Source organism: Aulostomus chinensis, chromosome 7, assembly GCF_037954235.1.
Source record: "Aulostomus chinensis isolate RoL2024-O1b breed Wild chromosome 7, RoL_Achi_v1.0, whole genome shotgun sequence".
NCBI classification, from domain to species: Eukaryota; Metazoa; Chordata; class Actinopteri; order Syngnathiformes; family Aulostomidae; genus Aulostomus; species Aulostomus chinensis.
Genome location: NC_141326.1, coordinates 25,322,776 through 25,466,565, shown reverse-complemented (window position 1 = coordinate 25,466,565; position 143,790 = coordinate 25,322,776). Strand labels below are relative to the sequence as shown.

Genomic DNA, 143,790 nt, shown 5'->3' with positions numbered 1-143,790 from the left:
ATGCATGAAAATGCGTTTGAATACGAAACCAACTGAATCACTATGAACTCCAAGAACAATGTTAATGGCTCCATGTAATTCCAAACCGTCCAGAACGACAAAGACAAGTGAAATATCAAATCACTAAAACGGCTGATGAGTCAAGCACAACAACCTCTCTTGTTTTATTTTGCGTAAAGCCCTTTTCTCGCTGGATAAAACTTGTTAGCATTTGGCTGTTTTCTATAATGGGAACCGGGCATGAGAATTTATCAGCTCTTGCCCAGATCATTATTGACAGGTACACAAAACCTGGTGTCTGGCACATCGAAACTCAAGACACAGACAGGACGAGCAGTTGGAGGGCTGCTATCAACATGGAGAAGGCGAGAGCTTGTTGTCAAAGTTCACGACTTTTTGTCGTCGTCTGTGTTCAAGCAGTGAGGCTCTAACATCACTGGAGTTTGAAACGGATGTTAACGTGTGCAGTGGGGAAGCGGAATCAGCCTGCACTCCAGCACAGTCCCTGCTGACTCATCAGGAAACATGCTGTCCTATTATGCCGATGTAAATGAGTGACTGACAGTTTTTCCTACCTTATTTGTTCGAATGAGTCGTCTTGAGACAGTCTTCCCAGGAAAATTAGTTGCAATAGAGTGGAAGTGACCTATATTATTGGTGTCTGAGTTAAAAACACCATTTATGGAGTGACCGAAAGAACAAAATCGGACGATGTAGAAAGCAAATAGAGTTATTCAGACTGAAATCCTGTAATACATTAAAACTACTGTATTAACTCAAGCAGATAAATGAAAAAATCTCAGGAATAGATTTTCACACACACACACACACACACACACTTACAACCTACTTACAGCACAACGCCCTCTTTCCTGCTCTGGAGCCATGGCTTGTTTCCTGTACCGTGACCCCCCCCCCCGCTCGGCCCATCAGATGTCCCCTGCTGAGTGTGTAACAAATTTACAGCATCTCCTCATCCTTTCTTTCAGAGACTGATGGGTGTGTTGTACTTGAGTGGGTGAAGGTGACTAACCCTTTTGGACTAATTAAACCCCCACCCCCCTTTTAAAACATTTCCCTCCAGTTCTATTTTAAATGTAAAAGCATCCTCGATGAAATGTTCTCCAATTCATTCATGGAACTCGTGACTTACATGTACAGTAGAACCTGAGGTAAGTGAAATGACTGCGTCTAATAGGTTGGCCTGGCTTTGGCGTGGATGTTCTTCACCAGGAGTACGACACACAGTACAGGGAGCTTTGTGAGCCACAGAGGAACAACCATGAGAACATACAGAACAACAAACCTTCATAGCGCCCTGCTGAACACTGAGGATGAGACCTGAAGATGCTTGCTGAGGCAAATGACAATAAACAACAGCACTCAGCAGAATGTATAACTCCAAATACAACCATTTAATATCATCAAAATCTGTTTATTGTTTTGGTTTTTTTTATATATACAAAAATAGGTCTTCCAGGTCACATTGAAAGAAATGTTCCTCCTTCAATCATTTCACACACAGACAGCTGGAATTTGATCAAAATTGGTCCAGAAAGAAAAAAAAACAGCGAATAGCTAATGACCTAGAACCGTCTTCAGGATCTACTATTTGACCCAGATTGCCCCCAGAAGTTTATCAGCGGTTCTTTGTAGTCTTTCCCCATATTTCATCAAATCTATCCAGTCGTTTTGGAGTCACAATCCATCTGTCTGTCTGTCTGTCTGTCTGACGACCTTGTCACTAGTTGATGGTTAGCTCACTGTGGAGCCACTTGGATTCCAGCACTGGTCTACGCTTCTTGCCTGTAACTCTAAATCAACTCTTACAAACACACAGACACACAAACACACACACACTTACATACACATACACACTACAGCCTTAAATGAGCACCATAAAGCAGAGAGGGGGTCGGCTCCAGCTCTCCCTGAGGGCCGCTGTTGCCTCTCGATACAGATTGTTGCCTCACCCCGACTAAGAATGCCTTGTTCAAACGCTGGACATTTATGGCAGGTGATAGTGAGGGGAAAGGTCAGAGGCCAGGTCAGACCGACTGATTGTCTGTCTGTCAGTAGGAAGTGAAGGGCTGGCGAGCGGCAAATACTGCGAGACGGATGAGGTGGACTGTATGCTCTCCAATAAACTTCCTCACATCTGCAGAGCAGGCTGGATTTCACTGGACATGGAAGGCTCTATTATATTTATTGTAGGTATTTTATGTGCCTTTTTATTGAGTAAAAATATATTTAAAAGTTATAAAAATGCATCAATCACAAAATTAATACTTTCTAAATAATAGTGTTTTACGTGATGGAAGAGTGCCATACAGATTCTTCAGAAATTCAGTTCAGTTAGTTTCAATACTGCAGATGCAAACCAGGAATGATGGCACTCTCTGTTTCAAACGTGTTGGCGAACGGTCAGGTCCGTCACATTATGGAATTAAGCTTTCCCCTTGTTTTAAAGCAAATTTTAAGCAAATAAAGGAAGCAGGCAAAGGAAATGTTACAAAAAGAGGAAATATGAATAAGGTGAGTCTCCATCAACTGGTTTTAAGCAAATAAACTTGTCTTTGCAATGCAAATTTTGGTGGTGATGGTGTAGGCAGTGTTACACAGGGTTGTGTACCTGAGATACTTTTAGTATTAGAAGTAGTTCTGTGGTGTAAGCACATACTGTCCATTTTACGCACCGTCTAAGGAGGAACACAAGGCTTGGGAATATCTGGGAGCAGGTCAGCGGCTCGCGATCAGCGAGGTCCGAGATAATGCTAAAACTGTTTTTTCATCAGAAACCACCGCTAGCAAGTGTTAAAACAGTTTTGTGATATTAAGAATCCTATATTATTTAATTTGCAGTTTCCCCCAACCTTTTATTTATTGATACTTCAAATTTAAATGCAAATAAGAACAATGAGAGAAGCAGGACTATGGACTGCATCGAGGAGAAGGCTTGTCATTTTATGCCTGAAATTTTAGTGAACACAGACAAATATTGGATTTGTTTCCTTGTAAGACGAGAGTGAGAGGCACAAGGTCCCCAAAAAAAAGTGAGCAGATAATATTATATGCTTTAAAAAATGTAAACACCAATTGGAGACACCAGACTGGAGTAACTGTGATGATACAATACAGGAAAAGTGAAAACGTCTATTATTCATTTTAATGTGAATGAAGAAATTGAATTATGAATTGATGGGAAGAAAAGAAGAAGAAGACGAGAAATAAGAGTTGAAAAAAGGTTTTGCAAAATAATTCCACATTCCCTTTGTTTTTAATGGATATTTTTTGGCACACCATCCTCTTGTTTTCTTTTCCTCTCAGAGAAAGAAGGACGGGGACGTGGGTGTTCTTGTAAATCCTGGAGTGAAAGATGGTATGACGAATTGGAATTCACCACAAGATGATAATGTAAAGTCAAACATACTGTACATGTCAGGCAAATTCTCACGGGCTGTGTGCGATGTACTTGCCCGGGGAACAGTGCTACGTTTGTATGAGTTCTAACTTAAAGAGTTGAGGTAACAGTCGTCGGGGAAACATTTTCTATTAAAGTTTAAATCAAAGTGCCATTTATTGGTTAAATACATTTTTCTGATAACTAAATCAGCTTGGTGTGTTGCTCGTGTCGGTTATCTACTACAGTATACGTTACAGTTCTCACTTGGCAAAATCTGTACACTGGTGACTTGTGACTGAAGGGGAATTGGTTGTGTAAATCCACTAAATACACTCAGTATGTTTCTATTAAATCAGTATTTCAGTGTTTATTGTTGTCGTCGTTATTCAAAGTAACTGTGGTGACAAATCTGCTGACTTTTGAACTGTAAGACCTATCAAAAGTACAAAAAAATTCAAAATGTTTTTTTTTTTTAAATAAGAATGCAGTTTAGTAAATCAGTGCTTAAGATCTCCTTTTGGTCTTATACCATGTGCCAAGTACGTGCGTGTGCACGTGTAACGCTTGTGTGTGGTGTGTTTGCGAATGGTGTGCCGTGTCACCTGTGTGGTGTGGACAGATGCTGGGTCGATGTTGAGTGAGATTTCGACCGCAACACAAGGGTTTAGTTTAGTTTTTCATGGCTGCGTCGTTCTTCAGACGTTTGCTTAGGGGTGTGTAAACAGTGGAGGTGGTGTGTGTGTGATCGAGTGTATGTTAAAGATCACCCAGCTCTTTCCTTTTCTTCGCTGCAGCCCAGCTGTGTGGATACAGCACAGTCACTGACTTTACATCAGTAATTGAAAAGTGAAATATTGGCAATAAAGTGTTTTTAAGCTCTGAGGGTGTTCTGAGATCCATAATCTCTTAATAACCAGACTAACCAGGAAAAAAAAAATTCTTTCAAACAGTGCAACCTCTCACAAATACATTTTACAAAATTAACTTGCTTTGCATTTACCAACCCACAGGTGCCATGAGAGGGCTGTGCACCTCAGTCACCCTCATTGAAGAGCAAAATCAAACTTAATAGAACAAGAAAACTGTCATGTCAATTTGTCAAGCATGCATTCAACATTCTGCAGATGTCCACCAAATGGAACACACCTCCTCAGTCCACTCATGCTTGCTTTTGCTCTTGTCCTCCTGCACGAAGCAACTCTTGAACATTTATCACCAGGCCAGCCACCAACTTTCACTAATTTGTGCAGCAGCTGCAAACTATTCATTTTAAACGGCACCATAAAAATTTGGATTCAACGAGAAAGTGTCAGTGTAACTTTTTCAATATTTTATCAAAACCGAAATACTTCCTCGAACGTGGTTAAGTGCATTCTTTGTGTGCCGTGTATGAATGTAACTTTCAGGTCCCAGCTAACACTGCCTGAATTCTCTGTGTGTGAGTATACATGTAACATTCATGTCCATATGTGTGTGTGTGTTGTCTGCATGCCAGCCCCTGAGCACTGACGCGTTACACTTTGGTACACACTGACCAAGTACCCAGGAGCCAACGCCCTGGAGAACAGACTCCTCAGTGTCTAAGCCCACAGGAAATGTGTGTGAGAGGAAGTCGGACGGAGAGTTTGCACAGGTGTGTGAAGGTTGTGTGTGTGAGAGCGTTTGAGGTCTTTTAGCCCATTTTGCCCTTTGAAACTCATGCAATTCTCTTTCTCTCTCTACATGAACATATGAGGCCTGTTGAATAAGATTAGGAAGGGTCCCCTATGTCTTGGAGGCCCCCGGGGGTCAAAATATCTCAAACCCCTTCATCAGACCAACAGACGCAATATTTCAATTACGTTTAAGTCTTTAGTGATACTTTACAATTTCCGATGCAATTCCTAAATGCTGATCCTGTAAGGTCACACTTTGTTCCAACCCTCAAGCCGGACAATGTGTGAAAATGAAGATGCCCATTAGAGCTCAATCACGCATACTAATTTGATCCGTTTTTACAATTTTAGCCACAAAAACAAAATGAGATGATTATTTTTGACCCAACATTTTATCCTACCTGTATCTTAAAAGTCTAGGCAAGCCCAGCTTGTGCAAGTGAAGGTGCACTTGACTCTAGTGGGCTGGTTCCTACAGCAACACCCCCCCCCCCCCCAACATTGTATTTTATCACCCGGGGACTCACAAATAGGTGTTTTGAGCTACGACTGCATCACTTCCTTGTGAATCCAGAAGCAGAAAGTGTCTGAGAGCTTTTGTGCTCAAACTGACCCTTGATATTTGCTGCTGTTTCAACATTTCCAGACTTTCACAGGTGATCTGTGATTCATCGGCCTTAACTCTGCAGTCAGCATATTGGGTGTAAATAATCGTTTGTTAAGAGGCTTCAAGGACTCCAGTCACGCAGATTTCAAGAGCTTTCAGTTTGTTTGAATCTTTAATTCAGAGTGACTATCTTATACTTTTTACTGAATTTTATCTAACAGTTGTTTTTGCTGATTTGAGGGACTTATTTCTACCGTTTCAATAGTTTATCACACAGCTACCATTAATATCTTCCTCCATGGATAATTTACAACTTTCTGTCAAAGGTTTTGATGTTAGCACACACACACATCAAGCCTTTTGGAATTTCAAATAATGATATCCACTAATTTCCTCACCACGCTTTACTAAGTCACACCTTAGAGCCTTATAATTTCCCTGAACAATTTTCTGGGGAGAAAAAAACCCCAAATCAATTCAGTCATGATATTACTGCACATTCCCAACAATAAAAACAAACACTATCCTATTGGTTTGCTTGTTTATAGATAAATTTTACTTTTGGCATGATAAACCACATGGATTAAAACTCACTAATATTCAATCACTAAATTAATGCAGTCCATGTAATAAGGCTGCTACCATTTTCCTTCTAATTAAATGGCATAGCTGACCTGGGAAACTTCCAAAGAAATATTGTGTAGGTGTTCCACTGATTGGCACCAGTGGCTTGGAATGACTGGTTTAAATTGTCCATTGAGGGACTCAAGTAAAGAGGGGGACTTCTTCCATGTGCAACTCCGGGTTCATTCCCCCCCCTAAATTAGACCAGAAGGGCATTTGTTGCCAATCAGAGGGCATGCTGGGTAAACAAAGGGCACTTGGATGAGTGTAAGGGGCATTTGAATTAATCAAAAGGGTCCTTGGGGCAACCAGATGGCATGTGGGCTCCTGGAGTGTCCCTCTGGTGTGTCTTTAGGGCGAGAATAAAGAAAGGAAATGTCATATTAGGATGAGGAGAAAGTCAAAGAAAGGGCAAGAGTGGATGCTACCACAGCAGTCTGCTTTATCATCATCTTAATCTGATTTTGCTGGGCTTAAATGCATTAAACCAGGTTGTTTACCTGGGATTCCTAGGGATGTGTGTGACAGTGGTGATATAATACACTCCTCTCTTCCAGCCCCAGGATTGTTGTCCTTGCAGCATGCATGGAACAACTCGGCAAGGATAGATAACACAAAACACAATGCCCCCCCCCCCCCCCCCACACACACACACACACACATACTCACAAACACATGAACGTGGGTGGTCTCTCAGATGCTACATGGGTTAATGACAGCCCTGTTTGGGAGGGATTGAGTCTGAAGTGACAAACACTTACACACTTACACACAGGCACACATTCACACACACATATAGACACACACACACGCGCACACACATGCACACAAGGCAACTACCAACAACAGCGAAGTGCAGCCATTTGTGGTCAACCAACATCTGTAGAACCACTGAGGAGATTCTGTCCTTGTTTTCCAGTGGCTGACTATAATTTGGAAAAATAAAGTGATAAAATTCTGTCACTCATCAAGCATAAGCAGGTATTTATCTGATATCTAAATGGAACTTTTAAATAATTTCTAAATGGAAAAGCACAATGAAAAAAATATTCTTGCATTTTAGAATGATGTGATCAACTCGTATTGGTTTTCAGGGTAAGCAGGGTTTCTGATGAATGAGTGCACACAAAACCAGACTATCTGTTGCAACTGGATTGCTTCCAGCCATCAGATTTAAGGAGATGTCTTCATTGAGATGTCTACATGACAGGCAGATGTTAGAAAAAAGGTTGTAAATATTTGCCCCAAGAAATAAACCTTTCTGCTCTTTATTTTACACAGATCCTGCTCCTCCGAAACTCCTCGTGTCTTAATGCTGCATTATTTGTTCATGGCTATCTTTTGGGTGACGTTCTCAAACGCCACCGAGTAGCCTTAACCAAATAACCTGATTGGTCACAGATGTGGGAGCAGCTGTAAACCTCAACAAAGTGTGCTTCCCTTGTTGCCCGGGCAACCCTTTATGTCTCTCTTGCAAGTGCACGTGAGGACTGAAGCAGCAGGTAGTTTTGCTGGGCAGTATTTGGCCTAAACTGACACGTGGCAAAATGAGAAATGAATTTTGTAATCGGTAGTCCTGCACAATAGTAGCATTAGTGGAGGAGATCTTGACAGCAAAACGGAGACACAGGGGAAGAGAAACATGTTTTGACATGAGGTGGAAAGCTTTTCATTCATTCCTTCATGCTTATGATTGATCTTACAACAACGATCACAAAAGTTAGTCGTGTTTGAATGCAGTGGCAATCAGCTAACATTGCACTGACCAATTAGCTATGTGATATTTACATTCTATGCAGCCTACAAATGTGACCCGTGCGCAGGCTGTATCACGTTGCATTCACACTATAACGCTCGTTAGCGGCGAGCTTGTCTTCCACCATGTTGAGTTTCTTCGTGTGTTTCAACCAAGGTGGTGACTGAAACTCTTTGAGTCAGAGCTACAACAACAACAGTCAGGTTTACTGAAATTAATTCAACGCTGAAACAACCCAAAACCATGAGATGGTGGAAATGGGTGTGTGGCAACAAGTCAGAGGAAACACAATGCTATGATTGTTGCATCACTTGGATGTGTTGAATCAATCAGGAGGTACATGTCTGAATATGATGTAGGGTGTGGCCGCACCTATCTACGCTGTCTTGAATCGATAAGCACAAATTTGAGCTTCCTCCATGAATGACTCTTACTTTTTGAGATGTCTGGCTTGCAGTACCCGATAACTGAGAATTAGCTACCTTCAAAAAGTATATAAGAAATATTAGTTTATATTTAAAAATGCTCATGAGCCACAGCATTTGATAGCGGATGTGTGTAATGCCCTGGATGATAATCTAAAAAGCCCAAACTGTTTTTTTTTTTTTTTTTTGCTGTCTCGTGACAAAACATGCTTATAGATGCTATGGACTAAGCTTTAGGCTGCTATACTTAAGTGTAAAATAATGACGAAAGGATGAGAAGGGGTCTAAGATGACAACAGTTGAATGGGGGTGTGCGCTTGTAAAAACAGCTGCTGTTTTTGGTAACAACATCGTCAACACACACACACACACACACACACATCGTGCACACACACACACACACACACACACACACGCGCGCGCGCGCGCGCATTCTGAACGAGCCAAGTTACCCAAAAGGAGAGAAAACTCGCTTGTCACACACCTTCCCCACCCACTCCTTCCAAAAACAAAAGCCAACTACTTTGGGTTTGCATTCACACCGAGGTACACACACAAATACTTATGGCCCTCTTGTCACGCCACTCAAACGCGAAGACTTATTCTTTGTTTTTCATGCATGCAAATGCACATTGGCACACACATACAAACTCAAGCAGCCCCCTCCCTACACACTCAAGAACATCCACAAATAAACACTTACTCTTGTCCTTCCATTCACTGACTCAGTTTAAAAAGACTCTAAGGAAGACTCATTAAATTCAACTTCATATTATTCATGTTCAAATGAGCATTTTTTTTTTGCATTATTTGCTTCTTAATTTGTTTGTTTGTAGCTTTTAGTTTACTTAGTGAAGCTACAATTATATTATGCATACCGTTTGTGTGTGTGTGTGTGTGTGTGTGTGTGTGTATGTATATGTGTGTGTAGGTGCCAAGGGCTGGACGAGGGCTTGGTGCCAGCGTGGATAAAGAGCAGATGGCGACCCTGACAGGGCAGAAAACCTCCAGTTCCCACATTCTCCTGTTCTATTCAGCCTTCACTCCTCTACCTCCACTGGCAGTATGTGAGACGGGTATAGTTTAAATTTATACATGAATGCACAGCCGTTTATGAGGAAAAACAAGGGAACAAAAAAAAGTCTGGTCTCTTTTGCTTGTTATTTCTTTTCATCCTGTAATCATACAAGTTATGGGAACTGGGCAATCATGCTCATCCAATTACTGGAAAAAAAAGGGGTCATGCTTCAGCGACCATTTGGCATGAACAGAGGAAATATAGTGTAGGTGTGAAGTTAAGAGGCTGACGATAAAACACGGCCAGTGTCTCGGTGGAAAGGGGTTAGAATATCCTCACACGACAGTCCATGTTGTTGCGTTTGCTGAACAGCCAAAAAAATGTAAATACAATTTTTTTTTGGGGGGGGGGGTTATTTTAGAATATGAATCAGATGCGGTAGGTTATCAAGCAACAGACAATGATAATCTGAGCATAGAATTACAATTAGATTGAAAAATTTCTACGGTGTACAACGTGGGAGAAATGCCCACAAAATACAGGAAACTACAGCATAAAATGAAGTATAAATGTACCACAAAAACAAGAGACTTGTATATCAAAGTGTGAAAAACTGTGCAGAGATTAAATTAATGTTGATTAATGATTAATGATTGATTGATTAATGTTGATTGGAATTACTCTGTGATTTGACGGTGAATCTAATGAATTAAAATTAAACTTCAGGTTGTGTTGAATGGTATTAGAAACAGTGACAGAGACCCCTGTAAGCAGAACAAGTCGCAGTGTACAGTAAACCAGATACTCTGGTTTTATATATATATATATATATGCAATCTTCGTGGTGACCCACAAGCATGTCTTCACATCCTGTTTTTGAAAAAGGAGGATCAATGAGACAAACAAGGACAAGAACAAGTGAGACGCAAAGGAGGAAATGAGGGACGTGTCACATGACACACACAAAGAGGAATATGGTGTAAGAATAAGTGGATCGTGACAAACCTTCTGCCTCTTTGGGCTCGTCGATAGCCCGGGTCAAAGGTCAAATTCTGGTTTTACTCCTCTCAGACACAATGACATGTAGGTGATTAAGAGACTCGACTACTTTGCTAAATGCAGTTCTTTATCTGTGATACATGTGTAACTATATTTGATGTAAGAATGAATATGCTTGCAGAACCACATAAACAGGGTCAAACCAACATTTCAGTTTCTTTGAGGTTCTACAACTGATTGTGTGTCTCCTCAAGACGTACGGGAAGTTCATATTTTGTTCCCTGTGAGTCATGCTGCTTTCCTTTTACCTCAGAACTGGGAGGAGAGGAACTGGGAGTGATGTCACATACGCGTCGATCTAGCTCCAGTAAAAACAACAACAAAAAAGTTTTAAGCGCGGAGTAACATTTCAGCTGTCATCTTTAATGTAAATTCTAAATCAGAATCTTAGAAATTGCGACTGGAAATCACCTTCATAGATGATCCGTGAAGATATTTCTCTTCGGTTGCACTATTTTTAATTTGTACAACTCATTTAAAATTTTGCCAGAGTTTGTACAAATGATCGAGGTCAATCGTTTAGCTCCAAAGTTCTCAAGCTGACACCTGTAAGCACAATGACTGATTTTCATGTTAGATGTTATCAGAATTGCACCACTCTATCTTTTCATCATGTGTATCAAAGAGCGAGCAAAGACAAAGAACCACATACAAAAAGAGGAGAAAAAAGGAGAGCCAGATGGCCGTATGCAGTAACTCCATTCAAACACTGATAAACAATAAAACCATAGGCTTTTGGCATCAGGAATACCTAGAGATTTTGATTTGATGCCCCTGCTTAGGTCGGCATTTGGTTCTCTACTCCACCCTTTGCTCCCCATCTGGCCTCCATTGTCTGGTAGCCCTGAGCGACAGGTGGTATTGTTCCCACGGAGACAGTTGCCGTGGTGGCACACTCCTAAGGGTGTAGCCTATCCACACACACACACACACACACACACACACACACACACACACACACACACACACACACACACACACACACACACACACATTCATACATCATCCACTTTACTAACCTGTTTTCCGTTTGTGTGTGTCTGCTAGACGGGCGGTGTGGAGTCAGGAAGTGAGCTGTCTCGTCAGGTGATGTTGATTGTTCTTGATTTAAGGACAGCAGGTGTCTGGCTGGTACAGGTTCCCATGTGAAGCAGACACGGACGGATTTGAGTTTGTCTTCATTCTTATCATCTTTTTAAAATGTTCACAGAATGATGCCGAAACTCTTTGGTGAGGTTTACTGATGTTTTAATGGAAGGTAATGAACAAAATGTGAAAAAAGTGATAGCAGCTTTATCTTCTTTGGACAGCTTCAACACATCGAGAGAAAATATTCATCCTATTGTCCAAACAGCTTTAGAAGAAAGAACATGATCTACACTGAAGCGCTACACTCGCATTGAGGGTTTGCTGGAAGCTTAAGGAGAACGAAGTTTAGCAGTAGCAAAACTACATAAAACGTCAATATACAAACTCTAAAACATCTTCCAGAAGCATTCAAGTCTTCTTTATCCAATTTTATACCGATTTGACCAAACATCAATGATGCTTTGCATGGTTTTGTTTATCTTCAGTCTCTGTTAGCTTCAGGTAACGTGTATGATGCTGGCGTGTTTGGAATTCTTGGTTCATCGAGAAATCAGTTGGTGGTGGGGGGTATTCATGATTCCAAGACATCCGACAAAGAGTAGCCGTTTAAGAAATGATTACATTTGAATGAAGGGTTACTTTCATATACGCACGTATATACGACAGTGTCAGTCAAGAACTGACTTCAAGGCAGCCAGACATTTCTGAGGAAGCGACACAGAACCACAAGCAGGCTCTCGAACAACTCATACATGGTCTTTTTTAGATTTCCTGTCTTCAGCGCTGGTAATAAACAGCGAAAACATTACACTCCCACATGTGGTGAGCAGGGTCTGTAAGTCAATTATCAAGTTATCGGCTGAAGGAGCTCAGTGTGTTCTTACGAGAGAGGAGTCTCCCTGCTTTGTAGTCAGTCTGTGATTTATACTAAAGGTAGATAAGACTGAAAATATTAGTGTGTGTGTGTGTGTGTGTGTGTGTGTGTGTGTGAATGCGTGCGTGTGTGTGTTTGTGTGCGTGCGTTGTAGCCAGACTGACTTTAGGCTGTCACTGCTCATTAGGATAATGACTGTGGGACCTGGCAGGTGCCCAAACTTTAAGCGAGGGATGGATGGTTAGAGAAGGGGGAGTTAGAGGGGAGAGTTGTAATGGCCCGGGGGGGGGGGGGGGGGGGTTTGCTGGTTAATGGGATCACATTTCATCCACCCACAACCCTTCTCCCCCCTCTGTTTTTGTCAATTATAAACAGACAAAGACAATGACAAACATTTATGCTCGGTCTGACACGGATCATCATAAATTGAGCTTAAAAAAAACACTCGCCATATGAACGGGGTTCCTCCTCTTCATTTTATCTGAGCTGCAGCTACACAAAGATGGTTTATGTTAGAATTCCTCTGAGATTTAATATATATGTTTGGGTTTTTTTTTTTTCTTGTTGAAAAATGTGCAGCTGTGTCTTCAGTATGTCAGGCAGGGAGACTGTGTTTGACCTGCTAAGTTGGTACTGCAGCCAAATCTTTTCCATATCTGTCCTATTTTCTCCATAAATACTGATCTTGAGGGAAAAGAAAATGCATGACTGTTTTAGTCCGGCCATTTTACAATTTGAGTAATTGCAGTAACCTGATCTTAAGCCTTTTTTTTTTCTTCTATCAGCTCATCTTGAGTTTGCATAGTTTTTGTACCGGCGCTTTGTTTTTTCACTCCACGTACAGTACCAAAGTATCCTACCACCAGCACGTGCAGAGTACACAAAAGATCATGTGATCTGTGTTTTCAGGTTTGTAAATATGGGACAGACATTATTTCCAAAATGTTGCTAAAATTCTTGTATGGATGGTTGTTAGTTTTTTGTTTTAAAAGCTCATATAAGGGCTCCTAAGTAGCGCAGTGGTGTATTGTGTTGCCTACCAACCACAGGGCTGCTGGTTCAGTCCCGTTGTGTTACCTCCGGCTTGGTTGGGCTCCTAAAGCATCTCTGGGAAGCCGAATGTGGGTTTCTGCCTCTTCTGGTTGAACTTGGCACTTCTTCTGTGATGAGTCTGAATTTACAAGACACTTGAAATATGTGTGTGTTCAGGAAACAGGCAAGTGTTCCGTGCCATGGTCCTCTAAACTGGCGGGTTGAAAAAAAACTAATTTGCCAGTATAGAAGTCAAACTGATTTTGGCTTTCAGGGGAAGCTCATCAGCTGGTACCAGTTGGGACACACACACACACACACACACACACAGACACCAAGTCCTGTTCAAATACATTTAAAAACAGTCCTGGGCTGCAGTCCAAACAAGACGGTCAAATGTGAAACTCTAGTGGCCTCCCAGATCTCTTTGAAGCGGTTGTGTAGGCTCAGACTGCAGTGTGAGGTAGCATGTTTGTCACAAAATCCTTTGCCCAGGCTGATCAAGGGCATTCGTCACACACTCAAACATCACACATGTCTGTGGACAGGAGGATTATCAGTTCAAAATGAAAGGTCACTGAGAAAGAGAGAGAGCAGCTCTGATCAATGGAGGAACAGGATGGATCCTGAATAGAGACTCACAAAGGCTGAAGAGGACCAGATCATTTTGAGAGGATCGGAGTCAAAGGGATTGGATGGCTTTGACTTTTGACTTTTAAGAAAAATCTGTTGGTGTATGTGAAAGAAACACAAATGTCATTGAGATGTAGGACAAAGTAAAGTAAAGTTTAATCATAAAACGTCATATTGACATCAAACCTCTCTGTACTCAAGTAGTAAGATAACTATTTTCTTATCACAACATATATTCATATTACAAAGTGTACTTGCATTCCATTCTTTACATTTCTCCTCTGGAGTGAGTGACTAAAGGAATAGAAAGCTCTCAGAGAGCACATACCTCCACTTAGGAGGCTTTGTGGTCACCAAATCTGAACATATTCATAAATCTGTTGGCAAATCTTCTTCCCATCTGCCAAGACGTGCTTTCCAGAAAACAGATCCAGAATTTAATCTGCACCATCTCTGGAAACTAAAAACTCATGGCTCTGATAAAACGTACAGGTCCTCAATTGATACAATCAAAATACAGTCAATACTTCCAGAAAGAAGAAAGGATTTTCTTGATCACATTTGCATGCAACCATGTATATTTTGGTGTCTTGTATGTAGTATTTTGTACATAGGTAACTTTGCTTACAGTGTTCTTCTTCTCTTTTCTTGATATATTCTAACTGCTGTTTCTTCTTCCTCTTGAAATTGACCTGTGGTAACACACACATTTCCCCATTGTGGGATCAATAAAGTTCTATCTACCTATCTACGATAACCAAGATCATCACTCCCAAACTTTCTACTTTTAACCACTTCACACGGAGTCAAGGACTTATATGTAAATCTATGACACGTCCAGAAAAATACTGCCAGTGTCCTGCCGGTGGTCCAGAACAATCTTCAGAAGCTATAATTTGATCCAGATCACCTCTTTTTATGTTTCCACCAAATTTCATCAAAATCCTTCCATTCGTTTTGTTTTTTTTAACCCCACTAACAAACCAACAATCAGACACATGCTGTGGATCATATGATTCACTCAGCTGAGGAAATAAATTACAAAGTCATTACCCTGCCAGACACGCTGTATTTTATTGCGTTTTTTTGGCTCGAGGGTCTTTCAAGTGTATCAGAAGTGCAGCAAGCAAATGTGGGAAGATGCCAGGTGAAAACTGCTGATGTGAGACCACAGACATCCGTTTCCTAGAGCACTGGTCTTGATGATTTGATGGGTGTGTGAGGAAACACAGCTCGCCTGCTGTTCTCTAATCAAGTTGAGGGGAAAGTGATCTGTGCCTCGAAACAAAGAGGAGAGTGCAGATTAGCAAGTTAATGCAGTGTGTGTGTGTGTGTGTGTGTGTGTGTGTGTGTGTGTGTGTGTGTGTGTGTGTGTGTGTGTATAGAGATGGTCCATATTGTTGGGTGTGCATCTGAGGCAGATTACAAGGTTATGGGTGGAAGCCTTTTCTTCACTTTAGCCCAAAGTATAAACTCTTTTCTCCCACTCAGAGAATAGTGGCGAGGCATCCCAGGAGGGCTGACCTCTCTCTGCCGGTGGGAACCTATTTGTCTCCTTCCCTCTTTCTCTGCCTGTCTCTGAAAAGAGGATGCTTTAACCTACACTACACTAACTAGAGATCGTCTTGAGTTTCACCTTTTACCAGAGTCCCAAGAGGACTTTCTCGGTTTTCTCAGGTTGAGGAAAACATGACAACCTTTTAGAATTCGAAATGAGCAAGACAGAAAGGACTTTGACGTGAAAGAAAGTATACATGTATTCATGTAACACCTTTGGGATAAAATTCAACACTACTCATGTACAAACATCTGAGGAGAGGCACACTTAAGTTGTAGTTAAGAAAAAATCCTTTTAAACTACTAAAAAAAACAACCAACAACACCTTTAGAGTTGCTTAAACCATGAAAAAGCTGATGATGTTACTGAATGAAAAATATGTTGCTTTGAGCAACACTAAGAACTGAGCTGTGTTGCGAAAAAAACACCCATGATTGATCTGAAGATATATCCCATGACTGGATAGCAAAAGAAAATGTATGTAATTATTATTCCTCCTAGAGAAATAAACCTGTCTGAACTGGAGCAGCAGGTGGATGTGTTGCAGGCGTGTGTATCACCGTCTAAATCTCAGCTTATGACTAAAAACTGGTTGTGTGACATTAATAAAATATTTCGTTCATGGCATTGTTATAGCATTTGTATTGTGCTACAAAAGTGCAATGTGACATTATCCTGCCAGCTCTCCATTCTGGGTTTCCGAGTAAATGCCGAGCAAAAGTTTAAGTAAACTTCAGAAAATGATGCAAAAAAAGGAAATGCAAAATGGGTGTGTTTTTGATGAGCTGGTTTGGAGCAAATAAACTAGACAATTAGGTATTTTCAACAGAAGATGGCGCTACAGGCAATTTTCCACATGCTTGTAACAAATCGTAGAAGAGGAGGAGGTTCTGGCCCTTTACAGCTGATTACATAACGGTCATGTTTTCTGCTTTTCAGAGATTAACACTAAGTTTGGCAACATCTGTAAAGTCCCCGACAATGGAAACACCTGGACAGTCACTTGAGTCAAAGATTAGCTACTTTGGAACTCATCCAAGAAAAAAGGCCGTCCATGTCCCGATTTGCAAATTTGCTCTTTTTCCAAAAAGGCAAAAACAACCTCAAGCGACTGTAAATGTTTTGGTTGCTAAATCACGAGAGTTTACTCGAATGGCGCTGTTTCAATCTACCTTTTTATAAAGCCGCACTTCAAAATTTGCATCACAATGCGCCATCTCTGTTGCTGCGTTGTGCCGTGGCCTCTTCGTCTGACTTATTGCATATTTGAAGATGCAAAAATGATTCTGCTGGCGTCTATTTTCTACTGAACATGAACCTGCTATCAATTTAGGCATAATGTAATGCGTAAAACAATACTTGATAAAAAAGACTGAAGCACAAGAACTCGCAAATCTTTAACACACACACACACACACACTTATTTATATACACACACGCACATACACACACTTAATTTATACATACACGCACGCACACACACACACACACACACACACACACACACACACACACACACACCTATGGAACTTCTTTTTCAAAAAAGAGAGAAAAAAACAGGCAAACAAGAAGAAAAGAAGTGGAAACTGAAGAAGAGGGCAATTGTCACCTTGTCCCTGGAGATGACCACCGGTCATATCGCTGCCACAGACAGGAAGTCACACATAATGTTTGCCAAACGGAAAGATACCAGGGGTTCCCTGAAGGAAACCTGAGACAGCAGGAAACCGGATCACCGAGGGGGCCTGGGCCTCAGTCTCTATATCGCCAGGTACAAAAGAAGCTGCTCCACTAAGTACTATTCAGCACAGGTAAGGGATATAGGACTGCCATGTATGCTGAATAAAGTAGGCAGGTAAGTATCTGCTGTTCTTTATTCAGGTGGGATTATGTCATGGTGGCACGGGAAGATGAGTGAGAGATGGCAAAAACAGCAGTGTCACTTTCACCTGCAGGGAACATCATATGTGAGTGGAAATTTTAAGAATGCCAATGCCTGTTGGCAGACTTATATACTGCAATTACATAAAAGGATCTATTGATTATGGGCGGCATGGTGGTGCAGTGGTCAGCACTGTCACCTCACAGCAAGAAGGTTCAGAGTTCAAGTCCCAGCTTGGGCATGAGATCTTTCTGTGTGGAGTCTCCATGTTCTCCCTGTTCCTGCGTGGGGTTCTCTGTGGTACTCCGGCTTCCTCCCACAGTCCAAAGAGGGGACAAGGCTAATTGGACACTCTAAAGTGAGTGTGAGATGTATAGAGATATAGATATATGTCTTAACAGGATAAGTGGAAGAAAATGTATGGATGAATCTATTGATTATAGGTTGCACTCTCTGGATTACTGATTTGATTTGTCACCTAACAAAGCCACACACTCATCAAACACGCAAGACATTCAAATATTTCAAAATAGCCATTTCATTATGAATAAGAAGCTGAGAAAGCTCGCTTATTCATCAAGAGTACCGATTCCTGAGAGTAAATTAAACAAAGAGCATTCACTTTCAATTGAATTCCTGAATGTTCTCTTCTCTCAGCACAAGCCAAGTTCAGATGGACATGAACCCCACACGAACTCAAAAGATGCGCCATCTCATCTTTTGCATTCATTTGTTGTTGATGTTTGGATGCGAGTTTTGATTCTTTAAATGTCACCCTTCACCCGGCGCATCACATCCTTCTTATCTTCATCCCTTTTGAAAGTGGAATTGATTTTAATGAAAGAAACATGGTTTTTATCTGCTCGAATTTTGATCGGAAAAAAATATGTCACCATAGTGTTTGATGCAGAAACAAATCACTCGGTTTGTGGTGCTCAGTAACAATGGGCCTCTCACAGTGGGGGGTGGGGGGGGAGTGGGGGTGGGACATACCAGATGTGTATTCTATCAAGTTGAGGACTCACTTGAACCTGACTTTGGTTAAACTGGATCATACTCCCCCTAAAACATGCTTTTGTCTGAATTGCATTTAGTCTTTCACGTCTACATGTATAAGTTTCTTATGTCCCTTTCATAAATAACATTTTTCTTTCATTAAGTAACTGCTGGATGCTTATTAACCCCACTTAAAAAAGAAAAATGTTGTTTATGTCCACATTGTCACGTATATAATACGAATGCCTGAAGGTTTTCAACATAATGATGCTCGGATTACGAAAGACCCCCTGTGCCCCAGAACAGAACCCCTCTTAACAGCCCATCAGCTGCCTGACATCTCGTCTGATGTCCAGTCAAACTTGAGCTATCATTAGCATCAATTAGCATGTGAATATTCGCCTCTCGATAGCGGCACCAAAGTTTCAATCCACCGTCTCCACCCGGATTGTGTTGGCTCACTTTTGGGTTGAGCAAACGAGTCAATCAACTTCACCTTTCTCTTTGTGGTGAAAGTAATCACGTCAGTTGCATTCCTCCATAGATAAGGGACTCAAATACTCGTCTGAGTGAGGTGACCACATGTCTGTGTTAGTAATGAGGCTCTATTTATCGCAGCTTAGTTCCTGCTGTAAGGTGGTAAGAGCCGTCAGGCCCTGGCCATTGTTGCCAAGTGACCTGTCACTAACAATCTTGCAAAGCACCTGATTTTGAAAAAAGATCACTTTAAAGTCGGGTTAGGACATGACGATGATCTGGATGAGCCCTCGTAATTCACGTCTCCAGAAATGTTGTAGTTGCTCACGAAAAGGAAAGGTAAAATATCAGGGAAAGACTTAAAACCGTCCTTCAGGACTTTCACAACCAGTTCATCTTTCTTTAAAAGATGAAAGGTTAGCCAAACTAAACACTAAAGCTAAAAAAAATGAAGCCCTGTTAAACATGAACCATCAAATGATTGACAGAAAATGGAATGAAAAATGTAGTGTTTATTGTATTTAGTGACAAATTTAAAAATAATTTTAAAAAAAAATCTAATAATACTGTGCAAATATGAGTTTTATTTTGTATCCTCTGATACATCCACATTTTTGTCGTGCAGTTTTTTGCTCACAGATCACAACTTCACTTCAAAATGATCTCACTGGTGACATGGAGCTCTCAGAAACTCGCGCATCAAAAAAAATTCACCAGGTTTTACATGGTTAATTAAAATCGTGCTCATCTACCCTAGCAACCCGATTATTCTTCTCCCCGTGGCACAATATGTGCTGTAACATCGCGTTGATAGGGTTCGGAGTTTACTGGAGCTTTTTAAATGTTTTATGTGTTTTGTTTTTTTTGTTTTTTTTTTGCTTGAACTGTCACTTGCAACATTTACACACGGGGAAGTTTAACTACACGAGGATGGTATAGTTGTGTATTGCTCCGCAGAATGTCACGTACAAAGATCAGTAACGTATGTGATGTTTCCTGTTGGGGGGAGTGACTCTTACACAATGTCAATAAGTAATGATAGTTGTGTTTCCTCATTCATTCAGACATGTGCGGACAAGTCCTCTGCAGCTCAAAGACCATTTCAAGTATTTTACGCTGAACACAGCAATAAAAGTTTTGCTTTATTACTCATTATTTAGGATAACATTGAAGTCATTCAAAAAAAAAAAAAAGGATTCAAATGTGTGGTCAGTGTATTAGATGCTCTACAGTTTGTGATAAGAATTTTTGGTACATCCAGGGCGAGTAACGACATCTCTAAACTCTAAGCTGACGGCAGCTGACGATGAGCAGCTGTTTTGAGGTTGGTCCTGCATGGCTGGATCGTGTCAGCCATCGTCAGCGGTCAGTTAAGCGTGCTGAATCAGCGGTGGAGACCAGTTTAAGACGCTTCACCTGTATGTCCTGTTCTACGCAATGTTGCAAGATTCTGAGTCATTTCAGGAATGGATCCATAAAATGTTTTATTCTTTGTGTTCAGTCGCAGGCTTGTGGTCATGCACCCTCTGCTCAGCTTGTTGCTTAATTACTCATATCAAGTTACCTGCACAGCCACATTGCGTTCCCATTGATTCAAACTTGTTCACAGGGAAATGAACGCCTTCACCTCTCGGATGATGAAGCAGAGGAGTGAATCACAGTGCTGTCACTTCCCAGCATTCACTCTCAGAAATCCCCTCACGAGATGCCTCTGACCAAACAAGCTGGCTCTTCTTTTTATACATTACTTCATGCTCATACTAATGGTCAGTTTTTAGCCCAATATCACATTTTGAAACAAAGGCCAACTTGAGGATGTCTTTTTTATTTCAGTATTTTTACACAGTAATAAGGTTTGATTGAAAGACACATAACTTGTGACTTCCATGCCTTCATTCATCAAAGTTCCCAACCTGAAATATAAAACTTTGAAAACTCTGCTTCAGCCTCTAAGTTTGACTCTTCCTCAAGTACAAGAATACCAACGAACTGCATCCACATTGATTGGTTTATTAAGCATGATTAACAAATTACAGGGGTTGCTGACCTTACTTTCTTTGACAGCAGCAGCTGTTGTTCCAGGAGTGATGAGAAACCTTTTGAATGTCCAAACTGGCCCCGGTTCAACTATCATCCGACGTGTCTGTGACGCTGTCGCCATCGTCCTAAATTCAGATTTCATTCAAACAGAGCACAGAATCTAAAATGGAGGATCCTGTCATCTACCAAACTCACTGGGCCCTATTTAAGCCACCAGGCGGATGGCGTTATACTCTCTCCCTGTCGCCATGGTTTCCTCTGGAGGTGGATAATGCTGTGGTACAGATGAAGCATGTTTGCTTTGTAATGACTACCAGTCCGTGTCACCACCACCTTGAACGTTAGTCATCAGTCCGAGCAAATAAATCTGGTCTGACTTTTGTTATGAAGTACCTCCAGCAACTGACCACAGAGGAGAAAATCTGCTTCCCGTTTCCACGGACATGTACAGACATGCCCCAAGTACCTGAATGGTTATGAGATGAGTGACTTTGAAGTGGGTCGGAACAGAGTGTCAATCTTATATCATATGTTAAATCTTGTGTGGATGGAAATTGTTTTATTTTGAATGAAAACTCATTCGTGTCTCTGTCGTCTTCATCTTGAGCAGTTTGCATAAACCATCATTAGTTTCTTGTCAAGGGGAGAAGAAGAGCCTGAGTAATTACCTGTCAGCAGTCAAATATGTTCCTCTTAGCACAGACTAGATTTTTTTTTTTTGAAGTAAAATAGTTTGTTTTTTCTTCTTTGTTAAAATTCTTTTGTAATCTTGCAATTTCAAATGAGCAAATCTTGCCAAAATCAAACCTGTAATAAAAATGTCTCCAGCGTTTCATAAAGAACTTTTCAGGTTTTACGTGATCTGAGTTTACATCATCATGCTGATGGCGAATCCTCTGCTGTATTATGACTTAATATCTAAGCATCCACATGAATTCTCTCAGCCGGGTCAACATAGTGAAATTCTTTCCCATGCAGCATGGAATTAGTCATTATTTAGACAACTTAGAATAGAAATTGACTCAGAGCCACCAGTCATCCCCAAGTATATTGCACTATTCATAGTTTGTGTGTCTGATTTATTGACAAAAACCCATTACACTAGACGTATTGTGACTTTGCTTATGTTATGAACCGCATCGGGCTATTTGGTTGTCTGTGTTAAGATATCTATCTCAGTTCAAATAAACATGGAATTAAGATTCTTATCTGGATCTTCCTCCACTGTTTGTCCCTCCTCTCTTCCCTCTTCCTTTAAGTGCTGGAAAAGATTCAATATCCTGGAGTCGCCCGAGATCGGGACTGTGTTTATTCTTGTAGGGCCTCAGGTTATACAGCTGCTCTGGAGAGATGTTCTTTACTTGACGAGACATCAGAAATATGATATTGCTGATGGATATTATTCACGCACGATTCCTTCATATCACTGTTGACTTTCAAGGCCATTTATCAAGTCTAGAGTAATTCTATTCTGGGGGTCTTACGCAATGTTTCATGCACGTTTTCCTGAAATTCAGCCAAAACTACTTGCTAGATGGCACAAGTGTCATAGCTTGTCAGCACCTGAATCTGAATTATGATTGGGTGCCCCACTTCATCTTTTATCTCTTTTTTCACGTACCACATAACAAAACAATATGTGTAGTGTTCAAAAGTTAAACCACAGCAGAACCGACTCCTTTCCAAGATCTGTCTTTTATCCACCAGCCGTGGAGAAAGAAGGTACAGTGAGGCAGCAAAACTGCATGCGTAGGTTCATGTGCACGTTAGCATGGTCTTGCCTTTGCTGCCTGTGATATGCACAGCAGGTAAAGTTGAGTTATGACAAAGACACAAGCTTTACTCTGAATAATACAGTGTGAAGTATCGCTAAGAAGAGGGAGCTACCGCTAAGAAGAGGAAATGTAAGTTCAGCAAACACTGAAAAACTAGCCATAACTGGGTGAAGCCGGAAGGAAATTGTTAGAATCTCAACGATGTCAGGAAATATGCTGTGAAGGGACACTATAAATTCACTCATGGCTGGACCGGTAACAAAGCTACAAACAGGTTTGTCACAGAGTAGCTGAGTGATTAAGTTGCGCTTTGGCTCATTGGTGCAGCAGCTGAGTGTTAGAGTTTCCCATCACATCAGGGGTGTAGAGTAATCTGTTCACAATTACGTTCCTAAACGTTTACAATTGCTGCGTCATTTGTTTTTCTGCTGTCATGACACTTCAGATGTCCAGTCTGGAGTTTGATCAGCATCAGATCTCTAAGGGGTTCTCTGCTTCCAGAGAAGTTTCTTTAATAAAAAACACAAAGCATCAGCCATCAGAGAATTTCAGCCTGAGAACTTGACCACTGATGTTTAATTTCATTCCTCCAGTTCAAATTTTTATTGATTTATTTTTTGCCTTTGTCAAAAAGACTGCCCACTCAGACCCGGCTCTGTGGCTCCCATCTAGGGGGTTCAGGGACCTGCAGGATACGTGGACGGGTGCAGCAGCTGGGTGAATCTCTCGGTGGAGGCAGCAGGACTGTCCACCTCCTGCCGTTCTGACTGAAACCACAGCAAAGCAAGATTTTGGCAAATTTTTGCCCATGGTTGGCTCTTCTCTGCCTCACCTGGCCTTGTTTAAGGCAGAGAGACTTAGTATCAAATGTTAAGACAAGATCTAATAATTTGTTCCACATTATCAGACCAAACATACTCCTGCAGATCTGACTTGCTGGGATGTAACTTTGAAAACTTGATCAAAAGCCTTTCATGTATCCAATGAATTCTATATGATTTTGAATGGAAACAAACTCAGATTGTCACTTCACACTGATTAGCACAAAGGGGGCTAAGAACATGTACAGTATATGAACTTGCATCAGGAAAAGTAACATCATAGCAGTGAAGTAAGCAGAGCAGCTGATCAAACCATGCTTTTAATGTTCAGTACAGCCACTAAACCTGACAGTGGACTTCATGAATTCGTGCAGGAAAAAAAAGAAAAGAAAAGAGACATCTTTCATTACGGTGTAGATGCCAGACGCTCATTAGCATGCACATACTGATGGGGGATTTTTGCTAAATTCAACTTCTGAAAGTCAAACTATGAGAGCTGCGAGTGAAAAAGAAAATAGCCCAGGGATTTGACACGCAGGCAATTTGAAAGAGAAGAAGGAAATCACACTCCTGCATGATTAGCTGTTCAAATCAATTCCGATTATTTTTACGACTGTCCGTCACACATAATTAGGGGTGTTTTGAGGACCTAGAAAATGATTCACTTGTTGTCACTCTTGGCTTATTGAAAATGAGGGCATAGATAATTCAATACATCCACAAAGAATCCCCGGAACTGTTTTTCCATAGTCATGAGGGAACACACGCACGTGCACACATGCACACTCGTACACACTCATACACAGATCTGGAAAATCCCCCCAACACCCCCTCTTTTGCAGTTGTAACTGTAATTGAAGCCTCATGCCAGCAATTGCTGCATTTGCTTTTATAGCCCAAATTCAGCAAATGATTTTAATGAGAGGGGGGCAGAAACTGAGCGATGCTAGCAGTTTAAAACTACTGTTTTATTGGCTACTTGACTCAAAACAAATGTTTGCACTCAGTTTATCCCTCAAAAGACGGACATCCATCAAATCCGCTTAAAACATCCTGAAGGTTAAATGCTTTTAATTTCAAATGGAAACTCTTGAAATGTCTCTTTTTAGCTGTTGGAGAAACAAAACCCCTGACACATTTTTAAGCCATGATACATTTAGGATCTTTATCACAAATACGTGAGAGTCAAAGAATTCTGCCCGACTAAAAATGCATCTCATACTTCATGGTAAATGTCTTTTATGAAAGTCTGCCAAAACAACCTCAAAGAGACAAAATTGTAGTTTTGGGGAGGCTGGAGGAACATGAAGCACATTTGCCCCGGGGCAGCTCAGTCTGGGGAGGGCTCCACTCTGGCTCCAGTGGTCTAGAGTTAGTCGGGGAGCCGTCAGACAGATGTGGCGGGCTGCATATGATCAGTGCCACTATAATTTGAGTTAGTCATCGTGCGGTGGTGAGCGGGGCCGACTGATGCCACTCTGGCAGGACAAACATGCAGGAGTCCTGCAGCTTTGTCTCCCCTCTGCTCAGTCTGCCTTCCTCTTCTAGGGACCATTCACTCACTTTCAATCTATATTACACTGTGACTGTACATTCGTTTTGTCTGTTTCTTTTGATAATTTCCTCTTGTAGCTTTGTTTCTAGCATCTTATTGCAGGTTATAGATGGCATCTGTTGTTCTATACGCACAGCTGAGAACTCACACTCTCGAGTGAAGAGATGACATCACATTGATAACGATTCAAACAGAGAGGTTGTTAGTATGTCATTATATCAGATTATTACATCGTGGTTTGGTTGTATATTCTACAAACATAACTGGTCACATATTGACTCATATCTGTCTGACTCATGTTAGCAGGATTGCATGGAAACTTTTAGGAAACTTGATGAAGTGTGAGCCGAGGAAAGTACAAGTACATTTTTTGAGCTTATCTGCATCTTAAAGCAGATTTCAAAATTACATTTGGATGTGAGATGGGACACTTTTCCTTCAGGGCCAGGAGTGAATGACAGCAGACACAATTTTCCCTCCCTACACCACGTCTTTTGCTTGCCCATCTGTCCTCTTTCACACAAGTCTTATCAGGACAAGCCTCCGGGTGACAGGAGGAACTTCCAACTGCCTTGTGGAGCAAGTACCCTCATAATCAAGTACCCCCCCCCCCAAAAAAAAAATCGCTGTGTCCAGCAGTGTCTCCTGCTTTAAAGACTAAGATGATGGAGTGACAGTCTTCGAGTTGGAGAAGTTTTCCTCTGTTCAATCTAGTCTGAGTTGAGGGTCTTTGAGATGAATCTAGGAATCAAGTATAAAATCTTGTTACACATAAGTACCTATAAGTACACACACAAGTACTTCCATTTCCTTTCAAGTTGATGTCTCAACTATTCCCTTTGAAAAGATGGATTTCCCCGCATGCGACTTTGAACACTGGAGCACAGTTGGAGTAGTCAGCAAGTCTGGAAGCATCTCTTTCATGCTGGCTCTTTGGCTCAAAGATGAAGGCGTAGATTGCTGAACTTGTTTTTTTTCTACTCTGCAGTTGGGTCATAAAAACGCCCCTAAATTTGACTAATTAATTAATTATTTTGGACTTGAAAAACACTGATTTCTGGCTTCAGGGGGGAGTCGTGTATCATCCAAAACAGTGAACTATTCCTTTAAAACGCTCCCTCATCTTACCTCCTCCTCCTGTTTTTTGGCGTCTTTTTTTTTTTTTTTTACCATTTTGAGCATTACTTGTGTAATGAACAGGCCCTGGACAGAGAGAGGGAGGGCGGCTGCACCGTCAAGGTCGGTCTATAATTAGCAGCTTTTCAGCAGGTCAGCGTGGGGAGCGACGGAAGTCACTGCGGTCTAATCAACTGTCTACATCTGAGAGGAGGTGGAAACAGGACAGATTGTCAAACTCACAACTGCCTTCAAACACACACACACACACACACACACACACAAAACAATAATTATCATCCTCTGCTCCTCTGGTGTGATAATTGTGTTGATGATGATGATGATGATGGTGATGCCATGCGAGATGATGTTTGACTATGATGTTGCTGACAAGCGTGGTGGTGATGTCGGTGTCTTGAGGCATTTCTGATGTCATGATCCACTCACTTCCATACTGTGTGCTGCTGTGCTCTTCACGTTTTGACAAACAAAAATGCTCTTTTTAATTTGAGCTCATCCTGTTATTCAGTCCTTCGCATGCAAGGCCACCACTGTTTTGTTCAACATTTCCTCATTTCAGTTGGAGTTTTGTCACACTTTAATGATGAGAGGTTTTCTTTACTTCGGCACGTTCTCAATCACACGTGCAAATTTTTTTGTTTTTGTTTTTGTGTATGAAAATCACCTTTCCCCCACAATCAGAGTCTGGCTTTTAACTTGAGCAGGGCTCAGGGCCTGGGCTCTTGAACGCACATACCTTGCCCACGGTGACATGAGATCTGGATCCTGTTACGGATCGTTCCAATTGTTTGGAGTCAGTTTTTAGAGCCATTACTTGCTAAACAAAGTATCTTCCATCCCCCCACCGCATCTGTCTTGGCTCTGAGTCTCTCTGAATCTGTTACAGATAGTTCTCTCTTACTCTCTTACGGTTTATCCGTCCACCCCCCACCCACCCGTCCAATGCAGAGATAGATGTTATCTGGGCTTTTGCAGCTGAAGTGAAGCAGAGGTGACAGGTTTGTTGGCTCAGTGCCCTGAACCTGCATCAAGTTGTGTGTGCGATTACAGCAGTCTGTGTGTGTCTACGTGTTTGGGAGTGTGTAGGCACATTGTGTGTGTGTGTGTGTGTGTGTGTGTATTTTGCTATTTTTGTAAGGACCAATTTTAGTTTGAAACCAAAGTAGTTAGACAATTCTGCATTGAGAAGAGACAGTGACAGTTGTTTGGCACCTAGTTGTGACGTTCAAGTTTAGGTGAGATGCATCATGTCAGCGAGGGTCGTCTATAGTGTAGCAAAACAATCAAATAATGTGTGTGTGTGTGTATGTGTGTGTGTGTGTGTGTGTGTGTGTGTGTGTGTGTGTGTGTGTGTGTGTGTGTGTCTCCGCGCGCAACAGAGGCTGATTGGAGAAACGGTCTTCCTAATGTTTCCTTGGAGCTATTGGAAGGCAGCCAGGCCTTAAAGATTAGAATTACTGGATATTACCCTGACACACTGAAGGGTGTGTGCGTGTGTGTGTGCGTGCGTGTGTGACAAGTCTATTCAACAGTTCACTGCATGTGGTTATTTTGTACTGTGACAATAACAGGCACAAGTTCAAGGTCCAGTGTGTAGAATATACAATGTGTGTGTGTAATCAGTGGATTAGAGACAGCATACAGTACATTTCCAAATGTTTGTTTTCCAGTTATGAAAACTGAAAACAGTTGTGTTTTTGTTAGTTTATAATGAGCATTCCATAGGAGTGGGTTGTTGTTCCCTCTATCGATTTAAGGAAAGCAAAAGTAAAGTGTGCCTTCTCTAAATGCCTTCTTCTATTTGATTGGCCTTAATTTGACATAATGATTTTTGTTTTTACCCACTTTCTGTTGTCAATGTGTGCATTTATTTTAATGATCAATTTTTTTTTTTTTTTACCATGTTTCACCAAGAGGGCAATTTGAAGTGCTTGAAAGAAATAATAAAGTTATTTATGAAATATTTCACTCCATGGTACATATGGGATGCTTGCTTTGAACTGTCTTTACACTGAGACTTAGAAGTGAGTTGTGAAAATTTATGTCATCTAAGTTTGCCGAAGTTTTCTGCCGTAAAACACGTCTTACGATCGCAAACCCAGGAAAGGATTGGTTCTGCCCTTCTTTAGATCTGTGAGCTGATGTGTGCAGAAGAATGTAATTGAACAGTGGAATATGATGCAAAGCATTCTCAAATCAAATAAAGGGGGTTTAGTTTAATTACATGATTTGCCATGTAAACTATTGGTCAAAAATTTTACAAAACAAAATCCGAGATGAATTTTCCAGAAACTTAATTTTTGTCCGTTCACAGTTGAAACTGACATTTGCTGAGTTTGGCCATCAACCCCCACCCCCTGACACATTTGCTTTATTTATTTATTTATTTATTTTTAACAGAAAGTGTGATGCTTTGATGGGTGATGATGATTGGTCTTTAACTTAGTTTTGACACCGTAGATGACATCCTGCAGTGAAATATTGTCCTAATAATGCCTCAGAGGGCGTAGTAACACACTGCTTTTATTACTTTCAGAGAAGCAGGAAGTCATTAACCCAGCTGATACAAACCTCTTCTTCAGGTGTGACTTATCCATCTTAATAAAAGCAGTTTTAGTAAAGAATGTGTAACTACACCCTCTGGAGCATTATTAGGACAATATTTCACTGCAGGATGTCATAGGATGTCATATGTAATAAACTTCCAAAGCGCCGGACTTTGCTTCAGTGAAACCACAAACAAAACAAAATTGTCAGTGAGGGCGACGGTCAAAGTCGTCGAGTATTAGTTTCAGTTGTGAAGAAACATGTCGGAGCTGCAGGTCTGACAGGTGGAGCGGCCACCAGAGAGTCATTGATATGGAACAATTTGAATTTGAGAGAGACGGACATTCAACAGTGTGAAATGTTTAATGACTTGAAAGACTGCAGCGCCTAAAACATTCGGTTGGTCGTGTATTTATTGTGTCATACAGTAGAAAAGCACATCAGATATACATTGGAATTAATATTATACAAGGAATTAATGACATAAACAGTTCTAATAGGCACCAAAGACTCAGTTAGAAACAGTTATCAAGACTGCTAATGTGATTGACATCTTTCATTTGTAAAATTTGGTTTAAAGGTTTCATAAAAAGAATGAAAATTTACTTTATTCGATTTATTGTTGGAGAAGCCATGCACACACGCACGCACGCACGCACGCACACACACACATCTGACTAACTGCTGACGCATGGTATTACACACCAAACCAGTTGCTGGCTGAGACGGAAGCCAACTCCAAATTCCTCCCGTTCACACACACCTGCAGACCCCCCCCCCCACCCCCACACACACATATACATAAACACACACATACACAATCTGTCGCAGCCTCACCCAGTCTACCCCACCCAGGCATCAGCAGGCTGACCTTTAGCCTTGGGGCCTGTGGGGATGCAGACCGACTGAGACACGTCTGGGTGTCTGGATGCTGCATGATTCACTCACAAAGCTCCAGCAGCAGAAACACAGCACCGATTGTGCTCTGGGTTCACTGGTAGTTTAGAGTTTGAAGCTTTGTTTGGTCTGATACGTGTTTGTTTGGACTGAAATGTATTAGCTGCAGATAAAAGAGTTATGGAGTCATAGTTCAGTTTTTCACTGAGGATTTGTTAAAGAATTTAAACAAATACAATATATTTTAGACGCACACTTTTTGGTTTGCTAACCCCTTGTGTACGATTTTTGAATCTATGCAAAATACCAATTCTTAAATAAAGCCAATTTTTCTTGTTTTGTTTTCCTGATGACTTGTGGGATCAAATCAGAAGGTGGAGGCAGATGGCCGCCTGCTTTCAGTCTGTATCAAGGTTGTTTTTTTTTTCCTGTGAAAAGGGAAATTTTCCTCATCCAGTGCTCGCTCACATGAGAAATATTGGCACCCTGTAAAATCATACAGAGCTCGTCTGGACCTGCTCGATAGGAGAAGTGTCAGTGTGCTCATAAAATGTCTGATATGAGTTATGAATTGGAACCATATAAAGAGAGCAAATGTAAGAGAACTGCGGAGACATCCTGTGCGTTATGATGCATGCGTGATGTGATGGACGTGGGTGGATTCCTGTAAAAACTCACACGGCAAGAGTTTTCAAGGGCCTTTGAATTTTACACTACAAAGTTACTACTGAAATAGAACATACAGGGACTTTTTTCATTCGTCTCTCTCTTGCTTCTCTTCAAGTGAGACGATGTATAAGTGAACCCAGTGACTGGGAGCTTCTTCCTGCTGCTGGACTGAGGCACCGTCAATGAACAAACACTAAAATTTGCCTCTTAATTATGAGCTTGGTTTAGTTAATACCCACCATCAGATCTTTCATTTGCATCCACTTTAAAGTGAGCACAGTCTGAGATTAGTTACGGTAGGCTAGGGTAGGCGTTGATACGCAGTTTGACAAAGTTAACTCTTTGAGTTAATGCAAACCGAACAACTGTTTTGATGAATCTTGGTATAAATAACTGCGACTAATACATAAAATAATACAGCAAAGTCTTGGGTTTTAACAAAACATTGTCGGTCATGTTTACTTCTCTTACGTTTGGTGTAATATTTATGTTTTTATCAATGTTTGGTTGGAAGAAGGCTGCAAACTAAGCACATTTGGCCCCAGGTTCAATGAAAATAACACTCCTGTTCTACACGTCAGTAAATAATGACTCGCACCATCTGCTGTGTGAACTATGATACAGATAGCGACACAAAATACAAACGCCTGTTTGTTTAAAGGGAAATAATGCTCTTTTCTGTGCTGCCTTGCTCAGTCCATAAAATTTTCTTACCCATTAATTTGACTTAGTACACGGCCGGTCATGTGTGGCACTAATCCCATTATGACTGAGGATAAGCAGTTATTTTTAGGGGGGATCATTGTGCTCATTTCTCATGTGTGACCTTTGAGGAGTGACTCCAGGTTAGTGATGGGCTGAATCAACAGGACCGGGGAGGGAGAGACTTAATGTATATTTCCAGACTTTAAGATGACAACCATTCATTTTATTTTGGGAGTAATTTTCCATTTTGGGCCTTCGGTTCACCAGAAGCCTACAGGAGCCACGGGTTTATTGAAGGCTACTCATTAGACTAATTCTAATCACTTGGCTGGGTTTTTTCACCCGGTTGGGGGGCTGCTGCATGTGTGCGTATGAATCTGCAGACTATGGAACAGTGGCTGCACAGCGGGTAGATGTCTGCCCACCCGTGGTTGTCTAAGTGCTGCTATTTAGGGGTCTCCTGTCTGCTTTGGGAGGTTATTACCAAGCAAACAGGGTCGGGCCAATGCAAGATAATTGAGGTCCTTGTTGAAGTGTTGAAGTTTTACAGGGTTTGTTTTAAATTGCACGCCCAGGATTGGCTGTTTTCTTTTAATTCAGAAGAAATGAGGCTGTAATTATTTGATCAGGTACTCATTTAGTTGAGTTACAGTCCACAGTGGGGTTGTATAAGTGCGATCCACAGCTGCTCAGGAGCACAGTGTCTCATTTGTTCGTGTGTCGTCTGGGGTCATGCCATTATTAATGGTGCTTGCAGGTCTTTAAGTGAGATGGGTTGTGTTATGGATATCGTAGGTGGAAAAGAAAAAGGTTCTTCTGTGAAGAGAAAGACACAGCACTAGGAATGCCAGTGTTTTAGGGTTGTCACCCCGCCTAAAAAAAAAACAATAGTCTTTTTCCTTATCCGACTATCTTAAATAAATGTTTTCTATAATTCCGCAAATTAAAAGCTCAATGTTGTCCCATTAACATCTCTTCTTCCCACACCAGATTACGAAACCTATCAAAATATAATACTGAAGCTCCCAGGAGAACCTTTTGTGGCTTCTGGTTAGGTACAGGTTCCTAAGAGCTCTGTTCAGCTCAGATAAAAAGGGCTGTTGACATGGTTATTCTCGGCCACCAGGTGTTTATCAAGTGTTAATATTGGTTTGTGTGTGCCATGGGAGTCTGTCTGCATCCAATGGCTGCTTTTGCTTTTATTTATTTACTTTGTATGCTGCATACTTGCCTGTGTGTATTCAGGCAGCATTGTGGACAGCTTGTGCACTTATTTTACTGGGTTTCTCAAAATAGCTCTGGCCCCAGTGTGATTGTGTGTTTGTGTGTGATGGACACTTCTTAAAGTGGAGGGAGGCAAGGCTGGCTGCTCTAGCAGCCTCAGAACGAAATCTCCTGCTCAAAAGTGTGGTTAGTCTATACTTAGTAAAGTGTAGGCTGTGTGCAACAGTGTGTGTGTGTGTGTGTGTGTGTGTGTGTGTGTGTGTGTGTGTGTGTGTGTGTGTGTGTGTGTGAGTGTGTCTGTGGTGTGTGGGGTCTGCCAGACAGAGACAAGGAGATGTCTGTGTCCACCCCTACCTATTAAATCTCTGGGGGGTGGGGGCTGTGGCTAACATTTAAGGCTAACCACAGCTAAATTGAGCTGTTCGTAAATCCAGGACCAGAACATATTAGTGGAAGATATGTGTGTGTTTAAGTGTCAGCTTAGTTTGAATATATATTGAAGCTTTGTGTGTGTGTGTGTGTGTGTGTGTGTGTGTGTGTGTGTGTGTGTGTGTGTGTGAGATTAGAAGAGTAGAATTCACTGTGTGTTTGTATTTGGGTCAATATTTACTACATTCAGGGGAGCTGCAGCGTGAACGTGAGACTTAGCGATGGTGAAAGAAAGCTTATCATTCTGTCGTCTTGTATTTTTCCTCATATTAATATGTTTTGCAACAGAATCAGAGGCATTTACTGACAAACTTTTACAACATTTTGGGAGGACTGGCCTTTCTGGAATCATTTTCTGCAAATGAATGATTGGCCATAATGACACCAACTCATCATTTCACTTTATGCATCCTATTCATTCTTGGTGTTGAGTCCTATGAATACACTCTAATATGATTTGCTAGGATCGTTTAGGAGACGTCAACAAACATCAGCTCAACACCAGATTAATCTATTTCACTGAACAGGATTGCCATATTGGCAGTGACTTTGAGGTCTGGATCGAGGCTAACCCAGCGGCTTGATGTGGGAAGTTAAATAAAAGTCCAACTTTATGCAAATGTCCCATGAAGTGAGGGCACATGATGTGGCCACAACTGAACATCCACTGATTCCCCTATGAAATGCCAGGACATCGTTTTTGTTTTTTTGTTTTTTTTCCTCTTCTACCCTTCCAGAACAAATGTGTCCTGCTACACCGCTAGTATACAGATGCATGAGGACACATTGTTCAGAAAAATAACTACATCCTGCTGGTACAGGGGCAACAAGAGAAAATAACTGCCAACTCTAAGCTGAGTTCTAAAATGTATATAATGAAATTCACACAACACAAGCTGAGAGACATGAGCAAAAGACGTTGACTCCTTAAACCCAGGCACAGCACCAGGATTACAGCTATGGATGAGACATTTAACCTAAGTTAAAAAATAGGCCATCAAGCAATTATTTTTGCATGGGAGTAGCTTAAAATGGTGTTTTTATACTTTCTAGAAATTAAGAAGGTTTGCCCTCATTGTGTGTTTAAATCATTAATACTTGGGGGCGGAAAAAAAACACATATCCTCACCGTCATTTTGGATGGGTTAGTTGTACTATACTATGGCCCAGGACCGTTAGACCCACCCACAACATCGTGCACGGTTACAAGTTGTTTATAGCATTTTATGGTGTCACAGACATTCTCATTATTTGCTGTAAGTTCCGTGAGGCGACTAAAACAATAATTTAACCTGCGATCCATGTTCTGTCTTTATTCACATCTTTCTTAATTATTCCACAGAACAAAGGCGTCCGAGGCATTTGCATATGTTTGTTCCTAACATACAGGAAGCCTGATGAAACTTCGAGAAGGGGAACTCACTGAGGCAATTTTGCTGAATGACTCATCTACAAGACAAAGAGACAAAATACTTGTGAAGTGCGACGTGAGAAAGAGTACAGTGAGTGCAAGAGGAGGGTGAGAGTCAAGTCTGATGAGCAATCCGAGAAATGAGGGGAAAACCTCCTGCATACTTTGCCCTGCGAACCCTCTGTAACTTTGTGAGGACAGGAATTATGAGAGGATTTTTAATCACTCATCTTCACAAAGTTGCTTCTGGGTTATTTATTGGCAGGGGTCTAGCACTTAACGGTTACAGCTTTGCTTACGTTCAGGATCTAGTTTTAAAGTTTAAGTATCTGGTGGTGGAATATAGACTCACATTAAAGTTTAAGAGTTGGGTTTCAAACTTAGGGTTAAGGAATTCGGGTTTAACTTGAGAAATAAGTTTAGGTTTTACACGGAGGAAGAAGAAGGCACGAGTATGTTTGTATGAGATGAGGACAATGGCTGTTGCCTGCATTCCTTCACTACGGTACAAAATGTTCTGGGTCAGGAGAGCTGGCGCCGGGCCAAGCCTCTGGACTGGAGTAACCTCCATCTCACTGTTCCTAATTTCTTCCTTTCAGGACATTTTGCAGTCAATCGCTTTAAAACTGACTGCCCACAAATTTACTTAAACACACATAAACACGCACACGCACGCACGCACGCACACACACACGCACGCACACACGCACGCACACACACACACACACACACACACACACACACACACACACACACAATCACTCAAATTTGACATCGCTGGATCCTCTAATTTTCTATCATGAAACAGCAAAGTATTTATTACGTAGTTTTGTAACGTACCAAATATACATGTGTACTTCTTGTGGTGAATTAATAAGGAAAGTCCGAAAACACTGACCAAGATGACGGGTGTAAGATGCGTACGCCTAATCAAGTCCTGCCTACACCGCAGGGGGAAACAGTTCATCCCCCTCCAATGACTTTGTATTGCATTGAGGTTCCTTTGTCAAAATTTCCATCTGCTAGCAAAAGACTGGAAAATGCCTAATAGCTACTGTGTGGTGGGATGAACAACCAAAAAAGAGCAAACAACTCAGAACTATTTTTTTTTTTAAACTGCTTGAACTGAGAAATTGAACCTTTTAGGAGGCAAAACTGGTGGACAGCAGTTAAAGTGGAGACTTTTGGAATCACACCTAGCAGTTTGGAGCTAATAAGTCAGACATCACTAGTCGAGCTACTATAGGAGCATTCTAACACGCGGCCAATGCCCCTTTCCCGATACAGGGGGGCTGACAGAAAGTCATGGAAGTTACCAGCAGATGCAACAAACTGCCATTCCTCTGTGTACGTTGTTGCTAGCAGAGCTCTGACTGATGGAGTCAAAGCTAAGCCAATAAATGTGCATTTCTACTGCAGAATCCTTTCACCCAGGGCTGAATGCTGGTCCCATTGCTGAAAAAAACCCAAGTGGACGCAGGTGTTTTCTGTCCAGTGAGAATAGGTCCTAACAGTACACCCGAACCATGACTTTGTTTCAACCAACGATTACAAATTTTCAGAAAATCTATCAAACGGGGACGCAGCATGCTTGTCAAAGTCTTCCAGCTCTGTGATAACGCTATCGTCCTGAATCATCCAGGCTGACTCGCAAAGCCTTAACGTCTTCTCTGTCTGTTACGGCTTCTACAAACTGTTAACTGCCCACTTTGAAACCTTTAGCATATCAATGGGAATGTCGCACCTAAAAAAAAAAAAAAAAAAAAAAAAATCAGTTGTCAAACTGAGTTAGGCTTTTATCCAATAGAAAATGACATAATTAACTGAGGCTTAGGGAGGGTGGGTGGTCTGGGCCAAGCAGAGCCACCTCCCTAAACTAACCACAAGAACTAAACATGAGATAAAATTGAAAAAAATAAATGACCTGCCAGACTTTCATCCCCCCCAAAAAAACAACCCAAAACAAAAACACATCACTCTAGCTGCCAATTGGAAATCATTGGAAACTGAATGCATTAATGATTTTAAAGAATACCCTGCTGGTGTTTTTCATTTGATTCACGAAATCTGAATGATGCTGCTGTTTGTTCTTGGGTGTTATGATGTGCATTTAAAAGAAAATGAAAACTTAACATGGCTTCCTAGACTGACCTGTCACATCCGATTAACCACATGCAGTTTAGATCAGGTTCTCTCAGCGAGTATTAGTTATATGAAGAATTCGTTTGGTTTTTCCTCTGTGGAGTTGATGTGTCGACTGAGTTTTACCAGCAAATGTTCTGGGAAGTCTGGATTTAAGCTTTAGCTACTTCACAAGACCTGAGTGTGCTACAAAAACTAAAAAGATATTTTCTTTGAGACTTCTTTGGCAACCGAGGGAGATTTGTGACCACTTAATGACATCACCATGGGAGGCTGCCAGGAACCAGGAACAGGGGAGGGCTTGTGGAGCAGCTTAGGGATGATTAATAATTACTCATTTTAAACTTGTGGGTGATCATTTTATAACTTTATGATTGACGGCCAGAGTTAAGTGAATTTGTGAATGTGCCCCTTGTTTGAGATGGAAGTCAAAGGGTTCAAGGTTTTGACTGGAGTGATGGATGTGTGTCCGGAGGCATAAGGGTCTTGTGATCCAAAAAAGACCCCCAACCTTTGACTTTTCATTTGAATAGAAAGTAGGATTATCATATCACAGTTGCATGCCTCCACCAACCAGTCCAGTGGCGCTTTAGACTTAATAATAGTAATTCAGGCTTTAGAGACATTGTATGAAAGGTTTTAAGTTTCGTTTTAAGTGGAATAAAACTCATCATCATAATCGTCAGAGAAATGTCTTAGAAGTGGTGTAGAGAAAGAAATCTCTGATGGCCGAGGCATCTCTTCCTACACCTGGAAGTCCCACACAACCCTTTTTCTAGCCATGGGTTTTGTTTAGAAACTTCTTACGAGCTTGTTCCCCATGGATGGTGCCTTCTTGAACACAGTCATAGGCGGGTGAGGAAAAATGTCTCTCAGGATTGGATCTCTATGAATTAACTTCCAACTGGGCCTGATTATTCATTTCATTTCAGTGGCACTGCTACTGTATTGGGTAACAAAGCAAGGTCTGGAGTTCTTTTTAGCCGTGTCATTCTTCCTCTTTTTCTTTAGCAGGTCAGAGCGTGTTCTAGAGCGTGCTTTTACCATTGGATTGTCAATTATCATTGCTGAGTAGCCCCTCGCCCTGAACCTTGACTTCATGTCTTTTCATGTCTTGGTGTCATGCTGCTTTGTTAGGGTTTGTTTCTCTGATCTGAGAACATGGAGAGAATTCAAGACTAATGGTTTTATCAATTACAGTTCTGAATTTGCGGCCTACCGCCTGCAGTGCCCATGTGGGTGTTTTTCTATGTGGTCAGAACCAACAGTGAACAATGTAGATTACCCTATGGCCAAGCATGATAAAGAAACACCCCATAGTGACCCGTCATCTCTGAGAACTCAGGGTATTGAAATTATTTTTAAAAAAATCAATACGTGGAGGTGACGTTAAAACAATTATTGCAACGTGAAACCTTTCTCATTTGGAGCTTTAAATCAATGCACTACCCAGGACTAAATGAGAGGATAGATTATAGACCTTTTCTGTGATTGTGCAACGCTGGTCTTAGTTTCTTGCCCAAACTTACTCTTTATATGTAAATGGATATGTATAAGTTAATGTGTATGAGTTTACTGTATCTGCATGTGTATGTGTATGCATGTATGTAGATGCATGCTATTTGTTGCCTGTGTCACTGATTATTAACGTGACCAACAGTTTTTAGCGCTGACAACTGCGTGCTAGGCGGGTCCTAGCAGTTACCTGCAGACCTTCAGCACTGCTTGTCAGCAGCTGTGCGTCTGCTTCTCTTTGCTCTTACATAACTAGTTTCCTATCTGTGTCACTGTGCCCTGAAGAAGCCCCATGCCACTGCGTGCGGGCATTTTAAAGTTGTCCGTGTAGGACATGTCATGTTTTCTTGAAAGACATTTTGATTAACGAGTGCCTCGGTCATCAAAGATTTCTTTCTCTACACCACTTCCAAGACTTTTTACCTTGGACCGAAGAGCACCTAAGAGCACTCCAGTCGAACAAACAAAAGAGAATGGAGCACACCACTCATCTAGCATCTCTAGTCAGAGAAACGTCTTCGAGGAACATAAAGTGTTGCAGGGATGCTGCGTTTTTGAGGCCATGTTAGCATTGCCATTAGTTCTCCTTGACAAAATTCCAGTGGGATTTTTGTGTTGTTTGATTTATACATCGATACATTGGTCTGAAACAGCTTGTTGTGCAAGACAATCTCCATATTTGACCACCATTTCTATGATTTTCCAAGGGCAAATACAATCAATGAAAGCACAACCCTAATGGTAGGCTACAGGCGAACTAAATGTTAGATGCATGACATCTGTATTTTTGAGTGTGTGGCTTTCATAACAATGGCAACGAGGTGAAAACATAAATGTTCACAAATTACATATCAACAGACATTTTTTTTAATGTTAAGATCATAAAAAAAAAATGCAACGGTTATCCTCACTCGTGCTGAATTTCCAATGTGTGAAATTGATCTCTGGCCTTCAGTGCAAAAGTGAAATCACACGAAGTAACACATTATAGACTGATGTTCTTTCTTTAAAAACAAAACAAAACAGCATTTACTGGATGTTTAATCAGTCAGGCTTTGACATTAGAACCACAGAAGCCAAAAAAAGTCCAGAGAGGATTTTTTTTTTTTTGCAGATGGAAAAACTTGCATGTTTATCATTATGGCCGTCTGCCTGTACTCAGCAAACACTGCAACCAGGTGGGATGCAAGCCTCCATTCACACTCCAGTGTAGTTGCAGCACTGGCTCGGCCTGCTGCGCACAACCAGGGTGCAGCGGAATTTTCATTATTTTCAAAGCGGCTGGTCCTTCTTGGGTGGTCCTCGCCATGTGTCGGCCCCCAGAATGTGTAAATATGTGTGTGCATCTGTGTGTGAACGTGTTGGTGAGTTTGTGTCTTGTTGTTTGCATATTTCGTGAATAAATTTTGTCCATGTGGCTTTGCAAGCGTGCGTTTTTGCCCAAAACTGCACAAGTCACAGACTCCATTCCCATGTAATTAGCCATGGCTGCAATTTACGAGGGTGATAATCTAAACTGGGTGGCAGCCAAGTGGTTAGGACACAGCTAAATACAGCTGTTGTCCATCGCTAACAACGAGTCATGTCTGAAATGAAACAAAATACTGAATCCAGAAATAACCTGATAGTGACTGTTTTAACTATAATCATACTGGTAGTCACTGGACAAAGCCTTGGATCTGTTTTTACTGACTAAAATCAGATTAAACTACGAAATGTTATATATCTGAAGGCCCCAGATGGTTATCACTCCCTTCTGAAGGAGAAATGTTACATTTCCAGGGTGCTGGGTAATTTCTAAACATGGAAGACCACCCATTTCTAGCCTGAGTTCAGGAGCTCAGAAACTTGCCTTATCTCACAAATGAGTGATATTTAATTTATGAGCAAGGAGTGCCAGGGAAAGACTAATTCGTTCTATAGGCATGTTGTTAGCTGGTCATGATATCAGCCCTCAAATGTAGCGTTAGCATCCTTCAGCATTGACACGCACAAAGAAATGTATAATTACCAGATGAAGATGCTTCACCATTTTCCCCCATTGCAAATAGCAGAAGAAATGAATGCGAGTGCATTTCATTTCACAAGTTAGGACCTCAGGGTCAGAGTACTAGGCGCGTCAAGTTATAGCATCATTTGTGTGTACTGAATTTTGGACCGGATTTGGCTTCCAGGCGTCTGGTGATGACAGAAATCATGCTTTAAGGCCCGCCTCTTAAAATCCAACTTTTATTTAGAACAGAGAAAAGTTGTGCTTTTTTCATAAGAACAGCCTTCAAATGTCAAACTCTGCCTCTGTATCACTTTACATAATGAAGCTCAAACTATTGTATAATAATGGAAATTCATGATAGTGTTTCCCCTGATTCAAAGTATTCATCTCTGATTTCAACTATTTACATGGAAAATGTTTTATTCAGTGCACAGCAATTGCCCACGAAGAACAGTTCGATTCACAGCACCATCGAGCATTGAAATATTTGTGGTTTTTTGCCTGCGTGGAAATTTGACTCCTCTCCCTCAAAATCATGTTTCCATTGTTTCAGCCAAATCCGCAGAACTTGGGAAAGGAGCCAAAAGAGCAAACTGCTGCAGTCTTGGTCAGGGTGCACATTTCAGAGTAGTGCACATTAACTGTCCAGCTCAACATTTTCTTGTAGGCTTTGACTGACAAACGTCTGTCTTGCCTGCAGCTAGAAGAGACCTGGTGAAAGGTAAAGCAAGCAAGGAGGAGTAGAGCAACCACCAACAAATCTGTAGGCATTAATTAGATGAATTTAAAACACGGAAAGGGATTAATTGTGTGTTTTTTGCAGTATTAATGAAGTAAGAGTGTGCATGTGTCTGGGTGAGTTTGTGTGAGCACGCCTCATTCTCTTCCCCGCTGGCAGGAACAATGGTTTGAGGTAAAGTACTGAGGTGCAGCCAGAGCAGGAAACAATGCGAGTGGCGTCGCGTGCCTCTGCAGGAAGTATCTCATGGCCGGGTCCTCAGCAGGAGGAATGTCAAGAGACACAACTCAAACCAGGTGAAATGTCTGGCTTCTAGGATAGGAAAATTGTCCCAAGCAAGCCCAAAAGGGAAGAATTCTCTTAACCATCCAGGCGGGTAGCAAGTAGAGGATGTCTGTGTAGGTTCTCATTCATCCAGGTCATCGTAGATCGAAGCAAAGTAAAATCTGGTCAACTGGATGTAAGTTTATCTTGAAACTTGAAACAAGTAGAGGATGGAGAAGTGTTGCCTGGACAGGCTCTGTTCAGACCTGCTCCTTACATGAGTCCAGGGTGATCTGACACATCAAAGTGCAGGTGTAAATGGTGCCAGGATGCCAGTGCGTACAGCACAAACCATATTCAGAGGGGTGGGCTGGGGTGAGCCATTTTATTTTTGCAGTATGAGCGCAATTCTAACCCACCCTGCCCCAACACAACTGCTCACCCTAAAGTCACTCTGATTGAGAATAAATTCGGTCCCTGTCATAAAGTCCTCCAATCGCAATTTGAGCAAAGAAAAACTTTTGACTGTCAAAAATGAGAAATGTCCATTGCACTTTCTCTCAAAGCTTGCATCAAGTCTGATGTTGATTTGATGAATGATTCTTGAGAAAATTGACTGAAAGACAGATTCCTTGCAGATAAGCACTACCCAAAGACAGCGGGCAGGGGGCTTGGAAAAAAGGTGTGTCAATCAACCTGCTGCCTGGTTTGGTCATTTTTGGACACCAGATTGCCAGGCCTAATCTGTCCAGATGTTTGTTGCAGGTTAAGAGTTATTAATTTTACAGTGTTCAGGTGTTTCACTGTGGACTATATTACAAGGAAATGCTATTTGAATGCACACTGCTATCAGCTTCCTCTTCTTCATGGGGGATGGGTTTAGAGGCTAAGTGCGTGTCTGGGCTCGTCGACCACGCACAACCCATTAAAATGCTGTATACATCCCCTGAATCTCTGCTCTCTGTGAGTCCAACACAACCACTTTAGGAAACAAAAAAAACTTTATTGGTTTAACTGGTGGCATTGAGAACAAATCAAAATGTGGGAAGTGATCTTAATTTTTGGGACTGAGGACAAAGGATAAAAATGCCACGCAGGACTTCATCAAGCCGATGCTTGGTCTCCCTACATGTCTCTTTCAGGGACGTTTCTAATCTCTATGACATCACCCCCGTGTTCGTTCATCTCAGGACTACATCTCGTCTTTTAACAGCTCAATTGTTTCTCTCTAAACTCCAAGGTAAACAATCACGTGTTGTTAACACACACATGAATACAAACCTCGCCCAGCCCCTGGCCTCCACTTTGTTGACTTAATATAAACAAGTCAGAGAAGCTGCATGAAAACAAGCCAGGACACGTTGCAAGTTTTATGAAACGTATTTCAGTGGAGATAGTTGAGCCATAAAGTCTAACAAAAAAAAAAAAAGTTTTAATGTTCTAACCTCTTTTTCCTCTCTTCACTCTCTCTATCACCCACTCTGTCCTTCCCTCAGGTGTGAGTTCTATAAAAACCATATGTGCTGCATCAGCCTTGAGACGTGGCCAGTGTTTTATTTTATGTAATTCTTAATTCGTAACTCCTGCAGAGACAGAAAATGCACAACGTCAAAAACACCTGAAACCACTTTGAGTTTTAAAAGATAGACAGGTTGGGCTTTTTGTGTGTGTGTGTGTGTGTGTGTGTGTGTGTGTGTGTGTGTGTGTGTGTGTGTGTTTGTGTTTGCGTGTGTGTGCACATCTGCATGTGTGCCTACTTTATTGCCTCATACCTCTTTTTCACTGTACTTACTCGCGTTTTCAGAGAAATTCTCTCTCTCTCGAAACGATCTTAAGAATTCTATCAGTCGTCCGTTCTGTGTCATGTACACGACACTCAGAGGGACAGATTCTCATTGAGGTGGCAATGAAAGCCTATCAGACATACAAATCATATACAGGAACACAACATATGATAACAGCAATCTTTCAAAATCGTAATTTAACTCATTATAAATCAACCTTGGGCAACAGAACAATACATTCCACTGAATTTGTCTCAGAAGCCACTTTGCTCGCTGTTTGAATTGCTGTGGTGTGTCCAAAGCACCACGGCTGCCTCAGGTATTTGCCTTTAGACAGTGAGGGACAAAACCTTATACACACTTAATTCCTTGCGAGCATGGATAAGTTCTCCATCAGCTCTCCGTTCACTAAGTGTTTGCTCAGTTTGTGCCCCGCAAGTATGAAAATACAAACAGGTGTGCACAGCAAACTGCTACCTTGCTGTTGTTGTGTGTTAAGGTAGACATTATTAAGCAAATTGTAAATATGTTGCAAAATATGATGCTACCCGAAGGTGGTGGTACACGTAACGGTAAGCTTTAACAGGGTAGAAGAAGAAGAAAAACGCTGGTCAGTCACGTAAATTAGTTTCTCCTTCCTCTCCAATGCAACACTTCAAAATTTGTACCAAAATACACAAAGGTTGATCGACCAGTGAGCTGGTATTTGATATTTTATCAGGAATTATCTCAAAATGTGCTCTATTGCTACCAGTTCTGGATTTCAACCCCAGAATGATAATGTGGAAGCTCATCGGCTGGCATAGAAAAATGTTAATTTTGACATTTGCATCATCAATAGGTCAGTCAAATAAATCCGCAGGCATCCTTCCTTTCAGTCCCAGCTGGTGATTTTTATCCAACAGCCTCATGATCACATCAGAAGTTGACGAAGCTCTGCACAGATTGTAAAAAGTGCTTGGGGACATGTTTAAGGCTTCTGTCTTAGCATCCTGTCCTTTATGTCAAGTCTCATTTAATCACTGTTATTGATTGTTCTTAATCATTACTATTGGTTTCATCTCATTCGGTGGCCACCTCTGCTTTACTCATGATACGCCCCGTCACCATCTGTTCACCGCGTCAGGAGGATGTGGATCTTATTCCCGGTGGGCATCCAGTATTGAGCTGCTGCTGCTGCCCACCAGCTCATTACTGTTGCTGGGGGGGCTTATTGGAAAAAATCTCATTTTTTTTTCCAAGCTATTGCGTCTTTAAAGTCAAATGTTTTCAGGTTGATGTGTTGAAGCGATAAAAACACAATGACAAAACACAAAGGGGGTGGTGGTGGGGTGATGCGTATACCTCAAACGAGTTTCCACAAAAGACACAAAAACAAGCAAACAGCAACAAACTGCTGACAAGCATCTGCTGAGAACAAGGACACTGGGCTGATAATGGTTGCTCTGTGCTTTGCTTGATGGGCCACAGTTTTACAACCAGAGGAGAAGGCCTTTTACTGTCTGGTAACTCAGCACCAACAGATGTGTTTACACAACCTTTATTACCTGTCATTAACAAGCTGTCAGCATGCGTGTGTGTGCATGTGCGTGTGTGTGTGCTTGTGCTTGTGCGTGCGTGTGTAAACAATGGAACATTCAGACATTTCTGTACACTTGTTACGAAAAAAGGGGTGTGTGAAACCGTGGATTTTTACATACTAAATCATACCCCATAAAAAAAGATGTCTGCACCTGTCAATAAACTTATGTTTTAGATAAGAAAGAAATAGAACATGTTGTAAACAGGGAGATTTATAACTGAAGAAAAAAAAAATGCTCCGCAGTAGGAAAATTTCCTACAATCAAATTTTTACTTTTATTCTTTCTTGTACTATTCATTTTCACCTCATCACCCACTTTGTAGTACAAATTTGCCACATGTTAGTGAGTTTTCAGTCAGAGTTGAAGATGAGTTTCGTGTCACACTAAATTCCAGCGTCCTGTTCTGTGTGTTGACTGAGTTCTCCTTCTCTTGTCCTGGTCATTGAGCTATGAAGATGGTGCCCAAGTACAAATCATTCACAGGCCTTTGTGACCGAAACAGATCCATCAGAATGTTTGTCAGCCGCCAAATTAAGGAGCCCTTCACTTACAGCTTCAGGGATAATCTGACTTTCCTATAAATCCAACACCTGAAATTCTGAATTTAATTTCTACATAAGCGCACAGACGTTCTTGATGTCAAACTGAGTTGGGACAGAGCACCACAAAGCTGTCAGCAGAGACGAGACGAGATTTAATCCGGCAGATGATTTGGAGAATAATGACAGCTGCTTTCATAGTCAGTCACACATACTTAGCAGCAATTTAAGTGCAACCCCTTTACTTATTGCACCTTATTTTGCACTACTGGGGCCGACTGAGAAAATCATTCTGGAAATTCAGTGTGAAATACAGCTGCAGTTGGTGTCTGAGTGTCCCCCCCCCCCCCCCCACCAGGAAAATTCTAGTTATAGAGACCTAATTTCCTGCATTCCGTTGGATTTCATGCACGTGAACCCCAAACTAATGACCCATCGACTGCATGTTACAATGAACTAATATGTACTGCTATAATACGATTAATCTCTCTCCCCACCTATTCAAAGAGCGGAGCAAGAGCACAATACTCTATTCAGTTTATACCCGACCCGTCGGCTGCTTGAGTACAGTTGTTTAAAACTATTTTCTGTGATGAATAAGACCCTGTTGTTTTTCTAATTAGTCTATAAATTCAAAATAAATGCCTTGTACCTGCAGGTGTGTCCGAAGTTGTGGGCTTCTTTTGTTCACTTCTCAGTGTGGTAATAGTATTTTCTCAATGTACTCTTACATTACTGTTAACCTCTCTCTTCACTTGTTCAAGGAGAGCACAATACCCTGCTTATTTTATTTGTAGCATTTTGTGTGTGTGTGTGTGTGTGTGTGTGTGTGTGTGTGTGTGTGTGTGTGTGTGTGTGTGTGTGTTGGCGCATGTGTAAACCAAGGAGGCACAGGTAGAGCATCGATACATCGATACCATGGAAAAGTCATTTTGTATCGTTCTTATTTTTCAAAATCTTTATTTAATTTATTTTTCTTTATCTTTATTTTTATTTTTAACAGTATGAAGACAACCTGAAGATATTTCATGTAGCCATTTGTTCTTTGTATGCTAACACTGACTACTTTTTGTCACAGCTGCTAAACCAACACAGTGAGGACGTGGAGAAGATGGAGATGATGAGGACGCTGTACCATGAGACAGTGAGCTGCCTTGGTGACCTGAGGTCCATGGGCCACCTTTTGACTAAGAGGGCCCAGGGACTAGACCCAGGTTTTCCCACTCTTCTTGGTGTCTCAGGTGAGCTTGAACCTCCTGCTAATAGAAACAAGAACATGTCAAGGAATGAGCTGTACCACATGGATCAGTGTCGTGTATTTTCTCTGCAGCATTCGTCCAAGAGCCAGAGGAGGACAATGACTGGAGTAGCCGAGGAGCGCTGCAGGAAAGACTGAGAGACCTTCTACAGCTCCGTCGTGAGACCAACAACTGTCAGAGGCAGCTAGTAGAATGTTACGCCAAGGACTTTGGTTATTACTGGGTCAGAGTTTAATGTTCTTCAGTTGGAGAAATAAAATCATGAAAATAAAATAACTAACCTCTAATACTGGATCCTTTCACATTGTGTGTGTGTGTGTGTGTGTGTGTGTGTGTGTGTGTGTGTGTGTGTGTGTGTGTGTGTGTGTGTGCAGGGCAATTTATGGGCTACTTAGCAATCCTGGCTACTTGGAAAACTTCCACGTGCACTCCACAGCCAGTGCAGGCCTGTTTTGCATTTGGATTAGCAATTCTTCAACAAGCGAAAGTAAATTGTCAAAAGCCTTACGTGTGTATGCACCCTGCACTTCAGACCGTGTGCTTAAGATTGTTTAATGGGGCACAAATGTAAGACAGCTTCTGAAAAAGTTGTAGAATTTGTGAGCAACCTTGTTTTTTGGGTTGTTGGTTTTTTTTTTGGTAACATCCATTAAATCCCTGCAAAAGACATATCTCAGTTGTCACATTCATGCTTTCAAAACAGTTTCTGTTCTTTTTTCTTAAAACTTAGCATTTCTCGCTCACAGAGGTAAATATGAAGACAGATCCAACAGATGAGAGACAACAGGGAATTATCAAAGTAAATGACATGCTACATGAAACTCTCCTGCTCTTTATTTGATTCACGAGCTGCTGTTTAATTGTTGTCTAAACGAACTGAATGTTTACTGACTCATGAGGTCAGAGGTCAAAGCTACAGCAGGGATTTGGCAAGGACATTTTAAACCTGTTCACACTCATTCAAGGTGAGTACTTGAAAGGTAAATTACACTTTTTTAGGAGAAGTTACATTTTAAGAGATACCGAGATGGCAAAAAGAAAAAGCGTGCGCTAAGACGTAATAATATCCCCCCAAAAAAAACTGAAGGAAGGAAGGAACAAAGACTTCACAATGAATTAAGTCTCTGCCAATTCCTGACATGCAAGAGAATGAAAATAGTCTCAATAAGAGATGTTGCAGGAAGGAACTTTGTAGTGTTACATCTGTCGTGTCGTCTAGACAACTGTTTCCTGATGTTATTGATGATTCAGATGGATGAACTCATTAATAATCTGCATCTGCTGGAAATATGTGTGAAATGTCTGCTCCGACCGTTCATGCATGTGCGTATATTGTCGAAAAGCCAGCAGTTATTTATAAGATTGCAAGGGAAAATGACCATCAAGACCCGGTATTGCTGTCTGTGCTTGGCTGCAGAGGTCCACAGCTGCAGGCTATAGTGCACCGTACAGACCTCTGCAATTATAGTAGAGCACGTCAGCCAAGCTAACAGCTACAGTGGACACTCCAGGGAGTGTGTGTATGAGTGTCTGTCTGCATTGTTACTGTGTGTTTAGTTATGGACAACTGCCAGTAGAGAGAGAGAGAGAGAGAGAGAGAGAGCAGTGGTGTGTGCGTGTGTGTGTGTGTGTGTGTGTGTGTGTGTGTGTGTGTGTGCGCGCGTGTGCGTGCGTGTGTGCATGCTGGTTGGTTGGATATCAGTGTTTTATCTGGCTTAGAGCCAAAAGACTCCTCTGTTTTTCTCAGCTGGCTTTAAGAAATGGAGAGAAAGAGTGACTGAGGAGTAAAGAGAAGAAGAGGAGAGAAACAGAAAAAGAAAAGAAGACATGTGCAAGAGTGAGCATGATGGGACAGATAAACAATATAAGATGGGCTGACTGTCCTTTACTCCACACATGAGGGACGACAGGAGGAGGAAGAAGGTGTAAAATGAGAAGGGGGGAGGGAGAAACGTTTGCAAGGACCAACAGAGACAAAGACAAAAGAAACAATGTGGGAAATGATGTTGCAGCAGAGGATGTTGAATGTCTGCCCCATTTGTACTGCCAGCTAGAGGTTCACACCCTTGATTGAAAGAAGTCATGAAGGGATCTGGATTTGGTGAAGTACGTAGTTCTGGACCCTGAGATGGGGATTATAAACAAGATTTTGTAAAGTGAATCCTTTTCTATCACGGAGAGATGAGTGTAGTAATCAGATAAACATAAAGAGGTCAAAGCAATAGGATTTAGTCTTGACAAGGAACAAAACCTTGACAGGAAATATATCTTATCACAGAGCCAGTCCCATGAATAAACACTGAGAAGGGAGAGAGAAATGCTCAGAGTTTAGATACTAGTGGTGCATGGTGAAGCCGAGTCTGATGGAGTCCGAGGAACTGACAGGAGTGGGTGCGGGACCTCTAGCAGACATTTAAATGATACCTGACAGCAGAGAGAGAGAATAATTTCAAATTTGGTAGCGAGCAGGTGATTGGCTCAGCATCAGCCTTGTTAGGTTGAAATTAGTTGGACAAAACTGAGAGAAATAAGAGAAATAAATGCTTTTGATTCAGATTCTGGGGTGAACTGAGATCTTAAAGCTGAGGTAACGCTGACACAGTTTCAGAGTCATATCGTATGGAGAGAGAAAACAGACTCATAATTCTTCCAGCCCACAGTCAAACACCAAGCACATCTAAAGTGGTTTCACAAATACATCCATCATAACCTCAATGAACATTAATTCAGAGATTTAAAAAAAAACTTTACAGATATGATCAAGTTTGATAAGCAACAAATATTTGAGTGTGAATTAGAAGATGTTGCATTTGTGAATTCTAAAAAATTATGAAGATATCATATTTGTCAATGATATTTTTCAATTGAGGATCATGTAAAACACAGTTGTGACCATCACGAGTCTAGTGCCTCTCCATATATTGACCCTCCTCTCAACCTGTGTTCAAAAACACCCAGACTTGTTAAGCATGTGTCACTGGTGTCCCTTGCTTATGCACACATGCTCAGTGAGTCACACACACACACACACACACACATGCATACACACACACACACAAAGTGCGTCAAAGGTTGGCATGTGAGCGTCACATTCGCTCATCAAGCTGTACAGTGGTTACAGCCATAAAGAATTACAACATTTGAACCTATACATTTCCTCTTCTCTCTCTCTGTCTGTCTCTCTCATTCTCTCTTCTCTCTCTCTTGCTCTTTCTCTCTCTTGCACACAGACACCCACACACGCACGCACACGCACGCACACGCACGCACACGCACGCACACACCAGAACTACCATCCTCATGCGTGACTTTGATCACGGTGGCTACAAATCCAGCTGCAGCGGTGTTTATAGTGTGTAGTTGTCGCCTCTGTGTGACTTTAGGGTGGAGGAGGAGGGTGTGGCACCGAGCGAGATGACTTCTAACTTCATAAAGAGCAGCCAAGCACAATTAGTACTGGTTTTACACTCCAGACTGGCAACCCCTCGGCCTTTTCATCCATCCAAAAGGCAGAAAAGGAGGGGTGGGATGCGGTGAAGTTGCCACGCAAACTAATTGGGAACCACATCTGACACAGGCCTGTGCACTGATGTCAGATCCCAGCCCAGATGTGATGTTGTGGGCAGATGAAATCCTTTGACAATGTGCTTTTTCTTCACTCAGCGAAACGAAGGGCGATTCCTCAGTTCAATGTTTGACAGAGAGAGAGATAAAAGATTTGAGGGTAATTTTAGGGCTTAATGGCTTGATAGCATGTCAACGACAAGCTTCCATGCCAGCATGTTTGTTGTTGGTGGTTTTGAAGTTTGACGATAAGAGCGCCCTCTGATCATGAGGCCTCATTACCCTGAGAACTCCAAGCACTCAGAAGGCAGCTCATTAGGGTTGTCTGATAAAAAGGGCAAAACAATGAGGCAGATTTGTTTTTTCATTACAAAAGATAAACAAACAATATCTAAGTCCCAGTGGCTTTGTTTGCTTACTTAGCTGGCCTCCCCTCCCATCGCTGCTGCAAGTGTCTCTTGAGACTGACACTGTCTTAAAATCTTAACGCTCTCCTTTGTGGGATGGGTGAAAATCCTCTTAGGTGCCGTATAAAGGAGGGATTTAATCGGTTAGCGGTACTGTCAAAAAGCCACTCAAGTATCCAGAGGTCAAACCCTCCACTCTGAAAACCCACTCCTCTGAAGGTTTACCCGGTAGAGAGCACTGCAAAAGAGCCAGCACTGCATTGCGTCACATCCCCATTGTCCAATCTTCATGACAGGTGTGTTAGACTAAAACTTTTAACACTTTATTAAATCATACACAATTAGTTAGACCTTCATCAAATGAGGGTTTGACTACAACGCTGCCAATAATCAAAGAGTAGTTTCTTCTGGCATCTTCCATCCAACTCTCCAAGGACTGAATCCTCGAACAGTTCAGAAGGGCAAAACACAGCAACCTTTAAACATTAAATAGCAACATTTTAATAAGATTGACAGCTGGATTGAGACCAAATCTAAATATGTAAAAAAAAAATTAAAAAAATCCAACAAGTTCTGCAACAAAAGACCATCTGAGGTGTTCTGCAGGAAATGAGGTGCACTCAAGGAGTGGATGGTCGTCCAAATACAGACTCGTTTTAAGTTTTGGCCTTGACTCTCAATGGCGACGCATGTCTGATGACTTTATGGGTCTTGTTTTGTCCGCAGTGTTGTTGCCTATCACCAAATCTCAACACAAATGTACATTTCTGGGATATTTTGAGTCAGGGTTCCTCGTCAAAAAAGTATAAAACCAGGCAGGCACTTTTGTATGAAACAGATCCACCTCAAATGGACATTAGTTTTTGTTTTGTTTTCTTTCTTTGATTTGTCACCCACCAGTGTTTCAACAAAGAAAAGACTAGAAGAAGATGAGGGTGGCAAAGAGGGAAGTTGATAATTAGGAAGTCCATCCATCTATCCATTTTCTATACCACTTATTTGTAGGATGTTGTAAAAGGATGGGGGGGGGGGGGGGGGCTGGGGCCTATCCCAGCTGACAATGGGTGAGAGGTGGGGTTCACCCTGGACGGGTCGCCAGTCCATCACAGGGCCATCAGGAGCAATTAGGAGTTCAGTATCTTGCCCAAGGATACTTGGACATGGTCACAGGGGGAAGTGAGGATCAAACCAGCGACCCTTTGGTTGTGAGACAGCCACTCTACCTCTGAGGCATGCTGCCCAAACTAGAAAGTCAAAAACTATTATTTAAACATCACCTTTAATAGTTTAATAAGATCAAGTGTGTTCATCTAAAAAAAAATAAATAAATACTGTTAACTTGATTTTCCAGAAGAAACCAGAAGTCTTTTATCCTTTCGTCTGAACCTTCTACTTCTCACTACGGGCACTTGGGGGCATACTTGAACCGGCTGTCTGCTGTTTCTCACCCACCCTGGCCTGTTGTGCCAAACTCACACGTGCACACACACACACACACACACACACACACACACACACACACACACACACACACACACACACACACACATGTCCCTACTCACAGGGGGCACCGACATTCACTCTTACACAGGGAGACACCCCCCCCTTTTGAAAATACACAATTGCCATTCACTCTACAAAATACACACACACACACACAAACACACACACACACACACCACGTCCTGGGTACACTATATCAACACTAACGTTCCCGCTCATGCACGCTCAGACACAAACACACACTTCATGGAGGGCCCCTCGCCTTATTGCCTCTCCATTTGGCTGGTGCCATTTGTTCCACTCGTTTTGTCAGCGGCTGACGAAAAGCTGCTCAGAACTGGTGGTGCTGTGAGGCCTCATGATGGAGGTGCTTGTCCAGACTAGATCTATGTCGTGACCTGAGACTTTAATAAACATTTGTCTATCAGACGTGATGCTTTCCTTACACTAGAAGATTTCTTGCTGGATCTACTGTCAGAGACTTAAAGGATGCAAGCCGAACTTGTGACAGCATGCATCTGTGGTGCTTGTAGATGTTATCATGAATATTTACAGCGCGTAACGGAAGTTTTAATTTATCTATGGAACAACGCCTCCAAAATTTTAGGCAACATAATTTAGCGGTGCATAAACACAATGATAAACATTCCTTCCTGCCTTTGGGAGCAAATCCTTTTGTCGCATGATGACACATGATAAACATTTGGTTTGGTTTAGGCATGAAAATGCTTTGCTCCACGAAATATGACCTCATTAAGTTGCCTTCATGGCCATGATTATTTAGGTTTAAAGGGGCGTTCAAGGTCATAGCTCTACCTTGACTTCATTCCTGTAAAGACATGGACTGCAGCTCTATATCACCTTTTGTTCCAGCCCCACTCATTACAGTTGTTAGAGGGCTTTATCATCCGTTAACATGTCGTTTCGGGGCAATTGAGGAAACGACAGTTTGCAGTTGTTCTTGGGAGGACAGTCTTGTCACATCAAATTTATTTATATGACTTTGCAAAGCCAAAGAATGTGAATGGAAAAAAAAAAAACCTCCCTTGGTTTTGTGTCATAGATTCTCCGTTGCTCTTTCTGAATGCAACAACTTAATAGCTTTTGTTTGGACTTGAAGCTTAAACCAGGCAAATAAAAACATTTTTACATTTTTATAGTGGTTAACTGAGTGGGATTTCATTTACAGCTGCATTAAAATGGTGGATGCCTTGGTAAGTTAATACTGAATATAGTTTTATTGTCAAACATGTCACGATACTACAGGTTCAGTACTTTGCAGTTCCTCTTGATGGAAACTATCAATGGATTTCTAGAACTTTAGAGAATGTGATTTGTCCTCAGTTGTTGACAAATTGATCAAAAAACTGAGATAATGGGAAATCCACTTCATTGAATTACACAGCATAACACCAGTGACTATTCCATCATAGACATCCTTGGATTCGAGCACTATTACCAAAAAAATTAATTTACAAGTTCAACTGAAAGCACGAGTCGGTCACACTTGTTGACACTCATTCACGGTCATGCTGCGCCGGATATGTTCTAGTTTGTTTGTTGCTCAAATCAAAGTGTTCGGGCGTCAGTGAGCGTATGGATAAAGAAGACACTGACGATATCGGATTTGGGTGTTTGTGTACGAATGCTTTGTGTTTGTAAGTTTGCCAATGTCAGCTTCGTGCTAATTATAGAGCTGAAGTTTTCTGAAGGAATCTTGAAAGGTGGAAATCACATTAACCACATCGATTAGCTTTGAGACCAAAGGAAAGACGCAGAAGGCGTACAAATGACCAGACCTGATTGAAAAACTCTCCACTTTGCCCCACTCTACATTTTTAAAACACACAGAGCTGGTGTTCAACACACACACACACACACACACACACACACACACACACACACACACACACACACACACACACACACCAGGAAATGTAGCTTCCTGTGTTTGTAGCTTATTCCATGTTCTCCTGTGCCAGTAATGACTACTTGCACTTCCACACATTCCCACTCATTTGCTTTCCTGTCTTGCCCATGAGTGCACACAACAGGAGTTTTTTTTTTGGTGAAATGGATGTTATAATTTCCAGGGTATATTTTGGTTTTCACCATTACACACACTTACAGGTCAGCATGTCTACCGACCAAAGGCTTATTTGTGGTTTTCATTAGTGCGGCAAGTGTGTAGCATATTCTCTCTCACACACACACACAAAATCATACGCCCATATACACGCAACCTCAAAACACTTTTTTTGTGCTTCTCTCCCACTATATTGGCTCTTGTGAAAAGCTACATTTATTGATGTGGATGAACAAACGCAAGCACAACACCAGAAACTCATTTTAACATGCTGACACAAACATGCTGGACCACACACTCAGCATGCGCATCGCACATGTGGTGAACACACGCACCTGAGACACGCTCATCTCAGTAGGTGGTGGAGAACTCGTCAGATTCCACCCTGCCTCTTTATACTGTGCCGCAATAAGCACTGAGATAGAGACGGGTGTGCTGTTTAATCACTGCTCTGGCACTGTGATGAAGGCAAAACATGCTGCCCTGCAGTGTTTAATTACTCTTTTCCTCTTCATTTTAAGGTGCATTCATCTGTTCTGACACGTGTCTCCAGCAGCCAAACCTTATCCTTGTAGCGAAGGTGTCACTGAAATCTTAAATTCCCCAGCATTTCCGTGTGACTCTTGGCTTGTACCGCCCCTGTCAGATGTATGCAGGCCTCCAAGGCCCTGGGTTCTGTTTCAGGTCTGTCAAGACTTATGTTAAGACAATACTATGCAGTTAAGACAGTGAATTTGATTTATTATACCTTAAAATAATGCATGATGCAGCTATGTTGCAGAGTGCTTTGTTGCATCATTTACCGGAGGGACTGGCTAATCACGCTGAAGCCGGCCAGCTGTCAGGAACATCCCGGACATCGGACATCCCTGAGAGAACACACAGAGGAGGAACAAAGTGACGGAAAAGCTGGATCATGACAACGGATGGAGAACAGAGGAGATATAAGCCGTACCCTCGCCCCCCTTTAATATTAAAGTCAATGTGAGATCATTTGGACAATAAAAAGAAAAGCTAGTGAGGACTGAGAGGGACTTCTGGGGGTGTGACGGTAAACACACTGTATTTATATTGTATGTTTGTATTCCAGCAGTGCTCAAAGCATGCTGCCTCACTCACACATCGGTGGTGCAGGCTGTCATGCAAGGCACCAGCCTACTCATCGGGAGCAATCAGGGGTTCAGTATCTTGCGTCAGGTGATAGATGCTAGGATAGAACCTGCACCCCTTTGGTTTCTGGCCCACTGTTCCTCTGATATAATGATATGTCTTACAGAGACATGGCAACGAGAGGATGCTCTGGAACCCATCTCTGCCCTCGATGGCTTTCACATGGTTCTGGCAGACAAGAAAAAATCAAGAACAGATGGTGCGACCTTGGTCACGTTCCAGAGAAGGAACATTTCTGCAGACCCCAACATTGAACTATTAGCCATGACTCCACCTCCATAGATACCAACAGATTGTTTACACCCCACAAACAAAACAAAATATGTATTAGATTTATATTTATCTGCAGGGATCAATGAAGATTTTGTGTTGCAACAAGTTTAAGAATCCAAACTCGTACAAAGGCAGGTAGGCTCATACTGCATAATTACATGTAAAGTGAAGGGTTTCCAACTTGACAAGATATCACTTTTGGATGCTGCTTATCAATGACTGTATTAGTTTTAGCCATAGCCCATAATAATTCATTGCACCTCACAAATGAAATAATGCTGATTCTTCCAACTCTCAGCTGTGCCCCCTGCCCCTCTCTCAAAGTTCAGGGATCACAAGGAGGTTTGGGGTTTGAATTTAGGGGGACGAACAGGAAAGGGGGTGTCCACACTGTCTGGGAGCAGATGGCGTGCTTCTCCCTCTCTGTTTTTGGTGACGTCCACTGGGAATTGGAGAGGCCTTTAAGCATTCCTTTAGAGGCCAGAGACAGATAAGTGAGTTATGCAGTTTGCCACCATCTGGGCTCAGAGAGCGCCTGGGCTGCAGCTGACAAGTGTGTGCGTGTATGTGTATACTATAATAAAAGTAGAGGGGAGGGGTTGTGGTGTGTTTCCATAGAGATAGGTCCTATTCCTGTAGAGAGGTCTGTGCAGACGCCCGCACACTGCCCTCCTCCCTGGTGCCGTGTCGTCATTGTTAACTCAGATGCTGACTTTGGGAACGTTTTGTGTGTGTGTGTGTGTGTGTGTGTGTGTGTGTGTGTGTGTGTGTGTGTGTGTGTGTGTGTGTGTGTGTGTGTGAGTGAGTGAGTGTGAGTGTTTTCTTTTTTGTCCTCCAGTCCCCACCGTCATTGTCGACAAATTTCGTCCCATTCTTGTGCAGCTGACAGTGTCTTCATGGAACATAGCATCTGTTGTGAAACAGAGGGAGGGAGCGAGGGATGATGGCAGGGGACCATGTTAGGTTTGCCAATTTCCCTTTTCCCATCGTCGAGGGCTTTGTGTGCATTGTAAGATGCTGCGCTGCACTGCCAACTCTGATCTCCGCTTGACCTGCTGCATATCTGGTGTTTAGCTCTTTTGTTTCAGTCATCCTGCAAATGCATCTGTGTGTACTGTTTTGAAAAATTTTGGAACCCTGTATTTTATTTTGTTTCAACTTCCCCTACCCTTAATGTTAGCAAAATAACCGACAGCCTATCACACCATAGCATTAATGACTTAGCAAGCGTGAAAGTGTCTGTAAGGCAAATGCAAATGAGGGGCTAGATTTTGCATCTCATGAGTCATGATATCTGTCACTGCCATAAATATTTTTGGCCCAAATGCTCAGCAGCTTCCTTGCAGAAGAAAAATGCAGTTAATTGGAGTGTGTTGAGGTCATTGTAAGAGCCACAGACAAAGCAAGTTATATCAATGATTATTGTAGGAAAAAAAGAAAGCAATATTTAGCCAAGATTTTTGTGTTTTGTTTTCACACAATGCCAGTGTTTCAAAAAGCCTGGTTTAAAATTTTAAAAAATGGCCAAGATGTGATGCAGAGATGGAGCTCCCTCTGTTACTCTTTGATGTCAAACTCCCAAAAGGCTGACATGTTTTGAAATCGCATGTACCATTTTTAGCAACCATCAGCTATTTTTAATTGAGGATATTTTCTCTCAGAGTTTTGAAACTCCTCCAGCACCCCAGGAAGATCTTACACGGCGGTTTTCATGGGTTGTGTAATACTTCACATACCACATAAAATTTATCTTAAAAACAAAAAAAGAATCCCTGAATTTGCTATAATTATTGTAGGTTTTATTAACCAATAATAACTTTCCAAATGGCAAATAGACGTGTTTTACTACTGCAAAGGAAATGTATTTACATTTATATAATTCAAACAAGCTTAATGCAGTGCCATTTTAGCGCTGATAAGCTGCTGCTTCGATGCGTTGATTTCCATGTACACAATGGGAGCTGAATACTGACTGCGTGCTACAAAACCCAGAACACACAGAGACAGTTACTCTTGCTTTCTTGAGTCCTCTTCAAAGCAGCCTGCCGCCTGATCACCTGCTTCTCTTCCCCTCCACAGTCGACTCCTCAGCTATCCATCTCTCCGAACATACACACATGTGTGTGTGTGTGTATGTACTTCTAAATAGGCCTTTCCTGCTGTGTAATTGCAGGCTGCGTATCAGCCCATGGCTGTTGTCCTGTGTGGAGACTGAAAGATGTTGCTAATCCACCAACATAATACAGCAGGTCAAGCAGCCAGCAGAGGCTGAATTCAACCCCAGGACCACAGCCACAAATTAGGATGGGCTGACAAGGCCCCACAGCATTCTGGGTATTGTCGTGAGCTGCCAACAGGCCTCAAAAGCTTTTGGCCCTGCATGAAGGAGCAGCCAAGGAAAGGTGAAGATTGATAGTGCTGGGGTGACCTGGGAGTATGGCCATAAATCTATATCGCCATCAGACACTCATCGTCTGTGTGTCACACACAATCCCGCACGCATGCACACATACACACACACACACACACACACACACACACACACACACACACACACACACACACACACACAATAGATGAAAATGCCAGTACATTTTGCTACAAATAGAAATAATACAGTTTGATATTTCAGCTCATCCTCATCAAATTTTCACAATCAAAAATAAAAGTGAAAATGAGCGAGTCAGTGAAATCTTTGTATCGTTGTAATTTTATGAATCTCTGAACAATGTGATGAGCTATTGTCAGGAGGGAGGGGATGGAATTGGGTGCCACATGGGAGGGAGGGATGACCCCCCTTTGGACATATTGCAGGAGGTTATAACTTTTTATTACTATGATTATTGATTTTCTTTTGCAATTAAGGAACATGATCATTGAAAATGAGTCATAAGTGTATTAAAGCCACGAGACCTTCTGACAAGCGAGGCCTTAATATGATGCTGGAAAGGCCAGCAGCTAGCAGGATGAACCCAAACTCTACCACTCTTCAGTCTTCTGCTGCTGGATGAATGATGGTCCTTTGTTGTTTATCCCATAAAGGGCGCCGTGGCTATCCCTTTTCATAGGACCTGGCGAGCAAATGTGAGGCGTGAATAGCATTAGTCCGAGTCAGCGCACCCATAGCAGTGTAGCCAGCCCTGAAAACACAGCCTGCTAACCCTCCTCCGCAAGTTTTATGAGCCAAGATGATTGAAGGAGAAGAAACCTGCTCTGCCAATAGAGAAGGACAGGGAGGAGAGGAGCGAGGAGGAGAGGCACCAGCAATGGATGGATGGACAGATAAAACAGAGACAGCAGACGCTCAACAGAGGACTCACATCCCTTGCAAGACGGGATGTGAAGGGGAACAGGTTTGGCTCAGAGGAACTGAAAAGGATGGTGACAAAGGGAGAAGGGAGAAGAATGGAGGCGGAGGACTCTGGCTGTCAGGACTGGCGCTGGGATGGAGTTAGATCTCATTTCTCAAGTGTCATCGCACTATCTGTCTCCTCCTCTCTCCTCTCTGTCCAATTACTGCCACAATGAGAAAGGACCCCTTTCCTGCAGAGCTGCATATGGTTCTCTGGTTGTAAAGCCATAACTCCTGAGTGAAGCTATGCAGTTTTGATTGGTACAGTATGTGTGAGACTCAAAGGGCCACAGTAGGCTGTCGTTAGATTGAGCGGGGGATCTCCTCACAGAGTTTGTCTGGACATGATACGCCAGTTAGGTTAACAAGCAAAATTAAATTTCGTGGTGTCAAATCAGGAAAAAAAAAAAAAAAAAGATTAAATCACAGGGCCTCGTTTCTTTCATCACGCTGTTTAAATTTGAGGAAAACTGCTCCTCGATCCTGAAGGAGTTCTAAAGGAGGACACTTTCACGTCACCTTTATAAATGAGTTGAATCGAAATGGCCCCTGACGTCTGCGTCATGGAGGCATCACTGGTGTGTGGGAATGCAACACTCTCATTATCACTCACACACCACATGTTGATGGTGCTACAGTGTTCCATAGGAACTTGTGGTCAGCAGCAGAAAATAAATCAGAGATGGCTTCCTCAAGGACACTTACTCATCTGATCTTAAGTGGTGCTTAAAACGTCACCACAAGTCACATTAATTTTTATTATCCATTTCAATTGAGTCGAAGCTGATCGTATAATCTATTTCCATGGTCATATAAATAACCCTAAAATAAGAGACACGGGCTGTTACGTTATTACAAACCGTATTCACAGCAGATATTTAGATCTGACGGAAGATGAAAAGCGCAGGCGTAACCAGCAGCATTAAAGCTGGTTCAGTTTTATTTCTGCGTGCCAGCAGCAGGTTCCTGGTGTGAATACTGAATCATGACTCTCCGGACTTAAGATTAGACTTTCTGACTCTTTTTATGGGTCAGTAGATAGCAAGTTGTAGACATCTCTTGTGTGGCGGAATAAGAGAGACTTTAAAGCTGCCTTGGCGCCAAAGCAACAGCTTGACCTTTTCACCTTTTCAAGTGGGAAAACAAACTGCCCCATAGAGGAGACACCCTTTAATTGATGCTCTTTATACTGGATTAATGTCCATCAATAACAAATACACCACTTTTTCTTCTTCGAGGTAAATGTCAGCTCACAGTAGTCACTTACTTTATAGTGTATTTCAAAGTGCAGCGCAGGCCAGTTGTGCAATAAGTTCAATAATTTTCTAAATGACCTTTGTGCATTTATGGCATCTGTGCAATACCCATGGAGTGTTTGTTTAGGGGGGTAATTCAAGTTTGATTGTATTGTGTGGGTGTGTGAGTTCTCTTGAACGTTCAAAATCCTCCCAAGCGAAACAATAAAGGCCAATACAATCTATGATTATTTTAATCTACTCAATAAAATGTTGAGTAGCTATTTAACCAACAATCTGCAACGCTATCTATCAAGGCCCCAAAGAATCCTTGGAGGAGGACTCCTATTAAAAGCAAAATCTCACAATAGATTAATTTGAACCTTGCTTTAAGTTATTCTTATTTTAAAAAGTGTGATCAAATGTGTATTGTGACACTTATGCATTCAGAGGCCCACAAACTGCAGGGCACACATATTTTCCATTAAGTTTACTTTACCAATTTTCTCAAGATAAAAAAAAAAAAACCTCCACAAACAAACAGACCAACTTGATGCTTTGGGGTGTTTCTGTCGCACAGAGTAAACATTTAGCCTCTCGCTCCATCACGTTTCGAAACATTGTAAAGTATCTGCTTTTCTTCTGGCCAGCTTTAAATCCGATCCCCTTGATGCGTGTGGAGAGCAAAGTGAATTAGAGATTGAGGTGGGAGGCTGATTAACCCCCCTCGTCAACCCCCCCCCCCCTCCTCCAACCGAGACCAAAGTCGAGATGTAAAGAAAAGGAGGAGACAGAAAGAAGATATTTGAAAAGCTGCCACGAGTTCCCTGTCACACCGCCTCCTGCGTGGATTGAGCCGTGCTCTTTGTTACACACAGGCATGAATACAAAGTGGATGTAAAGAGAAAAAGGCACAGAAGAGGGGGGAAAAAAAAAAACATGGAGACGCGTCTGTATCTGCTAGGGAAAGCGAACCTGCAATATCACCCCAGAGCCTTGGAGCTCCTGTTTTACACTCTTGCTCTCACTGAGCTCTGCGCTGGCCTTCTTTTAACGATCACGTCACCAGCCACGTCATCAAGAGGGACCGTAAACTTCAATAAAATGTTTATTCATAATAATACTTTTGTTTTATGATCTGTTTTTCTGATTTTCAACACGGACTCCATTAATCTTTTGAAATGCTGAGCGATAGAGGCTGAACTGCATCTCTAACACTGGCCTGTTACTTCACAATAAGCGTGTTACAGCTTCTTACAGAAACACACACTCTCTCTCTCTCTCTCTCTCTCTCTCTCTCACACACACACACACACACACACACACACACACACACACACACACACACACACCGATGCAGGGGGACAACAGAATCCTCCTCCGGATACTATCACCTTTGTTCTAACACGTGGGTGTTCGTGTGACCAGGTGCACTGCGCCAAATCCCTGATCTAATAATATATAATGAGAACACGTCAGAAATCCGTTTGACCCAACAGGCCCTGCAAGCGTCCGGAGGACTGAGTCCCACCGGCAGTGGCTGCGTTCAAACATTCAGTTTCACTTTTTATATTAATTGAAAAAAGTGAAAACTGTGTGCACAAAATGTAATTGTAGAAACGTATACAAATGATCGATGTCTGATCATTTCCCGATAACCCCTGGACAATTTTTGACCGTCTTTTTTTTTTTTTTTCCAAAGCAGACTCGAATTCAGCCTCTCATTCGTCACACTATAGGTTTAAAAATAAGTCTTTAGAGGGGGGGGGGGTAGGTGGGTGGGTAAAGGGGGTCAGGGAGCTTTAACTCGGTGACAAAGCCTCATTTGCAGGTCAATGCGATGGCACACTCGCCTCTCCTCTCCATCCAGCTCGCCTTTGTTCCCTGTCGCCTGCGCCGATGCCAGATGGTCATGGAAAATGCTAATTCCCCCTTGGCTGATTTTCCGTCTTTCTATGTTTAATTGCAGACTTTGCAGACTGTCCCTGTAATTGTGATTGTAGAGAGTAGAGAATGTGATTTAAAGGTTTTTGTTTCTTTCTTTTTTTTTCTTTTTCTAACTCATGGATTGTGGTTGCAACAGGCCACTGGAAGGCAAAGTTGCTGCGTTAAATGATGTATCGCCTTCTTTAACACACCCGAGAAAACACGCCGTTTTAGTGAAAACTGAAGTGATATAAATGTGATTTATTATTAGAGAGAGAGAACTAACAAATTCCTGCAACAGTGGAGACAATTTTTTTGCTTTTCTTTTGCTCTTCCATGCTCCTTGCAAGAAAGGCATTTTTGCACTGCTGACTGTCAAAACCAGATTTAAATTAGCACAGGTCCAAGTTCCTTTTTTTGCAAAGAATATTTGCATTCTTATTGTGTTGTTATTACAGGATCATTTCAGGATGGGATACATTTTCTTTATTTCCATGAAAACCTTTGTTGGACCACCAGAACAGGTGCAATAAGGCCTCTTCACATTATGACTTTTCTAAAATGATGATTCCACTTTTTGATTTTTCCTTTCTTTTTCATTGTGATCATTCTGTGGGTTTTCTCACAACAAATCAAACACATCTAATATATATATTTTTTGGCTAACAACTGAAATAAATCAAGAGAGTGAGGTTGCTTCAGGGGTCACATGAGGGCCTGCAGGACCCCTGAGACTGGTTCTCTCCATCAGCAGCTGCGTGGGTAATTATATTCTATTGTAGCAGGCTTTTTAATGAGGCCTGTATATGAACTGTCATCTCTTTCCTTTATGTCCATCAAACTGGCCCTAAATGAAGTTGTAACGTCACACACTTCCTCTATACAACCTGTGGAGCCATACAAATCCATCCACAAAATCTAAAAAAAATATATATATAAATTAAATTACAAGATGGGCATTGATATTACAGCTCAGTGCTGTTTTTCATCCAAATGATTCTTTGTCGTGCAAAATAATGACATATACTGTTTAAAATACTTCTAGAGTAGGCTTCCAATTACCTCAGCCCTTAACCTGTGACCTTTTCTATTGTGGCTCAAATTCAGTTCCATTTTGGGAAACCAAAAACAAATTATTTGAACAATTTTATATATATATATATATATAGTTACACAGCTGATGATAAATAAAGGAAGATGACCCCTTTGACTCTGAGGGGGGACTTGAATCCTTGAATGTGTCCAGTCTCCATCCAACATGGAGGGGACTTCATTAAAGTAACACATGAACAGCTGTTGTCTTTAACATGTAAACTATTGAGATTTTAAAATTACACTGAATGGCCTCGCAGCTCCCCGCGGGCATATGGGCGTTAATTAGCTGGATATAGCCATAGATTAATTATAATATTTTTTTTTCGCCCATTCGTATCAATAGAGCAGCCAGACAAAGTGTCTTTTGTTCTCTGATGCAGGACATTCTGTGGCTGACTGAATGGGTCTTGGCTATGTCTACATGGATTTGCCATATGGCAACAAAAAGGAAAGAATGGAGCCGGAGAGCGCTTTGTGTTGGAAATCAGAACAAGCCCTCAGAGCTTATGGCTGCATAGAGCTGACAAAGTCACTCGAGCCATCAAAAGTCTCCATTTTTAACTCAAACATTAATGTCAGACAGTCAAAGCTATTCAAACAAATGGATAAAGTTATGGATAATCGCGAAATGTGCCTTATATGCTCCATACGCCCGGGTGCGCGCGCGCGCGCTTGAATGCCTGGTAAAACTCAGGCCCTGGTTTACCCAGAACGCATCTTTCAGCTCAGATGAAGATGAAAAAAATAATAAAGATGAAGGATTTAATGTTTTTTTTTTCATTTTAATAAATGTGTACTGACGATACGTATCAGTGTAAATGGTGTAGATTCATGAGTTCGTCACCAATCAGCACCAAGAACCCGCAGAGGGAACCTGAACCTTTGTTTTCTACAGTTGTGGTGCAGTCCATATTCTTCTTACCATCCAACGATGTGATGTTCGATATTCATTCATTAATGGAGATAATGTGAGACAAAATATGTATTTTAATCTTTATGGTCGTTTTGTTCAATTTGTTTCCGTTTTGATGTGTTTGGGTTTTTGTTTTACGCACTAAAATAAAGAGGGAATATTCACGCGTTCAGCCGTCAAGACCGGAGCGCAGCCACGGTTCACCGTACTTGAATCCTTGTTTTTCTTCGGCATCATCTGCGTCTGCGCTCACTGCTATGACAAATCAGGAAAAACACTCTTTTGGAAACACTTTTTTAAGATCGGAAACCAGAACCAGCGCGTATTCAGACGCTGCATTTTTGCGTCTTTCAATTTAGGGTAAACTTGCAAGCATGACCTGTTGAATAGTTTGTTTCAAAAGCCCAGGACAATTACAAAGACTTGTAGTTTTCTCTTTCCAGCTCTGGCAGGTGGCTTCCACGCCCGGTGTATCCACGGCGGGGTAAACAGTGTGTGTGAGTGGGTCTTTAGGGGGCTTGTTGAGTGCGGGTGGATGTGGGGGTGTCTTGGTTGTGGACAAAGCGGGGATCCAAAGGCAGCTGCTGCTTCTATAGAGGGGCGAAAGGGCCTTTAAATCCCAGCCTATATCCCGCAGCTGCCATGCTGCTCAAGTCTGCACGTTTGAATGCCCCCCTCCCAACCTCCACCTACCCCCACCCACCAACCCTGGAAGGTAGGCTATATGAGCCCACGGAAGCAGACAGTCACAGGAGGAGCTCAGTGAGGTGATGTACCTGCGTCCCTGAGGTGGATGAAGACCAAGTCCAACTCTGCGTTGGTTCTATTCATTGTCATGAACTAAATAAGTATAAATAGACACTATTTTATCAAAAAGATTGTATTTGAACTCATCAGCTGGAAAAAGACACATCATACATTTCAAGTGGAAGTGTAAAATATTTATTGTCCTCTTTTCGCACGACCGAGGGCACTCGAAAACAAACAAACGGCTCAGAGACACAAAGAAAAGTCTAGTGTACACTACTGTTGGGAAGCTACATGATTGCAAAACACCACAATAAAAATAGTAAATAAAATAAAATATGCCATTTGGCTAAATCAACAATTAACAAATATAAAGAAACATAAATAAATTATAAGTTAGAATAGTCTTAAAAAATATACATTTAACGGAGAACCCAGAACAGAAATAAACATTTATAGGCTATTGTCTCTATAAAGCTGTACACTTTTGGCCAGTGTAGACATTTTTTTAAGTAATTTAGGATTGCACAGATGTTAAAACATTTAACACTGTCGAGTGGCTGTATGCAAAAGCAACAATGAATGCTACATTTGTACTGGATAGAAGTCATTCGGCGAAATCTCCTCTCTTCCCTCTCCTTTCTTCCCTCCCCTCCCCCAAACCGTTCAGTCCTGAGAGTCTGGTCCGGTGTTCAGGCTGCGCTCCGCCTGGGCGCACCGAGCCGAGAAGGCAGCCGGCCGATCGGGCTTCTTTCTCCAACACCGTCCCCTTGTTTACTCCCCTTCTCCGGCGTTTAAGTTGCGGAGATACAAAACCTCCCCGGTGATCCTCAACATGTGCATGCCGGTAGTGCAAAGAAAACACCTGCAAGATGACGTAAATCACCGATCAGTTTCTCCAACAACAACAGAAAACTCAGACAGATATTCCGCAGAAGGACGTCAGTTGGCTTTCTGAGGAAACAGGAGAAGTAAACTCGGCAGCAGGCGTCACCCTTTACCCAAGCTTTTTCCCGCCACATTGTGACGCACATCCCCCTCCCCCAGTGTTACTACAGCACCACCGCTTACTATCACTACCTCGCCCCCTCCCTCTCTCCCTCCCTCCCTCTCTCTCTCTCTCGCTATTTCTCGCTGTCTGAGATAAGGCTGCCATCCTTTTTGGCTCATTACATCTTTAACTATTACATCAAAAAAATGAGAAAAGTACACGGTTGCACAACCAGAGAACTGCTAACCACGCCATATAAATGATATATAATAACATTTACTGTGACAGTAATTTAAATGTACTATTGGACGCAGTCAAATACGCGACTTGGTTTTCAATGTAAATCTTAGTACATAGTAAAAGTTCATACCTTCAACGGATCCTCTTTCGTGGAGTTTGTTCCACCGGGATTGGAGACTTGGAGTGATGGCAAGCGCTCATATCAAGAGATTTTCTATCAGCAGCCCTCTTTCGTTTCACGAAGAAGTCTGGAGGAGAGAAGAAACGCTGTTTAAACACGCCGAAAGTGAAATTACGCACTGAAGCGAAGGTAACATCGTGGATTGATGGACAAATGGCAGGGTAGGAGTTGTTTTACGCACGAAGGCTTGACATCAAATCTTCCGTTTACCTGTGATGTGGGTGTTGTTGTCAGCCGTGGCCGGCCTCTTGCGTCGAACACACGGGACCTGTCTGTGAGTCTTCCCTGAGTTAAGCTTGTCTGTGCGGTTCTCCTGGTTGACTTCCACCGGGCACTGAGTGCTGCCGCTCTCGGTCGGGGCCAAGCGCTCCAGTACATCCATATGAGGGGTCTCCGGAGCAGCAGAGTCCGGGGTCGGTCTCTGCTTGACAGGCGTCACCGGCACAGGGGCCCTGCCGTTCTGTACAGAGTCCTGATAGAACACCGGAGTGTTATCCACGGGGACCTCTTCCCACTGGTAATCCCCATCCAGCGGAGTGTTGGCCTCGAAATTAAAGTTCCATCTCTGCTGGTCACGTTCGGAAATCTCCTTCAGCTTTGCTTTCATCTCCCGGCTCAGCTCGTCATGATCCACCGGTCCGAAGAGGTTGCGGCAGACGCTGGTGCGCTTGTGGAGAGGGAAGGTCCTCCTGGCCACCAGCCTCTCCAGCGCGATGCTCGATAACTGCACGTTCGACATCTCCAAATTCTCGCCAACAACCAAAAAACAAAACAGTTTCAGAGATGCCCGGTGGAGGGTGCTTGATCCCTGATGAGGATATCAGGTGACGAATGTTTTTGTTGTGGCTGAAATTCGCGTCTCACCGTTCTCTCTCCACGCACGCGTCTGTTTAAATGTACCTTGGTAGTGAGACGCAGAGTATATAACCTCCCGTCAACTCGTCAGTCAGAGCAGCCACCTCGGACCACTCTGTCATTGGTTCCTCAAAGCCCAGCCCTCATCCTCATCTTAAAACACACACACACACACACACACACACACACACACACACACACACACACACACACACACACACACACAAACCCCCACCCTGATTTCCCGTCAGCCACTGGTGCTCACTTGGCGTTGAGCCGAGCAGAGCGCAGCGTTTTGATTTATCTGAAGAGTGTCAACTCCGGGTGAAATCACAGCGGACTTTCCTGAATCTAGCGTGACTCTATTGTAACTGCAATTTGGGCCATTTATTTGCTTCCATTCCTTTGTTTTTCTTCCTCCTTGCTAAAAGGAAATAAATAAACACTTCCTTGCTCGCTCTTCCATGTGTCCGATTATGATGAGATATTCTATTCGGGCTTGATGGAGCTCCGCCTACTCCAAGACACTTTGCACTGTTTTGTTTGTTTGTTTGTTTGTTGGTTTGTTTTGTTTGAAAAGTAAAATCCAGTCTGGCACAAATGAAGAACCTCACTCTCTGCTGCCTGATGTGTGACCCTTCAATTTACGTACATAACATCCTGTCTCAACACACACACACACACACACACACACACACACACACACACACACACACGCGCGCGCGCGCGCGCACACACTTCTTTTCTCACCACAATAACAGAACCGAGCGTCTCGGGTCAGATCTTCTCTCTCAGCAGTTCGCGCTGACCGAGCCGCCTTGGTTTTTTTTTTTTTTTTTTTTGGTGGGGGGGGGGTTACGCACAAAAGTAAACAACAGCGAGGATTGGTTGGGTGGGTCACTTTACGTAATTACTGTTACGGTGAGACTTCATGAAGTGACTGGGATGTCTAACCTGTCGTAAAATATCCCTCTTTTATTTAAAAAAATAGTTTATTTTCATCCAGTTGAGTGTAAGATTACGATTTACAGATCTGGAAAACAAATAAAGGACTGCATTAAAAGACATATTTGGTAAGAATGACTCTCATTGCATGTGTCAGAAATTGTGCACAAAGGTACAGATTTCACGGAACTACGATGCACGCAGGCGTGTTTCGCGAGGGAAGGTGATTTTTGGTGAGTGCGTCGTTGTACAACCACTTTTAAAAACGTCCCCTCGTCACAACACCATCAAGAGAGTGCAAAGTGGCTGCAAAGTTCTGATTCCGCTGACTTCAGGTCCTCACACGCAGCAGAGAAAGCCAACGCCTTTTTATGGGCTGGTGGGGGCACAGCGACACCCAGTGGTGGTGTATTGGATCTGCAGTGTGATTTTTAAAACGCTGATGTAAGATGATAAAGCATAAAACCAAACATTGTGTGTGTGTGTGTGTGTATGTGTGTGTGTGTGTGTGTGTGTGTGTGTGTGTGTGAGAGAGAGAGAGAGAGATTCAGTGATATGGTTTGGCAAGTATTGTTCATCTATTTTGGGCTTCATTTTGTGTCACTATTCAGATAAAGAAAAAAAATCACTTTTTTTTTTTTTTTAGAAGATATGAAACCGCAATTACCTAACAGGACCACATCTACAACCGTAAAAGTTCCACAAATAAAAAAAAAAACCCATGTAGGGAGGAATCAAGGTCACAGTTTACATGAAAATTAAAGTCACATGAACTACAGTGTGTGACTCCGTGGGGAGGGTTGACATGAAGCAGCTGTTTAAATAATTGAGGCGATCTGTTCCACCAAAGGTCAGATGTCTTCCCAGTTGATGTTGTGACGCTGGTGCTGCTGAGCGATTCAGACATTATTACATAATACAGAGGAATCAAGGGTTGCTCTCGGAGATCTAAATCATGATTAGTTCACTGCATCCTGGTGTTTTTCATACAATCCTGGAGCTGAAACCTGAATTTCTGATGCCAGACAACAAAAGATGAGAGGACTGACGATAATTAACTGCTAATCTATTTTGAGAAACACTGATGCTTTAATCATGGGTGCTTATCTGGGGTGAATATCGGTCAAGTGTTCTGTCTTGATCTTATACAAATGAGATCAAATGGCCCAGACGCTGTAATGCCACTCCTCAACTCTGAGAATTGAAGAAAACCCTGAGGTGCGGTGATCAAGGCTGGCAAATATATATATGTATGTTGGCGCCATCTAGTGGTGAAATTCACCTAACACATGAGTTGCTCTTGATTGAAAGCAACACAAGCTATTTTGAGAATATGTTGCAAAGAATAAATAATTTGCAAGTACTTCACTCCCGTGATGGATTCCATCGTAAATTAACTGTTGTATAAAAATACAAAAATAATTGACTGAATGGAGTCCAGAGCATAACGATGAGTACAACCACAGTAATTTGCATTAAGCGCTGCTGTGACAGAACATATTCTTACCTCTTGAGACTCAATAAATCACTGTCTGTCTAGACTTGCGTTTCAGAAACGTTATTATTAAACGAACAAATTCCAAATGTGGGTACTTTTGATCTTTCCTATTCTGTTCATCAACGTCAAACACGTAAAATTCATAACTTAGTCCATACTGTTCACGTGACACTATAAACTGATTTAAATCTATGAACCACAATATTCTCTGTTCGACTGGGGGGGGGGGGGGGGGTGGAGGAAAGCAGCGTGTGTGCGACATCGTCTAGAGACACTATTTCACGTTTTTCATTTCTGCTGTGAAAACACATCAAGATAAATGTTTTGCTCTTCGGTTATTGCTGCTGCTGTGGTTGGGTGTTGTTTTTAAGAAGGTGCTTCCCATGCCCCCACCCCACCCCACCCCAACACACACACACACACCCATACCCACACACACCCCACATCTCCACCTTGACTACTGACCTGAACCAACTCAGCCTTTTGATGTTTGGGGCTGCAGGCAAAACCACAATGCCTTTTGGAAAGAGGATAGACGGTCATTTGATCCCTCAGTTCCACGCGGGACCTGTAAAACTGCATGTCGTCTTTTAAGCTGGATGCTGCAGCTTGACACACCCAGCAGGAGTAATTTCCTGAAAGAGTTAGCAACTGTTTCCTACTTAATGACCCACTCCACCAAATGATATAAGTGTGCCCGTAAGCTCATCGGAGGCAGTGTATGGCAAGAAATGAGCTGTAAATATACAGGGAGGTTTGGTGCGTTATACAATCCTATGGGGTGAAACGCTGGAGCTTCCCAGACAGCAGAAATAGAGCTGACAAATGAGAAGGCTGATATATAAGTTTGAACGATAATATCGGCTGAAGGGGGCCTGATTGGTTTATAACCACGGGCATGCGTGCTGTCCAGTATTTGCCAGTATTGAAACATTTGTGACGCAGAAAAAAAAAAGATATTTGTGATCATTTGCAGCCATTAAACCACATATTTCAGTGCACTGGTGTCATTTTTAGACAATAAAGTTTGTTCATAAATTGTAAAATATTCCATGTCCATTTTAGGAATCACTGCAAATAAATAGATAAATAAATTACACGTAGATTTTGGTCAAAACAACTCAATATCTGAGTTTTTCTTATTGCCCAGTATCAATTGATTAAGCTCACTTAAGTATAAGTATTTGAAACCTTTTCTTGAACCAAGTGCAGATTATATACAGTAACAAACAAATTATGTCTTGAGTATATTTTACTCAAACATGCAGCTACTGGGACTCTTCTGTCACTTTAATTGAATTCTGCTTAAATCTGGACATAGTTGTTGTTTTTTTTTTTTTTTGTTTTTTTTTAAGTCAAATCCTGACGCAGTGGAAGCTTCTCTTGGGTTAAAAATCTAAATGGTGCTGATGCTTCTGTTAAAATCAGTCCTCCTGGGGGAAACAATCACAAATAAGTCTGGTCTAATTTTAGTTATGAAAGCCGTCTCTGCATTTCGTTGTCGAACGATTTCCATCCCAGATTTGAATTGCTGATGTTTGTCTTGTCATTTAAAGTTTCTTTTGTGATTTTGGTCTTCAGTGTGCCCTCTGATGGGCTCTGGATCAAAGCAACTGTCAAGATATCAAAGGTCTTTTCTTTTTTTTGGGGTTTAGGAAACATAATTAGCTTTAAATTCGACAACCTTTTCCCCAAAATCAAAGAGTTATTGTTTGTGGAGAAAAACTCTTGTAGTTGTGATGCAGTAAAACATCAGCAGCATATGGTAAGAGACAAACACTTGAGGCCTTGGGCTACTGAGGCCATTCATGTGTCCCAAACACAAGCTGACAATGGCATAGTCCTCCTGGTTTATGATCTACAGTAGCCATTAGCCAGTAGCTTGGGCTCTCAGCCCTTTGGCCGTTGATACTACAATACTAGTCATTTTACACGCACACACACGCACACACACACACACACACACACACACACACACACACACACACAAACAGAGAGAGAGCGAGAGAGACAGAGACAGAGAGAGAGAAAGGAGATATTACACTGGCTCATTCTTTTTCTTTACAACCATAAATGCTTTACCATACTGGTTGAAATCATTGTGTAATACCAGTGATAAAAGTTAGTGATGTATTATTGTTGTTTTAATGTCATGATTCCTTTCATGTTTAAAACTACATTTACATTTGTGGAAAATGCAAATAAATACAAACTGATCCATATAACCTACAGTATTCTGCAATTAAACGGCTACAGCACAATATAGTGTAAGATTTAGGGATTAAGAAGTATAAAATAAATGTTCTGAGGAATATTATTTTTCTTGAAGTGGTTTTGCTTCCTCTGCCATTCAGAAAAGTATTGAATGAATGATTCACAGGAAGAGATTGGAAAAAGCATTGTTTATTCTCTCAGTTTATGCATCCATTCAAAGAATAGATAACTTACACTGTCATTGAAAAAAAACGTCTGTGGGAATGACTTTATTACTTTTCCTCAATATCATATGATATTGTTATTTGTAATATATCACTGTAGATCTAAATATTTATATGTGTATATGGCTACCCTAATTTATTATTATCATTTCCTATGCTAATATATTTTTAATCTTGAATGGAAGATGTGCACAATTAAAAGTTTTCCCTTATAGTCAATAATTTGGTCCGGATTGCTAATGACGTCCCTCGGCGAAACGGAAGTGACGACATGTTTCAACAAAACATGTTAGTCACCTACTTTGGACAGCATGTTTGCACAGTTTGGTTCACCTCTATTTAGTTGCTTCATCTGTCACTGACTGTTTTCAAGTAATTTCAAAACTTTAAGTTTGTAAATCATTACCTCAAGCAAAGCTTACTCTTAAATGTATAATAGGAACTGCTAAACCCGCCAGATCTAGGTTTGGTAACGTGATATAAATTAAGGCAAGCAGCATACTAAAATATCCAAAGTCAGGTATATTCTGAAATAAAATCACAACACTACGTGGAAATAGTGACATGTTTTATTTTGAAGTGAATTGACCGGATGTGGTATTGAGGCTGGTGGTAACTTGCATTCTAACTTGACACCAAACAGACGCCATACCCATGTGATGATGTCTGTCTGGAGTACACAGTCTCTGGGTTAGAAGCGGGCTGTCTCTCCGTGTTCATTTTAGATACAGTGTGAGTTAACCGGCTTTTGTCTTCTGTTTATTTACCAGACAAATGTGAACGTTTGTTTGCATGTAACCTCGGTAACGTTTGTCCGTTCATTTATCCGGACTGCCGATTGTAATCCCTTAAACTCAGTTGGTGAGTAATGTTAGCTTAAGATTGGGCAACACTGTCCCTATTAATTACTTGATCTAAGTTAACTTCGACCAACATATATAACTTGACCTTGAAAAAAAATATACGGTTGTGCGTCACTTAATTTTTAACAAGCTTGTCAATTAGTTAACCTTGTTAGCAAGGTCACTCAGTAATAAAAGTGTGCTACAAATAGCTAACGTAGTTAGCAAAGCATCACGGCTTCACACCGGGAATGCAACGACAGAGATCCCCCCCCCCCCTTTATGATAGAAATTAAATTAAACAGTGTTTGTTGACGTTACATCAAAAAAAGTCGGTGTGGTCGTTAAAAGTCCAAACCTCTACATATGTAGGCAATGTGTCGGCTGAAACGGAGGTTGTTTCGGAGGAGAAGTCTTTGCAACACGTCTGTTTCATCATATATCGTTAGGGTGCCGTTCGGTGCTGAGCTGGGAGGTGTTTCAGAGTCAGCTGAGGCGACAGCAGGATTTCAGGTTATTATCTCCTCCCTCGTCTGGTTTTAATAACGTTCATTTCCCCCCGACCACACCAGGATGCTTACAGCCACCTGGGTGCGGCTGACTCGGATGACTGTACACAGGAGTCGAGCTCAGGGAACAACAAACCACACAGAATCCTTCCACCGCACCTTGAGCGGTTGTTCGGTGCAGGCATGAAGAAAAGTGGCGTGGCCGCGGTCAGCGCTACCGGCAAGTACGCCAACGCCGCATTCGCTGCAGAACAGGTCAACAACGGCTCCGTCGAACCGGGCTGTCCGGATCAGAGCACACCGATCAAATCCAAGGTGATAAAGCAGAGCTCCAGGGAGATGCTTCACCGGAAAAACACAGAGAGTGAAGTCTATGACGACGGGACCAACACCTTTTTCTGGTGAGTGCTCTCTGGCAATGTCATCTGCGTAAATGTCAGATCCTGACCACCGTGGCATCTGAAGTGATGGTGGTGTTTTGTCATTGCCATGATGAAAATGTTTCCAATTCAAGGGTGTGCTGTTGGTTGGTTTCAATGTGAAGAGAAAGAGAGGCCCAGGTGACCTTCCATTAATTACAACTACTGTGACCTTTCTCTACAATTTAAGAATATTTATAGAAGAATACACAGAAGGGGGGAGGAAAGACATTCCATGTAACCTCAGATTACCACTCCTCTAAAAATATTCCATGACCCCATGTGCCCTATGTTTGGGAAGATTGTCATTTCTTTTTCCTCTCGTTTGTTCAGGTTTTCCTTCAACTCATCACCCATCTATCGTAAGCCATCAAAGACTGACCTCAAAAGGAGGTTTTGTCATAATTTTCTTTTGTATAATGGTTGCAAGGAATCACAGGGCTTTATTTCAAAAGCATCTTTTATGTGTGCATGGTTGCTGTTAGCCGTACTGTTATGGATAATTACATTGCACTCAAGCTTGGAGGCTGAGGCTACAAGCTAATATCACTGCCCACATCTTCAGCAGAAAGAGAGACATGACGTTAAAACAATACTTCACTCTAATGTGAAGCCTTCCTGTTCATTGCTTACCGTCAGGAGTCTTGATCTCCTGAAGAATTGTTCCCCTCTGACTTCTGACCAATTACTAACAACAGCAAAACTCTCCAAAATGTCAGTTCACAAATGCTGTATCTACTATAATCTTCTTTATCCAGCGATATGTCCAACTGATTTGAGTTAAAAATTGATGCGATATCATAATTTTCTTGTGTTTTCACAACTCATTTGGCTGATAGTCGGTATTTACCGTTGCTGTTACGGTGCCTGTCTGGGAAAATCAATGTGCTATTCACATTTTGTACACACTGAAAAACGCGTGTTAACATTGGGAATTTGAAAAAGCAGATTGTTACTTGATTTCCATTACATTTTGAAAAGCCCATAAATCAGATACTTGCATTGTTTTCTCTGCATAAACAACAGATTATGAGCAAAGACTTGAACAGAACTGAGCCACGATAAATATTGGTCATCATACTGATACAGTAATTTAAATAAATGACTGATATCTGCTAAAAAACGGTTATGTTGTCATCGTGTCATTGTGCATCTCCTGTTCAAATCAAACCAGAACACTTCTAGTTTGGTGCAACATCATTCGTGGTCGTTAGTCAGCCCTCATTAGCATTAAGCTACAAACATGTGACTGACATTTCCTGAAATTTTGGCGTAAGAAGTAATGCAGTCACTGAAAAGCAAATTACACATTTGGATGTAATATCCTTTTTTTTTCTGGTCAAACTGTAATTATTTTTTTTATTGATCAAAGATGTAACTTTTCAGAATGTAGGTGTTTTCGTGTGCGGGCATGAGGCCTGTCTGGAAAGGTGACATTCTCTTCTGCAGCCATCTTTAATGTATTGCTACCATGGCCTTTGGAGCTGCCCCGCCAGCAGTATTTATGCCTCTGTAGGTGTGAGTGAGTGAGTGAGTGAGAGAGAGAGAGAGAGAGAGAGAGAGAGAGGGGTGGGGATTTGCTTGGCAATCCTAAGTCATTAAAAGAGGAGTCTGCAACAGAAAGGCGCATAATTTAAGTTTTATTAGCAGCACCTGTGTAAAACAGTTTGAACACAAACTGCCTGTTATTACCTGTATGGATGTAGGCATTTGTTTTGTACTACATTACTGTTTGCCAGGCCTACCTAATAACTGCATTAAGATGTGAGATAAATATTACAGTATCGATAAAACAATAAATACTATAAGTCACAAATGCTGGTGGGACATTGTCTACTATGGTGATTCTGCTTGTGATTTATATGAATGCTGTGGGGGAATTTGGTTTCCCAGTGTTTGATTGGCGCTCCCAGGTTTCCTTTCATGGAGAACTGATCATGAAGAATGACTTTGTAGCTATTTACTTTGTGGTCAACTTAGAAACCTGTGGCCATTGAAAACCCGCCTGGGTATTAATTGCTTAACACCAGCCTCAGGAAACATGGCACTCCTAAAAGCCTGGCTTTCACTCAGATAGACGGCATGGTTGCTGATGCCCACGGTTGGGCACGGATCCAGCAGAGCACAGTGACCGCCTCAGCTTACATTCTGTGACTTAGTCTTCATGTTTTGCAATATTTTGTCCCACAACTTTGAAAATTGATCAGAAAAAGCTTTGCTGCCAAGTACGATTTTACACATACGAGTTGTTGTGGCGCTGTTGGTGCATGCAATCCAATAAACTATTAAAAAGTACAGAAAATATAACAAAATAAATATATATACACATTCTGTTTTTTGGGATAAAAGAGCAGTACAGCTGGCAGTGATAAATGATAAAAAAAGGTGCAAATGACAAAGATTGTATGCCTTTTAAGCCTATTTTGACTGGAACTATTGATGTGATCCCATGATAGATGTGGGCATTTAGCATTACGCTAATTCATTTTAGCACTGTATAGTTGCACATATTTTCCAGTATAATGCTAAGATTGGAGGCACACAACAACATGCAAGCGAGCTTAAGTTGTAACTGTCTCACTCTACTGTACAGGACCTGTAACTGTCTCACTCTACTGTACAGGACCTGTAACTGTCTCACTACAGTAGATTACATTCAACTGTCTCACTCTTACTCCACAGTATATGACCCGTAACTGTCTCACTCTGTTGTATGTGACCTGTAACTCTCACTTCACAATATATGACCTGTAACTGTCTCACTCTGACTCTATAGTATATGACCAGTAACTGTCTCACTCTTTTGTATGTGACCTGTAACTCTCACTTCACAGTATATGACCTGTAACTATCTCACTCTGACTCTATAGTATATGACCAGTAACTGTCTCACTCTGTTGTATATGACCTGTAACTCTCACTCTACTGTATTTGACCCGTAACTGTCTCACTCTGTTGTATATGACCTGTAACTCTCACTCTACTGTATTTGACCCGTAACTGTCTCACTCTGTTGTATATGACCTGTAACTGTCTCACTGTATAGTCTATGATCCATAACTGTCTCACTCTGCAGTATATGTTACTCTCACTCTACATTATATAACCCGTATCTGTCTCACTCTACAGTATATGTGACCCGTATCTGTCTCACTCTGTTGTATATGACCTGTAACTCTGACTCTACGGTATGACCTGTAACTGTCTCACTCTATAGTCTGACCCGTAACTGTCTCACTCTATAGTCTGACCCATAACTGTCTCACTCTGCAGTATATGACCTGTTACTCTCACTCTACAGTATATGTGACCCGTATCTGTCTCACTCTGTTGTATATGACCTGTAACTGTCTCACTCTACAGTATATGTGACCCGTATCTGTCTCACTCTGTTGTATATGACCTGTAACTGTCTCACTCTACAGTATGTGACCCGTATCTGTCTCACTCTGTTGTATATGACCTATAACTGTCTCACTCTACAGTATATGACCCGTATCTGTCTCACTCTGTTGTATATGACCTGTAACTGTCTCACTCTACAGTATATGTGACCAGTATCTGTCTCACTCGACAGTATATGACCTGTAACTGTCTCACTTTACAGTATATGACCCATAAGTGTCTGTTTCTTCATGTCAGCCTCGTGATTGGTTAGTTCTCTGGGAAGTACCCCGCCTCTTGTCCAGTGTCAGATGGGACTGGCTCCAGCTTTCCATGACCCTGTTCAGAATAGATGTGTGATGGATGAACCCTGTGGTGGTCAGCGTGAGAATTTATTAATGGTCAGCTTGGAGTCACTTCAAAATCTGCAGGCAAGTCTAGTTGTGGTTCTCACTGTGCCAGCAGTGAAGCCAGAACAAAAGCAGTCAGACACACTCTGTGTGATGTAGGACACAAGACACCATCCCTGTTTTTAGGAAGAATTCACAGCATCTTTCTTTTTTCCTGTCACCAGAAATCCACTTAGAGTAATCGATGCATTTGTCCACGTATCACTGCAGATGTTTTTTAAAAAGCTGAGTGTTATAGAAGCACTTGAGCTCACAAGTTATAGAGAGATAGTAGAGAACTGAGTAAAGAACTGTATGCTGGTGTTAGCAGCTTCTCTGCTTTTAAAGGAGACTGAAAGTGTCATGCACCTTGTAGTATCAGCATAGCCTAGAGTCAGGGATTTTTATTTTCAATTAGAGAATAGGAACAGCTTTGAAAGACTTTATACAGATATTGGACAGACGCAAGAGCAGTTTGTGCTGAGAGAGAACTTTTACTTGTTCCTGAAATAGCAGTGCTGCACACAAATGTCAGCGGGGAGAGACTTCTGAGTTTGGTTTATGTACTGATGATGTCTTGAAAAGGTTTATTTTTATTGAAAAAAATATAACATTTACATCAGGCTTTAGCCCTTAAAATAAAAATAATTCTCATTAGAATTAATACATTAATTGAGAACTGAACACTATATCTTTCTGAAGGGAGAATTTGTTGCAAGCTGGTGTTTTACATTACATTTGTTTCTTTTAATTAATTGGGAAGTGAATGAAACATTTACATTAAAGATGGACTAATTGTTTATTAGTGTAGTATCAAACTGCAAATGCCAGATTTAGATGTGCTGTAAAAACAACAGTAGCAAACCCAAAAAATCTTCAGCCCATGAGAGCCTCTGTATGTCTTTCAATCTTTTTTCCCCCCAGTATTGATGACATTTCCAGCTGTGTTTCCCTGGATTGTTTCTGATTGCGCACCACCTAGTTCTATTTGTCTGTTGTATTGGTGCCAGTAATCAAAGACAAAACTGGACAATATCCAGCATAGAAAATCCCAGTCCAGTACCCCTTGCTACTAGCAAATAACCTGTCATATTAAAACCAGTTCTCCAGCCCTGACAATCTAAAATTCAAGGGAGGTTTTGGCAAATATCGAAGCATAACAATAAAGTAGTCATTGAATATTTGTTTAACAAAGACAGCTGAGGGTTACCCTGTAGCTGACAGAGCGCTTGCACTTTTGGTATTTGCATCTAAGTGTGCTAGTTGAAGGGGTGAAAAGTATATGTGCACTCTTCTAATGGAGTTAGAGAAGGGAAAACTGTCATCTGTCCTCTTCAGTCTTTGCATGGATGGTTTTTAAAAGTTGGGTGTAGGGGATGCATGGTAAGAGCCTCAATAACCATCTGATGTATGCTGATGACTTAATCGTTATGTCTCCTTCTAGCAGGAGCTTACAGTAACTGCTTGAAGTCTGTATTTTCTCATTGCTGACAGTTGTTAAATGTTTAACCAGGTAGAATGCAGCAGTTGTCACTTTTTACACAGTCATCCAATCACAGCTGAGGAGGGGCAGGAAAAATACCACAAATGTGAGCTGTCTTGTACGAAATGTACAAGTGCCGAACAGTGACAGCACAGGTGTACTTGAACCAGGCAGCGGTACTCACGAAATCTCACAAACCGGCTGGTCGGTCTTTCTCTCCCTCTGTTGTTCAGTCGTTATTTCATCCAGAGCGAGGACAGAAGGAAGTACCTTATACAGACATTTTTACTTCCACGGATGTTATGTATCATAGCAACCAAACGCTGCACCTCCAATGCGCTCTCAAACACTCCCAGCTGGGCACTTTAAAGAGAGCGATTTAGTGGCTCTAGCCGAAAAAAATTGCATTTGGTGGGCACAGGCCCTAAATGTTCCTGCCTTTTTTTTGATAAAATATGAACAAATGTCTGTATTTGTCCCCATCACCGGATAAGGGAAATGTAGTGCTTGTATATCTATGTTGTCCTTGTATTTTTTTTTTTTTTTTAATTTTATACATGGACATTGCATCAGGAATGAAATACCAGATTATTTGTCATGTCCTCAAGTCCCTCATGGGACTTGCTGGTTATTAGCTAATTTAAGCTAAATGCTAAACCTCAGTCTTGTGAATGTCTCCACCAGGCTGCACTAGGGTTGTATTTCTGATTATATTTTCATCTCCAGAGTGAGTGTGTGTGTGCGTGCGTGCGTGCGTGTGTGTGAGTTGGTTGGTCCTCCCCTGTGTCTCTTGCCAAACAGGTTGGATAAGAAGGTTGAACAAGGGGAAATGCTAATGGCATGTGGCATGCCATCTCTGTGACTCAGGCTCTTGAGCCAAGGGGCAGGCGGAGTCAGTGATGTATAGATTGATAAGTGACAGCGATGACCTCTATGATAAAAAGAAGCTTTGTAAGCAGTGCTTCCACTTTGTGTCCTCAACTGATGAGGCTGATGTTCTATCTTTCTATTGTTTATTGCATTTATTTTTTTATTATTCAAGTCACCTGAATAAATTTCGCTACTTTGTCGCTACTGAAGATACAAACCTATGGTTGGGTCTCAGTTTCTGTTCTGTTTGATTTGTACATTAAGAAGCAAAATGAATCATATTGTTGGGGTGGAACTACCTGATGTATTGACTTAACAGTCAGCTTCTGGTTCAGCTGCAGGTCACTTGATGACAAAGTAAGTTGTTTCGACAGAACCTGCATTCTAAAATCAAAGGATTTAAATTAGGACTCAAACATTTACTGTTCCTGATCCTAGAGATGATTCCTCTCTGTTATGAGTTGCAGCAGATTCTACCTGAAGTCCTCTCGACGTGAGCTCTTCAACTTCTACAAGACCTTGACTTTCCTCTCCCTCTCTCTCCACCATGTGGTCTCCTCCCCTAAAATGGTCTGCAACTTGTTGTTGTCCTTATCAGATCAAGAAGAAACATTCAATTAAAGTCAGAGAACATTCCTGTGGTTATCCTTTTCAGGTGGTATGGTCTTGTGGCTCAAATCACTTTGTGAATGAATATAACTTTACTGTCTGATTGCAAATCAGACAGCAGAAATGTCCGAGCAACTATGGCTTGTAACCATGGACCAACAAACGCCAACATGTTTTCCCCTCTCCATGTGGTGATATGTACCTTTTGTCGTGACCTCCTTAATCAGTTAAACAATTATATGACTTTGTTTGTCATGTGTTCACATCCATTTTCTAATTGATATTTTGGCTCATGAGAGATGAAAGCTTGGTCATCTCCAGTCCAGTGAATGCTTTAAATAATCACCACGTGTGCTCCCACGTCAAATAGCTTCTCGTCTCATGATACGTCAGATAGCATCAGTAGAAAATTTATCTCTCCAGGATGTTGTTGTGTTTGTTTCATTCACTTTATGCTCTGACTGTTGTTCTCCTCCTGTCTCTGCAGGCGAGCCCATACTGTGACCGTACTCTTCATTCTGACCTGCGCTCTTGTCTACGTCACACTGTTGGAAGAAACCCCACAGGACACGGCCTATAATACCAAGAGGTCAGTCAGCTGTTCCCATTATGTTTGCACTGTCCTTGCAGCCAAAACCACCACAAGGACACGACAATCAAATCCACAAACAACTTAAAACCACATGGGGCTACACTATTGTGATGTTGTCAGTGGGGCTGTCAGTGAATATTCTACATGTTTGAGAATGTAATCGAACATGCACACAAATGTGAAAATGAACATTTGACTAATAGAAAAGCAGCACCATGTCAGCTGGGCTGGACGGGCGTCAATTTGATTGATTGATATGAAACGAACAGAGGAAAAATAGCTGTGTTTAAATGATGACGCAGAACTCGGCCACGTATGGAATGATTTACAAATAAATGTAAAATGCCCTGTTAAGTAATACTTGGGATTTTTGGTCTGTACACTAATATGAATTTTATTTCACAATATGCTCAGAAAATAGGCTTTTGTATAGCAAATCAATGATGAATCTTTCATTTGATTCCTCAAAGAGAGTGTTGTCCTGTTTGTTGCTGACATGTTTTACTGTGAACACAGCTGTTTGCCTCGTTGTGTTAGATATGTGGGGAATAGGGAATTGTGTGTTTGTCTCTTGTGTGTCATCATGCTGCATTGTTGCACCTTCAACTCTATTTAGCATGGAGGCACAAGTCACAGTGACATGAGGGGAAACAACACTCAGCGCTCCAAACTGAATCAGTATCCTCTAGTGTGTTTACCTTGAGTCCAGCTGGCCCACTTTCATGGCCACATGCGCTGTGGTTAAAATGTGGAGCTTTTCAGAGGAAGGAAGCTCAGATGACCATGAAAAGAAGGGCATGGACATCAGACCACCCTTTAATCAGATGTAGATTTGGCATGTGCATTCTTTTTGTAGATTACATTAACTAAAGCATGCAGATTTAGATATATGTAATATAATAACTGTAATCTAGTTTCCCTTTTGTGGTATGGTTAAGTGCATTTGTGTGTCCTTGCATAAATGGCTATGCTGTGGCCAAATGAATGGCCAGCAGGAAGTTCTATTAGTGTTGGGTTAGCAGCATAGCATCATATAAAGTTAGAAGGCATATGGCAGTTTTTTTGGACTCTCTTGTTTTGTCTTTGAAAGATTTGTTTGCACTGTCAAGCTGGTTTTCAGTTGCTTCATGTTGTAAATATTCAAGTTGCGCATTCCAGTGCTAATGCACATCATGATTTTATTAAGCATGGTATCTCTGCATAACCATCGAAGTAGGCGTGATAAAACAGTTGCAATGAACATTAGCAACAGACATTTTTTCAACAGCAATCACAAGTTTGCTCTGCAAAGTGTTACAAGTTTAAATTAAATCAGTGCAAACTGCAAAAGCACATAACAGATTATGCTACGATTGACTGACTTTGGTAGTGATTTGTGACTTAATAAACACATGATATCATGTGTCTAATTGGGTTATCAGGACGAATATACGTAAATTACTGAAAATTTTGAAATGTGTATTTCTCAACTCAAACACACAAAATTAAATCGGCTTAAAAATTACAGAAATAAAGCCATGTCTACAACATTCATGTGGTTTTGTTCAAATTAAGATTGTGTGGGTTTTTTTTTGCAGTCATATAATTACACAGGCTGACCCTTCAATTGATTATACAGGACTCATTTTTTACAGACTTACCTGAACTGACATATGGGTCAGTTGTCTGGTTTACACTGAGTTCCTCCCCAACACCCAAAAAACTCTGATGGCTCTTAGGAAGCTTCCAATTGGTTTGTGTCAGTTTCATGCATCAACCTAGAATGTAGAATAAAAGACTCTTTAATCAAGTCTTATGATAATGAAGTTGAATTTGCTTTTAAGCAACAAATTGTATGTGTTGATTGGATTGAATAGTCTAGGAATGGCTAATAAAATATTGAATGTGACTCAAAGATGTGTTTTGTGAGGGATAGTGGAACAGTTCTTTACAGGATTTGCTGTTGTCAGCACAGACTGGCTCATGGTTATAAAGACACTAGAGCTTCTTACACACACACACACACACCTACACACACACTTTCACTTACACTTACTCAGTGGTAGACAGTTTGATACATCCATTCCATTTTAAACATACTTTTCTGGATTATCACTCCCACTTATTAAAACATGCACACTCGCTTTGACTCATAGTCATGCTTTCTCTCCACCCACACGTGTTGACAGCATCAGTCACTGACACTCACATTCCCACGCTGGTTATGATGCTCTATCTCTCTGACTGTCCAGTGTCTGAGCTCCCCCAGTTCATGTTTAAGTTAAGAAAAGAGTCCTCGAGTTTCACTACTGCAGGTATGAAAAGCAGCACAACCTCAGATTGGGTAAACACAAATGCAATTTGCTGTAAGAAATCATTTTTCATAGTCTGTTGCTGAGACAGGCTTCCAAATTCATGTTGTATTCCATTCTGTCATTTGACTTCTCGGCCCTTTGCACTTGTCATAACAGGGACATTACAGAACTTTGAGAAAAGGCTGCAATTTTGAAGGATGTTTTTTCACAACCAGAAAATCTGATCTATTTATTTTATAGAACTGGTATTAGTATCAGCGGTGATTGGCAGTGTAACATCTATTTATTTATCGTGACTGTTTTTGTTGTTGTTGTTGTTGTTTTTTTATAAAACAACACTTAAATAATTTTTTTTCCATCTTTAAAATCTCCTGTAGAGGCATTGTGGCCAGCATCCTGGTGTTCCTTTGTTTTGGAGTCACACAAGCAAAGGATGGGCCTTTCACTCGACCACATCCAGGTAAGATCAGCCCACACAAATGAGCAAAGTGGTGATGTTTGAATCTCTTTTTCCTCTCTGTTTATGTGTCCACTCTTTTCTAGGTTCTATAATGACTTACAAAGTAAAAAATAAAATGACAACTATATAATGGTGCATTGCAATGTAGGTAGGTGGTGGTTGCCATTATTAGGGCCTGAGCCTGAAGGTACTTCAGGCGAAGACCCTATTATGTTTGCTCGTTTAGGATATATTTTTTGTTTGAGATGTATTTTTATTGTTTTTTTTCTCTTCTCCAGAGCAAAATCCAAGACTTTCTTACTCACATTGTCATAGTCTCAGTCTAGCTTCTACACTGCTATTTTGAGCCATGTTCAAAATATATCACAATTTCTTTCAAATCTCAGGTTTTGACATTTGCAACATTAAAATGTTTGCTATTCAATGTCTTAGAATTCACCCCATCTTAACAAGGAAATCCATGAGATTGACAACAGTCTTTTTATACACTTAGGTTGACATCACATGTCATTCTTCCATGGCTATTGATCAAACTCAATTGTGATTGGCTGTCTGGTGTCCATACATTTCTAATAACAGAATGATATAATGTCAGATTAGGGCTGAGGGAAATGGCTTAAAAATTAAATCTCCCAAGACACAGTAAACCAAGTTTTCATTTTTCCCACATTGAATATGATGTTGTGATGATCCTGCTAGTGTTTCCTGCTGTTCTGCCCTCTTCTAGGAGCAAACACCATCTTGTGTGACTCACAGTACCACACATTTTTCCCCCTCAACAATAGGAGCTATGTAACTGTTGGACTCCAGGGGTGGGATGACTGCCACTTTGGCAATGTAGTGGAACCTCGCCGGAATGGACAGCAGGGATATGAGGATGGGTTGTCTAGCATACAGGGAGAGCTGCAGTTTGCCTACGCATGAGTTTGCTGTGCAGCGTGCATCGTGTCACGTGCGCACAAACCCAGTCCCAGTGTTGCTTGTATTGTTAGTTTATTGATAGCAAGACAAAAAAATGAAAAACAAATACCTAACCAGTCAAGAATTTTCATGTCCAACCCTTCTTGTATTTAAATTAAATTGATTTCTTAGTAAGATGAAATATTTTTCAGAATCCTTGCATCTCGTTTCTAACACAACTCATTTCTACGTACATCTATGAGGGAAGGAAGGAAGGAAGGAAGGTAGTAGGGTGTGGAGGGCAGACACTGAATGGCAGTTACTGAATGCCAGTTAATAGCTTTGGCATCTTGTTTTTCCGTGACTTGGGCCTTCTTGCCCCTTTTTATGTGGAACCAAACACAAAGAGCTTTGTTTGGATTTGTATTGCTTGACTGCGTCATAGTCCCTTACCTGTAGAGCCAGCCACGTAGGTTCACTGGTTCAGCTTGTTGCAGCTTAGTTGACACTCAACAGACTGGAATCCTGGGAACAGACCCAGAGGGGTTTTAAGATTTACATCATTCATGCAACTCCCACTGGATCATTGCCTGGGAGTGTCATGGCAAACTGAGCTGTTATGCTTGAAGACATTACATCAGCAGTCACAGCTTAGAAAAATGGCTTTATAATGTCGAGAGGCTTTCACCTCAGTATGTTACAATACATCACGTTTCCCTCTACAGATACATATAGTCCTTCAAGATTCTTTTAATTGACTTATGACACTTTAATAGAATCCAGATTATTTGATACAATACTGCAGTGCTGACTGTAGTTGTCAAGAGTGACTAAATTTCACATCTTGAACAGAAACGCGACGTAACTAATGCAAAGCAAACAAATTAACATGTGATAGAAGGATAACTCTGCAGTGTTAAAATTATAATATCTGAGAGACATTGTTTATCACTCAATCAAACACCTGCTTGTTCAGACTCTCGTGCTCCTGTCCTGACATACGACCCAAATAAACATACAAAAACAACACACAACGTGGCATTAAGGGCATCAAAAGAGGAACTGTAAAATCAGTGCAGTTACACAGATCTAAACTAGACATGACCCAGTATTTAAATTGAACCTTGTGGGGTTTGTATTGTTTTGTTGTTGTTGTTTTTTTAATTTCTGAAAGTACCTGAGTTTATGTCCAGTATAACATCATCATTCAGATTTGACATCACTTTTTTCGTTGACATGTCCACCATGGTCAATGACAATAAAGCAATCTTGAATCTTGAATCTTTTTTTTTTCTCTGTTCCTTTGCAGCTTACTGGCGGTTCTGGCTTTGTGTTTCTGTCGTCTATGAACTCTTCCTCATCTTCATCCTCTTCCAGGTGATTAATGCTGAGATGGACTAAACGACTCTCATTGAAACACTTTTTATCAGAAAAATCAACAGTACATAAAGTATGTTGATAGAAATACTAAATGGACTAACAAAGGAAAAGCCTCAAGGCAAGTACACGCTCATGCATGTCAGTTGTGTGACAAAAGTTGCTGTCACACATGCACCCTGAACCTGTTACTACCTGAAACGACTATCAGATTTGACATCAGCTCCAACTGACAAAATTCATTTTCTGCTTTAGTGGTTTGAGTACAGTAACCATCTCAGAAAGTATGTCACACGCAACAGATTTATGAGAAATCTCCTGTTGTAGGAGAAAACGGCTATATTTTCTTTTAATTAGAGGTGTTCATCTATTTAAATTTTGTCTTCTGAGTAGAAACCACAAGAAGCAAAGCAGCTCCTTCCTGAAATATCATATGTTGGTGTTCCTTAAGACATCTTAGACATCATCCTGAAATTGGACAAAATCAAGGATTTTTAGAGCTCTGTTCCAACTTCTGGTATTTTCCTGCTACATCTGAAACCATGGTAGCCTCTTTGCTCACCCTGCTTTAATTAAAATGTTATCACAGAACTAGACTCTTAAAAATAGCTAAATTCTCTGCTGTTATATAACCCTTTACAGTTGCCAGTTTGAACCAGGCCTGGACACTTTTTCACAGGAAAGTTTAAATACTTAAGCCATCTGCCGTCTGCACGTATCCAAGGAAAACTAAGATTGTACATTGACCAAAGCACACCATCATTGACATGAGAACATTATTGTCAAGTTATAATAAATTGAAGATGTCTGGCTGACTGATTCCAAACTCTGCATCCAATCATGGATTGATGAGCACCCAAGCTCCTAATTTTTTTCCCTCTTACCCAGACAGTGCATGATGGGCGACAGTTCATGAAGTTCATCGACCCCAAACTCGGGGTGCCCCTCCCCGAGCGCGACTATGGAGGAAACTGCCTTATGTACGATCCTGGCAACACCAGCGACCCCTTCCACAACATATGGGTGAGACCATTTATTTTCTCAGCGCATCTGTCCTGAGTCTGTGTCAAGTTACTGGAGACAATTATTACAGTGTATAGCTATTTCTACTGCAGTGAGCTTTGGCCTCTGTCATTACTAATAAGCAAATGACCCACATATCAGAGTGTGTAAAAGCGTATACAAGGAATTTCTGGGGAATGGTGAGAATCATTTCTTTTGGTTTCTCTTTTGCTTTTATTCATTCTCTCTCTCACGCATGAACGCATTCACACACACACACAGTGTAGGTGTAGCTTGATGTTGCTCGGCTCTGGAGGTTTGTGTCTGATGCAGATTATAGCCTGCTGTCAGTTAAACCAGGCCTCCTTCTTCCCTTGGAGACAGTCTGCTGCTGCCAGCATCTCTACCTCACAACCACTGGCCTGCTTTCAGCCTCTGAGTGGGTCAAACCACCACTTCCTCCACACAACAACCCTAAATATAGTTGATCTGACATTCAAGAATGGGAGCTTTGTCAAAAGAAAATATACAAGCTTGAAGAAATAACACCAACAGTAACACTTTAGAAAAATGGCTTTATTATGTCGAGAGGCTTTCACCCCAGTATGTTACGTTTCCCTCCACAGATACATATAGTCCTTCAAGATTCTTTTAATTGACTTATGACACTTGAATAGAATCCATGTGGGAGCTTTGTCGAAAGAAAATATACAACAAAGCTTTTGGTACACTTGTATGAATTTAAAAAAAAAGCACAATAAAACATGTATTTATTTTTACTGGATATCATAGATAAATATGCTATGAGGATGACCTGTCCTCTTGAAAAGAAATACAAACTTATCGGACAAGCTAAATTGCGACTTTTGGTAAAAAAAACAATTTCTTTTCTTATCGACAAACACGATCAACATGCATCTGTGTTGATCATGTTAACATCTGACAGAGGGCTGAACTACTTGGATACAGATTGGGCTGAAGAAACAATTTGTGTGCTGGGATTTGTCTGCAGCACCACAGTACTTCATTTAGAATGGTATTTTGTTACATACTGTCTCTATAACATAATTAACCTCCTCTGTTTTCCAGGCAGCCAAAATCACAATACATTTTTGATGCTCTTAAAGTATCCTCATGGTCTTTTTTGATATAATCAGGAATCATAATTAAGCAATGATTAAATGTAGACGTGGTAGATAAATTAGTACATAACTCATCAGTTGACTAAGTGGTCCTTCAGTGTGGCTCAGGAAACCCATTCTCATACATACTGTTCATTCCAGGCCTGAACAGCACTGACTGTTCTCATTCCTGGCTGGTGGCAGAACCAGATGTTTCATTATAACACGGCATATTGTTGTCAAAAGTGCATCATGTTTTCTGAAACTCATTCACTCAAGAGAAAATACAACACAGACTGAAGTTGGTGTCAGTCGAACCTCAATAACGTCTCAGCAGAATATATTCTTCAGTAAACATGCTGGGTTTTTTTTGTCACTGCAGGACAAGATGGATGGCTTTGTTCCAGCTCACTTCCTGGGGTGGTATATCAAGGTAGATATTGATGGTGATGACCACTGATCTGAACACAGGTTGCACTAACTGACCATAATCATCCAGTAAATGTCTGTTCACATCTTTCCAACCAGCTTTAGTTTACATTTCAGAGAAGCAGTAGACGGAATAGTAGTACGACAGGATGTATGTGGAGTCAGTTCTGACATGATGGTCACTGATTAAAAGACGAGGCAGAGTTTTTGTAGCTTTGATGAAAATGAAAGTAAACAATTTATATTTAAGCAGATTGACAGCATCTCACTGAGCTTTTGTTTTTGCAGTTATGCTCCTTTCTGTGGTATTTTTCTGACCTCCTCCTACTCAGCCTTACTCTTCGCTCTGGTTTCTCCCTCAGACGCTGATGATTCGGGACTGGTGGATGTGCATGATAATCAGTGTCATGTTTGAGTTCCTGGAATACAGCCTGGAGCATCAGTTACCCAATTTTTCTGAGTGCTGGTGGGACCACGTATGTACAAATATGACTTCTCCTCTCCTTTTATTGCACAATGTTTTCTTGCATATTTTCTATGTAGCTCATGTTTTTATATTCTCATCCAGCAGATGTAAAAATGTTGAGCTTAAGACATTTGGTTGACAATAGAAACATTAACCTGACAAATCCTACATGCTAATAACAATCTGGAGATAAAAAATATGGGGCAATAAAGATAAAGGAAAAAGAAACTGTCAGTCGGTGTAAGTGTGCCACGTATAATAGAGTGTTGATTTAAAGGATAATTCTTACATTTTCAAACCTGCGCCATATTTTCCCTTGGTTTTTTTAAATTTTTTTTATTTTACAAAATGATTGATGGCAACCAAAATTTTACACGTCCATTAAAAGGTAAAAAAAAAAAGTCTTGAATTCAGTATTAGAAATATTAGGCTTTTAACATTGTGGAAATTAAAAATGAGCCTTTTTTAGTTAAAACCTAATCAAGGTCTTCTGTGTTGAAGTCCATACTCCTGATGTTATGAATCTTGAAACCTTCCACTGAACCTAATACTGCCTTTTTACATGAACGTACTTGTTTGAAAAATAACCCTAACACCTTCAAAGACCCGTCTTCCTACATGAAACCACACACTTGTCTGAAACACTTGAATAAGAAAAATAAGATCTGTCCAAAAATCAGTCTTAAATGTTGTGAAGGTCTTAAAAGGCCTCAAATGTCAGTGTCTGATACCATGGGGCCCTTTGTGGAATTATTCCAGTACTGAGCGAGGACATGGTATCAGCTGGTACACAAGTTCCGGTATCAGAATGCCGATTGTGCCATATTGGCCTCAAAATAAAATGCTCTTCCTTGTTGTTCTCCAGTGGATCATGGACGTGTTGGTGTGTAACGGTTTAGGAATCTACTGTGGCATGAAGACCCTGGCGTGGTTATCTATGAAGCCCTATCAGTGGCAGGGGCTGTGGAACATTCCTACATACAAGTACGATGATTCAGAACTACCATCCGTTATGTATATTTATTGTCTATACATATACATTACATTTAAACTTTCATTGACAAATATTTACTAGTCAACTCTGGATTGAATTGGGTGAATTATGTAGAGTAGTGGTGTTTGTTTAGTTGCTAGAATACCAACATTGAGTTTCTAACGACGGTCCTGCTGCGACCTCTCAGGGGGAAGATAAAGCGTATCGCCTTCCAGTTCACACCGTACAGCTGGGTGAAGTTTGAGTGGAAGCCTGCTTCTAACCTGCGTCGCTGGCTGGCAGTGTTGGGCATCATATTCATGGTAGGGAATGAATCTTTCTACTACAGCAAACTGTGTTCATTTTTCAAGGGTTCACTGTCAAATAACGGCACAAAAGAATGACAAATATTGAAAATGGATCGTGTAACCTTGTCATGAATGTACATATAGGTATTATTGGCAAACAAACTTGTTCATGTTTAACTTATCAAAACAAGTGACTGACAAATGAAAGGGGGCGTGGTGAGAGACGAGAGGTAAGGACAGAGAATTCACATGCAAAATATCAGGACACTGATTCCTTTACTGCTTTATTTTCTTCCACATATTTGCATACGAACTTTTGAGAGGGGGATTCATTACATGAAGATCCTGAAGACTTTGATTAGTCAGTTATGGTCAATACTATCTCTAGAAAAGAGTCATTTATTTAAAAAGGGAAACAAGTGATGAACTCCAAGTTATCTCTGTCTCTGCTTATCGTATTCAAGTTCCTCCTTGCGGAGCTGAACACCTTCTACTTGAAGTTTGTCTTGTGGATGCCTCCGGAACACTGCCTGGTGCTGCTCCGACTCGTCTTCTTTGTCAATGTTGGCGGTGTAGCCATGAGGGAGATCTACGACTTCATGGATCACCCGTGAGTATCGGCAAAGAAATTGATAAGAAGCCACACCCCAGTGAGGGAATCAATTATCCTGTTACATGACTGACAACTAAGCATGAACATAATTGTAATCAGTTTGCATTTGCTTCAGCTCTATTGTCCTGGTTTGTTTCGACCAGTTTTCTCCTGCTTGTTTTCTTTATTTGAATATTTCCCACGATAACTTTTTTCTAATTTTCCCATCAGGAAATTCCATAAGAAGCTTGGACAGCAGGCATGGCTGGTGGCGGCGATCACGGTGACTGAGTTCCTCATAGTGGTGAAGTACGATCCCAACACCATCATGTTGCCCATCCCCTTCTTCATCATGCAGTGCTGGCTATTAGGAATCCTCCTCATCTTCATCTGGACCCTGTGGCGATTCTTCATTCGGTAAGAAGCAGCACAGATTAAAATGAGTCATAAAACTACTTTATATGGAAGATTTAGATGGCTTGAAGAGATTGCAGAGCAATCACACAAAGAAAGTACAGATAACTCCATGAAAACAACACAGGGAAATTTAAAAAAAAATGGACTGGATTCATTTTCTGATTTCAGGGTAATTCTATCAGTGCAGATTACAAGAGACTCATAGCATAAATATGTTTGACAAAAAAATGGCTAACAAAAAGCTTTGAGCTAAAACCTGGTGTTTTTTGGAAAGGAACCTTGCACACAGTGAATTTAAATCAGATCAGCGTCATCAGTTTGAGGGCCTGTATTTTTGATTCAGCTTCTCTTTGCTCATATAGCTTCCTCTTGCTTTTACTCACCCTCTGCTGAGTTGTTTTTTTCCCGTCAAGCTGAGCCCTGCCCCAGCATGTGATGCTTCTCATTAGTTTTCTCCTCCTCTCTGCTTCCCGCTCTTGCCCCTCCCCCTCCCCTTCTCCCCCTCCCTCTGCAGTAATGTCCATGTCTGAGGTAGGTATGGGAGGGAAGCTTTTGCTCCAATCCCTCCTATCACCATTGTTGTATTTTCTATTATTTTCGCTCTGATACATGACTGACTGGACTCATAATCTCACACGGAGGATCTTTGTCTCTGGGCAACGCAACACGACTCCACATGGATCCATATGTCGCATGGCACTTTTCAGTATTTTGCAGTGTCCAGTTTTGTCATCGTCATGTTTCCTCTGTAAAATTTGTATTTCTCTAGTCCAGTCAGTTGAGTAAATGAGATGAGGGCGTGCCCGTGCAAACTGCCGGTGCACGCCACACACGTCACACATCTTACATACCAGTCAGCATGCCAGCTCCTTCACAGCTGATCAGATCAGCTCCACCGCTTGTCATGATGCACCTCCCTCCAGTCAGTCAATACACTGCATCGAAGACACCCGGCACTCGAGCATGTTCTGCAAACCTAGGAGAGATTGTATCTGTCATCTGTTCTAGTCCTTTTTTATACCAGTGGAATAGGAATGGAGTTTGGAAGTAGGGCCCGACCGATATGGCTTTTTTGAAGCTGATGCCGATTATCGGAGGAAAAAAATCTGATAACCGATTAATTGGACGATTTTTTTAAAATTAAATTTTGAAATTGTGTTGATTTAGGTTTTTTTATATATAACAAATGGCTGCTTTTGAGCCTTTCAGACTTCTACAAAGATGTAAATTAGAGGCAGAAAATTAATTTCAAATCCTTTTTCAATGCTGAAGCAAGCAGCATATTAACACAATCACCATCCTTAACATAAGGCCAACAACAATGAACCATTAGCTTTTTAAAATAATAACAATAACAATGTGCAAAACAGTAATTCAAACATCCAACTATTTTGTTCATCATCTCACATCTTTGAAAACAAACAATGAAAAAAACAACTGCAAAAGAATGAGGTATTTTGTGTGGGGCAAGAATTATAAGAACAAAATTAAAATATTCACAAGGCCTTTCCTTTCAAAGTGAAGCCATGTCCTCTTCCCTGCATTTTATTTCTGAAAAAAATCGGCGATTATCGGCCAGTTTAGGCTGATTACCAATTATTGTCAAACGGGCTATAATCGGCCGATTTAATCGGCCGGGCCCTTACTTGGAAGGCCTTTGATTATTGATTATCATGGTATAAAACTACAGATAATAACAGGCCTCATGCTGAAATATTTGAGATGAGAAAAATAAGCAAACATTCATGTATTGGGTCAGTGTACAGATATTATTAGGCCCAGTTGGTTTCGTTGTGTCACTGTAGCTCAGACTTCTACGTCTGGGACAGAGATGGTAGATTAGCAGGATTTTCCTTTGACTGCAGGATTCCACCACTGCCTGAACATCTACCACTGAATTATCTACGACTTCTATAGCAGTAAATACCTAACTGTTACAATAGCACTGAAAGATCTGTACGCACTGAACTCATGTCATTGATGCTGTCATGAGATGCTACATCAATAATCTCAGTTTATGTGGTCCAGCTTCCTCTTTATGTTTGCACACCGAAAATACAGCTGTTCTGGGTAGTACATTGAAAAGTTTGAAGGTTTCATGAGTTATTGTGTTCGTTATATATATTTAATGTGAGTCAGAAGTCATGCAGTTTCCAGAGTACTGCTGTTTAAATGAGCCGCACCATCGTGACGCATTGCTTGGTTACACAGAATATAAAAAGGTGGCGTTTTGCAATCAGAGGCACGTTGAGTGTTTCAATGGTCCCTTTTACACAGTTTGGGCTCAGTGACTTCCTCCACTGTCAGCTTGCTGGCAGAACATGAGTTTTTAAACGGACAACCCAGCAGCCTGATTCTGACCTTTGATAAGGACTACAGATGCTGTCAGAGCCTCACCTGGACTGCAGCTTCAGTAACAAACACTGATACAGTGGAAAATGCTCAGTATAACTGTAGATTTAGCTTGAAAACCTCAAGAAAAGTAGCTCCGAAGAATCATCCAAGAGTGTGACTCTCTGCTCTTCCTTCATCCTCTCACAGTGACATCACACTCCGCTACAAAGAGACCCGTAGGCGCAAACAGGAAGTCCCCACAGACCGTGAGCGACCTCTGGGCAACGGCAGCACTGCCCCACCATCCGGGCGGAGCAAACTGAACGGCAGCTCCGAGATGCTGCGGCAGAGGAAGTCCTGAAGGGAGAGGGGGGACGCGGTGGTCTCGCCGCCTGCTGTGGCTGAAGGGGTGAAGGACACGGTTCAAAGTGAAAGAACGGAGGCAAATCTTGATGCAGAGACACATGTAGAGGCAAAGATGGACACATCTACAGTGTGTGCACCTTGAACTGCTCTTTCACCTACATGAACCAAGGCATCATTATACAGTTATTGGCAGGGTTTTGCCTCCTTTTAATTTTTAAGAGCATTTTGGGAGTCATACACAAAACCAGTTAAATTTTATGGTATTTATGCATAATTTTGGATGTTGGGTGAAAAGAGGGAAAAGATGTAGAAGCAAAAGCGTGGTAGAGTAGTTGAGAGGGATGGGAGGTGATTAGTTGATGTATCCTTGACAGAAGAACGTTTCCATCTCAGCCGCACAAAAGATGAGTGTCAGGAAAGTGTTGGCATCTGTAAATATGCTTTCGTCTTTGTTGTGCAGTTGCAACTCATGCTGATTTGTGAAATAAGAGTACTTGAAGCAATAGGCGTCATCTGACCCGTGGAGGAACTTTATTAACACTCTGGAACTGCTGGAGAAGAAACTACCCACGACCTAACATCCAGGAACTTGGAACGATCATCGTTATGGTCAGGTTTTGAAGAACTTATTTGCTCCTATTTAAGGGTCTTTAGGAGCCCGGAATGACATAATAATATGTCCATCTATCCATCCATCCATTGTCTATATCCCTACTCCTGTTGAGGGACATGGGGAGGGGTGGAGCCTTGACCCTGGACCGGTCGCCAGGCCTTACATAAATAGAAAGACAACCAGTCACACTTGCAGGTAATTTAGAGTCTGAACTTGCATGTTTTTGGTGTGTGGGAGGAAGCTGGAGAACCCAAAGAGAACATGCAAACACGCAAACTCTTCTTACTGTTAGCATTAGCTTCTGATGATAAGCTCAGACATCTGTGTCAACATGAAACTCACCTCACTGGACAGCATAGGTAACGGTGCTGCACCTCTCACTGTCTCACTTACAACGCGCTCGCTTTACCTCACAGGTTGGTAGTGGCATCACAGTCTTGTTGAATTTTGCACATACAAACATCGTAACATGTCCACAGATGGAAGGTAAAGAGCGCTTTGTGTAGGACTTCAGGCACAATTTCCCAAAAAAAAAATGATTCAAACCATGGATACATGCAGCAGCCACTTGAATTGGGAAGTTTGGATTTTGTCAGTTAACGCATAAGGATCAGAGTAGGAAGGAAGTCCAAACTCGGGGAGTTCAAGTTGAAATTTCCAGCTCCAAAACTGCTGGCTGGTGTCACTTCTGCAATTCTGGTGGATTTAAACTAAAAACCAAAAAAAAACGCAAAAAACTTGAAAAGTTCATGGTCTCACTTCAAGGGGTAGTTCCTCTCAAAAAAAAGTTCCAAGTGCTACAGAAATGCCTAATGACAAGTGTCTGTATGTGTGGTTCCATTTATAGTCCACTGCTATGCAATCCTAAGAGACAACCTGGGACTCCAGCCGCAACATTAGCAAGCAGCAGTTGAAAGGTGAAAGATGCTCCAGTCGGACGCTTGGAGATTAGTCTGTTTAGTGTCATGAGTGCTTTCTCGTCAGGACGGGTCCCAGGTTCATGATACTTTGTTTACATGTACATCCATTCACAGTTCAGGACTGGAAGGCTCCTTTGTCCAGGTCCTTCCTTCAGTCTGACAGAGAGGAAAACTGGCCAAAGCCCTTGTCTCCTCTCAGGGTTTGTTCTTAAAAAGAATGCTTAGTTTGTAAAAAAAAAAAAAAAAAAAAATAGATAAATGAATCAAGATGTACCATATTCTAGGTATCTACCTGCTGACGATATACTACATTAATGGGATCTAGTTGGGGTGTCTTTGTAGAGGCTTTGTTGTTCTGTCTTTGGGGGTTAGTTGATTCTGAACTCTGATTAAGACATCCATGACAATCGGACTAATAGGTGGAGACAGATTGGCTCACATTCCTCCTGTAACAGGCTCATTCAGTCGCATCAGAATGTAAATTAATATTGGATTCCTTTTATGCCAAATGGTTTTCTTTTTTACTTTTTAACTTTACTAATGTCAGACTTCTTTTGAGTGTCTGACAGACATTGATGTTTTTCTCATTTGGGGGGTTGGTGGGGGGGGGGGGGGGGGTTGGTTTGTCAAGGGAACCAAACCTTTCAGCTCTGTGGAGGCTGCACTATTGCACAAGTAATCAGCCAAAGCTGACATCTCATTCTTTCTGAAGCCATAAATCTCACCCAGATCTGCAGAGCTGCTCAAACAGCCATTGAAACATTTTAGATTCTTTTTAATTTGGACCAAAGCAGAGTTCCAAAGCCATTGGGGTCAGCACAACTTCATACAGCAAGAGGAAATGGATGTCAGGAGGTCCGATTTTTAAGTTTTTTTATTCCAAATATTCACAAAAACAAAAAAAAAATCTCACCAAAAAAAGCTTTTGTCCTGTTCGGGTTTTGTGGTTATCAGATCAGTCGTACATTTCTGTGTGTTACTCATGGGTGGAGCTGCTGTTGTAAACTAGACTGATGTGTCACGATGTGAATGTAATCTGCTGTTCAAGTCGGAGGGTTTGTGGCTGATAGGTTTGTCATGTCGCCGGGGCACATCGTCTTGATACTCTGGCTTTTCTTCTTCTTCTTCCTCTGTTTAGAGTGCAGAGGTTAATGTGCAGATGTAAAACACTAGAAATGATTTTTAGCTCATTTGTCAACGTTCGTCCTTCCTGTCTTGTTGAACTTATTACAAGTTCATTCGTCGTGCTTTATTTTCCTCCTGTCATAAATGAAAGCTGTCTAAATGTGGGCTGGGGGTCTTCTGTGTACCCGTGTTCATGTCATGGAGCGGTCAAAGTCTTGACCTAAAACCAGGTCATGAATTTGCACATCATGTGTTAAATAACAAAAAGAAAGAAAATAGAATTTAGAGACTGAAACCACAAAAGAGCAGTGGAGTGAAATAAGCGCTGGCCCCAAGAACAGGCCTCTGTTCCACTGTTTTCAGGTTCAATGTAGTTTCATTTACAGCCACACAGGGGCAGTAGATGTTCCTTACTGTCTGCCCTGTTCCCTCTTGTCTCCTAGACAACGATCACTGGCAAATTGCTGTAAAAGCCATTTTCAACTAACTTTGTGTAAATGTGAAAGTGATCATAACAGGAATATGCTGCTGCACCACATGATTTTATAATGTTTTCAATAAAATCAACAGAGAAACCTGATTTTGATACACTGTTCTTCGAGCTAGATTAATATTGTATATTATGGAGAATTTATCGTTAATTTAATGTGGATATGATGACGGTGTTGTGAATAAGATGCGTCTGATGAATTCTATTTAAGTGATCTTTTGTCACATATTACATTTATATATGGAACTAATATATCAAAAATGGTCCTTAACCTTTATTTCTTCTTATTTTTTTAATTTTTGCTAGTTTTAAGGCTTTACCCAACCCTCTTCTTTTTGTTGTGTGCTTGCTGCTGCTGGGGCTTGTTATTGAGTTGGTCTGACTTTTTTTTTTTTCTCCTTTCTTTTATTACAGTGACTCTGATTAAAACACTCGCCGCTGTTGTTTCAGCACGACTCAGTGTACAATGACACCCATTCACTTAAAACTGCTCCAACAGCAACAAGGGGTTCGGGTGTAAAGTGTCTCTAGGAGACAACGGGTCGGTTTTGTTTGCATAGTGCCAAATCACAAGTTCTGTCTTGGTTCTTTCTAGATGGAACAGATCTAGAATCAGACTCACTGGTTTTAGATTTGAGAGACCAAATATTTCCCCTGGTGAAGTCCAGTGTTGATGCTTAACACGACAAAAACCTGATAACACGCGACTTAATACGCCTCTCTAGGTGTTGTATAATAACTACATAATTTACTCTGTATTCAAAAGACATCTCACAGCAGACAAGTCTTTTTTTTTTAAACATTTTTCACATGTTCAATTAAAAATCAGACACATGAGTAAGAATGGTGTCTTCCTCACACATTTTGTTCCAAATTCCATGTTCGGGAGCACTTCATGTTGGCCCAGAAAATCCATCCACCTGACGACAGTTGTGAACGAACTTGGAGGAAAAAGGGTTATTTTGTGAACATAAAAATTGTTTTACTCAAACCTGTAAAAACAAAAGTGTGTATAACAAGGAAAAAAAAACAGACAGAAAAGCATTGGACACCTTGCAAGTGCAAAACCGTTAGTTTTATTAAAAGATTATAGACTCATTAGCCTTTCCAACAGGAAGATTACCAGCTGCCTGTGACACTCCTACTCCTTCATTGCATAGTCACTCCATCTTTTACCCCTGGAAAAAAAAGAAACCCTTTTTGCTCACACATAGAAGTACAAATATATAAGCAGATAAATCTCATGTGCTGCATTTTGCTTTTGAAGGTTACATAGGACATTAAAGTAGCTCTCTCATCTCTGCTGGCAGTGAACTCATCGAAAGAGATTTTACTTGTTTTGAAGCAGTTAGAAATAATCTTGAGACAATTCTCCCACAACAGACACAAAGCAGCGCCTTTATGTACAGAAAACCAGAGAACAGTAACTTTCACATAAAACGATAGGTTTAAGCCCTACACAGAGACTGCTTCAAATATAACTTATGCCTGAGATGTCCCTCTGTGCATAAACCACCTTCAGCCCTGCAAGTTTGACAATCTTTGGAGATATTTGGGTCAAAAGGCACCATGTGATGGTGGAATTAGAATTATTAATCCAACTGCAAAAAAAAAAAAAAAATGTGCAAAATCGTGTCATTGTGCTCTCTTTCCTGTTACAAACTGGGACGTAAATCACAACATGTACAACAACAATTTGATAGGAATTTAAAAGTACAATAATTTCACAGGACACCAAACCGTAACAGTAACCAATGTTGATACAGGTTGTGCTGAGTTCACGCCTCATGATTTTAGCTCGGATTCACGAGCTGCCAAATTTTGGAGCAAATTGTTGCTGCGTCGCTACGCGGGACATTTGCTGAGCAGCATCGCCGTCGCATCCCAGATATCTCACTGGCTAAATACCTGGATTTGTCTGCAACGAGCTTCGGCTATGAGATGTGAGAGAGGGAGGGGTCGTCTGTATTATCCGCAACTGATGTTTCCTTGTCTGAATTTGGCCCATTTGGCAAGTTGTCCCAGTATCATTCAACCGAGATGACACCAGGCTGTAAATACTGAATATATGGAAACAGGCGTGAGTTGTGACGTGCTAACATGAACATGAGAATCGATTCTCTCAACCGCAGTCTTTTTTTCTTCATTTCTGCAAAATGCCACAAACGCTTTTGATCGCTTGCTCCTCAGGGACACCGATGATCCCGCCTCCCTTATTTCCTGTGCCGCCTCTTTCTTGGAGACCACGTGACCTTGTCAGAAACTCCTGTGAAGAATCCTGCTGTGATTCGGGACCCTCCCTGGCATTCCTTTGTCATGTCAATCACATTAGCGTGAAGTTCCCGACTCCCAAACAGCAGGTTGAGTTGTGTGATCACTACAGCATTCTGATCACACAAAGTCATGTGATATGAACTCAGCTCAAATATGGAGTTTAGAATTCAATAGCTGCCTGTTCAGGGTACCGAAAAGAAAAGACAAAAAAAGACTCATTTTTCAAATTGAGCAGCTGAAAACATTTTTAAAGTAATTTGATCTTCAGATGAACACTGGACTGGAATGGTTTACTGAACTTTGCCACCAAGTGTCGCACTTCACCCAGCAGCCCAGTGGAAGAGGCTTATGACGTCCAGTAAGTCACAACACCTCTAGCCAACCTTGGTAAGGTAAACCAGATGCTGGTTCAGCCAGTCTGTATAAAATCAAACTAGTTTAAGCTCACACTCACCAGACCAACAAAACCAGAAATAAACCCAACTCCACTCAGTATATTTAAAATATCTTTTGTGTAAAATGTGTTACAAAATGATAAAAGTTGTTTCTTGGTAACTTTAAGATCTGACCAGTTTGAAGCCTTGGCCAGTGTCCAGTACAGCTGGTGGAAACCAGTTGAGTTTCACTCTCTTTATACATCTTAGGCAGGCGGTGCAGAACCACAGCAGGTTCAGGCTGCCGCACCACAGAGCCAGCTGCACCACCGGGTAGGTGCACCGGGGGAAGTACATTCTCCAGTGGTTGGTGACATCACTTTCTGTCGGCAGGTGCAGTGTGTAGTCACTCCAGTGCTTGGAGATGCCGTAGATGGCAGAGACCGCCTTGCCCCTCTCTGACCACTGGATGTTGCTGTTGGGATTGCAGTTATACTCCACCCACTGAGAGCTGAAGTCACCCAGCTGCGGCGGGTCCTGGAGCTCGACGTCCGTCACTCGAACCAGCGTGGCCCCCTGCACAGCCATGTAGAGACCGTCCACCTTCCTGATCTCCTTCACCCACGGCAACGAGTTGTCACAATCCAGTACCAGAATGAGACGAGAACAGAAGCCGTCACTCCTGTCCCGCCACCAATCCACGATGTGGTCCAGTCGAAGAGTGTCTCCTCCTAAAGACCGGCGGAGACCAGCACAAGAACGTTCACAAGACACCCAGACATTACGATGTTTTTCATTTACATGACTTTTCTTCAAAATGGCCAGAAAATGTGGAATATTTATGCTTCCACTAGTGCTCGCACCTGCCAGAGCCCACTCCCCTGATCGGTGGGTGTGGCCACTGTAGAAGATCACGTAGGTGTCATGGCGAGGCCCGTCTGCAGTGCGGAGCTCCAGGAAGGCCCTGATCTTGGACTGTAGAGCCTCCAGGGTCACTCCACTGGTGGAATAATCGCAACCAAATGTCTCAATCAGGTGGTGGGCGAAGAAGCGCTGAACGTTGTTCAACATGCCAGTGGAGCGCCTGTTCAGCTCCTGCACCTGACCTGGAGGCAGCAGCAAGGGCTGGCCGTCGGGACTACGAGGACACACAGAGAGGACGGCTGAGTTTAACCGAACACATCATCTGCGACACTGGAAGAGAGCAGAGCCGGGTCTCGTTCACAGCAGTCGCACGAAAGCTCTGCTGACATTAAGCTGCATCATTGGTGGAGACAAAGAACTGACAGTCCTGGTGTGCTGCTCCGTGTTCTGCAGGCTTCCTTCACCATTTTCTTTTTACTTTTTTAAATTAAAATTCAAACACTTTTAAAGCATTTACAGGTGGATCAGCATAAAATGACCATACTAATTTCAGTAATGATAATTAATAATAATTTACTGGGTTTGCCAGTTAAAATAAAAATAACGATCAATGTGATATCATTTAAAATAATTTGAATTTTTCAAATTAAAAGGTTTTAGACGCCAGATGACAGGACGCATCCTCCTGTGGCGTCACTCATGATCTCTGTCTTTGAGGGATTTTTTTAGACAGTTTATGAGTTGTGCTCAAATTGCTGCTTAACACTTTTAACCTTCAGATTGTCAACATTTGAAAAGATGCCAAACCAACACATTTATATTACAGTATTTAAAATCCTATGGTTACATCCCAGCTCTGTGGCGTGTACCTCAGAGCTGCTACTGCCCCCTGAGTGGGTTCTTTTCATGTTCGGTGAAAACACAACAATGATTAAATTTGCTCTGACAGCAATGTGAACACCATTTCAAGCACTTTACTCAAAACTTCGAGCACTTCCCCCTCACCTGCAGTAGTTGGTGGGGATGACCACAGCGTAGCCCACACAGGTTCCCCCCAGGCTGTTCCCCAGCTCGTGGAAAAGGCCATGAAAGAGAGACTCCAGAGGCAGAACCAACAGGAACATGCTGATGAAGATGCTGCTGGAGGCCTGCAGGACACATTCAGAGTCAGTGACACACAATTGCTGGACCAAAGTGAGAGATGAATTTACAACATATCCAGGACAGATGGCGTGATACATCCATGGTTGCCATTACCTGCCAGGAAAGAGCAGCAACAGCAATGGTTGACCCCAGTGTGAAGAGCAGGAGCCGCTGAGAGATGAGGCAGAAGTGTCTCATACCCTTAGATGCCATGATCTTATCCAACCCGCTGACCTCTGACCCCTGGGATAAGCACAGCCTCTGGCATTCACTTAGCTTGGTGTGAAAGCCCCAAACCGTGATGACGAATACCACATGACATGCTGCCCAAAACAACACACACACCAAAAAGCTTGGGATAGTCAGGTACCACTGATCCAGATCCACCAGCTTCCTTGCAGCCAGGACGATGAAGGCCCCCTCCACCATCAGCAGAGGCAGGAGGGACAGCCGCCGCCACAAACCCCTCCACAGCAGGAAAGGCTGCCAGCGCTCGGTCACAGACAGACCACTGAAATATTCATCCAGGAGAGGGTCACAGATGAGCTGGCTGAAGAAGCAGGTCAGGGCGAACGGGTTGGTGCTGATGTTCATCGACTCAAAAAGGAGCACAGCAGTGATGGCAGCGAAGCAGGCGAGGTTGGCCAAGGCCAATACAGCCTTCATCCGGAGGGCAATCATAACCATGGCGAGTGCCACCACCAGCACCATTATGCTCAGGGACTTCTGGATGATTAACACCGTGCTGGCGGCGGCGAAGCCCGCAAGCTCCAAGCGCTCTGCCCATGTGAGGAAGGCTGGGCGGTAGTGGGTATACCCCAGCAGCCTCTCCAGCATCGCCCACAGCGTCCTCAGGGCCACACTGACCAGCAGCAGGCTGTTAGCCGCCTGCTCCTTCACATCGCTCTCCAAGTCGGGGCTGTTGAGGAAACACAGCAGTCCCAACAGAAAGCCGAACCACAGGTGGAGGAGGCTGAGGCTGACCGTCTCCATACTGAAGTAGTAGTAGAGTATGCACGCTATTCCCAGCACGAACAGAGCTAAAACGAGAATGACTAAAAGTGTGGACTCCGCTGTCTTCTCCCAACGGGCGTAGAGCCCAAGGCACAGGGCAACCAGCAGGTTCAGTCCGGACAGGTAGCCCAACCACCGGACGGAGGACCACATGCTCGCCTCCCCGTTGACCTCATCTAACCGGGTCATCGCCGCCTGAAGGCAGTGGCTGACGCAGTACCGTAAAAAACGACACATTTTGGGGCACTTTGGTGCGTTATAAAGGCGTTAGACGGTGTTTGGAACTCTTCAATCAAACGACACCCAAAGGTTAGCTACATAGCTAACTTATTGGAGGAGGCTAAGTTAGCTAACGTCACCATCCTTGCGCCGGTCGCCACTAGCAAGAAATACAACTTACATGGTGGAGGTTATAAAGTGCGTTTGGTGTCGTGTCCGCTGCTCTTTTGAGACGGTTAAGTTAAGCGCCTTTAAGCCAGCTTCTACTGACGTGAACTACATTTCGGTTAGAAAAGTTTGTCACGTCAAAAGTTTTCAGGAACCATGACAAGTCCGACTGGCTTTGAGTACGGTAAGCGCGGAGGGTAAAAAAAAAGAGTTCGCTACCGGTAAAGGTTCAATTCAGGGGTTTAGTGGCGTTTTTGTACAAAAAGTTGCAGTCGTGATATACCGGCGATTATTCAATAAGTATTTGATATATATTAAGATACGTTAAAGTAGAGCTTTTTTTGATTAATTTGGCATTGGCTTTAAAGGAAAACTTAAAAGTGTGATAAGTGCAAACTTCTGCCATACTGTACTACTAAATATGAAAGTAGGGATCCCGACTGTTGTGTTTCCATCTGATACTGATGTTAAATATTACTGATGAATTTGACGTTGTCTGTTTTGTGTCAGTGACTAACCACAAACAGCTTCCAGTTTTGTTTCTGCAAACTGCAGGAATACTTTTACTACACATACTTGGTGCTTGCAGCAGCTGTGAACGTTATATGTTATAATAAAGCAAGTAAAGTTGAGAACCTTTACTTTACTTAAATAACTATAAAGCAGTTTTTGTATCATAGTGCCTTATAATGTGCCAGCTTTTAAACACCAGGTTTCCTGCAGGTTTAAATGGAATATTTCAGGATTTTAAAGGCCAACTTGAATCAAATTTAAGACCAATTTCACAGACAAACTGGCAAAAAGCTGTGAAGGAACTCTACTATACTGTTTGAATTTTCCTTGGGACAAAGTATTGAATTTTAGAATTAGTTGTCCTCCTGAAGGTCACAGTAACCTTGAATTTTGACCACCATAATTTACAGTCCATCATCAAGTCCCATTGGACGTTTGCACAAAATATAAGTTGTTCCTGAGACATTGTGGTGAGAATGGCGTGAGGTGAGTTACTAAAACCTTTGACCACCAGAATCTTTTTTGTTTATCATCCAATGGAGCCAAATTAGACAGAGATCCCTCAAGGCGTTAACGAGGATGACACAAGCGCGTTGAACTGTGGCCATGGTGGAGGTATAGTTAAAGATTGTAAGTAAACATTTACAGAGTCTCAGCCACCTTCATAATTTTACAAGCAGCAGGTAAGTCAAAGCATGACGCAGAAAAAGAAAACACACACAGAGACACCTTGCACTTTTTACATTCATTTATAAAAGAGAAATAGAACCATACTATAAGCACACGTTGTTCTGCATTGTTGAAAATGCTGATAATGAAGATGAACCATCTCATGCAAATGGGCCAAAAGAAACCTTGGAAGACAAATCTATCACAAAACACAGCTCTTTAAAATATGAATATGAGTGATATTGTGAGATGTTTTATTCATCAGCAGGAAGATATGCATGACTGGAAAAATGTATTACACAGGAAATGTTGTTTAGATGAACTGTACTGTTTTGGTCACAGAAGTTTGACGTCTTCTTTCAAATGGATATGAGTTTCTTTTTCTCCGGGGAATGAACATCTGCTTGTGACAGAATTGTGGACAAAGAAGGCACCTTAGACTTACTGGTTTTACCATGTGGGCCCATCGTACTAGTTGTAAAACTGTCATAAGAAAATAATCACATTTGTGACACCCTTTGGGATCAATGATAAAGTGCCACTGACAAGACGCACAACAAATCTCATTCTATCATTCATACAAACAATCACACACACACACACAACTGGCCTGTTCGGGGACAGGCAGGGACACACACTTAACACGTCTTCTGGTAGTGTCTTTAGCTAAAACCTCCCCAGCAGGAATCTTGAGATCTCACCTGCTATTGCTAAAATGTTTAATTCCCTACCTGTTTCAAAGATTCTGTCAGATAAAACTAGTGCAAATCTCTTCTGTTAAGGTGAATTTTCAGACTATGAGGAGCTCAGACCTGGATTTTTTCAGAGGCAGAGTACTCAATGTATTTTCCAAGGTTAAATCATTTTGTTAAAGGATAATATTGCTGTTAATATGCACTGTTTTATTGTTTCTTTGCTTGAAAACTAAATAAAGGTATTAATAAGGAATTGAGTATTGATACTTGTGAGAAGAGGGTGGAGAAAAAGTAATACCTACTCTGAAATACTCGTACCTTGTAACACAATGAGTAAACACGGTTTCACATTAGTAAATCTAGTAATACTCATACTATATGGTTCTGGAAATGTTTAAAATGCTACAAATACCACTTTCTTGTAAAAGATACACAAATCGTTCAGAGGATGCCAAGTTAAAACGGCATTGCCACACTTAACACTGGACAACACCAATGTTTTGAAAGTTGAGATTTTTATTTATATATATATATATATATATATATATATATATATATATATATATATATATATATATATATAATAAAACCAATTAACTTTTTTTTTCTTTTCTTGGAAAACTAAATGCACATCAAGATTTTCAGAAGGTCTAGCTGCATGACTGTGAAAGAAGCAAGCGTACCAAGTTCGGTCCTTCTATTTCAGTCTCTCCAGTGCAACAGAACTCATATCAGAACACTCGGGTTTCTGTTTTTTTTGTTTGTTTTTTGGTTTTTTTTTGGCTTTTATACTAATCAGCCTGCCACACTAGCTTATTCAAATAGAGTACAGAATGATGCAGACTTCTTATTGAGAGCTGATGGGATGGAAATTGAGAAGGGAGCAGATATCTTGAGGGCATTCACTTTCCAACTCTTAAAAAAATCTAGCTATTTATCAAAATATATCCATCTTAGTGTGTGTATATGTGTTTATGTGGATATGTGTGTGTGTGTGAACTCTCAGAGGAGTGTGGATATGAGAAAATAACCTGTAAACATCTCTCTTTCACACTGTGCAAACTGCATTGTTTGGAGGAGAGGGAGGAGGCGAATGCAGCAGGTTCAATTTGGCAGCGCAGCAGTTGAAGGGAGACGAAAGTTACCTAGAGGAGAGATAAGGGAGGGGACAAGCTGGTTTAGCCTAGCTTTGAAGTAAGATTGGGTCCTCCAACTCATGGAAGCCAGGCACTGAGCTGCTCTGGCTCTCCCCAGAATCTGAATCATAGGGTGTGTCAGGTAGCTCCATGAAGCCCCAAGCCAGCTGGTCATCCTCAAACTCGGAGCGCACCTGCACTGGTGTGTCAGCGCCATCTTCTTCTTCATTGGAGTGGAAGTCCTGAGGGATGTAGAGCATCTCGGGGTAGTTGCGAGACACCAGGTCGCTGGTTGTGGCAACAGACACCTTACGGAAGGCGATGAGATGCATATGGGAATACTTTACGTATTTGTAGCGCTTAAAGCCCAGCGATTCCACCGCCACACGCCAGCTGCGCATCATGAGGGCATGGCGGTTCTGGTGGGAAGAATCTGGTGTGATGATGAGCAGCAGGCCATGGAGCTCCAGTAGCTCATGAGCCTTCTTGCAGCAGATCCAGCGCTGGTATGGTGAGGGGAAGTAGGAGAGGAGCAGGGAGAAAACCACCACGTGGAAAAGCTGGGCAGGGAGGGTGTCGATGGGGTTGTGGAGCTGGCGGAGGAAGGCCTCTACTGCGTCACCTGCCAGCTGGAGTGGCCGCTGGAGCTGAAGGTTGAGGAAGTCACACTTGTACACACTCTAAAGGCGCAAGAAAGGGCAGAAAATCAGCAAAAATCTGCACCTACTGTGGTTCAAACCTAATCATTTGCCATTAACACCCATTTAACTTCGCCGATCAAACCAGCAGTAAGTTTCTGGCTTTTTCTTCTGCTTTCATTTGCAATTGCTCACAAAAGTCGTTGGGCAAACAACACCCATACAGTTGCGTGAGTCATTTCTGGTGTTGCTTTTGCTTTGTAATGCTAGCATTGATCCAGGAAGCAGGAAACCCACACAGACATTTCATCTATAAGAAATGGAAATTGAAATTTTGTTTTGACAACACAAAGTGGACAGAATCAAAACTCACCTCAACTGCAGGCACTATGTCAATACCAACTGTAAGGAATTCATCAAACTTCAAGAAAGGGTTAAAGCAGCTTCCCACGTCCAGAAGGCGCATTTTCCCCAGCTGAGCAACCAAACTGTAACACAGCAGTGGTAGAAGGTGTTTCACTTCTCAAGGTAGCTTATAGTCATAATAATTGATAAGTTAATTGTAATTATAATTATGATAATTATAATTGATCAGTTTTCCACACAGCAGTATAGCAAGTGTGTCTCTCTCTGGGCCACAGTAAGAGGACATTATGATTCAATTTGCAGTGAATATAAAGCTGGTGTGAATCTTTATGGTTAAAAAAAACATTTGATATCATCAGGCCAGTTACTAATAATCCAGCTTTTCCATTACAGACGAGACTTTCAAACTGGTGCAGTTTCTGAAAGTGTCCCAGTACCAGACTAAGCACCAATTCTAACCAGGTTTTGAGTTTCCAATGTGGCTCATACTGACACTGAGATTAGAATCCATTAAAAAAACAAAAAAAAAACAATTAGCACACTAAACAATCTTAAATGTTGAGAGTTCTACTGATTTAAACTCTGGAGACATCGGATCACGCTGGCAGAGGTATGTACTCTCTGTGTGGCTGCTAATTTAGAATCTTATTTCTGGACACAGAATAAAGAAAATACTAGAAAGATAGCATATAGTGCACACTTCACTGTATAATTCAGTTAGTCTGTGGAGTGGAGTGGAGACAGTGTGAAATCATCTTTCATGGTGGAGGGAGTTTACTACTTACTTGGGTATGGAGCTGGACGGTTGGGCACTTACAGATGCTGAAGTCAGACCGATGGCGAGTGCGGCACTTTTCTCGTCCTTCTCTAACATTCTCTTCATCCCACCATCCAAATAATATTCTTGACAGACACTGAGAAGAGAAGAGATGAGAGGAGAAGGTGCTCCAACTTAAACTGTTACTTAAATGTGACAAGTGGATATGAACTGACAACCAGATGCAAATTTTGGAATCCATCGGAATCTCACGCCTTTCTGCACATCTCTTCCTCTTATTAGTGCCGGCGTGTACAATCTAAAGCAATGACATCAATCTCATGTGCTTATGCTCATGTCAACAACAAGCAGTCACGGCGAAGAGAGAAGCTGGTCAACAAAATGTCAAGAGTTGTAGTTGTAATGTCTTTAAAATGATCATTTCAATTTAGGGAAGAGACGAGCGTGAAACACTTTCAACACATTTAAGCAGCACGGCCTTTACAGTAATTCCAGGACAGAAATAACACTGAGGTAGAAGCAGAACTGATTATCATTCAAATCCTAATGACTGAATGACAGCCTGCACATTCATATGAGTCACACACTGCCGTTACGGGTTCAAAAACTGCAGCTGAAAGAGGTTTGCTCGAGTCAGTGGTACCTGCGACACCATTCGATGCGACCCTCTCCTTCGCAGTTTGTGGCCCAGTGGCTGTCCGCAAGATTCTTCATGGCGAGTGCATACTCACTAAGCGTCTGCTCATCCTCACAATGCTCCCGCCAGATCTTGTCGAAGTCACCCACTGTGGAAAAAAACATTTTTTTTTTTAATTTAGAAAAGAAAGTTCACTCCTCTTAGAGGAAGCTTTACGACTGTGAGGTAAGCCTCTGATGATGATCTAAACAGGCCCAGACAGAAAAAGTTACAAAACCTCACAACTTACTTGCCAACTTTAGCAACAACAACAAAAATCAACCGTAATCCTTTAGAAAAACATGTGGAACACGTTCACACACTGCTGGTTCTCCTTTGTTTCAACATTACCAACACGTTCCCTCTTCTCTGCCAACACAGACATCGTGCTACATCTTTAAAAATCATCCTCCAATAGCCACTTCTCAGTCGCAATAATGTCAACAATCATTTCCTTCAGCACATCTTGAGAACTTTACAGCCTGTAGCATTGGCAAACACACTGATAAGGAGAAAAATCCCATGACCACAACAAGCAACTGTGCATCAGATTTGCAGAAATGAAAGGACAACAAGAAGAGGAGGAGGAGGAGGAGGAGGGGCAATAAACAGCAGCACTCTGACAGCAGCACTACTGTGATTCACTGTCAAGCCTACCAGATCATGCTTTCCTTATTAACCAATCATGAGGTCTGTAAGGAGTCTGTGCTGGTTTAGTCCGAAAAACCCAACCAACAACACTCCCGAAGAATGAATGTTTCCATCGATAACTATTAAAAGAAAACCTCACAGTTTTATTTTACAGAAGAACACACACATGATTAGGCGGTGGTTTGCCAACTGTTGATCCAGGAAAGAGTTAACAGGTGACCTCACATCTATAAAACAGAAACAGAAGGTGGCCACATCTGAAATAGCACAATCCACAAACTCCTTTTTAATCTCTGTTGACTTTGAGATTATAGTTTGTTTTGGATCCTGAAACAGTCAAATCCAAACGTACCCACCAGGAGAGGGCACTGCTTTCAAGCTAGATATTCATGTAGAGTGCTGTGCTCTGATCCGGCTACGACTACAGAGATTTTTGCGCCATTGTCATTGTGAATTTGCATGTTTCCTCCTACACCATCTTTAGCAAGACTACGCATTTCTGAGAAAAAGAAAAATGAGAATACAGCTTCAGCAACAGCACAAAGCCTGCGTGTCTGCGTGGGTAGGCATTCTAGCAAGTTCTTATTTCCAAAGGCATTTCAGCATTGCTGGTTGGTAGGCTCAACACTGGAAGCTACACACAATTCTCAGCTGAAAAGCTCAAATGAGGCCTTCGGTCAGAGGGAATGTCAGCCTCTTACATGAGCCGCGACACATGCAAATACTGAGAAAAGCAGCATTGTCCTAGCCATTGTGAGTGTGTGTTCATTAACTTGTTTTCACTGTTGTACTGTTTTGAATCTACTTTATATTTGTTTTTAATTCATTTCCTAATTCTTCTTTGCTTATCCTGAGTGCAAAAAAAATAGAAGTCGCTGAGAGCAACAGCCCAGGGGAACTCAGACATTTGCCAATTTTTGCAAAGTAATAAATCTCCATGTGACAGACACAGGGGGGACTTTCTGCTGCCGCAGTTTCAAATCCCATACTAGTACTGGATAGGGGTGGTACTTCTTCTTGTGATATGATACTGATACATATGTCTTGCCTTTCTGCCCATTAATTTATGGTGCTCAAGTATGAATACATACTAGCATTTTGATGTCTAGCCGTTGCTAGAACGAAGGCTCAAGGTTGTCTGCACAGTTGTCTTTACTGTACCAATCATGCTGCAATAATTAAAAACTGTGCTCACATAAGCTGTACAAACTACGCTCTTACACCGTTTCATTCTGGGATGACAGTTTGAATTCTGCATGAAGAAAAGCATAGTTGAATTTGGATGTGCGATTGTGAAAACCCCCAAACATCGTGTGTCCTGCTGTCCCCGCACCGTGTCCACTGCTAGAGAGAGGACAGACTTGCTGATGGCAGTTTATTCCAGGTCGACTGGACTTCATGGGTTGTGTGACATCACCAAAACTAGCTGACTCTGGTCTCTACATGATTATCAGACTGAGACTTCATCTGGATGGCTGGCATCGCCCAATCATGATACTTCATTTTTCTGCACCCCCCCCAGTGACTGACTAAGTGACTCAGTGACTGACTAAGTGACTCAGTGACTGACTGAGGGGTTGTCCTACTTCTACTGGGGCACTATGGCAAACAATGTTGAAGCTGAGTTATCAAATTGTGTGTAACTGTCATCCACGATTAAGCGCCAAAAAATACAACTGCTGCTTTTTAAGGAGTATTTCAGTTTCACAGATATTATGTTGCGTGGTAGATGAATTGTCTTGCAACATATCGCAGAAGCCATTCATTTGTGATACTATTACTGTGTGCAAAATATTATCAGTTACTGTATGATTCCCATTGCTAGTACTGGAAGCCTCTGGTGATACTGGGTAAAACATGAGGGGTCAGTATAAGTAAGTATACTAGTCTATGAACCCATCCAGTGCCACACAATTGATTAGCTTTGGCCGTTTGACAATTGCTACGCAAACAAAATATTTGTTAAGCAAACTGATATCAGATTAGTCTCAACAAAACAGAGCATTTTATATTCAACATGAACAATAAGAGTTTATAACGTGTTTTTTTGTCACTGTTGTTGTTTCAGGATTGACACAAATACAGTAAAATGAAGCTACTCAGGCTGTTTGTTGAGTCCACAGGGTCATGTTTTTGTCAGTGGGAGCTCCTGTGCTGCTGGGAGGGAGCTAATCCGCGCTTACATGAGTGACTTGCAGCACACAAACAGCTGCAACATTTACTCTGTTTGTTGTGTTGAGGTTTAGTAGGTTTCCAGGCCTTGCTTGCTGATTGCAGCCTGCAGTCCCCTAAAAAAAACACACACAAAAAAAACAACAACAAAAAAAACAGCTAACCCTAACACTGTCCCGAAGCTAACCCGTTGGCTATGGAGGTAACATTTCAGAAAGCAGAACAAGTTAGCACGGATAACCGCTGACAAAACGGAGTTTGTTAAACGTGTGTCATCAGAGGTAGCCACTTGGCTGCAGCAGGGCCAGACAAGAGGGGCCCGCTAAGGCTGCTTACCTTCTCTGTATTTCCTGCGCAGTTTTCTATGGACGTTTTTAACAACCCCTGACAGCTTCTCCTGCTCCTTCTTGCTAGGTGACACATCTGGTATGGGGACGTAGAACAGCTCCGGGTGGTTTTCCGTCTCTCTTGCCTCGACAGTGTCCCTGGGGTCCATATCACTGCACCGCAACGGCCGACGCTGCCTCCGCTGCCTGCTTCCCCTTTTCCCCAGCTGCAACCCGACCGGCGAACCGGTCGACCGGCCAACAACGCGCAAGTTGATTGGTTGATGCTGACAAACATGCTCCAGAAGTGACAGCGCAGTAGCCAATCACGAGACGAGAAAGTGGTGGAGCGTTTAATTGTACCTCGTAAATTCTACTGTCTCTTCTCTAACTCTAACCTCATCCCGCAACTGATTGACATGACAGGGAAAAACTGTGTCGACTAACCTTGTTAAAAATAGTATTCTTTGGATATACAAAATGTTTTTAAAATTTCTAGAAAAAATGTATTGTTGTGCTTTCACACTACCACTTATTTGTTTTCGATTGACAACGTCTGATTAATTAATTGAAGCCTTACTTCCATGTTCATCAATACTGCACTTATTTGTATCTGTGACACATAAAAAAAATTCAAATCTTTGAAAACATCTTTTGTAACCAGTACATGGAGGCTACTTTTTCCACCTGGCATGATGTTTTACTGTTGTAACTCTATAAAATAATAAATAAACTTCATTTTTTGCTTTAAGGTCCTTTCAGATACAGCAGCACAGCAAAGGCTGTTGGCCAAGTGCTTCCACTGCAAAAGTAATCCGATTAGGCCCAGAAATGGGTCTGAACAATAGATTTAGAGTTGAGTGTGACTTGATACGAACTTGTGTTCTGTTCAGATTTACAAGATGTAACTTCTCATAAACGTGTAACTTTTAAGTTAGATTTAGCCTGCCTGCAAACCTTTGTGCATTCCAAAGACAGATCTTCACTCTCGGTGGAAATTAATTTTGCAGTTTCTCCACTGCTGTAGTTGTACTCGTGTTCGGGTTGTACAATTATAAAGCTTTGAAATCCAAGCTGTCGCTATAAATTCTTTTAAATCCCACGAGAGAACATTACTATTTCTGTCTCCCAAAAATAACATGTAGCATATGATGGCTGTTTATTTAGCTGCAGAGCAACGTTTCATAACATCAAGTAAACATCACAAAGCAGGACAAATGCATCAGTAATTCATGTGATGAATAAAACCATGCAGGCAAAGGGCAGCAGGTATCAACATGCAGGAAATGAGACAAAGAAATTTAAAACACCCATGAAATTATATCATATTTAACTCTTTTCAATGGTAGTTTTTATAGTTATATCTATCATTGGAGCTATGGACTTAATACAGGTGAAACGTGTCATGATGCTCTCACCTGCCATTCAAAGAGAGTGAATTATGAATATAACCTGTAGTGCCAGGTGATGATAAACATGTTTATTTCTGCTCTGAAGTCTGACAATTTAAAGACATAATACCCATCTTTTGTATCTGATGATCAGATTGGTGAGATCTGAGTAAACTTGGTTGCAGCTGCGTTTTTAAATCTATGATTTCCGCATGTACCTTGAAACTCCAGCGCATCAAAATAGTCAAAAATGTGCGAGATAAAACTTGGTGTTTTGCTTGATGCCAAACATATTTTAAAACTGATAGCTGAGTGATAACAAGACACCTGAATGGAGCAGAATGCAGCCTGAGATAAAAAACATTTCAACACACCAGAAACACAAATAGGAAATCAAGCTGTCAGGTAAGAATCCAGTTTCTGTTTCTGTTCCTGAGTTTCAGGTCATAACCGCAGATCTCTGACATGCCATACCTCTGATGATATGAATGTCTCTGTACAGCTCAGAATACCTGTGACCTGCAGAGTCAGAGAGGAAATGCATGACTCTTATTGATTCCATATTAGCACGGTTCAATAAGGACAGAAAAACAATTAAGAAAAGCAGTGTACTGGTCGGGCTATGAAGTAGAATCCTAATAACTTTTAACTTTTGCTATTTTGAATGAAATGTCTGCTATTGGATGGACTGATACAAAACTGGGCACGGATACCCACTCTTCTTTCTGTTGTCCCTTGAGCCTTGAACTGAACGCCATCATCAGGACAAAACAAAACTGTAATTCGTCTCATACTTAGACAGAGACGTGAGCATGGTAGCAGGTATGAGCCTGAAATCATCCTCATGCGCACTTTGCAGACATCCTGAAATTGTACTGGTGTCTGCAACCAGTCCAGGACCACACAGGACCCTTCCTCCCTCACACAGACACCTTCTAGATTTGCCACTACAGTATGTAACATTTCTTTAATCTTCAACTTGCTATCATGCCTGTTATTCTACAGCATGACAGTGGTTCCTTAGTGATCAGGTTACTAAAATGTCAAGAGTGCAGTGCATTTTGTTGTCGTTGGTCTGAAGGATTTACATTATTTCATTCCCTAATGGCTTTATATTATTTTGAGGGGAATTGTGGTGTAAGAAGACCCAATTTGACCGACGTGTGACAGTGCCCGGCACTGATTCATTAACCTAGTGCATGTGCATGTGGGCTATATGTGCTGGCATTTTGCTCGGAAAAATTGCTGCCAGAATGACGGTAAACTTTCATCCTCTCTTCTAGTAAGTCAGATTTCAGAGATCACATGACAACACTTTTTTTATACACTGTTTGTGTTGAAAATCTTTGTTCCCATTTTTTGCAGAATGAATTAAAACAGCAGAAGTGTACGCACTCCCATAATATAAGAACGCTATTAGTGTTGTAAGCAATAAAGTAACTTGCCAACCTCCCTGATTTGTCAATAGAACAATTTATTAATTCCATATTTTGGAAAAGAAAATGTAACATATACATTCAAGGATTTGCATTTTCATTCATACACATGGCGCACTGATGCGCTTCTTTAACATTATGAAAATGAATAAATGCTCTGGAGAAGTTGTCAGTGTGTGTGTGTGTGTGTGTGTGTGTGTGTGTGTGTGTGTGTGTGTGTGTGTGTGTGTGTGTGTGTGTGTGTGTGCGTGCGCGCGCGCAATGGTCCGCAGCCTGTGAGCTGAATCAACATGACAATTTTAATTTACAGTCTAACACACTGGACAGGTCTGATGATGTCATGCTCTACAAGTGCTTTCTAGTCCTGATGTGTCAACGTTGTAGTTAATGCCCACTACTATTTATTGTTGTGTGATATTTCCTTGTATTCAAACAAATAATATATACTTATGATGTCCAATTGTATGGTTGTACGTAGCACGGAAGTGTTTTGAATCGGCTTAGCGTACAGACTTTGTGAATATCATTCAAGCAGCTCCTCTGACTGCATAACTACACCTGGAACTGTTTTTTACACTGTTATTCAACCTATCCGATTGTTTTTCCCTTGCTGCTTCTCTCCTTGGCACAAGAGCCAAACCACAGATATCAAATACAGACCAAAACAGGCAAGAAAATCATAACGGTAGGCCACAACTAAAAATACCACGAACAAGGAAGCATATAACAATGTTTTTGAGATACTGCTGCAGGAAAAGGTCTCTTTCCACCATGGAACACGTCCGCTGGTTCCTTCCTGTCTGCTTGACCTTGACGGTGCTGCATCTGTGGGTTGGAAATCTACGGTTTCTGTGTCTTCAAGGTTGTCAAGAAGACAGTTGAGATCCTCATCCAGAGATTCCGTGATCGAAGGCATGGGGGTGGACAGCAGTTTGCTTCTGCAGACAGGCGACCTCTTGCTCACACCGAAACCTGCATCTTTATTCTGCTCTTTGGCGATCTGCGCTCCTGTGTGAACGGCCCGTAGACAGTGCATGTACAACTCCACCTCGTCGTCCGAGTCCGACTCCGCTGAGCCGCTGTCGTGACTTGTTTGGTCACTTTCAGGGTCATCAGTTGACATCCACAAGCTTTTCTCAACTGCCGTGAAATCACTCTCATCTCCGGCAGCTTCTGAAGGGTCATGTGTCACATTCTCCTCCTCTTTGTGAAGATACATTTCAGTTGGGATCTGTGCTGTTTGCGCTTCTCTCGTATTTTTCTCCTTGTCAACAGCTTCCTGCCCACTGTTCGGCAGAGCAGATAAACCTTCCTCAACCTTGTTTAGGGCAACGTCTAACCTCCCTTCAAAGCACTTGACTTCAGCTTGTCTCTCTCCTATTACTGAGCACTCTACAATTTCTGCTTCTCCCGCTTCATCGACTTGCAACTTCTCCTCCTCTACACCTTCTTCCTCTGCCTTTACCTCAGGCGTATCTGCTTCATCTTCATCGGTGAGGTCTATTACCATCACTTCTTCCCCCCCTATTTCACTTTCTTCTTGCACATATGACCCTTGAAATTTGTCTTCGTGCACCTCTGCAATGTGTTCTTGTGCCGCTTCTTCCTGTCTGTCCCACAACTCTGCCTCCTCTATTATTTCTTCCTCTCCAGCTTCCATCTTTGAAGCTTGAATATATTCATCATCAACATCCTCTTTCTCAACCTCAATCTTCATTCTTTCTTCCTCTCTTATCATGCCGTTGTTCACTAATACATCGTCAGCCTCTTCCTCCTCTGCGGCCAGGATCTCCATAAGTTTTTCCTCTGTTTTCTCTCCTTTCTCCTCTAAAATATCCTCATATTTCCCACTTGTTAGGGCTCCCTGTTCTTCCTCCACTGCCTCTTTGTCCTCTGTGCTCCCCTGCTCATTTGTTAGTATGATCTTTTCCTCTTCCTCAACCATCATCTCCCAGTTTATCCCCTCAGTTTTCTCTGTTAAACTAAAATCCCTCAGTCTTGGTTCAAATTGCTCTACTTTTTCTGAAATGTCTGAGTCAGCTTCAAATATGGGATAGCTCCTCATCACGGTCTTTGTCAGTGACTCCACTACCTCACCGTTCACCTTCATTTCATGTTCATGCACGTTGCGTGTCACCTCATCTCCACGCGCCCCGTTTTTGTTTATTTCGTCATTGAATTCCATAAGTGTGTCGGGTTTTCTGACCTCCTTTTCCGCCACAGCTTCAAAACAAGAAACATGGCTGTTCTTTTTTTCTTTTTTTGCAGAAAAATGTATATTTTTCCGATCCAAATCACGTGGAGCATCTAACAGTTTATCTTCCTCTGAAGATGTTATGGATTTTATTACCGTTTGGCCAGCGACATCCTCAGTACTTGTCTCATCTACACTCTCACAACTGCCTGTCTGGTGATCTTTGTCATTGCTAACTTGCTCCGACAAAATTTGAGGAGGTGACAGAGAAGAGAAATGTTGACAGGCCGTAACGTCATGTGTCTCACTCAGTGTTTCATTCAAAGGTTTTATTGGCACTTGATCTGTTTCTATTCCAGTTTGGTTTTGTAGGTCAAAGGTCAGACTGTCTTCTTGTGCTTTCCCCTGGTGATATAAGCCCTCTCCAGGTGTTTGAGCATTCGTGAAATCTGTTTGTAAAATGTTTACAGACTGTTGATGTGTTAAAAGTGGTAATGGAGGTACATCTATGCATATCTGATCTAAGAATTCTCGGTTGGATTCATTCGTTAGGTTTCCCTGAATTTCATCCTGGTGACATCGAGCATCTGTTGAAACAATGCCAGTTTTCTCTCTCCTTTTAGTGTGAGGATAAGTTACATCTGCATCGCTATGTGAGGCCTCTCCTAGATTAGCACTCAAGCTTTGACTCTCACTTCCCAGTCTGCCAAACACCTGATGATTTCCAAACGTGAAGCTGCTGCTTTGGTTAACAAGGCTTTCACTGCTGTCTGCTGAACATTCTTGGTTCTGACTTCTCTTGTCAGCTTCAAAGGGCAACATGCTGATACATTGGCCATCTGAGGAAGATGGCTCAACATGTGAACGCAGTAAGTAGTCAGGGATATCTGTGGCTATTTCCCCTCCTGCGAGCGAGGCCGGATTGATCTTCTCAGGTTTCTCTGCGTAATCTTGTGCTTGTGACTTGTCGTGTTTGGCAAAAGTATCATCAACAAATGGAGAACCAACTGTTTTGTTATTTCCTGCACAAAAACATATCATATCTGTATGCGTTTCTGCTGGGATTTCTTCTATGGACGCCGGTGTTCCTTCTGGAAGTGATATGTCACCTTCATCGTTTACGACGCCATCTCTTTGAGCAAAGTAGTCCCTCACCCGAGCCATCCGTGCTGCCTTTCGTTGGCCTCTTCGGCTGCAGTTATGTTTGTTCTCAGTCTGTCCATCAACAAAAAAGATAGATTAATCAAAGTTCGTTAACACAATGCTTGTGCTGGTGTATGGGGCGAGGGGGTGGGGTGTTAGAAATAGTATGCATTTCAAAATATGACACCCCAAAGAAGTGCTAACTGCATGCGCTGTGTGTCCTTAGGTGCACAGCACATCATGTTACACTGGTGCTTCTCAAGCTTGAGTCATGTGACTGGACGCATGAGAAGACAGGTGGATAAATGCAACTGTAAAATGTAAAACATCAGTCAATGCACCTGTAACTTCTTTTCATCTTCCTCAGACGTTTCAGTGACTCTTATAGTCTCTACTTCCTCTGGAACATCTGGGGAGGGGGGGGGTAGATTTTACATCAGTACTGTAGCTTTATTGTTACAGTCATTTTGATTACAATGTAAGAAAGAACATATGTGTTCAGTACCTGTTGATAAATTCTCATGTGATGATGTTTCCAGAGCTGATGCATTTTCCACAGAAGAGAAACTCTGACTGTGGATTAATGGCATTCATATCAACATTAAAGTGTCTTTCATGATGATAACTCCTTAAAATCAAAGATGAAATAAAGCAAATTAAATGAATTATTTTGAAGATATGCTCAAACAGATTCAAATGCTGCACTTTTAGAACATATTCCAATCTTTTTTTTTTCTCTTGTCAAAGTACAACACTGATCATTCGGATTTTAAGATGCTTATTCTGTAAATCATACATAAATCTTGAGGCACTGGATCTTTCTTCACAGTTTAATTCAGCTCATAGAATGTTATCATGGATGTTACCTTACTTTTCGTGACCAGACTTGAAAACAAGCAAACCAAAACTGATTTTTTTTTTTTTATAGAAAGAACATCCACTATGTTTGATTTTAAGAAGTTAAAAGGAAGGTAATAATTCAGTGTTCTACTGCTCCTAAGTTTGTGTTGAGTGATTGAGTTGCACCTGAGTGCATCACATTAAAATCTGCTGGTAACACTCTTCCTTTTTCATGTGGCCAAAAATACTACAAACTTCTCTTAATGTAGCCACATCATTGCAAACTACATCACTAATAATCATGTAGTTTGATGGACACATCTGTGAATATATCCTCCTTTGTAAATCCCTCACTGATGGCACAGCCGCTGGACTGGATAACATTTGGCCGTACAAGTGACCTTAAATTCGATATTATATATATATAATATATTATCTTTAAATCTCAGATTTGACAAACTCCATTCCATATTAGTGTGGATGCAGGGACCACAATTCATGTCAGCTGATTATTGGTAAATCTTCATCAGTTTTAACCCTCATACATCCACGCCCATCCTCACCTGACACTTTTAAGGCAGCTTTTCCTACTGTCACTGTCCTTCAGTGCTTGCTCTTGCTGGGCTTTCATTTGCTGTTGACAGAACAGCACGTAGTTCCTGTTGTTATTGTTGGCCCAGAATGTTCCCTCAGGGGTCTCATACCTCAGACAAAAGTCAACTCTGGCTCCCTGTTCCCCAAAGGGGGGCACCAGGGTGAGTTTAAAGGAGAAACTGTCCGTCTGACCATCACTGGAGCCGGGGATGTACTCTGCCAGGAGATCGAAGTGGGTGGACCAGGTGTCCAAACTGGTGCGGATGTATACAGCCTTATGGAAGGAGATATTCAGGACGCGGATCACTCCTTTTAATATTGTAGTCCCTGGAATCAACTCAATGGTCTCCAGCTCTACTTTCTGCTGCAGGACCTTGACAAACAGCTCTTCAGCAGACAATGCAGTGGAAAAAGTGAGAGGAGACAGGAAGTATGTCTCTGCATCTTTGATTTCGCCCTCAGAAGAATCATATCCTGGCAGCTTGGGAACATCCCACTGGTCAAACTCCTTCACTTGCACCAAACTCAGGCCCTTAGCATCTGCAAAGGACACTCTCCTGGAGCCAGACACCGGCAACTCCGGTTCTGAGTAGTCATCAAAGTCAGAGCTTCGTCTTCGTGGAAGAGGAGAAGATTTGGGCCTGATCCCGATCACCACCTCTCCCTCGTCATCATCCACGTCCAGGGAGCTGAGGCCTGGCACTAAGAGGGTACAGGCCCCACTGGGTCTGGGTTGTCCCACAAACTCCATGGGGCTCTCCATGAGAGAGTCAGTGGGAAGTGAGCTGCAGTGCCGCTGTTTCTGGCAACTGACATTCAACAAGCTCTGACTTAACAGATGGCGTTCAGTTACAGATGACATTGTTGCAAGGGCCAACACTATAAATAGGCTAGAAGGGACTTGAACTATGTACAGTGGTCTAAGTTCAGGAGAACATATCATCCTCCTGCCTCTTGGAGACACCATGCATGATAAAATCTAGGCTGCTAAACTACTAATTTTCCAATTGTCCTCCTCAATTTCCTCTGTAATATACCTCAGCAGGCTTGTGTTTTCGAACATGCAACTGCACTTACAGCTCCCTGGAGAGCTATAATGCTACAAGAGGGTCATTACCCCTACGTTGCTTTTAGGTTGCATGAGAAAAGAACATAAAATGGTTTCGAGAGATTGTTTAGAACTACAAAATAATCCCACTGACCATTAACTGACTCTACAATAGTTCACCTATTATAAAAAAAACATGTTATTGAAGAAAAAAACATTCCGCACAGGCTTATCTTCCTATCTTTTTGGAGCGTATCCCATTTTCAGAATTAAAGTTGAAGTTCCTCCACACAGTGAGAGAATTACAGTTATGCATTGTGTTTGTACTCTTTACTGTGTTTATCTTGCAGCTGTGATAAAATGGCGTGTCCAGCTCAAACCATGACCAAAGTGGTTAGTCCTTAATCTCACTGAGCAAATAAAAGACATTTTTGAACTGTGAGTAAGAGTCTTGTGTGTTAACTGAAGAATGACGAGCCCGCCCATGATTTGAGTGAGAACAGTATAAAGGCATGAGTGGATTATATTTCATTTGGACATTTTATGCAAAGGGAAAGAAGCAGAGCACAAACCTTTTACTAACTGGTTAATTTAGCAGGAGTGACATTAGATAAGCGTAAGAATACATAATGGATGCAGAAAAAGGAAGACAAGATCAAATGGACTACAGGAAAGATGAAAAAGCTGCGTGTGGCTTTATTAAATCAAAGAAAGAAGACAAGAGCAGAGAAATGGCAGATGCTGTCAGTTCTTGTGAGAGCATCTCCCCCAAACCAGCTAACCCTCCAACTAACATTTCCCCAGCTTCAGAGGACACACAACACTTCCCAAACCCCTCACTCTCTTACATAGCCCTGATCGCCAAGGTCATCCTGTCCTCGCCCTCTCAGAAGCTCAACCTGGCGTCCATCTACAGAGCCATGGAGGAGAAGTTTCCCTACCTGAAGAGTCGAGGTCCTGGCTGGAGGAACAGCGTCCGGCACAACTTGTCTGTAAACACCTGCTTTGTGAAGGTGAGCCGCTGTGAGGACGGCAGGGGTCACTACTGGGGGATTCACCACGCTCACCTGAGAGACTTCCAGCAGGGGAACTTCAGGCAATACAGGAAGGCCAGGGGGAGGAGGGACATGGAGCGCTATGACAGGGCTGCCAGGTGTCTGATGGAGACCAGCTGCCTTCTGGGAAAGTTTTGTGACAGTGGCTCTTTGAGGTGCATGGAGCCACAATGCCCTCTGCAGGAACCTATGAGGTATCAGAGGAGTCTTTTGGATTGGACCAAAGCTCACTTTAACCCCTGGGGTGTCAATATGAGCTGGGGGGATTCATCCAGCTGGGTGAGACATCACTGGTTCCCTGAGAGGGACTCATATGGCGGGGCTGTAATTGAGAGAGGGCATACCAGTTCACCCCTGACCTCCAGACTACACTCTTGGGGGAAGAATGACCCGAGACTGACAGGCACGAGAGAGTCATGTGACAGCAGCTTCATGACGCTGCCACTACCACTGCTCAGCTTCCCAGGGTGCTGGTGTGTGGCTCCGGTCATGCCGGAGATTCCAAAACCTTTGCCGTACAAAGTCAGTTACAAACCCATTTAATGTTTGCATGCACGTGATATCTTTAGCTGTTGTTTACTGAGTTTCTTTTCAATATTTAATGTAGTAGATATTAGGGAAAAGACAAGTCATTTCACATGGGAGAGAAAGCTGTTACGTGTATGTCACGGGCCTATCAGCAAAATAAAGGCGGAGAAATAAAGGTTTTAGTTGATGTTTCAAAACCCCCTCAGGTTTAGGGATGTGATGATGATGTATGTTCTTCCCTGCATTCTTTAGTCTTCAGGTCTAAGTGGCTTCATTTCACTTCTTTTTAGGAAATGTATGTACATTTTCTCATGAATAATAGCTAAATGGCAGGTAAATAATAATCCAGTAGGTGGCAGAAAGTTACCTTGGTAACATGATCTACATCATGAATTGCTCACATTGATTTGTCTTGATATTTTTGTGATAACAAGCAGAAAACTTAAAATCATCTAGTTTGGCCTCTGCTCAGCTGTCACTCGCAAAATGAATCACATAGAAATGAAGGTTGTTTCATCTCTATCACCTCTCACGCATGCTATTTATTAATTGTTACGCAACTGAAACACACACTTTTATGTGCGCTAGTATGAAAGCATGTATTTTCTTCCTTGATATCCCTCTTGTATTGCAAATCAAAGTCTGACAGCTCCTGATTACGATATTGCAGCCACGTCTTTGATCCTCGTCCTCCTGTCTTCGTCATGAACAAATGTAAAGAACTGTGTTGTTGAGAGGATTTAGAAGAAGCCAAAGCCAAACTGGGATAAATGTGCTGTGATATTTAAAAGAATACCTAGAAAAATGCAGACAGAAATTTGAGGGAAAAAAAGAAAACAGATTTAAGGTATTGTTTGTCATTATGGCTGCGTGGGACTTCAGTGGATCAACAACCCAAATTAAAACACTTGTACTTGTTTTTGATAGCTGTACCGATGTGCTACTGGAATAAATGCGCGGACGCTACTGTAAATAGCACTTTGATACTAGTTTGACAGTTGTGTTTCTCTTTTTTGTGGTTCAAAACTCTTGGATGCCGCATATCTAAATAAAGTCACAGACAACTATACTTGTCTCTTCTCAAAGAAGACCCTGGGTTTTAATCATAAAAGACAATAAATGATGCTTGTTTTGAGTTTTTTTTAAACTTCCTCATATATTTTTTTTATTGGATTGTGTATGTCTATGAATATCAACAAAGAGAAGCTTCTAAAACACAAGTCTTGCTGCATATAAGGAGACCGGAAAGAATAATAAAAAAAAAAAGAATCAGATATTCAGATTGTTTTAAGTGATCATATACAACAAATGTAAAAAAAACAACAAAAAAAACCACCCACCAGTTGCTGAGCTAAAAGTAGCTGTGATCTAAAATGCTGATTTCTTACTATTTTCCTCCAATAAGTATGTGTTATTTTCACAGTCTGACTTATTGACTGACACTGTAGCTCCGCCCACTCAGGTAGACACACAACTCCATCTCTCATCCTCACTCCAAACTGCATTATTTGGAGACGTCAACACAGCCTGGCTGCTCTGAATTGACTACTCACCTTTACAGTAAGTAGGTTTGATTTTATTATTCTGTCAAAAGAGAAGGAATAAAAGCATGTTTGGGTGTGGGAGAGATTTCTAATTCAACCAAGTGATCAGATTTTTATGAAAGTTAACAGTCGAGTTTTAATAAAGCTACATTTTTAGGGGAAAGCTGGTTATTACTCTTTCTGTGCCTGCAGTTTCTTGCTCCCTTTTATGTTTTGCAGAACAAAAGTCTAGATGCTTTGAGATAAATAACACATTTGTAGACAAAAGCGGAAAACTGCTTGGAAGCTGTCATGTACCTTTCACCAAAAAAAAAATATATTTATAAATTTTTTTCTGTGTAAAATCAGATACATTTGTAATTGTAATAATTGCAACATATATGTGTCCATTTTATCATGATTATGTAAATAACTTTTGTAATAAAAATGATTTCATTTAAGGCCGATTTTTTAATTTTTATTTATTTATTTAGTTGCATGCAAAATTGCTTTGCAAATGTATGCAAAAAATGTATTAATTTCCAACTTCACTCAACCTGTGTGGTAAACTGCATTCCAAATATTTTATTCAATTGAATGACTTGCATTCATTTTTAAAAACAAATGTCTTTTTGTTCAAAGGGATGTCTTGTTTTGTTCTGTTTGACGAACATTTTTATCAAATTCACTCATGGATTCACTGCTATCTCGCCCACCATGTGTTTAGTGCTACAACAGGGGGAAATTTCTGCGGTGATAATGAACTACATGTTGTACATTGAGCCTTACAGCTTATTGGATGTTGACTGTGTTCTTTTAGCACCTCAGCTGGGATGCCTGAGTCTCCTCTCAGCCCCTCAGCTGTCCGTCAAAGCCCAGCAAGCAGCCTCCTCAGTCACACAGACACCATTACAGGAGAGCGAGTGGCTAATGGGGACTCCTGCAGTGGAGTGAGCAGAGAAAACTGGCAGAGTCTCCACTATAAACAGGTATTTTCATCCCCTCCTCGTCCTCCCACTCCCTTCTCCTCCTCCTCCAGATGTCAAGAGAAATACTGCATGGACTCCATATTGGACGTCCTCTGACAGGACACCAAAACCCAGAGGCTCCAGCTCTGTTGACAGTGGCAGGGTTTTTCATATGAGATCTGATCCTGGTTGGGAGTTGACACACACAACTTTGTTTGTCCTTCATTATTAGTGTGTGAGTCAGAGCCGGGGAGGAATAATCGTCTACAGAGCCAGGCCAAACTGATGCAAGTCCAAGGCAAATAAGTGTGGGCCAGCATCGTTTTATGGTTGTGTGTTTGGGTTCCATCCCCGAGAATCTTAATCTAAGGGATCGACGATCATAATGAGCCTCCCTTTGTGTCTGTCTGTTCTCTCATCTTGTCACTTTTGCTCATGCATTTGATTCACTTTCACGTCCTGTAATTGCTGCGGTCCTTAACTTGTCGGTTTACAGAATTTCAAGCTTAAAGTTAAAACAAAAACTGTCCAGAGCAATTCTAATCCCTGTTTGATGGAGGTGTTAGCTGAGATAAATTGCTGTCAGGTGATGGACAACATTGTCTTATGGTATGTAAAGCGCAGAAACATAAATGATGACATTTTGCGTCAAACTTCTGTCCTTTCTCAGTAAAAGACAAGAGTTTTTTCTTCTCAGCACACGGCAGAAAATGTTCCCCCGTGATTTAGAAAGCACAGTAATGACCCCGGTTGCTCTGTTGGTGTCTTCTTTATGATTTGATGTGCAACACAAAAGGCTTCATAGAAGAACTGCAACTACGGATGATGTTCAAGATCTGTTGACATTTTTTTGAGAAAGGGATTATTTCTCCAGTCTATACATTTTCTAAATAGGAACAGGCCATCCAGAATCTTTTGGAATTCAGTAAATCATTCTGTTCAAGCCACTGCATTTGGCATTATTTCAGATAAATAATGAATGATATCAGTCAGTAAAATTGCCTTTGATTAGTGGGTCAATCAACTTTTTATTTCAATACTACTGGATCAAATCATGTGCAAACAAGTAATACAGCTGTGGTTGTTTTTAATGTATTTATGTTGTGGTTTATCGATACAGAGGAAACAGTGGAGGATTTGGCGAGAATGACAAACAAGATATGACAAGCTCAACGTCCCTCATGTCCTCCTTTCAATAAATCCTGCAAAGCACTGAGATATTACTCCAGTCTGCAGCCCACTTGACAATTTACTTTGTACACTCAAATAAAACTAACACACGTCATACAGCTTTTCATTTTAAAACACTGGACGGACTGGCAAAAGCAGCGGAGGGAAGAATTTTTCATAAAGAAGAGCAAACTGAAAACGCAATATACTGTGTGTTTTCTGATAATCAATAAGCAGCTCCATTATTGATACACTCCATTGTAATGATGTATTTGGACTGGGCTAAAGCTCACGACATTAAGTATGTAAGTATGTTGAGATTGTGAGGAGGTTTCAGGTGAGTCATAATGCAATCATGCCGCTGCCTCTACTTGAATAGTAAACTACTCTGTTATTTGTCAGTCGATCAGTAACAGTTGAGGTCAGTTATTATTCAGCGAGTGTTTGCCTTTATTAATACCCATACACTTCTATTAGGAGTCACAACAAGCATGTAATTGTGTTGCTAATTAACTGGTCAGCCTATCTCCATCTCGTTTAGGGTCAATGACACAATGCAGCATGAAGTTGTTTGCTTATTGGATTTGGACAGATTCTCATTGGCTGCAGGTCCCGCTGCCTCGGCTCAGTCTAACTGTCCTCTTGTCTGTGTGGAGGTCGCCCTGGCCATGATGGCACCTCAGCAGATGCAGCAGCTTCTGTCTCCAAACCAGCTGCAGGCTCTGATCCACCAGAAGCAAGCCCTTCTGCTCCAGCAGGTATTTATGCACTACTAATACTGTTGATGATGAGGACAAATACTGCTATCAAGCCAACATGTCTCAGGAAATGAACCTACTGTAACTAAATGAGAGCATGTCAGGCTGTACAGATTAAGATATTTTTAGTAACAGTGTTAGATTACCTGACCATCTCCGTTCTAAGAATATTCAGCTAGATGATGTCAGAGTTAACTTTAATAAATAGATTTTTAGCTGAAGATACAAAATATTTGATGCTCTCATAGTGCATAATTGCATCAGCCGACTAAGTTTAAACTAGAATAATCAGCGTCAGCTTGGAGCTGCAGTATGATAACGCAGTCTGCCAAAAAAACAACAAAAAAAACCAACGTATTAACTTCACAAATATATGGAAGCCGAGAGCGGCCATGCAGGTATCGGATTGAGAATAGTTTTACAAATCATTCGTTCAACAGATTCGTGTACCTGTGAGATCATTTTAATTCCGTTAGCTCAGAATAACAAAGCTGGTTTCTCTCTTGCTAACCCATTCATACCTCAGTACGACTTGATTAATAACAAGAAAATCACCGGAGCATTAAAAGCAATAACGGCATTTTTAAAAAGTCATTCAAAGCGTGACCGTTCCAGCGTGACCATCAGACTTGTTGATTTTGCTCGGATGGCTGTTCCTTTGACTCCACTCTTTCACTGCTCAGCCGTCCGGTCATTCTGTCAGTTACATCCCTGTCAAAATAAATCAGTGGAGGGAGCAGTTAAAGAAGAACATACTTGTGTGCATAATCTGTTCTGGTTTTCTGAAAACATTTGTAAGTCAAACGTGTTCCTCATCTTTCTCTCATTTTGCTGGGTTTTGTCAGTGTGTGCACATTAATGATGGTCCCTCATCATTTCTCCAGCAGCATCTCAAAGACTTTTACAAGAAGCAACAACAACAGATTCACCTGCTTCAGCAGCAGCCGGGCAAGAAAAGCAAAGAGGTAAATGGGTTTTGTTTTGTTTTGTTTTCTTCTACCTATACATGATGAGGACAGGTTGATGTTGAAGATCAATAGAACAAGTTAAACTTTAATCAAGTGGAAAAGTCAACAGAATTGTAGGAGTGGGGCTGATTTGAAATGAGAGTGAACACATCAGCAGCTGTTTTCTGTGTGGTCTCAAACACCAAGAGTCAAGCACCAGCTCCTGCTCTAAAATTCACCTTTCAGACATCACTAACACACAGGGAAACATTACCCTCTCACTCTTGGTCCTGCAGCTCCATGCACAGCAGCTGGTGTTCCAGCAGCTCCTCCAGATCCAGCAGCAGCAGCTCCTCCGGATGCAGGCGCCTATCCTCTCCTCCCCCGCCCTTCCTCCACGTAACTCCTCTCTTCTTTCCTTGACCCTGTTTCTCCTCCGTCTTTGATTCAAATTTCCCTGGAAAGTAACCACGTTGGAGTAATTTAACTTCCAGCTAGTATTTTCTAGTGGTTAATGTAGTAATTTCATCTTCAGAAATAATTTAGGTCTTCTTAATAAATTCTCAGTCTTTTAAAAATGTTTTTATTTCTGGAAATCCCTGCCAACCCCATCCAAAGTGGGGAACTGGACCGTACATTTGGAAACCCCTACATGACAGCAAATTTCAAAGGATTTCTTATGAGGGACTACAAAAAAAAAAAAAGCAAATTTGTGTGTACTTGGAATTTTCTGGCTTATTTGCATCAATATTTCATTGTGACGGCGAAACAGATTCATTTATTTAGTGACATGTTTTTTTTTTAACCCGTGATAACGCCTAAAGATCAATCAAGTAAACTAAAGTGATAAAGCCAATGTGATATGTCTGTATTTTTTAATACACTGAATTTTCATATCATTCAAAATACTGCGCAATAGAAATTCCATTTCAGGTACCTTAGATGTAACATTTAAGAGAAAGTCTCCCTAAACAACGTGTAAAACCACTCAGATTAAACAGTCAATTTCTGAACCTTTCAGCTGGTTTCAGCTCCTCTGAGATGCATCAGATATGGAGAGAGCTGGTAAACGGAATAACAGAAGATAAAACCGCGACGAAGGCCAATCATGACTCCACTGCCAACAACATGAAGCCAAATAAAGTCCCAGCAGCGAGACAGACGGGTGACCAGCCGTCTCCCCGCAGCGCAGAATGGTAGGATTTGTGTCTTTGAGCTGTAGATAAATTGTGAAAACTCAGATGATGTTGCCTTTTGTAAACATCAAACATTTTTTCTTTCTCTCAAGGTGAGGGTGGAGAGGTGTTTGCTTTTGCAGCGAGACTTCACTTTTAATTCCCCTCGGGATGATATACTTTGTTTTGTTTGTTTGCTTTGTATTCCACCACCTGCAGTGGTTCAGCAAAGAAAAAGTTTACATGACTACACGTCCTGAATCAAAAGTAAATAGTTTTCCATTTGTGTTTCAGTGCTCCCCTCCACCTTTCTCTCTCACATTTGCTACCTGAAAAGAAAAGACAATTTTATTGCTGTTTGGCTCTTGTTATCTTGGTGTTGACTGTCTGCTGTAGTTTTTAATCATGTCAGTACTTTTCTTCTCCTTCTCCTCATCTAGTGCTATTAAAGCTGATCGTGCTGCTGCAAACGTTCTCTACGGTCACGGTGTGTGTAATTGGCCTGGATGTGAGTCAGCCTGTGAAAACTTCAACCAGTTTCTAAAGTAGGCCTCAACGTCGTCTTGCATTTAACTTTTGATATTTGCTTTGACGTTTTGCACCTTTTTGTTTATGACTGAAATGCAAACTCCGCTGCAAGTCTATCAGGGCCAGGTAGTCGCCCCCGCTGGAAGACTTCTAAGTTGTTTTTTGGTCCAGATCAAAGCAACGCATTTTCTTTGATCTGCAGTCCTCGAAAAACCAAGATGGCTGTTCAACAGCGACCTCTGCTGCCACATTTGCTGATTACAGCACACTGGTGCATAATATTCTGGTGATATAGGAGGGATGAGAGTACCACACTTGTCTCGTGGGTGACGTTATTTAAAGAGGACTAGACTTTGACACAAGACCAGAAAAGGAACTAAGTTTTAGATCATCGACTGTGTATAAGAGGTGGGCAGACTCTTGTTGTAAAGGCTGAACTTAGAACGTCGCCATCTTTGTTTTTTGGAACCAGAGGGTGGGGCTGCGGTGGAGCGTTCGTAAGAAAAATGTTGACTGTTGCGATGAAATAAGTTGGAAGTTAAATCCTTTTCACTGCTGTATAATCTGACTTCTTTGCGCGGCCATGAGAGTCGCCCCCTCCTGGCTGTCAGGAAGAATGCAGGTTTAAGAGACGTGTGCATCAGCTACTAGACAGTCAATGTTTTTACTGTTGTGGCGGATTTGAACTTTTTTTTTTCCAAAGTTCAGAGAGTTAATGAAAATATGTCAATCTCAAATATGAATTAAAGGAAAAGAGCCAATAGGCACCAACTGGTGTAAATGAGCTTTGAGCCTCAGCAGTTACAAATGATTCTGATGGTTATATTGTAGTTCCAGTATATAATGGAGAAATCAAAACACTACTTCTTTGCTATTACAAACTCCACTTTTCAGATTCAGTCAATTTCTGCAGGAGTGGTTTGAGTTTCTACACCTCTCACCCAATGTCAGCTGGGATACCCCCCCCCCCCCCCATGACCCTCAACGGATAAGTGGTAGAAAAAATGGATTGATGGATCACAATTAGTCATCTGATTAGTCAGATGATGTTTTTAGAGCCTCCCTGCTGGGGAGTATTTAATCTATTTATTCTCAAGTATTTCCTCTGTGTGTGTGTGTGTGTGTGTGTGTGTGTGTGTGTGTGTGTGTGTGTGTGTGTGTTTTTCAGGCACATGAGCTGTGAACACACCCTGGATGACAGAAGTACGGCCCAGTGTAGAGTTCAGATGCAAGTGGTTCATCAGCTGGAGCTTCAGGTGGGCATTTTCTTTTTCCTGAACGACTTGTCAGATTCAAACTGCTGCTTCTGCACAAAGAGCTCAGCACCTTCTGTGTTTTTCAATCAAGTTTTTTATTGATTCGAAAAATATCCCTCAGCATTTCTGCAAAAGCGATATTTGCGTTTTTCAAATGTCGTAAAGTCTAAACAGCCTTCATCTCACGTTCAATATTCCATCACTACTGTCTCCTTCCTCGTGTTTGAAACAGTAGGAAATTGTACTTGGCAAACTTCAGTTCACAGCCTTCTATTTCAGTGTAACGTGTTCAGTGATTCTGATGTGACTGCCCCCCCCCCTTCATCTCCCCTTGCAGCTCTGCAAAGAACGAGAGCGTCTGCGAGCGATGATGGCTCACCTGCATCTGCCATCTTTAGAATCTCGCTCGCTCTCTGCACCTGCACGTCTGTCGTCGCCACGATCTGATACGCCAGCTGACCCACATGGTGCACAGGTAGGTGGTGCGCGGTGATGGCTGTGTGAACAACAGAGACAAACTAAATGAACCATAAACTGTGTGATGTTTCAGAGGTGTAAGCACAATTCTGTGTGGTGGTGGTGGTGGGGAGTGAAACTAATATCCGTCTGTCTGCAGCCTCATTTTCTCCACCCTGCAGGGCGCACTGATAAAGATGCCACCAAGGCCGTATTGGAGACTTGTACGAGTCGTTTCACAGACATTTAGCATGAGATAACTCAGGAAAATGGGTGGTGTTGTCTCAGAAACACTCTTTAAAAAAAGAGCTTTGCTTAGGGACTCAAAAGAGAAATAATGTCCGAAATGTGCCAGTGTGCCAACTGGTCAGTGTTTTCAGACATACTCTGATAATATGGAAGCTAATCATCTGTTAATCTTCCAAATACTGCCCCCTAATCACAACACTCACCAAACAATTTCACCCTATAATTAACAATAATTGGCTTCCTTCTTTTTGTGATATTAAGTGGAATCGCCTCTGAAGAGGCGAGTCAAATCATTCAGTTATGCTCAGTTAAAGATCTCCCTCTTTGTTTCACTCTCAGTCTTCCTCAATCCTCCTCTCCTCTTCACCCCTGTGTTGCTCTCAGCCCACCAACAACCTGTCCTCACTGAGCCCTCCAGATTCAGCCCAGGTGTCCCCCCAGCCTCCGGCCCCTGTCTGCACTCCATCCCAGGGGAGTGAGGAAGAGTCGCCCGCTCACACCTCATGTCCAGGTGCCATGAGACGTCGTCGTCACCCTCTGGTTTACTCTCTGTCTTCAGGTAAACCGAATAAAATAGAGAGAGACACACACCTGTAGCGATGAGCGTAATCGAATTCAGATGCCAGAATTATCGGGAGATTAAAAAAAATAAATAGATCAAAGATGACAGTTGTGTTTCGAAAACGCGCTGAAGAAATTTCTCGTTCTCCTTCTTTAAGAGGCTGAAGGTGTGTGTCCAGTGGCATTTTCAATGGATTTCGAATTTAAAAATCTGAAGATGAAAACCTCACTCAATTTTGCAAAAAGAAGTATGCTCATGTGAGGCAGTGACTATGCGATTCTTTTTGAGTGAAAGAATGGTTGGGCAAAATGGGAGATGGAAACCTCTTTTTTCAATAAGCTCTGAAGTAGCAAATCTATAACTCAGTACTCCGCGTCTCAGGGTTTTCTGGAAATTTTTCAGTTTTGGCATATTTTAGCTGATATTAGCTGGTACCACAGAAACAACTCGAGCAACTGAAAGAACTTGGTCAAGACGTCTCTCCGTTTTTACGCTGGTCGGTGGATGTTGGTGGCCAAGCTGACCTCTTCATCTCCTCTGTTAACTGAAGTTCCCCGTAACGCCATCTTGTGATGAAAACATTCGTGACCTAGACTGGTTTACTCGCCCCAACCAGTTGATAGAAACATGCCTTTTTGTGTGTGTGTGTGTGTGTGTGTGTGTGTGTGTGTTTACTTTTTTGCTAACATTTCCAAATTATCTTAAAGAGATACAGAAATAATGTGTCTGCAGCCAAATTGATCTACCAGGTCAAAGTCTAACTGAATGTAAATCCCTTAATGTACGAATGTGCACACATTGTGTACGCACAGCAGACGTAAACATCACTTCAATGCATGTTTTTCTGACTTTAGAAAATTCTTGAGTTTTCACCAACTCCTCTCCTTGTTGCAGAGAATGAATTTGAGCTCTACAAGAACACTGATATCAGACCACCTTTCACCTACGCCACGCTGATCAGACAGGTACGCTCGAGCACTTGGGTGTCGGGAGCACTTTCTTCCTACCTGACCTTAATATTGTGCGCGTTATCTGAGTGTGTATTTATAACATTGTGTAGACTTGGTGCTTAGGGGGTGGAACTGACGTCATTCCTTGTTTCTCTTATTGTGAATAACAGCAACTGAACAACCAAACTCAGCTCTCAGTATTTCTCTACTGTGTCTACTCATTTTTTTTTCACTATATAAAAGGGTGCTAAATTTAGATTTAATGTATAAGAAGGCTGATTTCATAAAGCAGCTGGGGACTGTTCCAAAAATTACTCTTAACAACAATGGTGTTAGAAGAAGTTCCAGCTTTGTTCATTGGTCTGTCAGGTAATTACTGGCTTTTATTTTGCTGGAAAGGGTCAGGGATGGAATTTGATCCTGTTGTGTGCCGTATTTCCTCTCCACCTACAGGCTATTATGGAATCATCTGACATGCAGCTAACACTTAATGAGATATACAACTGGTTCACCAGGACTTTTGCCTATTTCCGACGTAATGCCGCAACTTGGAAGGTACCACTTGCGCTTGCTAATCAACTGTAGCGTGGCTGATTTAAGCAGCATGTATTCAGTAATATCTCCTTCACTCTGATTTTCTCTGGATCAGAACGCGGTGCGCCACAACCTGAGCCTTCACAAGTGCTTCGTGCGTGTGGAGAATATGAAAGGAGCCGTGTGGACGGTGGATGAGGTGGAATACCAGAGGAGAAGATCCCAGAAGATTACAGGGTACACGCTGTGTCCACACTTACTGCTTAGAGCAACAGCGATAGCAGGGCATCTGCGCGCACCATGACACCAGGGAGTGGAGGACAGAGAAGTGTTTGGAATTACTCTCATTTCACTGTCCTGACGCTCTCACACACACACACACACACACACACACACACACACACACACACACACACTCTCACACAACCACATCAGGTCTGACTTTCCCTTTATAAAAAAAAGCAGTTTCCACATCTCTGAGGAAAAGAAAATAAATGTTTCCCCTTCTTTTTTGTTCAGTTTTTATAATGGATCATTGTTTTAGATTGTATATGAACTTCAGTAAGTAGTGTGATATTATTTCTAAAACTCTGGTACATTCGCATTCATTTGAGTATCGATCCATGTACACTGTCCCTTTTCAGATGAAATCAAATCAAATTTAAATTTAATGTTTGTATGTTTATGTAGTCGCAGGCTGTTTAACATCCATATGGATGCATAAAACACGTTGTTCCAGATGAAATTTCTCAGAAAAGTTTTGATTATTAGGTTGTTTTGTTTTAATTCAAGATTTCCTTTAAAGAACTTTATGAAATCCAGTTACGTGGCTGTACACATCACACGAGAGCTCGATTGTGGCACACAAACAGGCTCTCGGCTTTTACTCGTGCACATGAGTAGAAATGACCGATCAAATACATGCTGCAGCCCTGTCCTAGTGTCCTACCTTACCAGAACATTTATTTCCATTTCCCAGTGACAGACTTTAACGTTTACTTCTTGATTCAAGGTGGGAATAAATCAGTGAAAAATAGAATACTTTTGGCAACTCTCGCAAGGCTTCCGTACAAGGTCTCCTACTCATTAATTCTGCCGTAACAAAGACACTGACCTTCCCTCAAACCTAAAACTGCTTTGATGAACATACACCAGCTATTGTTTTGTCAGGCATGAATTAGACATACTTTTGTTATTCCGCAGGAGTCCAACGCTGATCAAAAATGTGCCCTCCAGCCTTGCTTTTGGTGTCGCTCTGAATACTAGTTTACAGGTGAGAGGACATTCGGGTGTGACATTCTGCCATTACAGGAATTTGTTGGAGGTACAGTTTGATTTTTGATCTTTGCAGACGGTGTTTAGGGAGGCGGTTCTGCCCGGATTCAAGAGGGAGTGCGTTAGCAGAAACTCAAAGAGTGGAATCCAGGAGAACGGTGCAGCAGACAGCAGCCCAGACTCCCCCGCACAAGTCCAGCAGTGAGTTCTGTCGCCTCATTAGAAGGATGCATGTGATGCAGTAGATGCTCAACATGTCTCTGTGGTTCATCTCTTGCAGGCCTCCTTTTTTAAATATGAATGACCAAGAATCTCTGATGCCAACAGTCATAGCTGCTGGTTTGCAGTTTGACATGACTGAAAATGACCTTGAATGACTCCACACACACACACACACACACACACACACACACACACACACACACACCAGTCAGGGATGTGGACTACAGTTTACCTCCAAGAGTCTTCTGTACGAGGAACCAGACGGCCTGCAATTGTCACCAGAATCAAACACATTGAAAAAAAAAAAAAAAAGCTAATAGAATTTTGGACCATGCATATGAAAGCTTAGAACTTCAGTTCTTGTCATTTTTATTTCATCTACTGCACCTTCCGGGAAATGGGATTACTCATCACATAAATGCTGGCTGCAGCAGCTGTGACCGGTCCGCCTGGTAACCACATTTCCCCCGACAGCTCGTTTCCACAGCATCTCCTTCTCTGATTAAACCTTTTTCTGACTATATTTGTTTCAGTAAAAGTAACTTAAAAAAAATAAATTATTAGATCAGATTCTGAAAATGTTTGCTCGCTGTTATAGAAAGTTGACAAAGAAACTGCGGCGTCTACCTCGGTGGTCATGTGATCAGGCAACAACAAAGACCCAACAAGCAACTACACTGCCGATGAAGCTTCAAGATGAAAATGTCAGTTCCAGTAGCGCACATTCCCGATCAACTCATTAATCAATGACCTTGAGGGCTGATGTCAGACACAAGTATTCAACCATGTCAACCACATCTGGAGAAATCGTGTTCTCTCCAGATAACGACCCAAATAAACCTGCTATCAGAAGAAAACAAGTTATCTAGCAAGCATGGCCTTTCTCAGACTTCGAACCATCAAGTTCATTTTCACACTGCAGTTACAAAGTGAGCCTGAATAAAAAAAGTAAATGTTGAAGGTTTCTTCCGGGACTTCAACATTAAAGCAAAGGAGTCGTAACGCAGCGCCCCCTGTAGGCTCCGCGCTCGACCTGCCACCTTGTCAGCCTCTGGGCCGTTTTTTTTTTTTTTTTATCAAATACTAAATGAAATATAGTTTATTCACTGTGTTTTTTTTTTAAGTTTGTCAATTCAGATATTAAAATGAAAAATTGCATTTAGAAAGGCAATAGTATTGCATGATAGGGAAAATTAGCTCTCTTATGTTTGACCTGTGTCCCACCAGCCAAAGCAATTAAGTCACAGCATTATCACATTGTAAGATTAGCACCGTGTGTACTTGCTGTCGTTGTCTACCAGTAACTGAACGATGTACAGAGAGGGTGAATGACATATGACCATAAATACAGAGATGTCGTATCACTGAAGTATTTCAAGAAATTTGTGCTGTGGTGCCTTTGTGTGAAGAAATATTCAACTAGAAGCAGGTTTTATAGGATTGGATCTGTAAATAGAATCAGTGTCAGTGCGTGTTTTCCTGTTTGCCTGCGTGTAACTTCTCCACCTCAGACTGTTCCCAGCGCTCCTCCCGAGGAACTCAGATCAGCTGCTGTCCAAAACACACCACTTTGAAAATGTATTTAATCTTTGTTGTTAAGATGTCATTAATACCATAATGCCGATCTTGCAAAAATGACATTGTCAAATAACCCGTTTGTATTCATCTGTAACAGTTTTTGCCAAGATAACTTCAGATGTGACTCACTGTTAGGTCGGCCACCTGGTTTGGTTAGACTGTTGAGTATTTCCGATTTTTACAAAGAAATTAAACCCGTTTTCTTGAGGAATTCTACACCTTGTAGTGTCTTGATTGCACTTGTAAAATAAATCCATTTAAAAACATGAAACTGGATTTTTTTGCACTGATGACCACCACCGTATCTCAGTTTTGTCTATTTCTTTTTTTTATTAAAATTTAATCCCAGTCCTGTGTGAAATGTCCTTGATAGGTTTCATCAGATTTAATCAGGTTTAATTTGTTGCAAATTGACTTGTAATTATGTGAGATCAGCCATAATGTGCCTCTTTAGGGTTTTTGAGTCTTTTGACTAAAATGCTTTTTTTTTTTTGTTAGTAATGTTTCATTCTAGTTGATTGTCATTAGATCTCATTTAGTTTTAGATGATGCAGTTTAGAAAAGCTAAGTGTAATTAACACTGAAATACACCAGATTAAAAAAAAAGATCATATAATTAAAAAAAAAAATTAGAAACTTCATTTTGAGCAGAACAATCATGTATGCATATGACGTGTAACACACTGAATGTGGTGTGATGTTTCCATTTCAGCCCAGAGAATTTAGATTATAGATAAGATTATATATATAAAAGCTCATTCAAATTAGAAATGTCTGTTTTTTTTAATCAGAGAAAAATCTGATCATACTGCTGCAATATGTAATTTGCAATATTTATTCATGTGCTTTATCTAGTTAAAACAGTAGGTACCTCATACATGACGCGTTTTAATTAAGCTCATTAAACACAATCTGAGCGTCTCATTCAAGTCAGTTTTTTGGTGATATTCTTGGCTGTTCGTCTCCTGATGATCACTGACAGGAGATTAATTTCTCGCTTTTTAATCAAATCATCATGAAAACTGCTAAAATAACAACAGCATCTTTGGATAAACAGTCCCAGCAGCGTGCCACCCTCTCATCTACTGACGATCACCGTGAAATGAAGCTGAAGCTGCAGACTTAACTATCAAATAGAGAACAAAGGCCTCCTCCAGCTCCTTGTTTTGACTAATGTCAGTAATTGTCTTGGCTGATAACGAGTTAGCTTTAGCTTTGCTGTTGCCTCTCAGGGCTTCCTTTGATTCGCTGTCAGCCCATTAGATGACATTTTCCTGTGATTGCCTCCGCGTGCGTTGTGTTTACTGACTGAAAGTTGCCACGGTGCTCGACAACTTCAACAATTTCACTTATGTGTTGCTTTGATGTGCCACACACTCAGTGTGAGGCGAGCGAGTCAACATGTTTTTGACAGCACTTATCAACAGCCGCGGGAAAAGGGGCTGCTCTCATCTGGTTCATCTCCTCATCAAGACGTAATGACGATGCTGTCGCGCACCAGTCCAATCGTGAAGTCATACAGCACTTCCATAAACCAACATATATGTCACTTTAATTATTTATCTAAATGGGTTTTATTTGGTTTTCTTGAGTCAAAACTCTGTGATTGTTTCTTGCTTGGATGAATCACATGGAAACATAGAATTCACGTGGACTCGCTAATAAAATATTTGCTGCAAATTATTTTGTGGTAGGTTTTGTTACCGCTCCAGATTTAAAGCCTCCATTCGATACTCAGGTGATGGACGTGAACTTCCTCGGCTTTGCAGGAAGAAAATGAGATGCTATTAAAGCCAGTCAGGGGACACCGATTTGATATTTTTTTCAAAGCTAAAAGTTATGAACTTGCTGGCAGGTTGTACATGTGTGATATTTGGAGTAAATATTATTCATGGGATTTTTTTGAGCGAGGAATACGATTTTTTCGCTGCTATCTCACTTCTGTATTGTCAAAATGGAAAAAATTACCTCTTTAAAAACTTTTCGCTTTTGCTTTTTTTGCTGTATTTGTACAAATAATCTGTAAAAAAGAACATGTGATTTTGCAAAATGCAATATGATTACTTTCTGTATCAAAAAAAAGTCTGCTTTGCTTTAAATTGCATTTCTTTTCATGTTACACCTCACTTGCATTCATGTCCTTGTACTTTTTAAAACCTTATTTTGAATTAACTGCTTTGAATCACTTGCATTCTTTTATATAATGAAAGCATTTTGAGAGTTGGGCTGTGTGTGTGTGTGTGTGTGTGTGTGCGTGCGTGTGTGTGTGTGTGTGTGTGTGTGCGTGCGTGTGTGTGCGCGTGCATAATTGAGTGTGAGCTAACACACTTGTGGGGTATGTATCTCCATTGTGTTAGGTGACTAAAAGCAGAACAGAGGCGGCACACAAACAGGCCTGAGCCTTCTGTGCTGTTTAGAGCTGCTACTGTAGGATCTGCTGGGGAGGGGAGTTATTAAGTCACTGGACAACAAAACACTCTCACACTCACACTCACACTCACACACACACACACACACACACACACACACACACACACACACGCGCACACACAGTCCAGCTCACAGTCTCCAGTGTGGTGACTCAGGCCGGCATGTTGGGTGTTGGTGGTGGTTTCCTGATCTCTTTGCGTGGTCAGAAGCAGGAGGATGAAGCGAGTGATCGGTTGAAGGAGGTGTAACAGAGATCCTGAGCAGACATGTTCATCAGACATGACACCAGGCCAGGATTTACCTGTGGACGACACAGAGGAACCAAACAACCAATCTGAAGGCAAGTGCTCACGATCTGACATTACACACAGCAAACACAACTTTGGCTCAGTCAGAGGATTGTAAGCATATTTTGTGCTGGATTCATCACCACAAAAGTCGAATGTAAGATTTTAGCAGTGGGACCAGGAAACACCTCATTTATCTATGCGAGGACAGAACTGTTGCACTCTAAATCCAGGGAAGTTCATCTCAACGTTCAATGCTAAATTCATGTGAAATGCCTTAAGGACTGTCGGCTCACTTGACTCTCTTTTGATGTTTTTCAAGGCAGTGCGTCTTTAAAATCAACACCGGAAACCCTTCCAGCATGTGACCCCATTAAGAGAGGAAATACCACCCCAGCTGACCTCATCACCAGTACGTGGAAACACTGAGACCTGGACAGCTAACAATACAGTGACCAGAGTCAAAAGATGTGATGTTGTTGAAGAAATGCAGAGCTGAAGAGAGGTCAAGGGACATCAGCGTTGCTCTGTGTGTGTTGTGTGTAACTGCAGGTGTGAGCAAACCCAAATGTGATACACTGCAAAACATTAGGGGGGAGGAAAACAACCAATCAGCCCCAAATGGGCTGCAGATTCCCTGCTGAATCAAATTATAAACCAGAAATCCCTGAGAGGAAGCGTGGCTCCCCCAAGCAGGCTACATGGATACGGAAATATGAAAATACTTGTATTTGCAAAATTTGTTCAGGAATTCTCTTCCGGCTCACCTGGAGCTTGATGTTTGTCTTTCTAATTAAAAATACACGGTCCACATTAATTTAATTACAATTTCTTGGGGTAATATGGAAAGTTATATCAAGGAAGAGAATTGACTCCAATAGTTAATCACTTTTTTCAGTAAATGTTACATTTTTTTTCTGCCATGTTTCACAAAAAAATCTGTCCATTTGTCCTGTTAACAACAAACACCCGCCGGTGACCCCGGTTAACTCCCGGTTAACAAAAGCTCAAAAGGCTCTTTGTAAAGCACATTACTCAACCAATGCATGAAACAAACAAACAAACAAAAAACAATTGAATTTGAATATTCAAAATGTTGAAAATATACTAAAACGGTACTCCTCTGGCGCCAAGGTCCTCCACAGTGAGCAGACAGCCCACCTCATCAATCCCTTTGCTCATTTTTGAAAATGCAGCTTTTATTTACTGAACTGTCAATGTCAAAATTTCCCATCTCTCTTCTGTGATGAGAAAATATGGTCATTACTGTTTGTTGTGCCTGTAGAACAACCTCAGTCTCCTGCTGCTCTGCATGCAGACGTCTCCCAGGGAGCAACAGGGGTCCCTCAATGTGACATTCACAAACCCACCTGCCCGAGATGTGGCCTCACCATCCCTGATGACCCCCCTCTCTGCCCGAGCCTGAGCCGGACGCAGGGGTCCAGCTCATCGGTGCACACCATCAGCAGCAGCAGCAGAGGAAAGAGAAGGAGGAGAAGAAGAAGAAGCCGGGGCAGTTCGGCCGGCTCACAACAACCGGCTGCTAACAGTGGCGGTAGGCACAGTCATGCAGCTCCCTTGCAGATATTGTGATGCTCATACATGAGCAGCACACGGTGTTGGCTTTTCTGGTGCATGTTTTCCTTGCATTTGTTAGCCTGGACCTGAACGGCATCCACTGGGAACAACTGTACTGAACAGTTTTTTCCAGCATCCACAATTTCCAGCTAGATTGTGGCAGATGTGAGTCACCGAGTAGAACTGGACCCAAACCAAACAGGACAGGCTGGATGATCCATTGCGACCAAATCTGATGAGAAATGTGAAGACGGAGGCGTGTGAGCCGTTTGGCCGATCACGCACAGCTGCTCTGTGGGTGCTTCAGGTTTGCTGTCTTGTTAAGTGGTTAATTTCATGGCTAAAATTAGTCTCAATCCAAAATATCCTTCACAAAACTACGGCAGACTGCTGGGTTCGTGCAAAAACGTAACGATTTCATTTTGCATCAACTGAAGACGGCCAAAATAAATCAGATGTCTGCTCCGAGCCTACACCGAAGCAGGATTCGGTTTGGCAGCAAGAGCTTTGTGAGTTGACGTCTTTGCCTGTATGGTGAGCTAAACGAGCCCCTTGTAGCTGATGGGGGTGCTGTTGCAATAACAAGTTGTCAGTCAAACACTCAGAAAGAAACCTGATGAAGTCACACAAACGCGCAGAGAGAGAGAGAGAGAGAGATCATCCATGTTCCACTCCTTCACCCAGTTTCCTGAATTTCAGCCGCTAGTTTTTGTGTAATACCGCTGACAGTCAGACCCAACAACGCTAACAACTTCACGTCCCTATCAACATCCCCAACATGACATCCGAATGAATTTTCTGTCGCCACCAAAGACCAACCATCATCAAATGAAGCTCTAAAAAGTTTGCTGCTGCACTTTCTGGCAGTTTTATCAAAGCATGTGACGGGCCGCTTGTTTACCATTGTGTCCATGTTGTATTCTCTATGAAGTTATGCATTAAAAATCAATGCAGAAGCCCCATATAACGCTACTTTTTTTCTTCTACGCGCAGGTATTAGCATAAGTTATGTGTGGGGGGTGTATAATTTGGGCGGCTAAGCAGGAAAACGCTGAACCCCACTCCCCGGGGAATTGTGGCGTCTCCTTTTCATTTATTTCCTTGAGTAAACAGGATAAAACAGCTCCATTTGCATGAGCTCACTCGCTATCTGGTCCTTGTGAGGATGAAAACAGCAGATGAGTAATAATACAACAGTTCGCCAGAGATGAACTGTAACACACCAAGGAGGTTAATGTATGCAATTTCATGTGCACCTAATTGGGGTAGCAGAGCAATTATCTGGTGACAGCTTCCTCCCAGTTATTGTTCATCACTGGCAGCCTTTGTGGCCTTTTTATTCTCCCCCGAGGACTGAACAAGGCTCTGTGATTAAGTAAACACAATCACACGTGATCACGGCAGCATAGTTGGTTCTCTTTTATGTTCTTGTTGCATAACAAACAAACACGGGAGAGATTAATTTAGGGTTAATAGACTTATTAATCCTGGGTTTGATGGTGACTGACGGGCTCTTAGAGGATTCAGGAGCTTTTGGTGACCCCTGATGCGCTGTTTCAATCACTGATGTGTCTCATTTCTCCTCCCAGACTCCTGTTTTCACCTGCTGCTGGCGTGCCTCTCCTGTCAGTGTTCTGTGCTGTTCCTGGGTCTGTTAGAGGCCTGCTCCTCCTGCCTTCACAACATCTGCTCCTCCTGCTGCCACGCATGCTCCCGCTGCTGTTCGGCCATCCAGGAGGCGCCCGTGGAGGAGCTCAACTGCCACGCCCACTGTCACTCGGTCCTCTTCGAGTCCTGCTGTGAGCCAACGGAGTGTCTGGAGTTCTGTCTGGACTGCTGCGAGATTTGCCATCGCAGTTAGTAAGCTGAGGATCACTTTGCAAGATGTGACGGGACAAAAACTGAAGATACTAAAGTGATGCAGGTTCCATCTTTGAGAAAATAAACTTAAACATGTCATACTGACCTTGTGGTGTCTGTGCATTGAAGATGATGTCAGGACCTAGGTGTTTCCAAATAATATCAGGCTTTCATTCCTGCCTGTAAGACTAAATTAAGGGCTAAAAAAGTAAATTACTCTTTCAGAGCATTTCATGAATAAGGCCTGTTATTCTTACAAATGCTGCTGAAATGCTTCGAGCCAGATTTTGGAGTTTGAAGCCAATAATAATATCTGGGAGTAAAAATTCTGATGTCGATATACTCAACAAAATTTCGACAAAAAAAAAATAAAATCGTAAAACGACGAAACTGAAGTCACCTGTTAAAGCACCGTGTTTCATTTGCACACAATCTGAAATGTAAAAAGGACACTTTGCTGCCTCACGAATAGTTAAATAGTCACGTTATCTCCGCAGCCCCTCCAATGATTTCCTCCTAACATGTTTCCTAATATACAGTGGCTTGCGACAGCCTCTTTCTCCCGCCTCCATTTTTATGCTAAGCTAAACTCAACTAAACTCCAGCTTATTCTCGCCAAATGAAACTCTCCTTAAACTGTCAAAGAGCATAGAATTGAGAATAGAAGAACGTGAACAGGAAGTGCAGTTCCTTTACACTTAGAGCCAGCACGGCAGTACACGGAGAAAATGATGTACCTCCTTCGGGATTTTCGAGAAAATAGATTCAAAAACATCAAGGACCTTTTGAAATATTTAAATACCTTCATCAAGGCCATTGTTGTGTTTGTTGAGTCTCTTTGGATGACCGCGGGGACTAACGGAAGGCAGCGTGGGACTCAGCAATAGTGGATCTGGGGTGTTGAGCTCATGTCAGCTCAGTGGCCATTTAACATGTTGAAAGAGCACAAACAAGCCAGAGAAGCCGACACAGCAGCCTGTGTACGTGCCAGCCTCCATCCAACAAAAAGCCTTTTGCTTGTGCGTGAAGTTGCGTGTAACGACTCTGACCCCGAAGAGGAGGGGTGCACCTCTTTTCTTAGTTCGGTGCGAGGTCTCATGTTGTAAGATTGCAGGTTTGACTTCTTCCTGAAGAGCTCTTTGCAGCTGAAGAACGGGGCAACGCAGAACCTGTCATCTCTTCCTTAAATCCCGTATCATATTTGTCATATAAAGCACTTAGAACATAAAAGAATGCTCATTCTCTCCAGATCTTGAAGATCGAAGCCTTTAGAGCCGTTGTGAGGGATGACAGCAGAGATGCAGAGTAAACAGCCAAAAATAAAACAAAGCGCAGATAAAGACAACATTGTCAATCTGTCTGGGTGAGCCAGGAGGCTCATTTAAATCATGTTGGAGCGAGTAAATCGAATTTAAGTATCTCTGTGGCCCACAGCACACTTGTTATTCTGCTAGTGACAAGAAACAGTGGTGACGTCTAATTTAGAGCATGGCGAGCATACAGTAACAAATAAACACAGGTTTGTTCCACTTGTCCCCCTCAATTTGTTACACCCCTCACCCGCCGCTGAAGTCTACCTCCACCATTCTGAGCGAAATCTAAGTCCCACATACGTTGCGGCTGCAGCACGCTTACAATACTCGAGCTTGGATTTGAAACCATCATTGAAATGCTTCATACAAAAACCACCTAACCAACAGTCGCCTGACCTTTACGTTTGGGTTAAAAAAAAAAAAAGAAGTGTTTGTCTCTTTACTCAG

General features: G+C 41.7%; 7 protein-coding genes across 12 annotated transcripts; 3 read left to right on the top strand and 4 right to left on the bottom strand.

Moving 5' to 3' along the window:
• Nucleotides 1-64,566: 64,566 nt before the first annotated feature.
• On the bottom strand, nt 64,567-66,754 carry LOC147259256 (cyclin-dependent kinase inhibitor 1C-like). Its single transcript, XM_086209525.1, has 3 exons — nt 66,010-66,754; nt 65,749-65,866; nt 64,567-65,252 (listed from the first exon to the last, which is right to left on the bottom strand). The coding sequence occupies exons 1-2, from the start codon at nt 66,536-66,538 to the stop codon at nt 65,751-65,753; spliced, it is 645 nt and encodes a 214-aa protein (XP_086065651.1). The 5' UTR covers nt 66,539-66,754; the 3' UTR covers nt 64,567-65,252; nt 65,749-65,750.
• Nucleotides 66,755-72,131: 5,377 nt separating this feature from the next.
• On the top strand, nt 72,132-95,467 carry ptdss2 (phosphatidylserine synthase 2). Of its 2 annotated transcripts, none has more exons than XM_086209523.1 (13): nt 72,132-72,267; nt 72,950-73,287; nt 80,528-80,629; nt 83,304-83,386; nt 85,596-85,663; nt 86,552-86,686; nt 88,169-88,219; nt 88,578-88,691; nt 89,547-89,665; nt 89,863-89,977; nt 90,427-90,572; nt 90,786-90,971; nt 93,513-95,467. In XM_086209523.1, exons 2-13 carry the CDS (start codon nt 73,070-73,072, stop codon nt 93,664-93,666), a joined length of 1,491 nt encoding a protein of 496 aa, XP_086065649.1. In that variant the 5' UTR covers nt 72,132-72,267; nt 72,950-73,069; the 3' UTR covers nt 93,667-95,467. The 2 variants fall into 2 exon arrangements, with proteins under 2 accessions (XP_086065649.1, XP_086065650.1); XM_086209524.1 differs by having other exon boundaries at nt 72,261-72,396.
• Nucleotides 95,468-97,874: 2,407 nt separating this feature from the next.
• On the bottom strand, nt 97,875-103,086 carry tmem168b (transmembrane protein 168b). 3 transcript variants are annotated; one of them, XM_086209521.1, is made up of 5 exons: nt 101,820-103,086; nt 101,589-101,717; nt 101,337-101,479; nt 100,331-100,605; nt 97,875-100,198 (listed from the first exon to the last, which is right to left on the bottom strand). In XM_086209521.1, exons 1-5 carry the CDS (start codon nt 102,723-102,725, stop codon nt 99,651-99,653), a joined length of 2,001 nt encoding a protein of 666 aa, XP_086065647.1. In that variant the 5' UTR covers nt 102,726-103,086; the 3' UTR covers nt 97,875-99,650. The 3 variants fall into 3 exon arrangements, with proteins under 3 accessions (XP_086065647.1, XP_086065648.1, XP_086065646.1); XM_086209522.1 differs by having other exon boundaries at nt 101,589-102,393; nt 102,889-103,085; XM_086209520.1 differs by having other exon boundaries at nt 101,589-103,086.
• Nucleotides 103,087-104,127: 1,041 nt separating this feature from the next.
• samtor (S-adenosylmethionine sensor upstream of mTORC1) lies at nt 104,128-111,752 on the bottom strand. Of its 2 annotated transcripts, none has more exons than XM_086209518.1 (5): nt 111,506-111,752; nt 108,314-108,455; nt 107,678-107,806; nt 106,900-107,014; nt 104,128-106,568 (listed from the first exon to the last, which is right to left on the bottom strand). In XM_086209518.1, the coding sequence occupies exons 1-5, from the start codon at nt 111,663-111,665 to the stop codon at nt 105,936-105,938; spliced, it is 1,179 nt and encodes a 392-aa protein (XP_086065644.1). In that variant the 5' UTR covers nt 111,666-111,752; the 3' UTR covers nt 104,128-105,935. The 2 variants fall into 2 exon arrangements, with proteins under 2 accessions (XP_086065644.1, XP_086065645.1); XM_086209519.1 differs by lacking the exon at nt 111,506-111,752 and adding an exon at nt 108,597-108,885.
• Nucleotides 111,753-114,482: 2,730 nt separating this feature from the next.
• Nucleotides 114,483-120,732, bottom strand: ppp1r3ab (protein phosphatase 1, regulatory subunit 3Ab). The gene is made up of 4 exons (XM_086209517.1): nt 119,063-120,732; nt 118,165-118,232; nt 118,001-118,068; nt 114,483-117,731 (listed from the first exon to the last, which is right to left on the bottom strand). Exons 1-4 carry the CDS (start codon nt 120,058-120,060, stop codon nt 114,906-114,908), a joined length of 3,960 nt encoding a protein of 1,319 aa, XP_086065643.1. The 5' UTR covers nt 120,061-120,732; the 3' UTR covers nt 114,483-114,905.
• A 38-nt stretch (nt 120,733-120,770) lies between these two features.
• Nucleotides 120,771-133,104, top strand: LOC147259251 (forkhead box protein P1-like). Its single transcript, XM_086207957.1, has 13 exons — nt 120,771-121,390; nt 124,068-124,236; nt 126,042-126,143; nt 127,028-127,108; nt 127,387-127,489; nt 128,112-128,286; nt 128,706-128,810; nt 129,962-130,049; nt 130,387-130,524; nt 131,139-131,313; nt 132,211-132,281; nt 132,720-132,821; nt 132,916-133,104. Exons 1-13 carry the CDS (start codon nt 120,771-120,773, stop codon nt 133,102-133,104), a joined length of 2,118 nt encoding a protein of 705 aa, XP_086064083.1.
• Nucleotides 133,105-138,441: 5,337 nt separating this feature from the next.
• On the top strand, nt 138,442-142,248 carry LOC147259250 (uncharacterized). Of its 2 annotated transcripts, none has more exons than XM_086207881.1 (4): nt 138,442-138,649; nt 138,919-139,004; nt 139,911-140,147; nt 141,760-142,248. In XM_086207881.1, exons 1-4 carry the CDS (start codon nt 138,585-138,587, stop codon nt 142,029-142,031), a joined length of 660 nt encoding a protein of 219 aa, XP_086064007.1. In that variant the 5' UTR covers nt 138,442-138,584; the 3' UTR covers nt 142,032-142,248. The 2 variants fall into 2 exon arrangements, with proteins under 2 accessions (XP_086064007.1, XP_086064006.1); XM_086207880.1 differs by having other exon boundaries at nt 139,878-140,147; nt 141,760-142,218.
• The last annotated feature ends 1,542 nt before the right edge of the window (nt 142,249-143,790 follow it).

Excerpts from the sequence above, each read along its gene's own strand:
- LOC147259256 (XM_086209525.1), bottom strand. The coding sequence starts at position 66,538 with ATGTCGAACGTGCAGTTATCGAGCATCGCGCTGGAGAGGCTGGTGGCC. Across the intron at positions 65,867-66,009 it reads CAACAACACCCACATCACAG|ACTTCTTCGTGAAACGAAAG; the intron begins GTAAACGGAAGA and ends TCTCTCCTCCAG.
- ptdss2 (XM_086209523.1), top strand. The coding sequence starts at position 73,070 with ATGAAGAAAAGTGGCGTGGCCGCGGTCAGCGCTACCGGCAAGTACGCC. Across the intron at positions 83,387-85,595 it reads TTTCACTCGACCACATCCAG|CTTACTGGCGGTTCTGGCTT; the intron begins GTAAGATCAGCC and ends GTTCCTTTGCAG. Across the intron at positions 85,664-86,551 it reads TCATCTTCATCCTCTTCCAG|ACAGTGCATGATGGGCGACA; the intron begins GTGATTAATGCT and ends CCTCTTACCCAG.
- tmem168b (XM_086209520.1), bottom strand. The coding sequence starts at position 102,725 with ATGTGTCGTTTTTTACGGTACTGCGTCAGCCACTGCCTTCAGGCGGCG. Across the intron at positions 101,480-101,588 it reads TTGCTGCTCTTTCCTGGCAG|GCCTCCAGCAGCATCTTCAT; the intron begins GTAATGGCAACC and ends TGTGTCCTGCAG. Across the intron at positions 100,606-101,336 it reads ATCCCCACCAACTACTGCAG|TCCCGACGGCCAGCCCTTGC; the intron begins GTGAGGGGGAAG and ends GTGTCCTCGTAG.
- samtor (XM_086209518.1), bottom strand. The coding sequence starts at position 111,665 with ATGGACCCCAGGGACACTGTCGAGGCAAGAGAGACGGAAAACCACCCG. Across the intron at positions 108,456-111,505 it reads GCGCAGGAAATACAGAGAAG|TGGGTGACTTCGACAAGATC; the intron begins GTAAGCAGCCTT and ends TTTTTTCCACAG. Across the intron at positions 107,807-108,313 it reads CGCATCGAATGGTGTCGCAG|TGTCTGTCAAGAATATTATT; the intron begins GTACCACTGACT and ends TTCTCTTCTCAG.
- ppp1r3ab (XM_086209517.1), bottom strand. The coding sequence starts at position 120,060 with ATGGTGTCTCCAAGAGGCAGGAGGATGATATGTTCTCCTGAACTTAGA. Across the intron at positions 118,233-119,062 it reads AGCTGCCTTAAAAGTGTCAG|TCAGAGTTTCTCTTCTGTGG; the intron begins GTGAGGATGGGC and ends ATTAATCCACAG. Across the intron at positions 118,069-118,164 it reads ACATGAGAATTTATCAACAG|ATGTTCCAGAGGAAGTAGAG; the intron begins GTACTGAACACA and ends CCCCCTCCCCAG.
- LOC147259251 (XM_086207957.1), top strand. The coding sequence starts at position 120,771 with ATGGATGCAGAAAAAGGAAGACAAGATCAAATGGACTACAGGAAAGAT. Across the intron at positions 126,144-127,027 it reads AAGCCCTTCTGCTCCAGCAG|CAGCATCTCAAAGACTTTTA; the intron begins GTATTTATGCAC and ends TCATTTCTCCAG. Across the intron at positions 130,050-130,386 it reads TTCATCAGCTGGAGCTTCAG|CTCTGCAAAGAACGAGAGCG; the intron begins GTGGGCATTTTC and ends CTCCCCTTGCAG.
- LOC147259250 (XM_086207880.1), top strand. The coding sequence starts at position 138,585 with ATGACACCAGGCCAGGATTTACCTGTGGACGACACAGAGGAACCAAAC. Across the intron at positions 139,005-139,877 it reads CCCAGCTGACCTCATCACCA|AACAACCTCAGTCTCCTGCT; the intron begins GTACGTGGAAAC and ends TTGTGCCTGTAG. Across the intron at positions 140,148-141,759 it reads ACCGGCTGCTAACAGTGGCG|ACTCCTGTTTTCACCTGCTG; the intron begins GTAGGCACAGTC and ends TTCTCCTCCCAG.